Here is a 144,179-nt window from a genome sequence, read left to right as displayed (position 1 = left end):
CCAGGCCTAGCGGGGTTGGACTCCAGGTCACCAGCTTCTGCAGGGGGAGAGGAGGACTTCCCATCCCTGTCCAGTCGGCCCCACCCGTCCCCGACATACGGGCGCACAGGTACTTTTGCCCCCAGTGGATCCACCCGCTCAGGCCCCGTTCACCCGGGGCGCAGAGGCCCCCGAGTTTGGGGCGCCCTGGCTTACAACTCCCCTTGCCGCACCAGCCCTCTCCTACGCCCAGGCGGCCAGCACCTCAGCCCTGGCCCAGTCACCGCAAGCACCAGATGGTGGCCACCTACCCCCATGAAGCCCAGACTGGACTAAGCCCTGGGAAAACACAGCTGCCCAACCTGCCACTCCGAATCCCCCCTGGAGAGCCGGCTGACACCCCCATTCTCCACCTGATAACATCCATCACGTACTACGGTCCCTCTTCAACAACCTTATCGGGGAGGCCCACACCCATACTATTGAAATGGACAGAGCACATCGAGCATTGCAGCCTAAAGGCACCACAGCCAGACCCCGCAATATCATTTGCAGGCTGACTTCATATCCTCTGAAGGAAGATATCATGAGGCAAGCCCACCTCGTCCGCAATGTGACCCATGGAGATCACCCAGTTCAGTTGTTCCCGGACTTGTCCTGGATCACCCTGCAAAAACGTCGACTACTCCAACCACTGCTACGTATCCTCCAAGACGAGAATATCCCGTACCGCTGGGGGTTCCCCTTTAGCCTCATGGCCAGGCATCAAGTCAAGACGGCGATCTTGAGAGGACTTAGAGCCTTTTTGCAACACTCTGGAGTTTAGAGCCCCCCAGTTTCCGGATTGGGACCTTGTCACCACCCCCCCTCCACCACCTACAGTGTGGTGGAAGGTCCCTCCACCCAAGCGCTTCCGCGGTCCAGAGAAGTCACCTAGAGGCAGAGGCTCTCAGCAGCGAAGATCGTGACCACACCTTCTTCAGGATTGACAATTTACCTGAGAGGGCACTAGTTTCTTTTTGTTTTTTCATAGGCTTTTTGCTGCCCTCCCTACTGGAGCAACCCTGGCTATCGGCCACAAATGGTATTGCCTCTGGCACCCTAACCACAGATGTGTCGAACATTATGGACTAGTCTCGGATGAGACTTTAGAGAGACATCCCTTTCCACCCCCCCTCTTAGACTGCTGGACTTCTAGTGCAAGCAGTTTATAAGGTCTTGCATGTTTGATTTTGGGTTCCCCTGGACCACTCTGGCTCACCCTACCCGAGTGGGAAGCCTGTTAGACCTAGGCCAGTTGGCCTCTACAGGCCCACTACTGATGTTACTGTCTTTTATGTTTGGTTCTACCATCCTGTTTTTCTCTCTTTCCTAGCATTTCCTCATCCCCCCCACCTGTAAAGGTACTTGGCTCAACAACATTAGCCTCCTACACACCTGGATCACCTCCCGTGCGGTGCCTGCTGCGCATTCCTGGCTGTCCGGAACAACCCCGACCACTCCAGATGAGTATATACACCCCCACCCAAGTACCCATGACTAAGATTTTATCCTTAAACATCCATGGTTTAAACTCCAACCGTAAAAGGCAGCTGGCATTGGGGGAGTTCAGGCAGTCGGGAGCGAGCGTCATACTGGTGCAGGAAACTCACTTTGATCAGGAGGGCACGTTTGCATTCGCCTCCAGGTATTACCCACAAATTTATCAAGCGTCGGGTCCCCATAAGCGAGCGGGAGTAGCCATCCTGATTACACATGGGTCCCCTTTCACATACTCGTCCCATTACGCGGATCCCCGAGGCCATTTTCTTATCCTTCGGGGACTGGGGCTGGACAGGGAGATTACATTCTGTGCAGTCTATACCCCAAATGATAAGCAAACTGTATTCCTGAGCAGAGTATTGACCTGCCTCTTCCATACGGAACATGGGGTGTTGGTGGTGGGGGGGACTTTAACCTTACCCACTCGTTGCTGTCGGATCGTCAGGGGGTGGGCCCCAGGGCACCCACCGCTCGAGCGCTCGGGGACTCGAAACAATTTTGCCAACTTACCAGAATGTTGCCCTCTTTGATGCCTGGCAGGCCCTCCATCGTGGCGATCGGCAGTACACGTTTTACTCTGCCCCCACCGCACCCACTCCCGCATAGACTACCTATTTGTCATATTTGACTACCACCCTGCGTATGACCCAAACGGCGCAGATACTACCGATTTCATGGCCGGTGATGCCCCGTGGAGATCACCCTGGACCTGGCCTTTCCAGCGCACAGGCCCTATAACTGGCATCTAAACGCGTTTCTGCTCCAACACCTCCCCTCAAAAACAGAGTTACTTACTACCCTGAGAAATTATCTAGAGGAAAACGACACTGGGGAGGTGTCCATGCCCACCTTGTGGGAGGCCCACAAGGTGGTGATGAGGGGCAGATGTTTGGCCCTCTCCTCTGCCTTGAAGAAGGATGCGAAGGACGTGCAGAAGCACATGGAGAGGGAGCTTAGAACCCTTGAGAAGCAATTGCAAAACGCACCCACCCTTACTCTCCTGAAGAAAATTACATCCCTTAGAGCAACTTTAGGCAACCTTGCCCTGGGTCGTGTTGAGAGGGCCCTAATCAAATGAAAGCAGATGTTTTATGATAAGGGTAATAAGGCCCATACACTTTTAGCCAGAAAGTTGAGGGACCACGCTTCAATGTCGAAAAGAAATATGAGCAAGATATTAGAAAACTAAAAATCCCACTCCCTCAGCGCTCACGGTAAATCATAAAATGTAGCTGCTGCTATATTAATCAAAAATCTCAAATATGGAGCCAAAGACAGTCACCTATGGTGAACCACACGAAGGCCCTAGCAGCGCTTTGTTACAAAACATGAATGTCCTACTATAAGTTTAAATTTAGCTTTAAAATTAAAAATGTGATACAGAATATCAACCTACACCCAGTAAGAAACCTTATAGTATGTATAATTAATTTCAAACAGAAAGCATAAATACTGTCACATATGCTAGAAACAAAAAAAGTCCATCAATGTTTCAATAATAGTTCATATTCAACACACATCCTGCCAGTATAAAATGCTGTAAGTAAAAGAGTGGCAAGTGTTGCTAGCAGATCGTTCAGATTCACAGTAGTCCACCACCACACCTGCTGTGCAAATCCCTATAGGTTATGCACTTACCAGAAGACCCTGGTTTAAAAGCACATTTCATATCACCAGATGACCGATCGTATCATCAGCTCTCACATATGACAAGGCACCGGATATATCTCATCGGATGTATATTAGTCACATTAAGTAGATGATAAAGTGAGGATGCATCGCACAAACCAGATTGTTAAAAACATTTGAGTCCAAAGATCCCAATGACCACGTATGTTACCTCCGCGCTCTATGCAGAGCTGCAGAGTGCACAGAGCTGAACACCCGACAGTGGAACAACAGATGCCAGCCGACCCACTGCAGTAAAGCAAGCGTGTGGTCCTTGCAAGTCCGATGGAATGTGGATCCGCCTGGGGAGCGTGGAGGGAACATACGTGGTCATTGGGATCTTTGGACTCAAATGTTTTTAACAATCTACTTTGTGTGATGCATCCTCACTTTATCATCTACTTAATGTGACTAATATACATCCGATGAGATATATCCGGTGCCTTGTCATATGTAAGAGCTGATGATACGATCGGTCATCTGGTGATATGAAATGTGCTTTTAAACCAGGCTCTTCTGGTAAGTGCATAACCTATAGGGATTTGCACAGCAGGTGTGGTGGTGGACTACTGTGAATCTGAACGATCTGCTAGCAACACTTGCCACTCTTTTACTTACCGTATATACTCGAGTATAGGCCGACCCGAATATAAGCCGAGGCCCCCAATTTACCCCCAAAAAAACTGGCAAACTTATTGACTCGTGTATAAGCCGAGGGTGAGACATGCCTGTCCATCCCTGTGTGTGTGTCCGTCCATCCCTGTGTGTCCGTCCATCCCTGTGTGTCCGTCCATCCCTGTGTGTCCGTCCATCCCTGTGTGTCCGTCCATCCATCCCTGTGTGTGTGTGTGTCCATCCATCCATCCATCCCTGTGTGTGTGTGTCTCCATCCATCCATCCATCCATCCCTGTGTGTGTGTGTCTCCATCCATCCATCCATCCATCCCTGTGTGTGTGTGTCTCCATCCATCCATCCATCCATCCCTGTGTGTGTCTCCATCCATGTGTGTGTGTGTGTGTGTGTGTGTGTGTGTGTGTGTGTGTGTGTGTGTGTGTGTCCAGCCTACCTTTGTCCCGAGCCTCCGTCCCGTGCCTTGCCTCCTTGCCTCCGTCCCGTGCCTTGCCTCCTTGCATCCGTCCCGTGTCGTGCCTTGCCTTGCCTTGCCCCCGTCCCGTCCCGTCCCGTGCCGTGCCGTCCCGTGCCCTCTTCGTCGGCGGCCATTGTAAAGTTCAAAAGCTGCGCCGCCGCCTTCGCCTGTGATAGGCGGAACACTGAATTTCCCAGCAGCCTGTGTTCCGCCTATCACAGACGTCGTATCATCCTCGTCCGTAGTACGAGGATGATACGATGTCCGTGATAGGCGGAACACAGGCTGCTGGGAAATTCAGTGTTCCGCCTATCACAGGCGAAGGCGGAGCCGGAGGCGCGGCTTTTGAATAGAATGGCCGCTGTCTGTCTGCTCGACATGCTGATCGAGCGGGCAGACAGCGATGATTTGAGTATAAGCCGAGGGGGGCACTTTCAGCCTCAAAAAAGAGGCTGAAAATCTCGGCTTATACTCGAGTATATACGGTACAGCATTTTATACTGGCAGGATGTGTGTTGAATATAAACTATTATTGAAACATTGATGGACTTTTTTTGTTTCTAGCATATGTGACAGTATTTATGCTTTCTGTTTAAAATTAATTATACATACTATAAGATTTGTTACTGGGTGTAGGTTGATATTCTGTATCACATTTTTAATTTTAAAGCTAAATTTAAACTTATAGTATGACATTCATGTTTTGTAACAAAGCGCTGCTAGGGCCTTCGTGTGGTTCACCATAGGTGACTGTCTTTGGCTCCATATTTGAGGAACGCTTTAATGTCGACCCCACACCAGATTCAGGACAGATCAGACCGTTTGGTCCCTCACCCTAAAGACATAGCCCAATTTTTTGTGGATTTCTATACAGCCCTTAACAATAATCATGACATCCCGACCAATCTCCCCTCGCCCGACCTTAGTGAGCACCTACAGCAGTACCTAGACCATAGTGGAATAACGAGGCTTCAAACTGCAGATCTAGACTCCCTAAATTCCCCGATCACACAGGAGGAAATAGAGCAGACCATCAAATCCCTACCCAATCGTAAAGGCCCCGGCCCGGGCGGTTTTCCGTATGAGTATTATAAGAAATTTCTCCCGTCCCTGCTCCCTGCTATGTGCAGGCTGTTCAATGCCTTCTTACAGGATACACCGATCCCAAGAGATATGCAGAGCTCCTTTATCATGGTAATCCCTAAGCCAGGAAAGGACCCTGCCCTGTGTGCCAGTTATAGACTGATACCCCTGCTGAATTCAGACCTTAAAATATTTACTAAACTCCTATCTACCCGCTTGAACATGGTCCTCCTGTCCCTGATCCACAAAGACCAGGTAGGCTTTGTCCCCCTACGCCAAGCAGGGGATAACACCAGGAAGATAATAGACCTGGTGGAGGTGGTGAATAGGGAGGGCGGCCAGGCCCTGCTGTTGGGTTTAGACGCGGAGAAGGCGTTTGATCGCCTGGGGTGGCCCTTCCTCTTCGCCACACTTCGCCACATTGGGATCAGGGGACCCTTCTTCAGGGCTATCCAACATCTATACTCGCACCCCACCTCCCAGGTCAAGACCCCCTTTGCCCTCTCTGCCCCACTACCAGTACAGAATGGTTCTAGACAGGGGTGTCCGCTCTCGTCCCTGCTCTTTGCACTCTGTGTCGAGCCTCTGGCAGCCACAATCCGGAAAAACCCGGACATTAAGGGCATTATGGTGCGGGACAGGGAGTTTAAAAACTCCCTGTTCGCTGATGACGTCATTCTCTCGTTGACACAGCCTAGAACCTCGCTCCCTATTCTTCATGTGGAACTGGAACGCTCTGGAGCCCTATCAGGCTATAAAATAAATACCTCTAAGTCTGTGGCCCTCAACACCCCAGTAGAGGAGGTAGCACATCTCACAGCCAATTTCCCTTACAGCTGGAGAACTAAGGCACTGAAGTACATAGGAATTTATATCACCCTGCAGTATTCCAACCTTTATTAAGAAAACTTTCCCCCCCTCCTCCATAACATCAGAACCCTCCTCCAACATTGGAAAAAGCATCATATCTCACTGCTCGGGAGGACCACATCAGTAAAGATGACGATCCTCCACAAAACTATTACACCTCTTCCAGACCCTACCCATACCAGTCCCCTATGGCCAACTGAACCAACTACAAGCTGACTTACTGAAATACACTTGGAACTACAGGAGGCATAGGATCCCACGCTCAGTATTGCTCGATTGGATGGCGGCCTGGCCTTCCCTAACCTCACTAAGTACTATCAGGCAGCGCAACTGAGGGCGATAACTTCTTGGTTTACGCTTCGTTCATATAATAAATGGAACGAAGTAGAGAAGTTATGGCTAGCCCCAATACACCCCAACAATTTGCTATGGAATGCGAACGTGGAGGTGGACCCGACGCACACTGTCACGACAAGCTGTCATCGGAGAGCTCACTCCTGACCTCGTTTGCCTGTAACCCCAAAATGCCAGATAGCCTGACCCATCAGATGTCCTCCCCTTGGACCACCAGAAACCTTTTCCATTACGGACATTTGGTCGATCCTTGCACCCATAAACTGCGTCCTTTGCAGAACTACAGTCCAAATTTGATCTCCCGAAGCAGGTTTTCTACGGGTATCTCCAAATCCGACATTATGCCTTAACATTTGCGCCGAGTCTGCAATTCTCCACTCCAACCCCTTATGAAAACCTCATCCTGGCAGGCTCGGCTCAAAAAGGTGTGATCTCAGACATCTACAAAATACTGAATGACAGGTCCACTGTTTCAATGGACAAGCATAAATATATGATTAAATGGGAAAAGGCACTGGGTGAGGAGATACCCGTGGACCAATGGAAGGTCATATGGATCTAGGCATCCAAGACTTTGATATGCATGCTCTATAAAGAAAATATTTATAAAATACTCTATTTCTGGTACATGACCCCTGACGTGCTCCATGCCATCCACCCAACCAGTTCCGACCTATGCTGGCGATGCCTGGGAGCCAGGGGAACACTGTACCATGTCTACTGGGCATACCCATTCATAGTACCCTACTGGGATTCGGTTCGGCAACTCCTGACTCCTCTCCTTAAGAGGGAGATCCCCTTCCCCCCTAAGTTTTTCCTGCTAGGGCTGTCACCTATGAAAACCCCAGCCCCACAGGGGAAACTAGTTAGGCATGTCCTCACGGCAGCTCGCTGCCTAGTGGCATTGAACTGGAAGAGCCGCTTCCCTCCACCAGAGGGAGCGCTGTATGCTAGGATTAGAGAAGTAGAGATAATGGAGAAGATGACAGCGCGGATACAGGACCGCCTGGACGCGCACAACCTGGTTTGGGAACTATGGCACCGCCGGGAGGAACCTAGCAGTTCGGAATCAGGTACTGGCTGAGGTTGTCCGAGCCTTCATCCCCCCCCCCATGCTCTCCCCCTCCTCTCTCCCCCCCCCTCCCTTTTTTCCTCCCTCTTCCTTCTTTCTTTTTTCCCTTTCTTTGGGTGTCCTTTAGGGACCTATGTACCCACTTACTACACCAGCTGGATGGTATGTTTGATTGCCTTTGCATTAGTTGTTTACATAACCTGATCTGAACAACCTTGAGAAGTGTACAATAGAACATGGACTGCAGATAGATAGTGAAAACAAACGTGGGAAATAAGCTTAGCCATGTAATTTCAATGTGAACGTTTTTGTATTGTTGGTTGAAAGACCATTGCACTTAAACTGTATGTGAAATATCTTTCAATAAAACATTATTGATAAAAAAAAAAATGGTTCCGGCCATTATGTGTAGAACCTCCCTAATGAAGTCAGAGACCAGTGACAGGTAAGTAATTATTTATTTTCCTTAGTGACAATCTATCCCTTCAAAACATTTGCAATAAAGAGAACAGAAAACAGCTGGCATCTAACTTCATAGCTCTTTTATCGGGTTTTTACAGTGCTCAGCTTAGTAACATTTTCATATACAGAAGTGAATGCGTTCAAACCGATGACTTACCCCCTACATACAGAAGGATGTCAGCTATTCCTGGCTCTGGAGTAGGGATGAGCTTCGAGTTTGAGTCGAACTCATGTTCTACTCGAACATTGCCTGTTCGCCTGTTCAGCGAACAGTGAACAATTTGGGCTGTTCGCAGCAAATTCGAAAAGCCGGAACACCCTATACAAGTCTATGGGAAAAATCTAAAGTGCTAATTTTAAAGGGTAATATGCAGGTTACTGTCCTAAAAAGTGTTTGGGGACCCGGGTCCTGCCCCAGGGGACATGGATCAATGCAAAAAAAAGTTTTAAAAACGGCCGTTTTTTCAGGAGCAGTGATTTTAATAATGATTAAAGTGAAACAATAAAAGTGTAATATTCCTTTAAATTTCGTAGCTGGGGGGTATCTATAGTATGCCTGTGAAGGGGCGCATGTTTCTGCTGCTTAGAACTGTCCCTGCACAAAGTGTCATTTGTGCAGGAAAAAAAGTCTTTTAAAATCACTTGCGGCTATTGTCGGGTCCCGTAATACAGAGAACACTCAATGAGTGTTCTCTGCATTAGCCGACAATTCATTCATTCATTCATTCATAAAAATAAAAAAAAGCGTGGGGGTTCCCCTAAATTCAATTACCAGGCCCTTCAGGTCTGACATGGATATTAAGGGGAACCCTGTGTCAAATTTTAAAAAAAAATTGCCGTGGGGGTCCCCCTAAATATCCATAACCAGACCCTTCAGGTCTGATATGGATATTAAGGGGAACCCCGCATCAAATGTAAAAAAAAATTGACGTAGGGGTCCCCCTAAAAATCCATATCAGACCCTTTATCCGAGCACGCAACCTGGCAGGCCGCAGGAAAAGAGGGGGGGACGAGAGAGCGGCCCCCCCTCCCTCCTGAACCGTACCAGGCCACATACCCTCAACATTGGGAGGATGCTTTGGGGGTCTGTGACCCCTCAAAGCACCTTGTCCCCATGTTGATGAGGACAAGGTCCTCATCCTCACAACCCTGGCCGTTGGTTGTGAGGGTCTGCGGGCGGGGGGCTTATCAGAATCTGGAAGCCCCCTTTAACAAGGGGACTCCCAGATCCCTGCCCCCCCCTGTTTGAAATGGTAAGGGGGTACAAAAGTACCCCTACCATTTCACAAAGAAAGTGTCAAAATGGTTAAATAAGACAAACACACTTTTGAAAAATTCCTTTATTAAAAATAAAAAAAATAAAAAAAAGATTCCAGCGGTGCTAATCCACTCTTGCTATCCAGCGACGGGTCTCTGGGTTCCAGCGATGGATGATCATATCCAGCGACGGGGATCTCTCAGTCCAGCGCTGTCCATACATCCTTCTTCTGTCTCCACTCCGGAGACACTGCAGAGATCCCAGCGCTGACGTTTCTTATATTAGGAGGGCGGGGCCACCCGTCACCTGACCCCGCCCCTCTGACGCTGGAGAGGGAAGCAAGGGGTTCCCCAGTGACGTGTGGGTGACCCCGCCCCCTCTGATGTAACGGAAACCTGCGTTACATCAGAGGGGGCGGGGTCACCCACACGTCACTGGGGAACCCCTGGCTTCCCTCTCCAGCGTCAGAGGGGCGGGGTCAGGTGACGGGTGGCCCCGCCCTCCTAATATAAGAAACGTCAGCGCTGGGCTCTCTGCAGTTTCTCCGGAGTGGAGACAGAAGAAGGATGTATGGACAGCGCTGGACTGAGAGATCCCCCGTCGCTGGATATGATCATCCATCGCTGGACCCCGGAGACCCGTCGCTGGATAGCAAGAGTGGATTAGCACCGCTGGAATCTTTTTTTTCTTTTTTTTCTTTTTAATAAAGGAATTTTTCAAAAGTGTGTTTGTCTTATTTAACCATTTTGACACTTTCTTTGTGAAATGGTAGGGGTAAGTACCCCCTTACCATTTCAAACAGGGGGGGGCAGGGATCTGGGGGTCCCCTTGTTAAAGGGGGCTTCCAGATTCTGATAAGCCCCCCGCCCGCAGACCCTCACAACCAACGGCCAGGGTTGTGAGGATGAGGACCTTGTCCTCATCAACATGGGGACAAGGTGCTTTGAGGGGTCACAGACCCCCAAAGCATCCTCCCAATGTTGAGGGTATGTGGCCTGGTACGGTTCAGGAGGGAGGGGGGGAGCTCTCTCGTCCCCCCCTCTTTTCCTGCGGCCTGCCAGGTTGCGTGCTCAGATAAAGGGTCTGATATGGATTTTTAGGGGGACCCCCACGTCAATTTTTTTTTAAATTTGATGCGGGGTTCCCCTTAATATCCATATCAGACCTGAAGGGTCTGGTTATGGATATTTAGGGGGACCCCCACGTCAATTTTTTTTTTTAATTTGACACGGGGTTCCCCTTAATATCCATGTCAGACCTGAAGGGCCTGGTAATTGAATTTAGGGGAACCCCCACGCTTTTTTTTTTTTTTTTTATCAATGAACGAATGAATTGTCGGCTAATGCAGAGAACACTCATTGAGTGTTCTCTGTATTACGGGACCCGACAATAGCCGCAAGTGATTTTAAAAGACTTTTTTTCCTGCACAAATGACACTTTGTGCAGGGACAGTTCTAAGCAGCAGAAATATGCGCCCCTTCACAGGCATACTATAGATACCCCCCAGCTACGAAATTTAAAGGAATATTACACTTTTATTGTTTCACTTTAATCATTATTAAAATCACTGCTCCTGAAAAAACGGCCGTTTTTAAAACTTTTTTTTGCATTGATCCATGTCCCCTGGGGCAGGACCCGGGTCCCCAAACACTTTTTAGGACAGTAACCTGCATATTACCCTTTAAAATTAGCACTTTAGATTGTGAACGTTCGAGTCCCATAGACTTTAATAGGGTTCTAAAGTTCACACGAAGTTTAGGTCTGTTCGCAGGTTCTGGTGCGAACCGAACAGGGGGGTGTTCGGCTCATCCCTACTCTGGAGGTTCTCATTAGATCAAAAGAGGGCCAGGGACCTTGCTACAATAACAAAGCAAATGTAGGGCACAGGTATGTGTAACACAAAGAATGCAGAGCTGAGATGTGATGTGAGTAACATAGCGAGTACAGGGATAACACAGTGAGTGCAGAAATCAGGAGTGTGTATCACACAGAGTGCAGGGGTTGAGGGTGAGTAATGCACATGCAGCTGATGAACCAAAAATGACCCCCCCCCCCCCCCCCCGAGTCAATACCCCCACAAGACGTACAGATCTGCACCAACAGCTCTAAATCACTCTTCCCAGTCCAACACAGAAGTACCAATGATCCCCTCCCAGCCTAACTTCAAGTCTAAACTCCAGTACAGCCTGCTGTGTGTTCCTGAACTTGAACCAGACCCAGAGAATGTCTGTCCTAATAAGTTTTAGGAGTCAACATTTGGGGTATTATACATCTTCAACCTGGGTTTTGTACTAAAACCCCTTAATAACACTTGAGGCCCCTTGTACCATCTAAGAGCAGTGCATCCCACCTAGAGTTTCAGTACACCCGGGAGGGACAGATACAGCATCCAGGCTGTAAATGTCAATGGCAGGCCGTGGCTGGTGGAGGGGGGGGGGGGGAGCTGAATGCTGTACCAAATGGTACCTGTGTTTAGAGCCCTGTGCGATCATGAATGAATGCATGGAATGCAGAGGAAAATTCACAGTTTTTATAGAAGCAGATCGTCACTGCCTCTGAGCACCACAAACCGAAAACACTATTTAATTCATTTTTAATATTCAAAACAAACGCCTCCATCCATCCATGTCTCCAAGCTTTAAAGAAACTATCTGTCTCAAAAAATTATACATTTGGGTACAGCGTTGCAGGAAGGAGTATTTGGTTACTCCACTCCAGCCAAATACACATCTGTAACATACATACATATAGAATTGTGTAGTGTTTGACCCAGGGCCATGACAAGGGTGGGGGGGCAGAAGAGACACATGCCCCAGACTCAGTGTTGATATGTGAAGGAGGGGGCGCACTGGGAGCTGCGGCCACTCAGTTCTCTGGTGCCTCACTGACACTAGTGACTACAGCGTCACTCCTGTCAGAAGGATTAGGGGTCTAAAAAGCGGTTGGAGGGAGGATTCTGCACTCATCCCAGTCCAATAGCAGGTTAGAAGAATGCAGGCAGCCCTGGAGGTCACACCTCTATCTCAGTGCAGTGCTACTAGGGAGTGAGAGCAGACTGCCCTTCTTCCTGTTTCCTATGACTGATCAAAAGGCCTGAGATGGGAAGATGGAGAAGCTGCCTTCATTCCAGATGGGCACTGTGCTGAGAAGGAGTAACAAGGTCTGAAGAGGGTGGGGAGACAACTCACCCCCAGACCTCCCCTCTCCTTCTCAGAACTCCTTAAATGCCCTAAGAGCCCTTTAACCCCCCCCCCCTTCCTCCATCAGAGCCCCTCTAAATCCTAAATCTCTTTTGCTCCCCCCTCCCTTCCCTTCTTCCTCCTAGTAACATAGATGCCCAAGCAGTCCCCTCAGACTGAAACCAGCGATGCAGGGACAATTTGTCTTTTCAAGCTTTGGCACACCGCAAACGCATTCATTTATAACATACAAGCATACCTGTTTATCATCACAAACTTCTTGGTAGCTCTAACCCTTTAAGGCACAGCAAGCACATTTAGGGGTCAATTAAATAACAGGTATCGCATACAAAATTTGTGATTTTTGTTTTTTTGGGGGGATTTTTATCACATTTGATAACTAGAGTCAATATAGAATTTGCTGCAAATACAGCAAATTCGGGAATTATGTGAGATAAATCATGAAAGTCAATTTATTAAAAAGAAAAACGCATTCATTATCCATCTCATGGCGTGGGCAGTTGATTTAGGAATGTAAAAAATAACAATGAGGGGAACTCTGCACTGTCCAGTAAATTAAAAGAAAACAATATATCAGTGTGAAAATGTTCTGCCCTTAGTTCAGGAATGTGGGTTGTAAATAAATTGTAACATTTTACTAGAGGGAGATCATTCTATTAATAGAAGCACACTTAGGTCCCATTTACATGTAGCAATTTGAAATCAGGGCAGAATTTGTGAAATTCTTCCCGCATTTCCAAATAATGTTAAAAATCATAGCAAAATATTTGTTTTCAGTACCTTTCATTCGTAATGGCACCCCAAATGTGGTGCAATTTTGCCGCAATTGTCACACAACATAATGTAGGAAAATCACAGGAAAGCACAGGTGAAAATACTCGCCTGGCTCAGTGCTATAATGTTACATTATAAAGAAATAAAGCGTTACTAGAACTACTGATTACCAACAATACAGACCTGATCACGGAGGTGGAAATATGGGGCAATTTAGGAAACAGTGATCACAGGTCAATTGGCTTCAGTATAAATCACACAAATAGGAAACATAAGGAAAATACAAAGACACTGAATTTCAAAAGAGCCAACTTCCCTAAACTACGAACCTTGCTAGAGTGCATAAATTGGGATCAAATCTTAGGAACAAAGAACACTGAGGAGAGAGATGGGTTCGATTTAAGAGCATATTAAATGAAGGCATTAGCCAGTGCATCCCATTGGGTAAAACATTTAAAAGAGTGAATTCCTGGATGGCTTAACTCCAGTGTAAAAAAGCATACAGTGGTGTGAAAAAGTGTTTGCCCCCTTCCTCATTTCCTGTTCCTTTGCATGTTTGTCACACTTAAGTGTTTCGGAACATCAAACCAATTTAAACAATAGTCAAGGACAACACAAGTAAACACAAAATGCAATTTGTAAATTAAGGTGTTTATTATTAAAGGTGAAAAAAAATCCAAACCATCATGGCCCTGTGTGAAAAAGTGATTGCCCCCTAAACCTAATAACTGGTTGGGCCACCCTTAGCAGCAACAACTGCAACCAATCGTTTGCGATAACGTGCAATGAGGCTTTTACAGCGTCCTGGAGGAATTTTGGCCCACTCATCTTTGCAGAATTGTCCTAATTCAGTTACATTAGAGGGTTTTCGAGCATGAACGGCCTTTTTAAGGTCATACCACAACATCTCAATAGGATTCAGGTCAGGACTTTGGCTAGGCCACTCCAAAGTCTTCATTTTGTTTTTCTTCAGCCATTCGGTGGTGGACTTGCTGGTGTGTTTAGGATCATTGTCCTGCTGCAGAACCCAAGTTCGTTTCAGCTTGAGTACACGAACAGATGGTCGGACATTCTCCTTCAGGATCTCTTGGTAGACAGCAGAATTCATAGTTCCTTTTATCACGGCAAGTCTTCCAGGTCCTGAAGCAGCAAAACAGCCCCAGACCATCACACTACCACCACCATATTTTACTGTTGGTATAATGTTCTTTTTATGAAATACAGTGTTCCTTCTACGCCAGATATACTTGGACACACACCTTCCAAAGAGTTCCACTTTTGGGACAACATTCTGTGGACCGATGAGACAAAAGTCTTGGGGATCATCAAGATGTGTTGTGGAGAAATTGAGACAAGCTTTGATGTTCTTTTTGCTCAGCAGTGGTTTTCTCCTTGGAACTCTGCCATGCAGGCCATTTTTGCCCAGTCTTTTCCTGATGGTGGAGGCATGAACGCTGACCTTAACTGAGGCAAGTGAGGCCTGCAGTTCCTTGGACGTTGTTGTGGGGTCTTTTGTGACCTCTTGGATGAGTCGTCGCTGCGCTCTTGGGGTAATTTTGGGCGGCCGGCCACTCCTGGGAAGGTTCACCACTGTTCCATGTCTTCGCCATTTGTGGATAATGGCTCTCACTGTGGTTCGCTGGATTCCCAAAGCTTTGGAAATGGCTTTATAACCCTTTCCAGACTGATAGATCTCAATTACTTTCTTTCTCAATTGTTCCTGAATTTCTTTGGGTCTCGGCATGATGTGTAGCTTTTAAGGATCTTCTGGTGGACCTTACTGTGTCAAGCAGCTCCTATTTAAGTGATGCCTTGATTGTGAACAGGTGTGGCAATAATCAGGCCTGGGTGTGGCTAGAGAAATTGAACTCAGGTGTGGACAACCACAGTTATAGTATGTTTTAACAAGGGGGGCAATCACTTTTTCACACAGGGCCATGATGGTTTGGATTTTTTTTCACCTTTAATAATAAGCACCTTCATTTACAAATTGCATTTTGTATTTACTTGTGTTGTCCTTGACTATTGTTTAAATTGGTTTGATGTTCCGAAACACTTAAGTGTGACAAAGATGCAAAGGAACAGGAAATGAGGAAGGGGGCAAACACTTTTTCACACCACTGTATAAGAGCAAAAGAGAAGGCCTTCAAAAAATACAAGATTGAGGGATCATCATCAGCATTCAGACTTTATAAAGAATGCAACAAGAAATGAAAAGGTACAATTAGAGGGGCTAAGAACACGAAAGACACATAGTGGAGGAGAGTAAAAAAAATCCCAAGAAATTCTTTAACCACTTGACCACTGGGCACTTAAACCCCCTTCCTAACCAGACCAATTTTTAGCTTTCGGTGCTCTCACACTTTGAATGACAATTACTAAGTCATGCAACACTGTACCCATATGAAATATTTGTACTTTTCACACAAATAGAGCTTTCTTTTGGTGGTATTTAATCACCGCTGTTTTTTTTTTTTGCGCTATAAATAAAAAAAGACAGAAAATTTGGTAAAAAAATAAATAAAAATTATTTGTTTCTGTTAAAATTTATTGCAGAGTATTGGCGAGTATTGGCGAGTATTGTCAGAGTATTGGCGAGTATTGCCAGAGTATTGGCAGAGTGTTGCAGAGTATTGCAGAGTATCGGCAAAATTTTGTAGAGTATTGGCAGAGTATTGCAGAATATTGGCAGAGTATTACAGAGTATTGGCAGAGTATTACACAGTATTGGCAGAGTATTACAGAGTATTGGCAGTGTATTGCAGAGCATTGGCAGAGTATTGCAGAGTATTGGCAGAGTACTGCACTACAGATCCAGCCCACAGCACTGTTGCAAATGATCTCTCCCCCTATCCTCTCTCACTGTACAGATCGGTACAGAGAGGGGAGGGAGGACTCAGCATCATGACATGACGCCGGTTTGTTTACAAGTGATCACTCCGTCATTTGACGGAGCGATCACGTGGTAAATGGCCGCTACCATTTAGTGTGATCCGTGATGTTCCGGGTCTTCTGGACCTGGCGGTAACAGATTTTTCCGGGAGCGCACCCCAGGGGGGGCGCGTGGGAGAAAGTTTCTGGAAGGATGTCCACGGACATCCTCCCAGAATAAGCTGACCGTGCTGTAGCCGTCTTTGCCTGTGGGCAAAGCAGAGGGATCATCATCAGCATTTAGACTTTACATAGAATGCAACAAGAAATGTAAGGGTGCAGCTAAGATAGAACACAAAATACACATAACAGAGGAGAGCAAAAAAAAAATCCCAAGAAATGTTTTAAGCATATAAACAGTAAAAAAGGGAGGACAGACTATATTGGCCCCATGAAGAATGAGGAATGAAATCTGGTTACAAAGAATGGGCAAATGGTGAAAGTATAGAATTTATTCTTCTCCTCAGTCTTCACGAGGGAATCGGGGGGCTTCAGTAACCAAAACTGCAGTGTTTATCCTCGTGACACATCACAGGAAACACCCTCATGGCTAACAGAGGACAGAATTAGAATTAGACTTGGGAAACTTAACATTAATAAATCACCGGGACCAGATGGCTTGCACCCAAGAGTACTTAGGGAACTCAGTAAAGTAATTGCCAGACCATTGTTCCTCATTTTTACTGACAGTCTACTGACTGGAATGGTACCAGCAGATTGGAGAAAAGCCAATGTAGCACCAATATTTAAAAAGGGCCCAAAATACATCCCTGGGAATCAAAGACTAGTTAGCCTAACATCAATAGTATGCAAGCATTTTATTTTAGCAATGAAAACTGTATCATTAGCAGTAATTCATGAGGACTCATACTTGCCAAACCAATCTATTAACCTTCTATGAGGAAGTGAGTTGCCATCTAGATAAAGAAAGGCCCGTGGACGTGGTGTATCTGGATTTTGCAAAAGCATTTGACACAGTTCCCCATAAACGTTTACTGTACAAAATAAGGTCTGTTGGCATGGGTCATAGGGTGAGTACATGGATTGTAAACTGGCTACAAGGGCAAGCTCAGAGGGTGGTGATACTCAAAATGGTCAGGGGTGGGTAGTGGAGTCCCACAGGGTTATGTGCTGGGACCAATCCTATTTAATTTGTTCATAAACGACCTGGAGGATGGGGTAAACAGTTCAATCTCTGTATTTGCAGACGATACTAAGCTAAGCAGGGCAATAACTACTCCGCAGGATGTGAAAACCTTGCAAGAAGATCTGAACAAATTAATTGGGTGGGCAACTACATGGCAAATGAGGTTTAATGTAGAAAAATGTAAAATAATGCATTTGGGTGGCAAAAATATGAATGCAATCTATACACTAGTGGGAGAACCTCTGGGGAATCTAGAATGGAAAAGGACCTTGGGGTCCTAGTAGATAATAGGCTCAGCAATGGCATACAATGTCAAGCTGATGCTAACAAAGCAAACAGAATATTGGCATGCATTAAAAAAAAAAAGGATTAACTACAGAGATAAAACAATAATTCTCCCACTCTACAAGACTCTGGTCCAGCCGCACCTAGAGTATGCTGTCCAGTTCTGGGCACCAGTCCTCAGGAAGGATGTACTGGAAATGAAGCGAGTACAAAGAAGGGCAATTAAACTAATAAGGGGTCTGGTGGATATTAGATATGAGGAAAGGTTGCGAGCACTGAACGTATTCTCTCTGGAGAAGGGACGCTTGAGAGGGGATATGATTTCAGTTTACAAATTTCGTACTGGTGATGACCCCACAATATGGATAAAACCTTTTTGTGAAAGGGAATTTAACAATACAAGTGGCCACTCATTCAAATTAGAAGAAAAGAGATTTAAACCTTAAACTGTGTAGAGGGTTCTTTACTGTAAGAGCGGCAAGGATGTGGAATTGCCTTCCATAGGCGGTGGTCTCAGCGGGGGGCATCGATAGTTTCAAAAACCTATTATATAAGCAACTGAATGACCACAACATACAGGGATATACAAGTAATACTGACATATAATCACACACATATGTTGGAGTTGATGGACTTGTGTGTTTTTTCAGCCTCACCTACTATATAACTATGTATATATACAAAAGCTTCTTTGGTGCAACATATGTGCACCAAAGTAAATGGGGTACCCTATGCGTCAGATGCAGAAACACATGTAAATCATGCAAAAAATCATGAGAGGTAACACATGTTCCAGATGTGTGAATGGGGCCTAAGAATTTTTTCATAGTTTCACAATATGTTGCTTTCATTTAGGCACGCAGGTGTATGAATTTATGCCGCCAGAAGTTGGCAGAAAAATGCCTCTAATCTTGCATTTTATCACTTGCATTCATGCGTGTTTATGCGTGTTTACATGCATATGGTGTTTAGAAGCATTTGCTCTTAAAGCGGAGGTCCACCCTAAAATGGACCTTCCGCTCATCGGAATCCTCCCCCCCTCCGGCGCCACAATTGGCACCTTTCAGGGGGGAGGGGGGTGCAGTTACCTGGATAATCCAGGTAACTGCACCCACTTCCGGGATAGCTCTCTGCGGAAAGGGGTGTAGATTACGCCCCTTTCCGCAAGTGCCCGCCCCCTTCCGCAAGTGCCCCGCTGCCTGCTGGGAAACACACAGATCCCAGAGGCAGCGGGGACCGTCCTCATTGCGCAGCGCAACTCGCGCATGCGCAGTAGGGAACCGGGAAATGAAGCCGAAAGGCTCCATTTCCTGATTCCCATACCCAAGATGGCGGCGGCAGCACCCGAGTGACGATCTACAGATCGGCTTCGGGTGCCGACATCGCGGGCGCGCTGGACAGGTAAGTGTCACTATTTTAAAAGTCAGCAGCTGCAGTATTTGTAGCTGCTGGCTTTTAAAAAAAAAAAAAAAAACGCGGAGTCCCGGTGGACTCCCGCTTTAACCACTTGCTTACTGGGCACTTAAACCCCCCTCAGTCCCAGACCAATTTTCAGCTTTCAGCGCTGATGCACTTTGAATGACAATTGCGCGGGCATACAACACTGTACCCAAATGAAATTTTTATCATTTTTTTCCCACAAATAGAGCTTTCTTTTGGTGGTATTTAGTTACAGCTCGGAGTTTTATTTTTTGCTAAACAAACAAAAAAAGATGCAAAAAAAAAAAAAAAAAATCATGTTTTAATAGTTTGTTATAAAATTTTGCAAACGGGTCATTTTTCTCCTTCATTGAAGTGCGCTGATAAGGCGGCACTGATAGGCTGCATTGGTGGGCACTGATGGGCTGCATTGGTGGGCACTGATAGGCTGCATTGGTGGGCACTGATAGGCTGCACTGGTGGGCACTGGTAGGCATAGTTAAGGCGGCACTAATAGGCACAGATAAGGCGGCACCGATGGGCACAGATAAGGCGGCACTGATGGGCAAAGATGGGCACAGATAAGATGGCACGGATGGGTGGCACGGATAAGTGGCACGGATGGGTGGCACGGATGGGCACTGATAGGTACCACAGATAGATGGGACTGATGGGCACTGATAGGTGGCACTGATAGGTGGCTCTGATAGGTGGCACTGCTGGGCACTGATGGGCGGCACTGCTGGGCACTGATGGGCGGCTACTGCTGGGCACTGATGGGCGGCACTGGGGTGCAGCACCTTTGAGGCAGATTGGGTGGCACTGTGGGTGGCACTGTGGGTGGCACTGTGGGTGGCACTGTGGGGTGGCACTGTGGGTGGCACTGTGGGCACTATGGGCACAGACGGGGGGCACTTACTTTTACTTTTAGTTATACTTCAGGATGGCACTGCGGGAGGCAGGTGGGCACTGGCAGGTGGCATGTGGTGCCTTGCATTGCTGGCCGTGATCGGGACTGATGTCCCGATCACGGCCGCCGGTGATCGGCTTTTTTTTTTTCTCCTCGCGCTGTCAGCGTGAGGAGGAATAATAGCCGATTACCGGCTCCGTTCTATCACATGATCAGCTGTCATTGGCTGACAGCTGATCACGTGATAAGGGGTCGGGATCGACCCCTTGCACGGATCGGTGATCAGGCGAGTCTCATAGACTCGCCGATCACAGAGCGCGCCACGCGCGCCCCTCAGGGGGCGCGCAGGCCGCTCGTAACCGGGACGACGTCAATAGACGTAGTCCCGGAAATCTAGGTCCGCGCTAATGCCGTCATTCGGCAATAGCGCGGTACCCAAGTGGTTAAACTCATTTTATTGACTACAATGTTCATTGACTGTCAGCTCCAGTCAGAGCCGCTGTGTGAAGTTAGTGCAGCGATCTCCCCTGCTGAGCTGTTGTATTCTGACAAGGGGATGCCACCCCCCACCAGAACACTCTGCTCGTCCGACATGCACACAGGCAGAATGTCAGCTGTTTTTTTTTTTTAACTGCCCGATGTGTCTCCTGACATTCAGCCTGTGTGTACCAGGCTTTAGTCATTAGAATTAATTACATGCAGAAGCGTACATTTATGCATGTTTATATGTGTTTAGGTGCATTTATGCACGTTTGCATAGAAAAACTCAAAAACGCTTCTACTGGAATGTGTGCCTGGGCCAATTTTTTCTGCCACTGAATGCTGTGCATAAAAACACACTAAACCACGTTCATGCAGTTGCATTCAGAGGTGTAAAAAAAAGAAAAGGCCAATAGCCCCTGAAAGCTGCATTTTTTGCATCCGTGTGCATGAGGCCTTAAACGGGGCCATACATGGAATGCAATTTGGTCAGTTCAGCAGGGACTGGACGAATTTAGATCCATGTATGGGCAGCTGATTGTACACAAGTCAATCGATAGACGACGATAAGCTATAGCTGACATCCCTGATCAGTGTATTCTGATGGTGGGGAAGGCTCCTCACCACTAGAATACAATCCCACAGTGGGAAGGCTTCCCCCATCCATCTCAAATGTGTGGATGGGGGAATTGGATCATTTTTTTTTTTTTTTGTTCAACCCGCTGGTTGAATGAGAAAATAAAGATCAACGTATTACCTACCTACCTGTATTAAGGCTACCTTAAAGAAATATCTCCCTCTGATGCAGCGTTAGCCTGTGAAAAAAAATCGGAAAAAAAAAAAACGTTAAAAATTACGTTAATTTTAAAAGCTAAATTTCGCAAAGCATCAACATTTACGCATTTGGTAAATGAGGATTTTTTTTTGGTGAATTGACTACTTATAAGATAAACGCAGCATGAGTTACTTTAAAGCCAAAATTTATAATATTAACCACATGCCGACCAGCGCACGACGATGTACAAATGAGCGTACAGGTACATCCCCTTTAAATCGTGGCATTGTGGGGGTGTGTGCGCCCGACGCGTACTCCGTGACCATGCCTGCGGGTGCCGCAGACTCAATGTCTGCCGGTAGCCTGCGATCGTGTCACGGAGCGGCAGAACGGGGAAATGCCTTTGTAAACAAAGCATTTCCCTGTTCTGCCTAGTGACATGACAGAGATCACTGCTCCTTGTCATCGGGAGCAGTGATCTCTGTCATGTCAGTGGTAGCCCACCCCCCCCACAGTTAGAATCACTCCCTAGGACACACTTAACCCCTTGATCGCCCCCTAGTGTTTAACCCCCTTCCCTGCAAGTGTCATTTGCACAGTAATCAGTGCATTTTTATAGCACTGATCGCTGTATAAATGACAATGGTCCCAAAATAGTGTCAAAAGTGTCCGATGTGTCCACTATAATGTTGCAGTCACAATAAAAATCGCAGTTCGCCACATTACTAATAAGAAAAATGAATAATAAAAATGCCATAAATCTATCCTCTATTTTGTAGATGCTATAACTTTTGCGCAAACCAATCAATACACGCTTATTGCGATTTTTTTAACCAAAAATATGTAGAAGAATATATATCGGCCTAAACTGAGAAAGAAATTTTTTTATATATATTTTTGGGGGATATTTATTATAGCAAAAAGTAAAAAATATTGCTTTTTTTTTTCAAAATTGTTGCTCTTTTTTGTTTATAGCCTAAAAAAAATGCAGAGGTGATCAAATGCCACCAAAAGAAAGGTCTATTTATGGGGAAAAAAGGGTGTTAATTTTGTTTGCGTGTAACATCGCATGGCCGCGCAATTGTCAGTTAAAGCGACGCAGTGCCTTATAGCAAAAAGTGCTCTGGTTAGGAAAGGGGTAAATCCTTCTGGGCTGAAGTGGTTAATCTGGGAGTAAATTGATCTGTGGAATAGGTTTTACATGTCTCCACTAACAAGGTCCAGAGAAGGGGGGATCCAAGGGAAGAGAAAGCCACTACCACTAGACTTGCATGGCACAGTGCCAGACCCAGGGGCTGGATACTAGATACTGGATAGACAGAGCGGGGAGCAGGGAGCTTATTCGCACTACATCACTTCCAGTTGCTCAAACTTCAGCTTTGAAATGGTTGCTGTATCAAATGCATAATGAGAGATTTCTGTTTTTGAAAAAATATTCATTTTATAATTCAATATAATCCCTGGAGAAGGGAAAAATAACTATGAAATTGTCCCAGTAAAGGTTTGAAACAAATCAGCATACTATTATATATCTATAACTGCAACCATTAGTATATCATAGTATGTATAGCTGTCTGGGTCCCTCTGGTGGTCTAAAAGGAAAATAACCCAATTTAGGCATGATTTATAATTTATTTTTAAGCATAGTGGAAGCTGTACAATCCAACTTTAACAAAAGTTTATATATGTTTTACTGAGTAGTACAGAGCAGCAATCCGGATGTGGCAAACGCTTGAGGAGAGGTAACTTTTTTTTTTGCACACCAGAAGTTTACAACAAAGCATTTGGCAGGCAATGAGGAGACAATATGTTGTCGGCTCTCCACCTGAATTAATGACATAAATGGCGCATTATACGCGGTTGTAGGGCGGTTGCAGTGTGGCCTTATTCACTTTAATAGGGGGATCATTTTTTGCCAGGCCACAAAACAAAGTGCTGGTGCATGTGAACGTTCCAGTCCACTGCCTTTGCAGCTTAAGGAGGGGTGGAAAAATACAGCTCAACCATGTGTTTTTTGCCACTCCCAACCACAAGTCTAAACAAGCCCTAGGAAGAAAAATTCATAATCCACCAAGCAGTGTTATATAGTTTGTGCCAACCATGGGCACTTTTGTAATTATCATTACATTAATTATTCATGCAATTATTAGAATATTTGTTGTAATTGTGGTCAAAAATGCTAACAATGAAGTTGCTCTTTTTGGTCTGTCAAATAAAGCATTAAAAATGTTGTTATATCTGTTCCATAAGAGCAAACAAATATCTGTTGATCCTACCAATGATCCAGTGAGCTCATAAGTTCCTATGAACTTTTCTGCCCTGACCATTTTACCATTTTACATACCCTGTTCACGTGACATAAAGAGCACCTCCACCCTCTGTTATGGAACTGTGGAGAGGGAAAGGTTTTCCGTAGTCCTAACACACATCGAGGTACATGTTTAAAAAAAAAAAATACTGGGCAGATGCCTTAATGCATTCATACAAGCGCCATGAACGATTTTATTCTTTGTAATAATGTATTCTTTGTAATAATCCCATGATTGTCAGCTCCATCTAGTGGACATAATGTAGTACACTTTATTAAAGTTTTTGTGGAAAATACCTCAATATGACCATTGGAAAAATCACATTATAGATATGTTTTTTCCTGTAGTCTGCAAGTCAGTTAAGTGGTGTCAAGAGCTCTTAATCTTCTTATTTGGTGGTGGCGTGCATGGACATCCTCCCAGAATCTTGCTTCACACGCCCCCTGGGGAGCACATCCGAGAATATCTGTGACCGCCGGGTCCGGTAAATGGCCGCTGACATCGGGCGTTTACCATGCGAATGCTCCATCAAATGACGAAGCGATCACTTGTAAACAAACCGGCATCATGTGCGGTTCATCTCACCCTACCGATCGGTACAGTGTGAGGGGAGAGATCGGGTGCAGCAGCGCTGTGGGAAGGATGTCTAGTGCCCACAGTACTGATCTGTGCCCGTTGCAGCACTCATCCATCCATCCATGCTCATCCATCCATCCATGCTCAGCAATACTCATCCATCCATCCATGCTCAGCAATACTCATCCACCCATCCATGCTCACCAATACACATCCACCCATCCATGCTCAGCAATACACATCCATCCACCCATGCTCAGCAATACTCAGTAATGATATAATAGATGAGCATCTTAATGAGGCAGAATATACAGGGATAAATTGTAGACACTCACTCAGGATGGAGTGGTGTCTTTATTCAACCTTACTAACTATGTATGAAATGAGATAGGCCGTCAGTACTTCAGGTGTGATACGTTTTCAGTGATTGGCACCATAGCTTGTGGACTCTCGTATAACTTTCGCACAGACCAAATAATATACACCGATTTGGATTATTTTTTTATCAAAGATATGTAGCAGTGTAAATTTTGGCCAAAATGTATGAAGGAAAATTACTAATTTGCAAAATTTTATAACAGAAATCGTTTTTCATAACAGAAACGAAGAAAAGGTTTTTTTTTTTTTTTTTTTTTACAGAATTTTATGTTTTTTTCATTTATGGCACAACAAATAAAAAACCCAGCAGAGATTAAATACCACCAAAAGAAAGCTCTATTTGTGTGGAAAAAAAGGACAGAAATCTCAGATGATTACAGTGTTGCATGACTGAGTAATTGTCATTCAAATTGTGAGAGCACTGAAAGCATTAAAATTGGTCTGGTTAGGAAGGGGGTTTAAGTGCCCAGTGGGCAAGTGGTTATAGAATATGTAAACCCAACACTTCAAATTCCTAAAATGTGTCTGCTGTACCGTGTACTTGTATGAGAAAGTCTCCTCTTTGTATTGCTTCCTTTGTGTGAAATCCCTGGTGTTCCTACCAATCCCTCTATGTTCCTATTATAAACTGACTACACTAAGCAGGTGAAAACGCCATGGTCAGTTCTCTAGCTGTGCTGGGAACTCAGCCTGCTCTCTTCTAATGATCAGACTTGTCCTGACATTCCCCCCACGTCCTTTCCCCAGGAAGCTCCCCTAGTTCTTATGCTGCTGAGAACAGATGGAATGTCATAACTTTAAAAATGGAAAAAAGTATTTATAATATATATTTTTTTATTTATGCACAAATGGTTTGCCTTTCATTTCTATTTTAAACTGGATGGGTTGTTTTACAAAGTGAGGGTTTACAATCACTTTAATGTCACTGGTGATGTCAGTGGCAGTTAGTTAGTTCCCCCCAGTGTCAGTTAGTGTCAGATGTTCCGCTGCACTATCACAGTCTCATTATAAGTTGCTGATTGCCGCCATTAGTAGTATAAAATAAATAAATAAAAATTCAGTATACAGTTACTGTAGGTCCATATACAGTGCCTTAAAAAAGTATTCACACCCCCTAAAATTTTCCACATTTTGTCATGTTACAACCAAAAACGTAAATGCATTTTATTGGGATTTAATATGATAGACCACCATAAAGTGTCACATACCGTATTTGCCGGCATATAAGACGACTGGGCGTATAAGACGACCTCTTATTTTTCCAGTGAAAACGTAGGTTTTGGGCTAAACTCGCCGTATAAGACTACCCCCTTCTGAGGCAACACCATTAAAAAAAAAAACATCAGACTTAACATCAGATTTGATTTAAACACAGTAATTTTAATGAACCATCAAACAGGTACAGTATACAGTATATGATGCTTTGTTAGTGGGTACAGTATACTGTATATGATGCTTTGTTAGTGGGTACAGTATACCGTATATGATGGTACAGTATGATGGTACAGTATGCTTTGTTAGTATGGTAGGTACAGTATGATGGTTTATTACTGCAAACTTGTTGTCACTTCCTCACTGGTTAACAAATTACTGTACAGTATACCGGTATACTGGTATTTTGTTTGTATATTTCGTCCGGTTACAGAATACAGTGTGCATACAGTGTGTACCACTGAGCCAATCACGGCAGGCAATGCATTTTACTACTCTGTTGATGGATGCAAAGCCTGCTCGGATTGGCAGAGGCTGTGACATCATCAGCCCGCGCCGCTCTGACCCGTGTATCCTGCTCGGATTGGCAGAGGCTGTTAGTCCAATCCAAGCGGGCTTAACAGGCTCTGCATTCATCAACAGTGAATCACCCACCAAGATTGGCTGAGGCGCACACTGTATGCACACCGGATCACCCGGCGGCCTCTCCACCCAGTAAGGAGCACCGTACAATCACGATCGTCCGGCGGCCTGTTATCCAGCTTACTGAGGGCTTTGCCAGGTACTCTTCCTCTTCACCCGGCGTATAAGACGACCCTCGGTTTTTGGCGGCGGAATTCGGGTGTAAAAGGTCGTCTTATACGCCGGCAAATACGGTAATTGTGAAGTGGAAGGAAAATGATAAATGGTTAGATTTTTTTACAAATAAATATGTGAAAAGTATCACGTGCATTTGTATTCAGCCCCCCTGAGTCAATACTTTGTAGAACCCCCTTCATTGCAATTACAGCTGCAAGTCTTTTTGGGATGTCTCTACCAGCTTTGCACATCTAGAGAGTGACATTTTTGCCCATTCTTCTTTACAAAATAGCTCAAGCTCTGTCAGATTAGATGGAGAGCACCTGTGAACAACAATTTTTACTGTATTTATCAGCGTATAACACGCACATTCATTTTAAGAGGGAAGTTTCAGGAAAAAATCATACATTTTAAATAAGGCAGCTATTGGCGTATAACACGCACACACTATTTGCACACAATTTTCATGGTGAAAAGGTGAGTGTTATACGCCAATAAATACAGTAAGTCTTGCCACAGATTCTTTATTGGATTTAGGTCTGGACTTTGACTGGACCATTCTAACACATGAATATGCTTTGATCTAAACCATTCCATTGTAGCTCTGGCTGTATGTTTGGGGTCCTTGTCCTGCTGAAAGGTCAACCTCTGCCCCAGTCTCAGGTCTTTTGCAGACTGTAACAGGGTTTCTTCTGAGATTGCCCTGTATTTGGTGCCATCCATCTTCCAACCACCTCTGATCAGCTTCACTGTCCCTGCTGAAAAAAAGCATCCCCACGACATGATGCTGTGTTCAGGGTGATGTGCAGTGTTAGTTTTGCACCACACATTGTGTTCTGCTTTTAGGCCAAAAAGTTCAATTTTGTTCTCATCTGACCACCTTCTTCCACATGTTTGCTGTGTCCTCCACATGGCTTCTAGCAAATTCCAAATGGGACTTCTTATGGCTTTCTTCTTGCCACGCTTCCATAAATGCCATATTTGTGAAGTGCACGACTAATAGTTGTCCTGTGGATAGATTCTCCCGAGCTGTGGATCTCTGCAGCTCCACCAGTGTTACCATGGGCCTCTTGGCTGCTTCTCTGATTAATACTCTCCTTGCATGGCCCATCAGTTTAGGTGGATGGCCACATCTTGGTAGGTTTGCAGTTGAGCCATACTTCCATTTTCAGATGATGGATTGAACAGTGATGCTTGGCAGGCTCTAACTGCAGCTGTCTTCAGTTGTTCTGTTTGTGGGACTTTCTGCCTTTAGTTTTGCCTTCAGCAAGTAAAATACATGCTCAATTGGGTTGAGATCAGGGGATTGACTCGACCATTGCAGAATATTCCACTTCTTTTCATTCAAAAGCTCCTGGGTTGCTTTTGCATTGTGTTTTGGATCATTGTCCATCTGTACTGTGAAGCGCCGTCCAATCAACTTTGCTGCATTTGGCTGAAACTGGGCTGACAGTACATCTCTAAACACTGCAGAATTTATCCAGCTGTTTCTGTCACATCATCAATAAACACCAATGACCTGGTGCCACTGGAAGCCATGCATGCCCATGCCACCACACTCCCTTCACCATGTTTTACAGATGATGATGTGTGCGTTGGATCATGAGCTGTTCCAAGCCTTCTCCACACTTTTTTTCCCATCATTCTGGTACAGATTAATCTTAGTTTCATCTGTCCAAAGAATGCTTTTCCAGAACTGGTCTGGCTTTTTTAGATGTTTTTTGGCAAAGTCTAATCTGACTTTTCTGTTCTTCTGGCTTATGAATGGTTTGCACCTTGTGGTGAACCTTCTGTATTTGCTCTCTTGAAGTCTTCTCTTGAGTGTAGACTTTGACAATGATTTGCCCACCTCCTGGAGAGTGTCCTTCACTTGTCTGGATGTTGTGAATGGGTTTTTCTTTACCATAGAGAGGATCCTGCTATCATCCGCCACTGTTGTCTTCCAGGGACGTCCAGGCCTTTTTGAGTTCACTAGTTCACTTTTTCTTTGCTCAGAATGTACCAAACGGTTAATTTGGTCACTCCTAATGTTGTTGATATCTCTCTGATGGATTTGTTTTATTTTGAAGCCTAAAGCCCCGTACACACGAGAGGACTTATGTCCGACAGACGTCCGAAGGAGTTCCGTCTGAGTTCTGCTGGAATTCCGACGGAGTTCTGACAGACTTTTCGGCTGAGCGGACTTGGCCACACACAATCACACTAAACTCCGACGGATTCGAACGTGATGACGTACGACTGGATTCGAATAAGGAAGTTCATAGCCAGTAGCCAATAGCTGCCCTAGCGTCGGTTTTAGTCCGTCGGAATAGCATACACACGAGCAAATTTTTCGAAGGGACCGGGTCCGGCGGAGTTCCTTCGGAAAAATTTGAAGCATGTTCCATATTCTAAAGTCCTTCGGACTTTGGCGAGTCAAAAGTCCGTTGCAGCCTACACACGATCGAATAGTCTGACGGACTCAGTCCGTCGGACTTTGGATGTTGAAAAGTCCGCTCGTGTGTACGGGGCTTTACAATGGCCTGTTTCACTTAAATGGACAGCTCCTTTGAACGCATAATGTAGGTTCACAGCCATAGATGCCAAATACAAATACCACACTTAGAATCAACTCCAGACCTTTTACCTGCTTAATTGATAAAAAAAAAAAACTGAGTAGCCCATACCTGGCCATGAAACAGTTTTTGATTCAATTGTCTAATTACCTTTGGTCCCTTGAAAAAGAGAGTATGGCTATTCTTAAATTCCTAAACCCTTCCTCCGATTTGGATGTACATACCCTCAAATTAAACATGAGAGTATGCACTTTCACCTCATATTCAGTATATAACTATAGCTTGAATATGTTTTGGTAAATACCTGAAAACATCTAAAATTGTGCCTGTGTCCAAATATATATAGTTTGTAGGTGCTTTAACTTTCATGCAAACCAATAAATTTACTGTACACTTATTTTGATTTTTTTTTTACTAAAGATATGTAGCAGAATACATTTTAGCAAAAACTTCTCAAGAAGTTTGATTTTTTTTTATTGGATATGTTTCATAGCAGAAAGTAAAAAATATTGTTTTTCAAAATTTTCGTTCTTTTTTCGTTTATATTGCCAAAAATAAAAAAAACAGTGCTGATCAAATACCAACAAAAGAAAGTTAGTTTTGTGTGACAAAAATGTATATAATTTTGTTTGGGTACAGTGTTTCAAGACTGCACAATTACCAGTTAACCACTTACCGACGTAACCGCCCACCGTCGTTACAGGTCACTACTTTGACGTAGAATACCGGGGTTATGGCAGAAGATAGCTGCCATAACCCCGTATTCTACGTCAAAAGTAGAATACCTCTGAAGTAGAATACCTACCGACGGTTGCTTACCGCAGCTGTCGGTCACGGCGAATACGATCTGATCTGCTCCCCTGAGAGGCTGGATGCCGAGTGAGGGAAAGATGGCCCCCACTCAGCTCCATACCATTGGATGGCGGAAGCAATGTCAAATGTCACTTCTGCCCAATGATCATAAAGGGGAAATTTCTTTATTGAAAAATAATAATAATAAAAAAAAAGTGTAAATGTCATATGTGAGGTCTTTTTGACCCCAGATCTCATATTAACCAGTTCCGGACCAGCCACTGCAGTTATACTGCGGCAGGTTGGCCTGGCTGTGCGAAGCATCATAGCTATCCGTCGCGTGCGCCCCCTCGGCGAATGAGATCCTTCCCCTGCCTATGTAAGTGTAAACACAGCAGGGGAAGTGATGTCATCCCTCCTCTTTTCGTTACAGAGAGAAGAGAGGAGACATCTCAGAGTAAGTGCACCAACACTATAGTGATACCAGTTCATGTAGGTACACTTGCCACCCCTCGATCACCCCCCCAGTTAACCCTTTCACCCCCAGTCACTGTGTCACCCAGTGCAGTGATCATATTTTTTTTGATCACTGTACTGGTGTCATTAGTGACAAAAATAAGCTTTAGGGTACTTAGTGTCACAGGTGACGCTGGTTAGCTAGTTTATTTTTTATAACGTCAGGGTGATATCAGTTAGGTTTTAGCGTCAGTCAGGGTCTGCGTCTCCCCAGGCAGCATCAGATTAGTGCCAGTAGCGCTAATGCACCTCTCTTAGTAGTATAGTGTCTGAACGGATCAATATCTGATCTCATCAGATCTATACTAGCGTCCCCTGCAGTTTAGGCTTCCCAAAAATGTAGTGTAAGTGGGATCAGCCCAGATACCTGCTAGCACCTGCATTTCTCCCCTCCGCCCCGGCCCAGCCCACCCAAGTGCAGTATCAATTGATCACTGTCACTTACAAAACACAACACACATTAACTGCAGTGTTCGCAGAGTCAGGCCTGATCCCTGAGAACACATATGCCTTGTACACATGATCGGATTTTCCAACGGGAAGTCGGGCTGTCGTCGGAAAATCCGACCGTGTGTATGCTCCATCGTACAATTGTTGTGAGACTTTCTGCCAACAAATGTTGGCTAGCAGGTTTTCAAATTTTCTGCCAACAAATGTATGTTGTCGGATTTTCCGAGTTTGTGTACACAAGTCCGTTGCACAAAAGTCCAAAGTACAAACACGCATGTTCGGAAGCAAGGACTATTCTCTTCTTCTTTAATGGGATAATAATGAAGCTGCTTTGCTGGTGATACTGATGGAGTTATTACAAAATATTTTTCAAAGGCTTTTATTTTCTAGTGATATCAAGAATAATATTATTATGCTTTTTTTTTTCTTTCTTTTTTTTTGGGCAAGTTACCACAACATCATTATTCCATAGATCAAAGATACAACTATGTTGGTGTCCCTTGTCAATTTTACATTTTATTTTTTTAAATGTAACTGCCTACTCACAAACTGCCATTTGAAGTAAAACACATAGCCAAGTATTATTCTACACATTTTTTTTTATTGTGCATTAAAAAAGAAAACAAATAAAATTAGACATGTCTGCCAATAGAACTTAACCAAAAAGTGCATTCTATACATCCAAAAATATAGAAAATATACCAAATCAAATCATTATTCAACCAAAAAAATAATAATGTCAAAGCAATAACTCCAAGGCCAATAATAAATAACATAAAGAATTGAAAAATAGATTATCTCCTCTTAGATGGGGACTTTCAAACAGGCTGAGTGGCCAATAAAGTATACAGAGTATAGTAAAATTTATCTTTTTAATAATGATACTAAAATATATAAGCACATACAAAATTACAATGGACAATACAATACAAAATTCATATATTTACAAAGAAGTATCTAGAAAGACACATTGTGTGCAATATTTGTTCCTGTATCCAATGCACATCACATTAATTCCACTGTACTAAATCTTATTACAGTGGATATAAAACCCAACGCGTTTCGAGATCTTGTACTGTGTACTAAATTCTCTTCATCAGGGGTGTGCGAGATTCACATAAGACAGACAAAAAAGGAAATATACATCTGCAATCAAAACAAAATCATTTTGTATTAGTGTATGAACATCCCAGGAACAAATCATCTAATAAATCATACGGTTTAATCCATCCATTAATGTAAAACGGATATACTAACCATAAATACGTTTTTCCAGAGTCCAAGTTACATTTCATAAAGGGACACATGTGCATAAAATGCGGGCGAAAACAAAGGGCACCCTCTCTCTGGTCTCAGGGTAACCGCACAAACCAATAGGCCTGCCAACCACGACTCCATCCAACGCACGGCAAAAACCCCCACAAAGGACATCCAGAAGTGACCATATGGATGCAGAGTCACTGGGTCCCAAAAAATAAAAAAAAAAACATTTTTTTACTTGTCTTTCAAGATATATATCATTGTCTGTGTTAGTTAGCATAATCACTCATAATCAAATTCTATAATGAATGTAAAGATGGGGAATCACCCGTTATTGCACAGACTGTGCTATTACAAAAAAGTACTACTAAAAGGGACATAGTCAACATACAACGCATCCAATGCAACTCAGAAACGCACCGCATACTACATAAAAATATGTGGAGAATCCATCAACTTAATACCTGAGTAGGTACAGATGTATAAGAGAGGCAAATGATACAAAACAGTACATCATTCAAATGTATTGATAGACTACCTTTCCGCTCAACAGATGCCGGCTGGAGGGGGGGCGCAATAATACTGAAAACTCAAATAGTAGGGTGTCAACACCGCAAGAAGCAAGAGAACCTTTGATTGCTGCAAATCAGTGCATAGAAAGCCCTATAGGGTGCAAAGAGGAAGAGGAGGGTTTGTTTTGGTGAATACCCAATAAGTATACACGTACTAATGTCATCATACAATTATAAGCAGAGGAGTTACTATCCATCCGAATATCATAATTTGCTCATGCCAGGAGTCTGGAAAGTCCACCAGCATATATACAAACGAAAGATCTCATAACTTATGGTGTGCGTCTGATCAATGTGTTCAGTCTGCAGCTATTCCTGGTAACTCACATCCTGAACAGCTGGGTGTCCGCCCATACTAAATAGAGTGGCCAATCAGTGCGTCCGAGTCCGTCACATTGCCAAATTACCCTCAAAAGAGGGAGGGGCTCATAGGACATCCCCGGGGACAGCGACGCGAGGACGACCCCTCCGCCGCCACCATGGCAACCCAAGCGGCGCTGCATATGCGACGCCACGAGGAAGCCAAACTCCCGTCAAAGCTGACGGGGGTGGAGCAACAGCCGGGCTGTCACGTACCTTACAGCAGAGTCAGACTGCTGGGGGTGGCCTCTAGCACGGTTCCGGTCTCCACACCCCTGGAAATGGGAACAGGAAGTGTGGAGGCAGCGAAAGGGTGCAGGTGCCTGCGGCTTGGAGATGAAGATCTGAAGATACTGGGTCCTCCCGGATGAAGAGATGTAGGCCGGTCACTGGTGGAATACAGCGAGAGCCAAGCAGGTGTGAGGAAGACACTGCACGTCAGGAACAGGCTAGGTTGGCAGGCAATGCGGTACAGGAACGAGAGGCAGGTGCGTAGTCAAGGACGAGCAAGGGTCTGGTAACGTGCTAGCAATGAGGTACAAAATCAGGAAGCAAGCCAAAGTCGTAAGTCCAAGCCGAGGTCAGTGGTAGTCCAGGAGATGGTGACAAGGAGTATCCAAAGGAATGGGTATCAGGAACAAGGTCACAGGAACAAGATCACAGGAACAACGATCAGGTGTCTCAGGAGTAGCTGAAGACGATCCAGCACTGGTATCAAGTCAGGATCCTGTTTATATAGGGCGAGATGTGCCCGGATTGGTGGACGTGGCCGTGCGTGCGTAATTACATACACACGTTCGGTTGGCGCGAGTGCGTCCACGTGTTCGTATTGGCGTGCGTCCGTTCGTACCGGAACTCACACGCCTCTGACGGGGACACCGCGCATGATCCTTGGGAGGAAAGTGAACTGCTGCTACACGGGGACGGATCTTCACATGGTGAGTTCTCTGACACGGGCCGTCCCACGTCATCACCCCGAGATGCACGTAAGTCGGTCACGTGACCAGGAGTTCCAAGTCACATGACCACATAAGGAGGGGCCGCCGGACCGTAAACAAATACATCATACCGGCGGCCCCCATGCGTCGAGTTGGAGAAAAAAATACGCAAAAACGAGATCTATTGATCGGGGGGCTCCCACTCACACCCACCAGATGAAAAACCTTCCAAGAAAGGCCTGAATGATATCGTGCCATTCAGGCCAGGGGATGAAGTGGCATTTAATCTAAAAATCCAACGCTGTTCACGCTGGAGTACAGTCTGATTCCAGTCACCCCCCTGCATTCCTAAATGGATGCGGTCGAGGATGACAAAAGAAACCTTAGGACACACTCCAGCATGGATAGCGGTGACGTGTCTCCCCAATGGGAGACTGCGAGTGCAAGTTTGCATCGATACCAGATGTCGATAAATTCTTTTCCAGAACTCTTGGGTTGTTTTACCCACATAAAAACAACTGCAACTGCAAAGGAGAAGATATACTACTCCTGGCGTTTTGTAGTTAGCATAGTGCCAGGGTCTATATTTCTCACCATTGGGGAGCACTAAATTTGTAGTGGTATTCATAAAGCGGCAAAATCCACATCCTTCACATGTAAAGGTCCTAAAGTGTCTACATGGGTCCCTTTGACCATCCTCCTTAAATTCAGTTGACACCAGATGGTCCCAAAGCGACCTAGCCTTTCTAAACGTGAAAGAGGGGATATCTGATACAAATGGGCCAATCACGGGGTCCATGGTTAGAACGTGCCAGTACTTTTGTACTATTGTTTTGACCTTTTTGTGCTAATGGGAATAACCCGTGATGATAAAGATCGGATTACCCTTTTTATTTTTAGATGATGGATTGTATAGTAAATCATTTTCGTTCTAGTACATGCCCAATTATAGGCCTTCTTTAGGCATGTTTTCGAATATCCACGACTTAAAAGTCTCATTCTCAGAGAGTCTGCTTCCTTTTTAAAAGCATCATCGTCCGAGCAGTTCCTTCTTGTTCTTAAATATTGGCCATATGGAATAGAATTGATAAGTGCCCGGGGATGAAAGCTGTCCGCGTGTAAAATGGAATTCCCAGCTGTGGGTTTCCAGTATAGACTAGTACTCTTTCATCCTTCCGGATGGTCACATCCAGAAATGTGATACTGGACTTGCCGTGGGTCATCGTAAAGTTCAAATGGAAATCATTATGATTGAGCCCTATCAAAAATGAATTCAGCAACTCCACAGGTCCATTCCAAACTAATAGTATATAATCAATATAGCGTGATCACATTGACACATTTCCCATGAGTAGGCTAAAATTGTCATCGTTATTTATGGCTTGTTCCCACTCCCCCCAGGTACAGATTGGCGTATGATGGGGCACACAAAGTCCCCATCACCACGCCCTGAACCTGGAGGAAGTGGGAACCATTAAAGACAAAGTAATTATGATGAAGAATGTATTTCAGGGCTTCCAAAATTAAGTCCTTGGTAGATGAATCCATCCCTATATCACGGGAAAGGATGTTTCTGATACAGGCCAACCCCTTGTCATGGGGGATTGAGCTATACAAAGCTTCCACATCCACTGCCACAAGTGTGGCAGTGGGTGTAATGCGAATGCCATTGATACTGTGTAATAAATTCATAGTATCTTGAATATAGCTAGGTAACTTTGCTACATAATGGCGTATATGTTCATCAACCCATTTGCTCAATTTAGCTGAAATTGAACCGTTAATAAATAATACGTTATCTCCTCCGATTCCGCAACATGTCTGGTTGACGAACGACAAACGAACTGAAAAGTGCGAACTTAACCAGTTGCCGACCGCCGCACGACGATGTACGTCGATAGCATGGCACGGGCAGGCATATTGGCGTACATGTACGTCCCTTGCCTCCCGCGGGTCGGGGGCCCGATCGGGCCCCCGCCCGGTGCCTGCGGCGGTCGGTATTCGTGCGGGAGCGATCCCGGACGAGGGGACGGCCATTCGTTCATGGCCACCCCCTCGCGATCGCTCCCGACGAATAGGAATCCCCCGTGACATCACTTCCTCTCCTGTAATGTAAACACAGGAGAGGAAGTGATGTATTCTCTCCTCCGTGTCGGTATTTTCCGTTCCGACACGGAGGAGAGCGGATCGGTGAGTTGCACCAACACTCTACACACACAGTAGAACATGCCAGGCACACTCACACCCCCCCTTTACCCCCCGATCACCCCCCCAATTACCCCTGCCCCCCAGTCACAGTGACACCAATGTCATTTTTTTTTTTTTTTTTTTTTTTTTTGCATTGGTGTCATTTGTGACTGTAATAACTGTTAGGGCAGTTAGAGTTAGCCCCCTTTAGTTCTAATGTACCCCCCTAACCCCCCCAATAAAGGTTTAACCCCGTGATCACCCCCCGTCGCCAGTGTCACTAAGGCTGGGTTCACATTGCAGCGGTTTATGAGAACGAATGTGATTCGCACCGCACTGCAGTGCAAATCACATCCGATCTCTGTGCGATTCGAGTTCAGCCATTCGCCGCACCCGCCGCACCCGCCACACCCGCCGCACCCACCGCAAATTCGCACGGGACCCTTTTTTTGGCCCGCAGCAGAATCGGATCGCATGGGTGTTCACACCATGCGATCCGAGTTTGCAGATCGCACTGCGATATGCGAACTGATCTGGGGGTGTCAGTAACATTTCACTGACACTCCCAGCAGTTCGCATAGGGCAGTGTGAACTGCCGCCGGGAGGCATGCGATGCGGGAACCCGCCGCGGATTTGCGGCGTTTCCGCATCGCTCCAGTGTGAACCCAGCCTAATAAGCGATCATTTTTCTGATCGCCGTATTAGTGTCACAGGTGACGCTAGTTAGGCAGGTAGGTATTTAGGTTCGCCGCAGCTTTTTATAGCGCCAGGGACCCCCATATACTACCGCATAAAGCCCCCTGATTGCCCCCTAGTTAACCCTTTCACCAGTGATCACCATATAACTGTTACAGGTGACGCTGGTTGGTTAGTTATTTTTTATAGTTTCAGGGCACCCGCCATTTATTACCTAATAAAGGTTTAACCCCCTGATCACCCGGCGGGTGTCATTTGTGACTAATAACTGTTAGGGCAGTTAGGGTTAGCCCCCTTTAGTTCTAAGGTACCCCCCTAACCCCCCCAATAAAGGTTTAACCCCGTGATCACCCCCCGTCGCCAGTGTCACTAAGGCTGGGTTCACATTGCAGCGGTTTATGAGAACGGATGTGATTCGCACCGCACTGCAGTGCAAATCACATCCGATCTCTGTGCGATTCGAGTTCAGCCATTCGCCGCACCCGCCGCACCCGCCACACCCGCCGCACCCGCCGCAAATTCGCACGGGACCCTTTTTTTGGCCCGCAGCAGAATCGGATCGCATGGGTGTTCACACCATGCGATCCGAGTTTGCAGATCGCACTGCGATATGCGAACTGATCTGGGGGTGTCAGTAACATTTCACTGACACTCCCAGCAGTTCGCATAGGGCAGTGTGAACTGCCGCCGGGAGGCATGCGATGCGGGAACCCGCCGCGCATTCGTGGCGTTCCCGCATCGCTCCAGTGTGAACCCAGCCTAATAAGCGATCGTTTTTCTGATCGCTGTATTAGTGTCACAGGTGACGCTAGTTAGGCAGGTAGGTATTTAGGTTCGCCGCAGCTTTTTATAGCGCCAGGGACCCCCATATACTACCGCATAAAGCCCCCTGATTGCCCCCTAGTTAACCCTTTCACCAGTGATCACCATATAACTGTTACAGGTGACGCTGGTTGGTTAGTTATTTTTTTATAGTTTCAGGGCACCCGCCATTTATTACCTAGTCTCACTAGTGTACCCCTAAATTTAGGGGTGTCTACTTTCCAAAATGGGGTCATTTGGGGGGGGTTTGTGCCATCTTGGCATTTTATGGCCTTCAAAACTGTAACGCCCTTAGAAAGCCTGAAGGCGGTGCTTGGTTTTCGGGGCCCCGTACGCGGCTAGGCTCCCAAAAAGTCCCACATATGTGGTATCCCCGTACTCAGGAGAAGCAGCAGAATTTATTTTGGGGTGTCATTTCACATATGCCCATGGCATGCGTGAGCAATATATCATTTAGTGACAACTTTGTGAAAAAAAAAAAAAAAAAAAAAAAGTTTGTAATTTTCCCGCAACTTGTGGCAAAATATAAAATATTCCATGGACTCAACATGCCTCTCAGCAAATAGCTTGGGGTGTCTACTTTCTAAAATGGGGTCATTTGTGGGGGTTTTGTGCCATCTTGGCATTTTATGGCCTTCAAAACTGTAATAGGTAGTGAGAAGTGAACTCAAAAATTTACGCCCTTAGAAAGCCTGAAGGCGGTGCTTGGTTTTCGGGGCCCCGTACGCGGCTAGGCTCCCAAAAAGTCCCACATATGTGGTATCCCCGTACTCAGGAGAAGCAGCAGAATTTATTTTGGGGTGTCATTTCACATATGCCCATGGCATGTGTGAGCAATATATCATTTAGTGACAACTTTGTGAAAAAAAAAAAAAAAAAAAAAAGTTTGTAATTTTCCCGCAACTTGTGGCAAAATATAAAATATTCCATGAACTCAACATGCCTCTCAGCAAATAGCTTGGGGTGTCTACTTTCTAAAATGGGGTCATTTGTGGGGGTTTTGTGCCATCTTGGCATTTTATGGCCTTCAAAACTGTAATAGGTAGTGAGAAGTGAACTCAAAAATGTACGCCCTTAGAAAGCCTGAAGGCGGTGCTTGGTTTTCGGGGCCCCGTACGCGGCTAGGCTCCCAAAAAGTCCCACATATGTGGTATCCCCGTACTCAGGAGAAGCAGCAGAATTTATTTTGGGGTGTTATTTCACATACGCCCATAGCATGTGTGAGCAATATATCATTTAGTGACAACTTTGTGTAAAAAAAAAAAAAAATTTTTTTTTTTGTCATTATTCAATCGCTTGAGGCAAAAAAATAAAATATTCAATGGGCTCAACATGCCTCTTATCAATTTCCTTAGGGGGTCTACTTTCCAAAATGGGGTCATTTGGGGGGGTTTTGTACTGCCCTGCCATTTTAGCACCTCAAGAAATGAGATAGGCAGTCGTAAACTAAAAGCTGCGTAAATTGCAGAAAACGTACCTTAGTTTGTAGATGTGACAACTTTTGCGCAAACCAATAAATATACAATTATTGACTTTTTTTTTACCAAAGACATGTGGCTGAATACATTTTGGCCTAAATGTATGACTAAAATTGAGTTTATTGGATTTTTCTAATAACAAAAAGTAGAAAATATCATTTTTTTTCAAAATTTGCGGTCTTTTTACGTTTATATCGCAAAAAATAAAAATCGCAGAGGCAATCAAATACCATCAAAAGAAAGCTCTATTTGTGGGAAGAAAAGGACGCAAATTTTGTTTGGGTACAACATTGCATGACCGCGCAATTACCAGTTAAAGCAGCGCAGTGCCAAAGTGTAAAAAGACCTCTGGTCATTTACCAGCAAAATGGTCCGGTCTGAAAGTGGTTAAAAGAGCAAGCTGAAAAGTGCGAAATGAAAAGCGTGAATCAACACTAACCAAACTTCTACTAACAAGAAATTAGTAGAAAGAGCCCAAAGGGTGGCGCTAACGAGCTGGCAAACAACGTAGTACGTCACTATATCCGTAATTGTTGTCCAACATTTGTGTGGCCGTGTGTATGCAAGACAAGTTTGAGCCAATGCCTTTCAGACAAAATTCCACGGTTTTGTTGTTGGAAAGTCTGATCGTGTGTACAAGGCTTAACAGGTTTTTTTTGTAGCGTTTGAAGCAGTCGCTGACAGTCAGGAGCTTTTTTTCCTGTGAGTCTCACTACTGCACCAGTAAATTTATAGACCAAAATGTCAAATCGAAGGTACAGTAGTGAAGAGGCCTACACGTTTCTGAGCATGACAGATAGTGAAGAGGAAGTCACTCATCTGTCAGATTCAGGCTCAGAATACGAACCGGTAGACAGCACCACCCTGACAGATAGCTCTGACGATGGAGTTGTGGTCCCTGCCAAGGTCAGGCGTACCCAACCCCCGTTCTTCTGCTGTCGTTGAGGTGCAAGAACCCGCAGGGCTCTCGTATGGAGCAGAGAGCCAGTACTAGTGCCACTCATCCTTCCGGTAAACTGGCAAGCACCAGCTGCCTAGTACATCCTGGTTGTACATCTAGCACTGCAGTAACACTTAGTGATGTGGCAAGTCCCATAAGTGCAGTCCAAGCTGGCGAAGTGGCTAGCATGAGTAGTGTCCTGCTGCCACCAAGAAGAAGACAAATACAGGCCTGTCTAGCCCACCACTTCTGCAGCACCCGTACTTCCCCTATTCACTGGCCAACCCAGAATTCAGGTGGAAACAGTTGATTTTACACCACTTGATTTTTATTCGCTGTTTTTCACAGAAGATCTCTATAGATCTATCGTGGACCAATTTGTATGCCGGTCAATTCAGCTTTGCTAATCCCCAGGTGACCCTTGCCAGAGATTGGAGACCTATTACGGTCTCTGAATTTAAGACCTTCCTGGGCCTATCCTTCCTTATGGGCATAACTAAAAAGAGTGATTTGAGGTCATATTGGTCCACTGACCCAATTCACCACATGCCCGTGTTCTCTGCCTCCATGACCAGGACACGATAGGAGCAGATTTTGTGGTTCAATGATAATGGACTCTGTCATCCTGGGGGTGACTCTGGATTTGATTGGCCCCTTATAAACCACTTCAGCCAACAGTTTGCAGCCTTGTTTACTCCTGATCAAGTTGTCTGCATTGATGAGTCCCTGATTACGTTTTCTGGCCGCTTGTCTATCAAACAGTATCTTCCCAGCAAGCGTGCAAGATATGGGGTCAAGATGTATAAGCTCTGTGACAGGGCAACAATCAGGACACATATCGTTTTATGGTTTACGAGGAAAAAGTCACGTAGAGCCGGAGAACTGCCCAGACTACATAGTGAGCACTTATAAGATTGTGTGGGACTTTGTGTCACCCTTATTCGGAAAGGGGTACCACTTGTACGTGGACAATTATTACACGAGCATGCCACTTTTTAGTCACCTTTTTGGTTATGGAATTGGCTCATGTCACACCGTGTGATCTAATTGTCTGGGGGGTCCCCCAACGGCTTGTAGAATCCCAAATTAGACGGGGGGAGGGGGAGCCTGCTTGAAGTGTAATAATTTGTTAGCAGTGAAGTGGAGGAATTCACTGAATGTTTTCATTCTGTCCTCCCTTCACGCAGATACGACCTACGGCAACTGGTGTTGTGGAGAAACCCCTCTGTGTCCACAAATACAACCTTAATACGGGAGGGGTGGATCTCAACGACCAGTTGTTGGTGTCATACCTAATTGCCCGTAAGGCCAGACGCTGGTACAAAAAAGTTTCTGTATATTTATTTAAATTGGCTCTGCTGAACACTTTTGTGCTATACAAAGCTTCAAGACAGACTGGATCCTTCCTTAAATTCCAGGAACAGATTGTCAAAGCTCTTCTGTTTCCAGACGGTGCTATGGCTCACCTTTCCAACATAAATGCAGTGAGCCGGCTGCATGAGAGGCATTTTCTGTATGTCCTCTCTGGTACCCCTACCCAAAGAACAGATGTTGTGTCTGCAGAAAAAGCGGATTTAGCCGTGGCACCCGCTTTTATTGTCCCACCTGTCCTGATGAACCTGGTCTCTGCATCGGTGACTGTTTCAAACGTTACCACGCACTAGTTAATTATTAGCGTAGGGTACAGCACTACACAGTCCTAGGGCACACTAACACAGGGTCTCGAAAGATGTGATGGCCATCACATTTTGTGAGACCCTAATTTGCAACGTTCAGTTTACAATTTTTATAAAAGTGAAAAAAGTGAAGAAAAAAAAACACACAAAAAAAAAAAATCGAAAATAAAAAAGCCAAAAATAGTTGTGGTTTTATTTTTCTTCTCTCTCTCTATTGTTCTCTCTCTTATGTTCGCTCTCTACTGTCCGCTCTATTGTTCGCTCACTATTGTTCTATATCTTTTGTTGTTTTATTTTTACTATGTTTTACTGTATTTGCTTTGCAGGTATGGTATGTTATACTGTAATGTTACCTTGTTTTATTGTTAACCATCATTTGCTTAGCAGGTACGCCATTTAGCTGCAGCACGGTTTTATTTATTCTGACAGCAACAGCGTTTGCTCCCACGATACGTAAAGCTGTGACTCCAGCGCTGTCGGAGGTGATTTCACCACCACAGTTAAAAAAAAAAAGAGCATAGATGCCGTAGCATGAGGGCAGGGGTGGAGGAGCGAATTGCTCCTAACATTAGGGGCAGATTGCCCCCATGCTTCGGCATATATATTTTTTAGGCACAGATTGCAATGTTTTATTTTTACTATGTTTTATTGTATTTGCTTTGCAGGTATGGCAAGTCTTACTGTTATACTGTAATGTTATTTTGTTTTATTATTAACCATCATTTGCTTAGCAGGTACACCATTCAGCCGTGGCTTGGGTTTATTTATCTTGACAGCAACAGTGTTTGCTCCTATGATTCGTAAAGCCGTGACTCCAGCGCTGTCGGAGGTTATTTCACCACCACAGTTTAAAAAAAATGGGGCATGTATGCCCATCATTAGAAGTGGGTGGATGAAGGGCGGTATTCTAATGGTGGGCATACCCACTGATCAATCTCTTTTTTTCGTTCAGCCCACAGGCTGCATGAAAAAAAGAACATTACAATGTATGCATAACAAGGACCAGTGACAAACTGGTATGTTGCTGGACTTTGAGTGTTTATACCAGAATGCTGACCTGCAGGTTTAGGTATCATCTTGGTATCATTCTTTTCAGCCAGTGGTCTGCTTTCATGAAAAGGCAATCCTAGTGACTAATTACAAGCACCCCCCCACCATCTTCCATGGTTTTCTCTGGCTCCCCTGTCCCAACAGGGAACCTGAGAATGCAGCCGGTGGTTCCGCCAGCTGATCATAGAGCTGATCAGAGGCCAGAACGGCTCCAATCATCTCTATGGAAAAAGAAAATAAAGCACTGCGCTTACTTAAACAAACTTAGCTGCTAACATTCAAACAAACAAAGTTAAAGTACATGTGAAAACAAAAAATGTAGCGCTTATAGAGTGATTATTCTGTGGAAGCTAGAAATAGTTTCCTGATAAATAGGAATGACCTATGTTTCAAAAAATAAAAATAAAAACAAAAATGTTCTAGACTTATAAAAAAGGTGTAAACGACATCATACCCAAAGTGCAATGATTGGTGCAATGTAACAAAAACAGTACTTAAATAGTAAAGCGACAATGGGATCACATAACATGAATCCTCCATGGGAAAACTATTATCAGTTCATCAGTATATACAGTTCATCAGTCTAAGCGTAAATCTCCTTCTAAGGCCACTCTTCCCGTATCAGCCAGGATAGTATGGACACCAACAGCAGTAATCTATTTGTCTGTAGCACTCTTAGCGGCACTTTACAAATATAAGGTAGGTACTCTTACCAGAGCTGTTGGACGCGCATGCCCTATGACAGTGGGTCAAAAGAGGTTGAAATCCCGGAGGGATATATGCAATACCCTGACAATACTCTGCCATACCCAGCCAATACTCTGCAATACCCTGACAATACTCTGCAATACCCTGACAATACTCTGCAATACAATGACAATACTCTGCCATACCCTGCCAATACTCTGCAATACCCTGACAATACTCTGCAATAGCCTGACAATACTCTGCCATATCCTGCCAATGCTCTGCAATACTCGGTAATACCCAGCCATACTCAGCGATACCCAGCCGTACCCAGCCATACTTGGCCAATATTACAGTGGGGGAGATTGTGGATATTGCAGTGGGGACTATATGGTGGTGACATTTTCACAGGTTTTTGCAAATTCAATTATTATTTGCTGATCCGAAAAATGATCCGATCCGTGACTCTGATCCGAGGAACGATCCAATCCGTGTGTTTGGGGGGGACAGATGTACAGAGGGGAAACAGATATATGTGTGGGGGGGGATGACAGACGTGTAGTGGGGTACAGAGGGGGAAAATATATATGTGTGGGGGGGACAGACATGCAGGGGGGTGCAGAGGGGAAATAGACATTCAGGGGGGAACGCGCCCCTTGCTTACAGTAATACTAGACCCGCCCCTTAGAATATTAAACAAAAAGTCACAGTAACTTTGCTGAGTAACTAATTACTTTACTTTTTTTTTAAAGTAAGATGACCAACACTGCTAATGACACCCAAATCTCTCTGCCCCTCAGCTCACCCCATCAATCTCCTCACGCATCACTGATCTACTAACAGACATATCAGCCTGGATGTCAAACCACTTCCTCAAACTTAATCTATCTAAAACCGAGCTCTTCCTCTGACTTCTCTGTCAAGATCAATGGCACATCTATCAGTCGGTCCCCACATGCCAGGGTGCTAGGGGTAACCTTAGACTCTGAACTGTCCTTTCAGGCCCACATACAATTTCTGTCCAAATCATGCAGCCTTAGCCTCCGCAACATTTCCAGAATACGCCCCTTTTTAACTAATGACACCACCAAGCTTCTAATTCCCTCCCGGTCGTCTCTCACCTCGACTACTGCAACTCCCTCCTCATTGGATTACCTTTACATAGACTATCCCCCCTTCAGTCTATAATGAATGCCGCTGCCAGACTCATCCACCTTACCAGCCATTCAGTGTCCTCCACCCCTCTTTGCCAATCCCCGCACTGGCTTCCACTCACCCAACAAATAAAATTCAAAGTACTAACAATAATTTACAAAGCCATCCATAACTTTGCCCCCAGCTACATCACTAACCAAGTCCCAAAATACCAACCAAGCCACTCTCTTCAGTCATCCCAAGACCTCCTGCTCTCTAGTTCCCTTGTCACCTCCTCCCATGCTCACCTCTGCGATTTCTCCAGAGCTTCTCCCATCCTTTGGAACTCACTAACCTAATCTATCCATCTTTAGGTGATCCCTGAAAACCCTTCTCTTTAAAAGAAGCCTATCCTGCTTCTAACTGTTTTACTTCCTCAATCAGCTCATCCCCCCACAGCTATTACCTTTTGTATCAATGGACCCTTCCTTTAGATTGTAACGAGCAGAGCCCTCTGAATCCAAAAAAGGTTACCTTTCAAGCACGGTCAAGAATTAACCATACCCAAAAAGAAAAAGACAGCTTCTATGGCTGTAGTGGATAAATATAGGGTAATACTAATTAGTTCATACTTTTTATTAATTGGCAAAAAGAGGACCACATAAATATAAAATCACATTGCCCTATGACTAAAATACATCTGACCCTGCTGGGCCTCAGATAGTGACACACCAAAAGGTCCAATACATGCACTCTTAGTGCATCCTACAACCTATGGTCAAGATACATTTAAACAAAAAGACTTACACATAACACAAACAAAACGGACAAGGCGCCCCTCAGATCACTCATACATTGAGTTCTCTTATGGGAGAAATCTCCCTTCAATTATAAATCACAGACATTAGAACGTCCGGCGGAGGGCTGAATCGCTGTGGATGTTTTTTCAATGTCCATTAGTTTTGCATAAGGCTGACATTGAAAAAACCATCCACAGTGATTCAGCGCTCTGCCGGACGTTCTATTGTCTGTGATTTATAATATAGCGGAGGATACGACCACTAGAACGGAGATCCAGAAAAATGCTGATAGCCGACTAGCATTGTACGGAGATATCGGCTAAGTAAAATCAACTACATCAACATATGCTTGTATTCTGGCTGATCGGATAGGCTGAGCAGTGCTCTGTTGGACATTGTCCTGCCTTCTGGAAACTCGAAGCAGAAATGAGGATGTTCAATTATGGGTGTTAACCCGGTATACTGCCAGCAATCGATCAGTGCTCCGTCAGGAAGTGGCAATGTAGCAAAGCTTCGTGAAAATGAATAGCTGTATGTGAGATGTGATGGCTACAATATATGCTATTTAAAAACACTGTTTTTACAGTCTGTTACTTTGTTTGGGACTAAGGACTTGTATTTCGATACAGGAGACATCTGTGGAAGTTATCTGCGATTTAAAATGATCAACAATTTTTTTTTTTACTATAAATGGAAAAAGATTTCTTCCTTATCAGTATTTGAACTTGACATCTTTTTGTCCTTGTCCGTTTTGTCTGTGTTATATGTGAGTCTTTTTGTTTAAATGTATCTTGACCATAGGTTGTAGGATGCACTAAGGGTACATGTATTGGACTTTTTGGTGTGTCACTATCTGAGGCCCAGCAGGGTCGGATGCATTTTAGCCATAGGGCAATGTGATTTTATATTCATGTGGTCCTTTTTTTGCCAATTAATAAAAAGTATAAGAACTAATTAGTATTGCCCTATATTTGTCCACTACAGCCATAGTAGCTGTCTTTTTCTTTTTGGGTATGGTTAATTCTTGACCGTGCTTGAAAGGTAACCTTTTTTGTGTGCTGTTTCTGGCTACGGCAGTAGCTTCTTGTATCAGTGAAGATGGACACCTAAGGATTGTGGACTTCGGAGAAGTGTCAGAAAGGCGTGGAGAAGGCTTTGCAGGGACCGTCGGATATAACGTCCCAGAGGTAGGTCATGTTTGTCCTACTGGCTATGTCAGCACTGTTTATATTAGTAGGAGTGGGATTGCTTCTCTAATCATGTGGATTAGCAATCTGGTAACTGAGATGCCTAGTAAGCAAACTGCAATTTTCTGTCAGGTTTCTTACTTACTTTAATGTTACTATTGTATCTTTCTGTTCATTCATTTGGAGATCAGAGGAATTAACGTAGAACTGCAAATGATTTCAGTTAAAGCAACCTGACAAGTGTAAAAAAAAGAAAAAGTGATCCTAAAAAGTCTCAGTTGTTCTTTCTTTAATGTTACTATTGTATCTTTCTGTTCATTCATTTGGAGATCAGAGGAATAAACGTAGAACTGCAAATGATTTCAGTTAAAGCAACCTGACAAGTGTAAAAAAAAAAAAAAAGTGATCCTAAAAAGTCTCAGTTGTTCTTTCTTTAAAAATATCAAACATTCTCCTCTTCTCGTGTCCCTCGCTGGCGCTTCTGGCCCCACCTTCCTGCTGAGTGCTCCCACAGTGAGCAGCTTGCTATAGGGGCACCCAAGCTGATGCACACAGAAGGTTTTCCAATAAGGAAGTGATTGCTTTAGGGCTTTAACAAAATGGCCGCCTCCAGCAAGAAGAAATAGAAGCAAAGCTGGAGGTAATTTACAGCACAAACTCATTTTGGTAGCATAATTATTAATGTTGAATAATTTCTTAAAGAACATTAATTGCTATCAAACTGTTATGGATAAAGTTCAGCTTTAACCTACCAATGCTTATAAAGTTTTGGCTGATCAGTGTATATGCAAAGATCTACCCTTAAGCTGTAAGGTGTTACAGGCGGTGGTCCCTTTCTGAGGTAAGCCTATTTCTTATGGTGCTGTCTTGGAAGATGACTAAAGAGGAACTTTACTATTTTTAAAAAGACTGAGACTTTTAATAACTAGACACTTACATCCAGTGGTGCCCTTGGCTGTTTTCCTCAGGGCCAATTCTTTACTGGGCTTTGGCTCTGAGGTGCTGCCATCTTGGATATGGGGGCTGGCTGAGGTTTTTCCTACTGGCTCCCCCTGTGCATGTGAGAGGCAATGTCCCAGGAGTTTGTTAGAAGGGGAAAACAGGCCAAGCTGATGTGATTTTCACTTAGGTGATTATTGTAGAAGTGGGAGGGGGTACCTGTCACAAAAAGGTACCCACTCCCTGAAAAAATAGGATTTTTGTACTCCCCATAAAATCCTTTTCTCTGAAGTTCATTGACGGACACAGCTCCAGTAATCTTGACCGTAGGGTTATTACGCCACCTTCAGGAGAGGACTAGGCAGAACATGTAATAAACAACAGAACTTTACAGTTCTGCCCAGGAACCCCTCACCCTGCTTCCTGCAGCTCAGTATGTCAACAAGAAGTATAACGTAAACCAATAGGAGGGGAGGGTGCTGTGTCCGTCAATGAACTTCAGAGAAAAGGATTTTACGGTGAGTCCAGAAATCCTATTTTCTCTTTCGTTCATTTACGGACACAGCTCCAGTAATCTTAACCGTAGGGACGTCCCCAAGCAGTGTCATAACGAGGGGTGGGAACAGCAACATAACTTCACCCACAATCCGAGGTGCTCCCTAATGGGGGATTCACCATCTAAACTAACCGCATCAAAACTTGCGGTCAACATATGTATCAGAGTGCATTAACATTCAACAAAGGCAACTTTCTCTTAACAGAAACAAGAGTGCAAAATTGCAACACCGAAACGAACAGAGAGTCTAACTTCCAGAAGGGAGCCGTGGCAGACAGATATTCCCTTCAGAGCCCGGGCCACGTCCAGGGAATGGAGATGGTAACACAATGTCTTCATTGAGGTGAAAAGCCGAAACCACCTTTGGTAGAATGGAGGGTTTCGGACGCAACACCACCTTATCCTTGTGGATATCGAGATAAGGCGACTTGCAAGATAAGGCCGCCAGTTCTGAAAGCCTCCTGGACGATGTGATGGCCACTAAGATGACCACTCTCTGAGAGAGTGTTAACAAAGGGATTTCCCTGATGTTCTCAAACGGCGGTTTCTGAAGGGCCGACAACACCAGGTTCAGATCCCACGGAGGTAAGGGTGGACGTACATGCCGGACCCCTTGTACAAAGGTGCTCACTAGAGAGTGAGACACCAGGGGTCCTTGGAGAAGGACAGCCAAGGCCGATATCTGTCCCTTGATGGTGCTTAAGGCCAGTTCCTGGTCCACTCCTCACTGTAGGAACAGCAGGATCCTGGAAATGTAATAGGTGCACGGACGCCATCCCATCTCCTCACACATGGAGATATAAGCCTTCCACGTACGATGGTATATCGTCTGAGAAGAAGATTTCTGTGCCCTTAACATAGTGGAAATCACAGAGTCAGACAGACCTCGGTTCCTTAGCACCTGGCTTTCAACAGCCATGCCGTTAAAACCAGCGACGGAAAAGCAGGATGGAGAATTGGGCCTTGTGACAGAAGGTCTTCTCGCATCGGTAACCACCAAGGAGCGTCCGCCACCAGGCATACTAGGTCGGCGTACCAAGGATGCAGAGGCCAATCCGGGGCAATCAGTATCACCGGAATCCCCTCAGCCTCCACTCCGCGGAAAAGACGTGTAACAGTTTTAGCGGAGGAAAGGAGTAAATCAACCGGCACTGCTCCCATGGAGCCAGAACGCGTCTGCCCAAGGATCTCTTGTCCTGGACACGAACCTCCACACCTTTCGATTGAGGCCAGGAGATCCACATCTGGTGTGCCCCACCGCAGGCAAAGAAGCCTGAAAACCTCCAGATGCAATGACCACTCTGGCGATCTAGATAGTCCACCTGCCAGTTTTCTACTCCCGGAATGTATATGGTCGTCAGGGCCGGTATGTGCCGCTCTGCCCACCAAAGTATGTGAGTGATCTCCCGTGCTGCAGCCAAGCTTCTTGTTCTTTCTTGATGATTGACATATGCCACCACTGTGGCGTTGTCTGACTGGATCCTAATCGGACTTCCTCGTAGTCTCATCAACCATGTGGCGAGACATAGCCTCATTGCTCGAAGTTCGAACACATTGATCGGCAACTGGGATTCCTCCCTCAAACAGAGGCCCTGGGTCGACTGCACCCCCAGTACTCCACCCCAGCTGGTCAGGCTGGCGTCCGTTGTGATCACTGTCCAATGAAGAGGTAGGAACGATTTTCCAGACCGAAGGGCCGGAGATCTCAGCCACCAAAGAGAGTCCCTGACTAACTGGCTCACCTGAATCTGTCGATCCAATGATAAACTGAGATTTGTCCCATTTTGCCAATATCTCCTTCTGCAAGACTCTGGTGTGAAATTAGGAATATGGTACCGCCTCGAAGGAGGCCACCATGAGGCCCAGGACTCGCATTCAGAAGCGCAGCTACGACCACCTGCGGTTCAACAACAGCTTCACCGTGGCTCTGAGAGTCTGCAGTTTGTCTGCAGGGAGAAACAAACACTCTCGCTTCTACGGAGTCCAGCAGTAAGCCTAGGTACTCCAGACATTGAGTCGGCACAAGAACCGCCTTTTTTAGGTTCAACACCCACCCAAACTCCTACAAGGTTTGCATGGTGATTGCCACATCCTCCCTTAATTCTGAGGCGGAAGCTGCTCTTAGAAGGAGATTGTGTAGGTAACCCACGATTGCGATCACACGTTGTCACAACAACGCCAAAATTGGAGCCAATACCTTGGTAAAGACTCGGGGTGCTGAAGCCAAGCCAAAGGGGAGAGCCACAAACTGATAGTGGTCTTCCCCCACTGCAAATCGCAGAAACCTCTGATGCCTGAGGCATATGGGTATATGCAAGTACGTGTCCTGGATGTCCAAAGATGCCAGCGAGTCCCCCTGATGGAGTGCAGCGATTACAGAGCGAACTAATTCCATTTTGAACCTCTGTACTTTCACAAAGAAATTGAGGGCTTTCAGGTCCAAGATACCACTTCCTTTTTTGGGACTACAAACAGATTGTAATAGAACCCCTGAAACCTTTCCATTTCTGGAACAGGCACTATCACCCAGCAGTAGTGATGGATGAACTTCCGACGGGACGTAACGCGAACCGCGAACGCGCCCAAAAGTTCGCGAAACGCAAAGTTTGCGGTGGACCCCATTGACTTTAATGGCAGGCGAACCTTAAAAACCTACAGGTCATATTTTCAGCCACAAAATACTGACTAACTGTGCACACATACTCCCACCACATGGACACTGACATAACAAAAGTATTAAGTGAATCTGGGATCGACAACAATAAGCATTCTTTTTTATCTGTGAAATTTTGACAATTCAGGAGCGCATGAAGGCCATGGAGGAGAGGCAAGGTCAGGGCAGGCAATGAAGGGGGTGCAGGAGATGATCTATGCTACAGTCAGAGCAGCGCAGTCCTGTGCCAGTGTCCCAGTGGGCCAACCTGTGCTTGAGCCCCTCCCTCTGCCCGGCCCTTACCCCCACCTATGCAGGGCTCCACTGCGGTGGTCCGGAGGTGCCAGTCCAGTGCTGATCCTCAGCCATGGTGCTGGCTCTGCCTGCTGATTGGCTTCTCCGCTGCTAGCTCCCTCACTGTCTGAAACCAGCACCGCGATAGAGACTGAGCACTGACACCAGCATCGTGATAGAGAGCACTGACACCAGCACCCAGATAGAGAGCACTGACACCAGCACCGAGATAGAGAGCACTGACACCAGCACCGAGATAGAGAGCACTGACACCAGCACCGAGATAGAGAGCACTGACACCAGCACCGAGATAGAGAGCACTGACACCAGCACCGTGATAGAGAGCACTGACACCAGCACCGTGATAGAGAGCGCTGACACCAGTACCGTGATAGAGAGCGCTGACACCAGTACCGAGATAGAGAACGCTGACACCAGCACCGAGATAGAGAGCGCTGACACCAGCACCGAGATAGAGAGCGCTGACACCAGCACCGAGATAGAGAGCGCTGACACCAGCACCGAGATAGAGAGCGCTGACACCAGCACCGTGATAGATAGCACTGACACCAGCACCAAGATAGAGAGCACTGACACCAGCACCAAGATAGAGAGCACTGACACCACACCAGCACCGAGATAGAGAGCACTGACACCACATCAGCACCGTGATAGAGAGCACTGACACCAGCACCGAGATAGAGAGCACTGACACCAGCACCGTGATAGAGAGCACTGACACCAGCACCGTGATATGAGAGCGCTGACACCAGCACCGTGATAGAGAGCACTGACACCAGCACCAAGATAGAGAGCACTGACACCAGCACCGAGATAGAGAGCACTGACACCAGCACCGAGATAGAGAGCACTGACACCACACCAGCACCATGATAGAGTGCACTGAGGCCACACCAGCACCGAGATAGAGAGCACTGACACCAGCACTATGATAGAGAGCACTGACACCAGCACTGTGATAGAGAGCACAGAGACCACACCAGCACCATGATAGAGAGCACTGACACCAGCACCGAGATAGAGAGCACTGACACCACACCAGCACCATGATAGAGAGCACTGAGACCACACCAGCACCGAGATAGAGAGCACTGACATCAGCACCATGATAGAGATCACTGACACCAGCACTGTGATAGAGAGCACTGAGACCACACCAGCACCGAGATAGAGAGCACTGACACCCAGGGCTGGACTGGGACAGAAATTTGGCCCTGGACTTCATTCAGACGGGCCCACTTTAATTTTGCAAACACGCACAAAAACAGTATGTAAACTATACACAATTGCGTAGAAAAATAAGATATAATTATTCATCAGTTACCGTGACCAGTGGCATTAAATTATTCATCAGTTACCGTGGCCAGTGCCATTAAATTATTCATCAGTTACCGTGGCCAGTGCCATTAAATTATTCATCAGTTACCGTGGCCAGTGCCATTAAATTATTCATCAGTTACCGTGGCCAGTGCCATTAAATTATTCATCAGTAACCGTGACCAGTGCCATTAAATTATTCATCAGTTACCGTGGCCAGTGCCATTAAATTATTCATCAGTTACCGTGGCCAGTGCCATTAAATTATTCATCAGTTACCGTGGCCAGTGCCATTAAATTATTCATCAGTTACAGTGGCAAGTGCCATTAAATTATTCATCAGTTACCGTGACCAGTGCCATTAAATTATTCATCAGTTACCGTGACCAGTGCCATTAAATTATTCATCAGTTACCGTGACCAGTGCCATTAAATTATTCATCAGTTACTGTGGCCAGTGCCATTAAATTATTCATCAGTTACCGTGGCCAGTGCCATTAAATTAATAATTGACCAGTGGAATTAAATAATAATCAGTTACCGTGACCAGTGACATTAATATTAATTTAATGCCACTGGTCAATTATTAACTTAATGTCACTGGCCACGGTAACTGATGAATAATTTAATGGCACTGGCCACAGTAACTGATTAATTTAGTGGCACTGGTCATGGTAACTGATTATTATTCATCAGTTACCGTGACCAGTGACATTAAATTATTCATCAGTTACCATGACCAGTGACATTAAATTAATAATTGACCAGTGGCATTAAATTAATATTAATGCCACTGGTCATGGTAACTAATTATTATTTAATGCCACTGGTCAATTATTAATTTAATAGCACTGGTCGTGGTAACTGATGAATAATAATCAGTTACCATGACCAGTGACATTAAATTATTCATCAGTTATCATGACCAGTGGCAGTACATTTACCCCTACCCCCTCCCCCCGCCATGCTGCATATTACAGAAATCACAGACACTGACAGTAACAGTCAGACTCTCAATTTATTATTAATCATGCTGCCATGCAGCCTGCATCCCATATAGCATCCGATTAGCTTATTATTTAGTGCTTACTTGAATTACACTGATCGACTTGTCCCCTGACCCTGTCTGTGCTGCTGTCTGGAGTGGACTTGCTGCAAGGAATTTTCAGGTTCCTCCTCGGCGGCGCTGGCTCCACTTGGTTACAGTCGCAAGCAGCTCAGCTTGGGCAGCAGCTTTCTATGCTCTGGCTCCTCCCATGTCTCCGGGCCGCCTCCGCCCTCTGGCCGTGAGTGACGTCATGGCGCCGGAACAATGAGGCAGCCTGTAATGTTAGGGGAGTAAATGGCAGCGTCACGAGGGGGTGGTGCTTGTGTGCCAGATGCAGGAGCGGAGCTGCCGCCACCAGCCTTATTGTAACACAGGACAGACACGGAGAGTCCAGGGAGAGTGCAGTGATTCAAACACATAACACACTGTCTGACAACCGGCCCACTGAGCCAATCGGCCCACCGGGAAACTCCCGGTAGTCCCGATGGCCAGTACAAGCCTGCTGACACCACACCAGCACCGAGATAGAGAGAGAGCACTGACACCAGTACCGAGACAGAGAGCACTGACAGCAGCACTGATACCAGCAACTCGGTGCAGCACCCAAAAATTTGACACAGCTCAAACTCTTCAAACAGGAGGGTATGGGCATATAGTACGGTGTGCTTTTTTTGTACAAGGAAGTGAGCCAAAGGTAGAAAAAAGGTCCGTGTGCTCGATTAAATAAATTGTTTATAGAGTTATGCATATACATGGTCTACTGGTCACATGTGTTGAATTCCTCCGAGATCCATGCCTCATTCATTTTTATAAATATGAGGTAGTCAACACTGTCGTGAGCTAGGCGAGTGCACTGAACGTCCTTTCGGACAGGACACTGGACGAGGGGCAAGCCAACAGTTCCATTGCAAATTGGGCAAGCTCTGGCCAGAGGTCAAGCCTGCCCACCCAGTAGTCCAGGGGTTCATCACTCCTCAGAGCATCCACATCGGCCATTAACCCAATGTAGTCGGACACCTGTCGGTTTAGGCGTTCCCTGATGCTGGATCCGGATGAGACCTGTTGATGGGTCGGTTGAAAGAATGACCTCATATCAGAAGTCACCAACACATCTTCAAACCTCCCTCTTCTTGCAGGCGCTGTTGGATTAGTACCCACAACTCTTTCTCTGGGAGTGGGAATTCCTCCTCTGCACTTTTGTGTTTGTACTGGGGGTCTAAGTACGTTGTCACCCAGGACCGGTTCTTGACAACGAATCGCTGCAGGACCAAGTTTAAGACGTGTGCCATGCATAGCACGTGTGTAATTTTGCCCTGTTTGCGCTAAGCAGATTGGCACCGTTGTCACACACCACTTTACCAACTGTCAAATTGAGCGGTGTTAGCCACTGATCTGCCTGTGAACGCAAAGCTGAAAGGAGTGTAGGGCCAGTGTGGCTCTTGTCTTCCAGGCACAACAGACGCAGCACAGCATGGCAACATCTCACCTGGCATGTTGAATAGGTTCTGGGGAGCTTGGGCGGCGCAGCGGAAGAGACGCTAGCAGTGGAAAAGGAGGAGTCAGCCGAGGAGGAGAGGGAGGAGGATGGAGTCAGAGGAGGAGAAGAAGATGCAGACCTGCATGCAATCCGTGGCGGTAAAACCAAATCTACACGGATGCCGTGGGTTACATGCTTGACGGCCGTCAGAAGGTTCACCCAGTGGGCAGTAAAAGTTATATACCTTCCCTGCCCGTGTTTGCTAGACCACGTGTCTGTGGTCAGATGTATCTTGGCACCAACACTGTGTGCCAGAGATACATTCACTTGCCGCTGAACATGGCCATATAGCTCTGGGATGCCCTTCTTTGAGAAATACTTCCTTCCTGGGACCTTCCATTGTGGTGTTCCAATGGCCACAAATTTTCGAAAGGCCTCCGAATCCAGTTCTGACAAGCCAGCCGTCAACCGTTGGGCAAGAGGGTTATCCGGCATCATCATTTTTTTACGCTCGAACATTTGGCCCACGGAAGCCTGCCTTTTTGCAGAAAAACGTGAGGACGGCATGATGGAAGGTGGAGTGGAGGACAACTGTGAGGAGAGAGGAGAAGGAGAAGTAGAAGACGAGGCTAGACGGTGAGAGCCTGGAGTGTGGCTTTGTGGGTTCCGTTGCTCCCACTGGGCTCGGTGATGGCAGCTCATGTGCCTTCTTAAGACGGTTGTCCCTAGGTGAGTGTTGGGTTTACCGCGACTAATGCGTTGACTGCAAAGATTGCAGATGGCAACACTATTGTCAGCAGCAGACACGTTAAAAAAAGCCCACACTGCGGAGCCATGTGCCAGCGTCCTGGGAGCGCCAGATGTGACCGTACATGGTTGATGCCTCGCTCCTGATATATTAGCAGTCTGCTTTGTCCCTCCTTTGCAATCTAAGTTCTGCCTGCTTCTCCTCCCTATCTGCTGGTCCATATCCCCCTCTGAACTCCCCTCCTCTTCCTCTCTTGTGGGCACCCATGTGACATCACTAGACACGTCATCATCGACGTCACCTTCCCCACCGCTATAATTAGAGATCTCGGAGTAGGCAGCAACAGCGGGGACCAACCTCCTCCTTGGGCTGATCTGGGTACTGTCGTCAGACTGCTGAGTGGCGGTTGTTGCTACCTCCTCTTCCTGATCCAATGCCAAGAGTGGCTGCGCATCGGAAACGTCTTGATATGGATCGGAAAATAATTCCTGTGACTCCAGCGGAAGGTATATGGTGGTGGTGGTGGTGTTGGTGTTAGTGTCTTTGGGGGTGCACACAGCAGAGAGTGAAGAGGGTGCAGATCGAGAGGATGAGGAGGGTGCAGAAGAGTAAGGCTAAGTGAGCCACTTAACCAAGTCTGGTGCGTCCTTTGACGTAATCGCACGCGCCTTCTGCAATTTGCCACTTTGGCTCAAGTCTGTTGCTCCTGTAAGGATCAAGGTATGTGGAAACAAAATGGTTGACAGTATGTTTTACTAAATACTTGTCTGTCTTTATCCTTCTTAGTAAAATAAGGACTCATCATCTTTAGTCACGTACGCATAAGAAGAGGCCACATCAGCCCTAAAAAGCAGTCTACGCCCAGAAGATTGTCTTATCAGCTGATAACACCTGGAGAATTGCCTTTTCTTTGCAAATTGTTGTTTTTTTACATTGCTGATGCTTGCCTTTTTCTGTCTATAAAAGAGATGTAATAAAGAGCCTCAGAGTCAGAGTTAAGTACGGACTTCTGAGCAGAAATACTGAGTACCTCCGTGTCTCTTTGCTTAGATAAGAACTCTAACTAACAATTGGGAAACGGTAACATAACCGGACAAATAGGTGACTTGTTGAGGTCACACCTAACATTCTGGCGCCCGAACAGGGACCTGCAGAAAGAAACTACAAAGAGGCGAACGAACATAAGGACGGAACGAAGTGGTCGGGCACATCAGGAACCACAGACAAAAACCTGCGCAGGTAAGAAAAGTTTTATTTTCTTATAAACTCTGTGCTTCTTAGATCTGTGCCCACCTGATCTGTCTGAATTGTTCTTCAGGTAAACACCAACCTCTGTAGTAAGCGGGTCTTGAACTTAATATTTTGGCTTATGTTACCGTTGTTTCTTGTCTGTCTACTTGTCATCTGTCTGTTGTGAATGAAATAAGCCCTGTTTGTATGGTGTGAATTGAAACATATATCATCCCAATGGGTAACGGAATGCGCCCTTAACTCGTAAGAGTACTTTGGGGGTCCGACACTTAAGTTTGATATACGCTTTTTGATTCATGAGCCTAAAAACGGGTTGAAAGTATAAGTCCTGACTGCCTCGATAAAGCAGGAATAAGAAACGAATGCTGAGAGATTCCATGGTAATGGGAAGGGAATAAGGTCTCCACAAAGTCCCGGAGATCTAGTCATATGTGTTTGGCCACCTATAAGTGATGATTGTGATTGTCGTGTCTGCTGTATTAGTAGTCGCATTCATTGTCTGGTTGGGGTATAAAGTAGTTCGGTTTCAAAGTAAATACCCCGGACAAAGTTTTAATATTTTGGCACCCTAGGAGGAGAAGGCAACGAGACACTTAATAAGTGATCCAAACGCCACCTAGGCAAGACTGTCAAAATGGGCCAGACACAGGGTAAACCCCAGGAGGAATCTCAGAAATGTTATAGTGTTAAAGACATAATTACAATGTTGTATGGGAAGGATAAGGCACAAGGCACAAATAGGATTCTCAAGAAATTGGGGATGGATGGAGAAAATGGATTAAGTGTAGAAGGTTGGGAAGAAATAAAGAAAGACAGACAGGGAGAGATATTGAAAAACGGATGGGTATCACAAATACAATGTCTAATTAAGGTATCCAACAGGGCTAAAGAGGAGGGATGGGAGTATTGTCAGGAAAAGGGTGGATGGGATATGAAGGTCCGACACAAAAGTCTTCCTTCTGCTCCCGACGATAGGGTAAATACGGGAGATACTCCACCTCCTTATAACACCACCACACCAGGTAATGAAAGACCAAAACTTTATCCTTCCTTAAGAGGAAGAGGGTGGGTATGCCGAGTATGCGGTACCCAGAACCCAGACTGGGCACAGGAATGTGTGCATTGCGGCGCTCAAAGACCAGAGCCCGTAGCTCCAGTCCATAGTCGGACTAGGGTAATACAAGTGAATAATCCAAATTTCGGGCAGGAAGGAGAACCGCCTACGGTGACTCGACAAGTTGTCTTGAGGGCATGGGCACCTTGGACAGCTAACACTCTTATGGCACTGGTACAGAATGCTTCTGATCCCGTAGCAAAACCCGCCGCCTTCTGCAGATTTGTGACACAGTTACTGGACACACATGAAGCAGCTTGGCAAGATGGGGAAGATATATGTAGACATAAAATGACACTGACAATGTTTAATCAATTCATGACTAAACTTACCCCACTTAGACCGAATGGGGATCCTGCCACGGACCCGCCAGGAGTACATCCTCGTCATATAGATTCTAGACCCCTGTTTATTGCTCAGTTACGAGAATTTTGCCAAGAGAAACAGCGGGAAAGGGGCTCAACGGCGCCCATAAAACAAGCCCCAGGTCAGACTGTTACCGAATTTTACCTTAATATGGAAAGCATGATGGCTGACGAAGGGCTAGATTTAGCCCTACCCATCACCATTAGGGCTTTCAATCGACAGTTTATGGAAGGATTAGTACCACAAATAGGTGACAAACTAAAGACGTGTACTCCTGAATGGAGAGCCTTACAGGACAGAGGAGCGCTGTTGCAGAAAGCACAAGGTATCGAAGCTGATCTAACAGAAACTAAACCTAGGAGGACACCGGGAGTTAACACTGTTGCCCGGGTTAGGGAAGGAGGGAACTCCTCCCGTAGACCTCTTACCTGCTATTACTGCGACAAGGTAGGACATATAAAAAGAAATTGTAGAAAAAGGATAAAAGACGAACAGGAAGGAAGCACGGACAGAGACGAGAGGGACAACAGACAGAGGAGTGGCAACGATAGGGACGATACGGCATGACTTGCCCCGGTCCTAGCTGAATCAGAGAACAAAATGCTCCACATGTTGATGAAGGTGGAAGGTAAACATATTCCTTGTTTGGTTGACACAGGAGCGTCACGCAGTCTGTTGTCTGATTCAGTAGTCCCTCCACACATGACGTCCCGTGACACCATACCCATAAGTGGTTACGACGGACTCCTGACTGATGCCCCGCTGACTAAACCTTTAAAAGTAAAGATAGGAAATCACATGTTTTTGTCACGCTTTTTGATTTCCAGAGGAGCTCCCACTAATTTATTAGGAGCAGACATTCTTCAGAAAATAGGAGCGAACATTACTTATCACCCAGATGGCATGGTCACCCTAGCAATAGGAGATGACCCAGAGGGTATAGAAATCTGTAGTAAAATACAATGCTTGGAAGAAGAACCAGAACCGTCCAATACGCCCTCACCGGAAATAGACCAAATTCTGTCTAGCCTTCCGGAAGGGTTATGGGAAACACATCCAGCAGACGTTGGGCTTCTGCCCATACCCCCGGTTACTCTACAGCTGATTCCAGGAGCAGTTCTCCCTCAGCAGAAACAGTACCCACTCAGTGCGCCCCAGGAAGCAGCTATAGAACTACAAGTGGAGGCTCTACTTAAAAGTGGAGCATTAAAAGAAATACAATCACCAGCCAATACCCCATTGTATCCAGTTAAGAAAAAGACATTGGGGGATGGCCCAATAAGGTATAGGATGGTACAGGACTTAAGGGCAATAAACAAAATATTGGCCCCAATAACGCCATTAGTACCGAACCCGCATACCTTACTGTCAGAAATACCATCAGATAGCTCCTCATTTACAGTTGTAGACTTGGCAAATGCTTTCTTTTCTGTACCCCTGGCGGAGGAATGTCAACCATGGTTCGCGTTCCGCCTTCGAAACCGTCAGCTAACCTGGACACGCCTACCGCAAGGGATGGCGCATTCGCCAACTCTATACTCACAAGCCCTGCAGACAGTGTTAGGAGAATGGCTACCGCCTGACACTTGTGTATTGTTGCAATATGTAGATGACCTATTGTTATGTTGTCCGGATAACGATACTTGTTTAAAAGCCACTCTCTCATTGTTACAATTCCTGGCTGAAAAAGGGTGCAAGGTGAATAGAACTAAGTTACAGGTATGTCAGAAAAAGGTTGTCTTTTTGGGCCACTGTATATCCCAGGGTACTCGACACCTCACTGAAGAACGAGTCCAGGCCATAAGACAGATGAATGTCTCACGCAACTTTAAGCAACTTCGTATGTTTCTGGGAATGGTGTCATATTGTAGACAATGGATACCACATGCCAGTTCTCTGATGCAGCCATTATATGATTGCTTGAAAATAGTACCCTATGTACTCACAGAAGCAGGTCATGAATCTTTTAGCACCTTAAAAAGGTTACTAATTTCGGCACCTGCGATCGGGATCCCTGATTATACCAAAACATTTCATTTGTACATTGCTGAAATCACGGGACACGCAACAGGGGTGTTGACACAACAACACATCAAACAAAGGCCGGTAGCATACTTCTCGGCGGCTCTCGATCCTGTCTCTAGAGGATCACCGTCCTGTGTACGAGCAGTTGCAGCAGTGTCAATTATCATTGACAAATCCTCAGAAATTGTCTTAGACAATCCTGTAGTGGTACATACCACACATGACATACACGCCATCTTGTCACAGGTCCAGCCAAAACACATATCAATGGCAAGGCAGCTGCGTCTACAATGCACCTTGCTCCTACCCCCCAATGTTACCTTTCAGCGATGCACTTCTTTTAACTTAGCACAGCTTTTACCATTACAGACAGATTTGACAGGGGGGAGTAATGATGATAATGGTGTAGACACAGCACAGGATACTCAGGATTCTGACACACTTTCGTTTCAGGACATAACATCTGATGAACACGATTGTTTTCAACTTATGGAACAAGAAACCACGGGGTTCCCACATGTCACAGACATACCCATTGCAAATGCAGAACACACACTGTACATAGATGGTAGTAGAATTGCCGATGACAAAGGTAAATATCACACAGGTTATGCTGTGGTAACGGACACACAGGTAATTGAGGCAAAGTCACTACCAGCACACATGTCTGCACAAGAAGCGGAACTAACCGCTCTAGAGAAAGCCTTAGAACACTTGGAGGGACAAGAAGGGAACGTTTACACTGATTCCGCATACGCCTACGGTGTTGCACATGATTATGGCCACATATGGAAAGCTAGAGGTTACCTTACAGCAGCAGGCACACCTGTTAAACATGGTGAAGGAATCAAAAGAGTCCTGAACAATCTTCAAAAGGTTAAAAGAGTAGCCATCATGAAGATAGCGGCACACACGAGCGCAAAAACAACTGAGGCAAAAGGAAACGCATTTGCAGATTTAACTGCAAAGAAGGCAGCTCTAGGGGAAGTAAGCCCTGAGACCTTAGCCACGGTACAGGTGAGTATGCCCGAAACCACATGGCAGCAGCTAATCGAACTACAGGAACAAGCAGGGGCTATTGAGAAGGACCGTTGGGTTAAGGAGGGAGCTGCACCAGGCCTTGACAATGTATGGAGAGAAGGAGACAAAATATGTCTACCCGCTTCTCTATACCCCGCAATGGCAGCGGCTGTCCACTTACCCACTCATGTCAGCTCCAATTCTATGTATAGGATTGTAAGCCAAGGATGGCTAGCCCCTGGATTCAGTAGTACTGCAAGGAACTACTGTGCTGCATGCCAAATCTGTCTGATTAATAACCCAGGACAGAGAGTGAAAACCCCACGTAAACATCAGGTCCGGGCCCAATATCCCTTTCAGAGACTGCAGATTGACTACATACAAATGCCTAAGAGCGGCCCCTTTGAATTTGTTCTCGTGTGCATCTGCCTATTTTCAGGCTGGCCCGAAAGTTATCCTGTAAAATCAGCTACGGCAAAAGCCACCGCCAAGAAACTGATTACTGAGCTGATACCTAGGTTTGGTCTCCCAGAAACAATAGAATCAGATAGGGGGACACATTTCACGGGAGAAATAATGCAAAATGTGATGGCAATGTTAGGGGTTCAACAAAGTTTTCATACTCCTTACCACCCACAGAGTTCAGGATCAGTAGAAAGAGTAAATGGTACAATCAAGCTGAAAATACAAAAGGCCATGCAGGAGTTGAACAAACCATGGCCTGAGTGCCTACCCTTAGCTTTGTTCTCTATTAGGTACACCCCAACAGGAAAAACCGGGTTATCCCCATATGAAATACTGTTTGGAAGTGCACCTAGATTAGGTTTATATTTTCCTCAAAGTATGCAATTGCAATGTGATAGTTTAACTACGTATGTAATACAGTTGCAACAGCGTCTGACTAAAATCCACAAGAGTGTGTATTCTTCTCTTCCAGACCCTAATTCTGTCACAGGTACTCACGACTTACAACCGGGAGACTATGTGTATGTAAAGAAACATACCAGGAAGACACTGGAACCAAGGTTTGAAGGTTCTTTCCAGGTGCTATTGATTACAGCAACCTCAGTGAAATTGGAAGGGAAACCTACCTGGATCCACGCTTCTCATTGTAAAAAGGAGCCAGTTGGCAAATGACAACATGTATCTTTTTATTCTTTTTGTTTCAGTAATCCTGGCTAATAGTTTGGTTACCTCACAGAATAAAATACACAAGGATGAAGGATTTTCTAAAAAAATGTTATTACTGAAGTTTAAATATGCTTATGCCCAGAAGTCAGGATATGAGAAATGTTGGATTTGTAGCAAATTACACCCCAGCACAGCAAGTATACCACTGATGGCAGTTCCTATAAACTGTACTGATCTTGCTAACAGTAGCATTAACATAATTAGAACAAATACCAGCGAGACAGTAATGTTTAAGTCAAATGGCCTCGCCTTTTCCCCTGATTGGTGTTTCAACCTAGGGAACACAACGGGAGGAAATGGAGAATGCCAAGACAGCAAATTTAACTTGTCCATTTTCATACCAAAAGCTACTCCTGGGAAAAACACGGTCTTCTACCCTAGTATAACCCACACACACCAATCGTTAGCTGAGTTCCTCGGTAATATTTCAGACAACAACACCAGGTGGTTAGTGAGTAACCTATCTCTTTATGGATACACCTCCCTTTATAGAAATAATATCGGTAGTAGATCAGTAGCACTGGGAAATAATATATATATCTGTTGTGAGGATAAATGTTATACTTGGATACCTAGAAGAGCTCAGGGATGGTGCTACCTCGCAAGTTTAGTACCAGTAATGGGAGTAGTAGGTGATGAACGAGGTGATCACCTATTAGAAGCTAGCATGCACCCTAGGTATCCCCTCAGGTATCGTAGTAAAAGAGAAATATTCCTGAAGAAGGACATGGCATGGGCTTGGTTCCCGTCCTGGACAGGATGGGGTATAGACTTAATGAAACGACTAAATAACTATACAGGAATTATTAATGATGTTTTGGAGAAAAACTCTGATGACATTACTAAGTTAAATCTGGAGACCAGAGCCATCAGACAACAATTAGAATTACATGAATTAGCAATTGAAAGTATGAGTGCAGCACTGACAGGACTCTGTGAAACTACTGAGGACTATGAGTGCTGTACTTGGATACATAACACCAGCATTGAGGTACCTGACTATTATGACATCATTGCACAACACCGTACGGAAGTAAAGAATTTACAAGAGAAGGCCCGAAATATTGGTCGCGACTGGGATCCGTTTGGTGGAACTTTTAGTTTCTCAGGGTTATTCTCTTGGGTTAAGAAGGCAGCAATGACGATTATAGTGGTGTTCTTATTCGTATTTTTCTTTTATGCATGCTTTAAACTGCTCATGTGCTTTTGCAAGAAAGCCAAGGTAAATGCTGCGGAAAAGATGGAACTTTTGTGAAGATAGGTGGATTTGGATCCTTGACATCACCCATCTTGCAGAAAAGCCACTCTTCCTGAATTTTAGATGTTGGTACTGTCCAGGGGGATGGGTGTATACCCCTCTGACAACTCGCGGTCAGGGAGAGTACTCTGGATATAGGCCGACTAGAACTTGTTCAGGTGGACCCAGGGCAAGAGGGAGGGGTGATGTCAAAGGGGGAAATGTAAGGATCAAGGTATGTGGAAACAAAATGGTTGACAGTATGTTTTACTAAATACTTGTCTGTCTTTATCCTTCTCAGTAAAATAAGGACTCATCATCTTTAGTCACGTACGCATAAGAAGAGGCCACATCAGCCCTAAAAAGCAGTCTACGCCCAGAAGATTGTCTTATCAGCTGATAACACCTGGAGAATTGCCTTTTCTTTGCAAATTGTTGTTTTTTTACATTGCTGATGCTTGCCTTTTTCTGTCTATAAAAGAGATGTAATAAAGAGCCTCAGAGTCAGAGTTAAGTACGGACTTCTGAGCAGAAATACTGAGTACCTCCGTGTCTCTTTGCTTAGATAAGAACTCTAACTAACAATTGGGAAACGGTAACATAACCGGACAAATAGGTGACTTGTTGAGGTCACACCTAACACTCCTGCCTTACCCCTACCACCCCTGCGGAAGGGCCTGCCTCTTCCTCTGCCTGCCATTTTTTAAATGACCCTGTGACAAAAGTCTCTAGAGAAGTGCAGTATGTATGTGGAAGAAGGTATATAACACCCCGCTTCAATCTGTCTTTTTTGGGGGCCACTGGTCTATCACAACAGTTATAATACTTTTTCTTTTATTGTGTTTGTCACTCTTTGTAGTATCGCTGCAGAACCACTCAGCAGTCACAATGCTGCACAGTGGAAATGCACTATACTATGCTTTCTATATGTGCAAGTATTTTATACGTGTATTACACCCCTATATACTGCACACCAAATAGTACACCTATACTAGTCCTTAAAAGGACCTTTGCAGACCTAGTAGCTAGTGATTTGCAGACTGTCCCTCAGTCCCTACACTGATAAAAGACAGCTGCAGAACCGGGCAGCAATCATCAGCACAGCAGTCAGCAGCAGTGAACCACAACCCTATCTATTGTATACCTATACCAGTCCTTAAAATGACCTTTGTGGACCTAGTAGCTAGTGATTTGAAGACTGTCCCTCGGTCCCTACACTGATAAAAGACAGCTGCAGAATCGGGCAGCAGTCAAGTATATGATTCTTTCTATATTTGAAAGAAAGTATATTATACGTGTCCAACCCTATATACTGTACACCTATATCAGTCCTTAAAAGGACCTTTGTGGACCTAGTAGCTAGTGATTTGCAGACTGTCCCTCAGTCCCTACACTGATAAAAGACAGCTGCAGAATCGGTCAGCAGTGCACTCAGCAATCACCAGCACCCTATATACTGTACACCTATACCAATCCTTAAAAGGACCTTTGTGGACCTAATTGTAATAGCTAGTGATTAAATTTACTGTCCCTGCTCCACACAGCGTTCTGTCCCTACACTGACAAAAGACAAATGCAGAATCAGTCAGCAGTGCACTCAGCAATCACCAGCACAGCAGTGCACCAGAACCCTATATACTGTACACCTATACCAGTCCTTAAAAGGACTTTTGTGGACCTAATAGCTAGCGATTTGTGTCCCTACAGTCTGTCCCTGCTCCACACAGCAACCTTTCCCTACACTGACAAAAGACAGAATGTAAAATGGCTGCCAGATCAGGTCTATTTATAAGGTAGGGGGAATGTCCAATTGTCTATGTGCTGAAATGTCTCAAGTGGCTGTCCTGTACACCATGATGGATGTGTCATCATGGGTCAAAGTTCTTTCACAATGTAAACGCATATGTCCGCTGGGCGAACAGCTCCAGAAGTCCACTGGTTTGGCGAATCGCGAACATGCAAAATTCCCCGTGAACCGACCGCCGGGCGAACCGCAAGGGCATCTCTACTTCAGAGCATGCGTCGTTTTTGGTCCGTCGGAACAGCATTCAGACGAGCGGTTTTTCCAATAGGAATTGGTTCCGTCAGAAATATTTAAAACGTGTTCTATTTCTAGGTCCGTCAGATGAGGCATACACACAATCGGAATATCCGATGAAAAGATTCCATCTGACTTTTTCTGTCGGACATTCCGCTCGTGTGTATGCGGCATTAGTGACACTTTTGAACTTTGTGGGAACCAGTGACACTAATACAGTGATCAGTGCTAAAAATATGTACTGTCACTGTACTAATGAAACTGGCTGGGAAGGGGATAACATCTAGGACAATCAATGGGTTAAACGTGTGCCTAACAAGTGTTTTCTCATGGTGGGGGAGGTGCTTTTACTAAGGGAAAACATAGATCCCTGTACTTGCTTTGGAGGAACACAGGATCAATGTCTTCCATACTGACAGAATGGCAAACTGCTTTGTTTACATAGGCAGACCACTAGGCAAGTCCACCGGATCCGCTGATTGGCTCTGACACCCAGAAATGCAGGATCACGTAAATAAGTGATCCTGCGCAGCGCGACCCCCCTGTAGCAGTAAATCTGCTATCAGGAGATCGGCAACTGGTTAAGATCATCATCATTATGATAACTCACAGGCAGCAGGTACTCTATCATGGCTCTGTCACAGTATGTCACATAACATGGCTGCTGGGTGCTGATTTTGTTAACTTATGACCAATAAGTGCCTGCTGCCTGTGAGTTCTGATACCATCCATTATGCCAGAGAGACAGACACAATGCAATGTAGTCTATTCACAGACACCCCCAAAGCTCACCTGTGTTGAAGCCTTGAAGGCACTGGCAGCCCCACGATTGGATCTGCTTCCCCTCTATTCCTGCTGCCGGACATCATCAGCTGAGCTCAACTGCCTCTCTCTGCCCGTCGCCACCTCCGCCTGCCTCACAGCCTCTCAGGTCTCACTCTCTGGGCCCCGGCTACTACTGGGTGGGGATCGGAGGAAAATCACTCTACCGGGGTAGGCAAGGAGATAAGCAGGCAGACGGCTGGTCGGGATATGAGCCAAGGCAGAAGAACATGTGTGCGGAGCTGAATGGGCATGTGCCGGAAACTGAAGAAATAGTCTATCCGATCTGACCAGCACATCATCATCAAAAGGACATAGATAATGGAAAAAATACACCCCCTAAGCTAGTAGGAGCAGGGGTGTAATTCAGATTTTTTTTTTTTATTATTCTGCACTGTCTTTGAAAATTGCCCCATCTCCTGTTGAAGTCAAATCCGGGGACAGACTTGGTCTGGGGACAGTGTCCTCAGACCGGGAACTGTTCCCTGAAACCGGGGACATCTGGTCACCCTACCATAAGCTTCACCATCCCTCTCCTTCTCCAGTGGGACCCTCTGCCCTACTGGATCAAATTAGATCAGCACTAATTGTTCTCTGCCCTAATGGGGCTCTAAAGCCTCACTTTTTCTCCAACACACCTAGTACTCATCAGGGTGTTTGCTCCACATTCTCATGTGGGGTACTAGTGTACAACAATCAACCAATAGGCTAATTGCCTTGCGAGTCCGCTGGTGTAGTAAAATTGTCTGCGACTTATTAAGAAAGCAAACCGGAGTGACACTTCAACACATACTAAGAGAGAACGCGAATATCTATTGCTATGGTAACAGCAGACGCTGAAACTAGCTTGTGAGAGCGTCAAGGCGCGACGCTGGGCTGCGCATGCGTAGTTCTTTTCCTTCCCAGGGACGTCATGAGTCGTCGCCGAAATCGTTCGTGACCATGGCGGGACTCGGGGACTGTGAGTTTCTGGTCCGGAGAGCTCGGGAGCTGGTCCAGGAGGACACGTGTGCGGCCCGAGCCTGGCTTATCACTGCCAGAACCCTCTACCCGCAGGACTTCAATATCCAGGTGTGCCCCATGAGTCCTCCTATCCTAGTGTATGGAGGAGGGTGACAGGGCCATACACACAGCTCTGCGGGGGGGTCTATCACTACACCATACACTCGACCGCTTAATTTCTCACTGCAAAAGATACGCCTTCTCACATATGGGCCATGTATAGGAAGGTTCCTTAAGACGCACCTGTCACTGGAAGAAACAACTAAGAAAAGCATCCCTGCACAAGTTTATTTTTATTTTTTTATGTTGGATACAATAAGGGAAGGTTATACCCCCTGTCAGACGTTTGTTGCCATCTGTGGTTTCCCTTCAAGTGGGACTAAAGAGGAACTTCCCTATTTTCTAATGCTCCAGGTCCCTTGCCGGTGGTCTGTCAAACTAGCCAATTCATCGAGATCTCCATGTCATTTCTGATTACTGTAAAGCATCAGTAATTGGAGATTTAGACGAGTTGCTTTTATGACACAACGCCAAGCAAGCGTGTACAATCCGGTACACAAAGCGTTTGCTGTTTTGACAGAACAGCGGCTAGGGAGGAAAAAAGTTGTTGCCGCCTCGGAGGTGGCCATGTTGGTTAGTCATAATATCGCGTACACGCTTTCCGGTGTTGTGTCAACACAGCAACTCATATAAATCTCCCAATTACTAATGAATTGGCTAGTTTGACAGAACACCGGCAGGGGACTTGGAGCTATAGAAATTAGGTAAGTTCCTCTTTAGTCCCACTTGAAGGGAAATCACAGATGGCAACAAAAGTCTGACAGGGGGTATAACCGTCCCTTACTGTATTCAACATAACAAAAAAAAAAAACCTTGTGCCCTAGGTGCTGGTTTTCAAGCGTCTCTATTGGTCAGTACAGAATGGGGTTGTAAACCCATTTTTTTTTTTTTTCACCTTTAGGCCCCTTTCACACATGAAATACGCGGATGAAATACGGTCACGCATGAAATTTGCGGATGAAATACGGACATACATGCATTCCTATGGGATAGCGGGTGTCTGCGGATGAACATCCGCAGACACCCGCTATTGTCCGATTCTGCAGACGGAGGAAAATCCTATTTTTCTATCCGTCTGCAGAGCGGATCGGAAGAACACGGACAGACGGTCCGTGCTCATCCGATCCCCATAGAGGAGAGCGGAGAGCTGACAGGGCGGTCCCTGCACAGTGTGCGGAGACCACCCTGTCCGCTGTCGGCTCAGCGGGGACAACGGAGCGATCCCCGCTGAGCAAGCGGATCATCACGGGGCGGATCATTACTGATCTGTCCCGTGTGAAAGGGGCCTTATTCATCCTATGCATTAAGGTGAAAAAACATCTGATGGTTACAGAGCCCCCCCGGTTTACTTACCTGAGCCCTCGAAAGTCCCGCATCGAGAACGCGCTGGCTTCTCGGCTGTTCATGGGCTAGATTGATAGCAGTGCAGCCATTGGTTCGCGCTGCTGTCAATCCAAATAACGTGGCCGGGGGGGGGACCTAGACATACACTCTGTGTCTATGGACCCAGAGTGTATGAGACGGGAGCGTGCCAGCAAGGTAACCCCCCTCGGGAAAGATATTCCCGAGGGGGTTATCTATTGTGGGGAGGAGCCGAGACAGCTTCTGTGGGGCTGCAGAACAGCAGGATCTAACTGCACAGTGAAGGTAAGTATAACATGTTTGTTATATTAAAAAACTAACCTATACAACCACTTTAACCAGTTCCCGACCGGCACACGCCGATGTACGTCGGCAGAATGGCACGGGCAGGCATATTGGCGTACAGGTACGTCCATTTTTATATGCAGCCCTGCCATCGTGTGCACGCCGGTCAGGAGCCCCGTGAGTCCGGTCACGGGTCCCGTGGACTCGATCGCCGTGGGGATACCCGCAATCGTCTCACAGGGAGATGCCATTGTAAACACCATCTCCCCGTTCTGTCTAGCAACAAGTGACGCTGATCTCTGCTCCGTGTGATTGGAGCAGAGATCAGTGTTCACTAACACAAAGCCCAGCCCCCCACAGTTAGTAACACACCCCTAGGAACACTTAGCCCCTACACTGCCACCCCTGATTAACCCCTTCACTGCCAGTGTCATTTACACAGGAATCAATGCATTTGTATAGCACTGATTGCTGTATAAATGACAATGGTCCCAAAAATGTCCGATGTGTCCGCCATAATGTCGCAGTCACAATAAAAATCACTGATCGCCGCCATTACTAGTAAAAAAATGTTTTTATAAAAATGCCATAAAACTATCCCCTATTTTGCAAACGCTATAACTTTTGCTCAAACCAATCAGCTTATTGTGATTTTTTTTTTTTTTTTTTTTGATTTTTATTTATTTTTTTTACCAAAAATATGTAGAAGAATACATATGGCCTAAACTGAGGGAAAAAAATGTTTTTTTTTATATATTTTTGGGGGATATTTAGTATAACAAAGAGTAAAAATGTGTTTTTTTTCAAAATTGTCGCTCTATTTTTGTTTATAGCGCAAAAAATAAAAACCGCAGGGGTGATCAAATACCACCAAAAGAAAGCTCTATTTGTGGGAAAAAAAAGGATTTTGTTTGGGAGCCACGTCGCACGACCGCGCAATTGTCAGTTAAAGCAACGCAGTGCCAAATCGCAAAAAGTGGCCTGGTCTTAAGCCAGCAAAATGGTCCGGTTGAAAGTGGTTAAAGCAGAGTTCTGTCTGGGTAAAAAAAAAATTAAATGTCAGCAGCTACAAATACTGTAGCTGCTGACTTTTAATATAAGGACACTTACCTGTCCTGGGCGCCCATGATGTCGGCACTCAAAGTTGACCTGTCCCTCGGCTTCATTGCTAAGGAAAACGGATGTCCCTGCTGTCTTCCGGGACCTTTGTGTCTCCCAGAAGGAGGGGGAGGGGCCGGACATTACTTAGTTCACAGCACAATTTGCGGCGATCTTCAGCAGGAATTGGGAGCAGATACCTGGATTTGACAGGTATCTGCTCCCCCTCCACCCTGAAAGGTGTGGCAACGAAGAGGGGGAGGAATCCGATTAGTGGAAGTTCCATGTGTGGGTGGAACTCCGCTTTAAAGTGATACTAAAGCTAAAAAAAAAATTGTTACTTTCAGAAGTATGGTAACGTGTTTTTTATTTTTTGTGGAATCATACTTGCCTAACTGGATGGTGCATCTGTCCCCCACCGGCTCTACGGCTGAGAACCGAGCAATCAAACACCACTGATCGATGGTTCTCAGAGCTCCCTGAGCAGAGAACTGGTAACTGTCAGTCAGCAGCTCCTTGCTCTGCCTTTCCAGACCCCCCCCCCCCCCCTCATCCCTGGAGCGACTTGCTGAGCTGGGTGCTGGTTAGGGGTGCAACGGATCAAAAAGCTCACGGATCGGATCATTCCTCGGATCAGAGTCACGGATTGGATCATTTTTCGGATCAGCAAAAAAAAATAAAAGACAAATCTTGTTACACCCACTGGAGTGTTATAGATTTCACAGTTATTTTCAACACAAAATGGAGCTTATATGCTTAAATACAGTATTTGTAAAGCCGACGGACTGTTTAGATGCTACATTTTAAAAGCAGCAGAAAACCTGCTGACCTTACATGGTTGCTAATGTGACAGAACACCTCTGATTTTCACTTTTAACGTTTAGTTAAATAAGAAAATCGGGTGTCACAGCTGACATCCACTGCTCCATAGGGCTGAATGGAGCATCCGATGAGGTCCGCCTGAAAAACTGACAGACAGACCTGATCAGAAAACCCATGTGAAAGGGATGCAGCAGTCACAGAGCGTGCCCGATGCATGCTACAGGGGGCGCAGGAAGTAAGGTTCTGGGAGGATTCCCTCCCAGAACTGAACATCCACTCTATAGCCGTCTTTTGGCTATAGCGCAGTCAGGTACAACTTAAATGTTCCCCATTGTTTCTTTTTTAAGTATTATTTATTGAAGTTCAATTCTGCTTTCATTTGCAGCTATATTTTTATACTTTTTTTTTACAGTATGAAATGTACAATATTGAAAGAAATGCAGAACGCACCGCTTCAGCCGGAAGACTCTTGTATGACATGTGAGTTATTTTTATTTGTAAAAGATGTGTTAATTTTAATTTGGTATCAATAAACACTTTCATTTAAATGTACCGTATATACTCGAGTATAGGCCGACCCGAATATAAGCCGAGGTCCCCAATTTACCCCCAAAAAACTGGAAAAAATTATTGACTCGTGTATAAGCCGAGGGTGAGACATGCCTGTCCATCCCTGTGTGTCGTCCATCCCTGTGTGTGTCCATGCATCCGTGTGTGTGTGTGTCCATGCATCCGTGTGTGTGTGTGTGTGTCCATGCATCCGTGTGTGTCCATGCATCCGTGTGTGTGTGTGTCCATCCATCCCTGTGTGTGTGCATGCATCCGTGTGTGTGTGTGTGTGTGTGTCCATGCATCCGTGTGTGTCCATCCATCCCTGTGTGTGCATGCATGTGTGTGTGTGTGTGTGTGTGTGTGTGTGTGTGTGTGTGTGTCCGTGCAGCCTACCTGTGTCCAGCCTGCCTGTGTCCGTCCCGGCCTGCGTCCCGTCCCGGCCTGCGTCCCGTCCCGGCCTGCGTCCCGGCCCGTCCCGCAGCTCTTCGTCGGTGGCCATTCTAGGATTCAAAAGCCGCGCCTCCGTCGGTGATAGGCGGAACACTCAATTTCCCACTGACTGCTGGGAAATTGAGTGTTCCGCCTATCGGATGTCCGTGATAGGCGGAACACTCAATTTCCCAGCAGTCAGTGGTCCGCCTATCATGGACGTCCGCTCATCCTCATACTACGGACGAGGATGAGAGGACGTCCGTGATAGGCGGAACACAGACTGCTGGGAAATTCAGTGTTCCGCCTATCACAGGCGAAGGCGGAGACGGAGGCGCGGCCTTTGAATCCTAGAATGGCCGCTGTCTGTCTGCTCGACACGCTGATCGGGCAGACAGACAGCGATGACTCGAGTATAAGCCGAGGGGGGCACTTTCAGCCTCAAAAAAGAGGCTGAAAATCTCGGCTTATACTCGAGTATATACGGTAAAACAAATGAATACATTTTTTTTTTTTTTTATCTGTATTATTTTTCATTATGCGTATTGCAATATTTTAACCTGAAACGCCCTAATGTTGATTTTTGCAAAGTTTTTTTTAACCACATCGCCGCTTACAATTCACAGCAATGCAAGTTGTGCATACCAGCTGGTGTGAACAGGCTCCTAATGTAAAAAGGCTGCATGTGATATAAGCACTTAAAGGATAAGTTCACCTTGCGCATGTTACATGTTCCGCCCACATTTAGACTGTTGCATGTAACATGCTGCAAATGCCTCCCCTCCCACCTTCACTTTTCCAATGTAACTATTGCCCCATACACTGTCATTTTTATGAAGAATTTTTCATTGTCATATTTTTTTGGATTGTTTTTTCTTGTGCTGACAAAAGCTGCATTCTTTTTGTTCTGTCAAGGTTTGTAAACTTCAGTGACCAGCCAGTAGTTTGGAGGGAAATTGGCGTGATAACCTCTGCTCTTCGTAATGATTCGCAGGATAAGCAAACACAGTTTTTAAGAGGTATGAAACGCGTTTTTTTAAAAATCTAACTGGTGGTGCAGATTCGGTAGTGGTGAATTCTATTGGTGACTTTAGAGTTAGCGAAACCTTTGCAACAAATAGATAAGGTTGTGACCTGCACTGGTTCTTATAACTGAAGATAATTATGAACATTTTAGGCATTGTGCAGATTTTTTTTTTTTTATTCTGACTTAATTTCCAGTAGTTGTCGTAAGAGGTCCCATATCTATACTTGCTACACAGTCAGACATACAGGATTAGTTATGTTTTAAACGTTGATTGTGGGTGTTTCTATTTTCACTTTCACAGTCAAATTTGAAAATCCCTTACTATAGTGCAGTGCCGTTTTAAGGGACAGACTGAGACAATGTGCTTTAACATACATTGTACCACCAAGACCTTAAAGCGGGAGTCCACCGGGACTCCGCGTTTATTTTTTTTTTTAAAAGCCAGCAGCTACAAATACTGCAGCTGCTGACTTTTAAAATAGTGACACTTACCTGTCCAGCGCGCCCACGATGTCGGCACCCGAAGCCGATCTCTAGGTCGCCTGTTGGGTCCTGCCGCCGCCATCTTGGGTATGGGAATCAGGAAATGGAGCCTTTCGGCTTCATTTCCCGGTTCCCTACTGCGCATGCGCGAATCGCGCTGCGCAATAAGGACGCTCCCCGCTGCCTCTGGGATCTGTGTGTTTCCCAGCAGGCAGCGGGGCACTTGCGGGAAGGGGCGGTCACTTGCGGAAAGGGGCGTAAGTTACGCCCCTTTCCGCAGAGAGCTATCCCGGAAGTGGGTGCAGTTACCTGGATTATCCAGGTAACTGCACCCCCCTCCCCCCTGAAAGTTGCCGATTGTGGCACCGGAGGGGGGGGGAGGGTTCCGATGAGCGGAAGGTCCACTTTAGGGTGGACCTCCGCTTTAAGATCTTTGTAAATTAAAAAACAAAAAGGAACAAAAAATATACTCCAAGTGTATATGTCTTAACATCAAGCTCCTAATGCAGATTCTGGCTGCTCTCTCCTTTCCCTGCAATATGCTAACACTGCAGTTTTCCTTGACATCAGGCAATCCAGTATGACAGCCCCCTCCCATGTATGCAGTGGGTGATTGACAGTTTCAAATGTGTGCATATTTATCTGAGATGGTGTAGAGGGGTGTGTCCTTTCCCTCCACTCCGGGGTCAGATTATACTCATTTCTCTATGGCAGCCTTTTTCAACCAGGGTGCCTTGAGGTTTCTTCAGGGGTGCCTTTGCAAAATGCCTAAAAATTGCCCAAAAATCGTATACAAGCCAGCCCTGGATTAAACCAGCCGTTTCATTGTGCCCCATTACAACCTTCTATGTACCGGCATCTTAACAACCAATTACATCATCAGTTCATATGGAGGATGTTGGTTGTCCACAAAACATCCTTAGATTCTCCCCTGCCCCTCTCCATCAGCACTGGTGTCACTTTAGCAGAGTGATGGAGAAAAACTGAGGAAAAAGAGAAATGCTGGAATGTTAGTACCAATGTGCAAAATGTATTTTATTGGGAAGAATAAATCGCCTCTAATGTTGGGTGTGCTACGTGTGGGTGTTGATGCATTATGTAAAATTATTAGAATAGATTTTTATTTTTTAGAATGGGGTTCCTCGAGATTGTCCATTATTTTAAAGGGTGCCTTGACTAAAAAAAAAAAAAAAGTTGAAAAAGCATGCTGTACAATATCATATCCCCTTACCTCCTCGAACCTGAGAAATGTCATCTGATTGGTGTACTTTGAAGGACTGCAGATAAACAGGTACAACTTTATAGGTGAACAGTTGTGTCTGTACAAATATCTAGGGTAGCACTGTTCCATTCCAAAGTTGGGGACTCCTGTTGTGCCTAGAAAGTCCGCCTACTTTGAACGTATTGGGGTTGATTTGCTAAAACTGGAGAGTGCAAGATCTGGTGCAGCTCTGCATGGTAGACAATCGGCCTCTAACTTCAGCTTGTTCAAATAAGCTTTGACAAACAAAAAAACCTGGAAGCTGATTTTGCACTCTCCAGTTTTAGTAAATCAACCCCTTTATTTTTGGTTTTCTCTCACTGTGCATCATCTGAGGTTAGTCACTTCAGTGAGCTTATGTAACTGTTACCACTTTAACCCTTGTTAGGACAGATATTGTTCAAATCTAGTTTACAACTGATAAAAAGATCTGCTGGCACAGCACAGACATGGTTGGTTAGGGTAAACCTAACTCGCCAGCCCTCTCAACAACATTACTTTGAAGTGGAAAGCTGGGTAAGATTTTTAAGGAAAGAAAAGCTAAGCAGCAAGTTATCTTTTAAAAGTGGAAGTAATGGCCAGCCTTAAGTGTTGTCTCCCCCTGCCTATGCTGCATTGTCTTTAGGCTTCTTTCATGCGGGGGGGGGGGGTTGGGGTGTTAGCGGTAAAGCGGCACAAATTTTAGTGGCACTTTACTACTGTAATATCGGCGTTTTTTGGCCGTTAGCGGGACGCTTTTAACCCCCTGCTACCAGCCGAATAAAGGGTTAAAAGCACCTGCAAAGTGATTCGGCAGCAGGGAACAAGGGGGCATCATTTTGGATGAGTGGAGCAAGGTCGCGAGATATACCTTCCTTCTGAGTAAGCATATCGCTTTTCCTTGGAAGATGTAGTGAATATCCCGAAAGTCGGCCTGGGTTCTTGTGACCATGCTTGAAAAGACTAAAAATGTGGATGAGAATGTAGACGCAGTACGCAAGAGCGTTTTCAGAACCTGTAGTTCAGGAGTCTGAGCTGGTGTCGGTTTCCATGGTGAGTCTCCAATTGACCTCATCTGCATAGTGGCATGGGTTATGCTCTTGTCGGTTACGGCAAGTGAGTGCAATGAGTGCAATGGTTGAGACCTGGGCTTGCAGTTGCCAAGTTGGGGTCCTGCCTCAGGACCGCTGTTTTATAAGCCAGAAGACCACTAGAGAATAAAGTTCAGAATTTGCGAAGGTCGCATGTATTTACAAACCAGGTCGGGTCTTTAGAAAGAGCTGATGAGGAGACCAGATATACCCTCAGAAGTATGCTAAAAGGCTTGAACTAGGGTATCCAAGAAGATACTGGGTTTGGGCCTCAGACTTTAAGGTGGTCTTTTAGGACATGCATGGTCCATCAGAAGTCCTCCTCATCTCAGATTCATTTCAGTGGATTTTGCCTCGCTCTGAGATAAAGGAAGCATATACTCATGCTTTACGTAAAGTCACTGGTGTCGCAAAGTGCTGCCGTGCCAGTCTCTGAATGCGAGAGATTTTAGGGTTGGTACACGCCCCTCTTTATGGTCACGAAGAGGAACAGCTTTCGGAGGCCAGTTTTGGACCTTGCGCACTTGAGACAATTTTCAGCAAAGGAGAACACTTCCACGAGTTCCTTTGGTTCGCTGTAGCTCAAGACCATCTCCAGCTACAGCCATTCGGGCTTTCAACATCACCCTGTGTTTTCAGGGTCTTATTGGTTGTTATGGTCTTTATCAAAACAAGGACCATACGCCTGCATAGTTTGGATGTTCTTCTCCTACTGTCCCAGAGCTCAGGTCTTTTCAATGCTCCTCAAATTTGGCTGGCAGCTGAATCTGGAAAAGTCACCTGGAGCCCAGCTCAATATAACCAATGGACCACCACTGTCTTGACTCTGAACCCCGATGTTCTGGAGGGTCTTCTCACCTGCATACCTTTTTTAGTGTCTAAAATGATTGGCACTATGGTGTCTAAGGTTCCGAGGGTCAAGTGGAAGCTGAAGAAGGCGGCCCTTCTGGAAGGGGTTTCTCTGGCAGGGGAAAACGGGAAGGCAGAATTCAAGTCATCTACATAACCGCAGTCATGAGAGTGAGTCCCCTGGTGGCTGCAATGGAGGAACTACCTCATTTGCCATTCCATTGACCCATTTCCTGGTTCACAATCATGTCTGATGCCAACACTAGAGAATGAAGGGGCTTGCTGCCTATTGGGGTAGCTCAAGGCAATCAGAGCTGTCGATTTCACAAGATTGTGTTGAACATTCTGAGGCTACAAGTATCTACAAGTAGCCTTCTACACCCTACAGGCCTTTCACCGTATAACGAAGAGAGTGTCAGTGCTCTTAGATTAGTCAACACTATGGTGGTCTCCTACATTAAGACAAAGGGGGACTTGCAGCCTGTTCTCTATTATAGGTAGCGGAGCCAATTATGTCTTGGACTCGGAAGAATCGCACTTACATCTCAGCGGCTTATGTCCACAGGGTCCAAAATATTCTAACAGACTTTCTTTCCAGAGTCCAATTTGGACAACAATGAATGGTCTCTACATGTGGAGGTTTTCAAGCGCAGATGCCCTGATGGATCATTGTAAATGCAGTAGGATTGGTCAACCTCTGGTTTCTACGAAGACTCTGAACAGAGGTTGTGGAGGTAATGGCAGTGATGCCTTTTTGGCCAATTAGGCCATGGTTCCCCTTGCTAGCACAGTTCAGCTTTCGGAACACAGTGCACCGTCTCCTCAGGCCAGACCTTTTGTCACTGGGTTCAATTCTACATCCATGTCCAGCACGATTGCGCCTGAAGGTCTTGGTTCTCGAGTTTGGAGGTCCTCGGCTGCTTTTCCAGCGTTCTCTGCTCTCTTGAATACTAGCAGAATGAACATAAACAAAGTTTATGGGAGAATCTGCTCAAAGTTTCTTCAATCAGGGATTTTCTACTGAAGCCAGTAGATGATGATTTCTGCACTAACTCTACTGGCTTCTCTGTGCTAGCTCTGCATACTCGGGGTTACTGCCCTCGATCACTGCTGATTGCTTCAGGTCCCCACCTTCAACTACTGCAGTAATTTGGGGGAAAGCTTCCATCCCTGCCTGCTTGCTGCCACTACTCAGACTTTGTGGCACGGAGCAGAGGAGCCCTGAAACACCACCTCAGCTCTGTGCTACAGTAGGGGGAACACTCCGGTCCACTGTAGTGTGATGGAAATAAAAATCCTGCACATACCACAGAGAGCTGTGACAGCAGAAGAGATGAGGGAGAAATTTTGCAGAGACTGAGTTCATAAAGAGAGGAGTTTTATGTGCTGTTTTATGTACTGTGCGGGTGACTTTCGCTTGTTGGGCTCTTTTTTAACAAACTGACTGGTGTGGAGACTGAAGCCTAGCATCGAGATCCCGGTGGCTGAGAAGATCCACTGGTCCCCGCAGAGGGGTATCTCTGCATGCACATATAACCTTGCCACTAAGGGGGGTCCATCAGTTCTGGTAAGGGAGCCCACTCAGAGTGAAAACACCATTCAATTGGGGACTCTTATACACCTCCTCTTCCTCCCTTCTTTTGTAACGGTGAATGAATACTGTATTTGTTCTCTTTCCCCATCTGGATTCTAATTCTATTAGATTTTTTTGTTTCAGATGTTTGGTTCTATTTTTGGTAATGTTACACTTGTTTGCTATAGCGCAGTATTAACCCTTTATTTTTACATATTCAGAGAGGAGTGTACTGCACTGCACTGTGAAAGTGTGGGGGGGATGGGCAGATATGTGCAGAGAGGGAAAGTTTGTGTTTTAGCAGAGGGGAGAACATTGTACACAGAGGAGAGCTTGGGGGGATTTGTGCAGAGAGGAAAGCCTTGGTAAGTGTGTGTGTGGGGGGGGGGGGGATTTGTGATGAGAGGGGAGCTGGGGGGGATTATGGGAGATTCGCCTTATGTGATACACAGTTCTAAGCCTTAACTCATTACAATTTTTTTTGGTGCCGGTGTAATTCTCTCTAAGGAAGATGTGGCTGGGGGCGGGGCTTGGGTGTGATTGGGGGGGAGTTTGGGCGTGGTTGGGGCAGAGAGTTGGACAGAGGGCGAGTTCCTGCACCTATTCTCTGAGGGAAAAAAAAGCCCTGTCTTTAATACATGTCTGCTTCTGACAGATCATGTAGTGATCTAGAAATTCTAAATATTCTAGGCTTCCACCAGTCGGGTTTAGATCTGGCTCTATCAGTCAGATTTTCGGCCTTCACAGGTGTATTCCAGTCTAGGCATCCTTTCCTGTCCTAACAATTTTTCAAGGGAGCAGCTAGGCTCAGACTGCTTGTTCTCAACTCCCTCTCGGGAATTGGGGTGGAGTGTTCTAGGGCTTTCTCCATTAAAGGCCTCTGTCAAGGTCGCCTTTTACCTTGCTATCACATTGGCATAAAAAGCCTTAGAGATTGATTCACTGGTCACAGAGAATTTTTCTGACGTTTTTTCCAGTCATGCAGGGCTGTTACCTATGCTTGACTCAATTCCTAAGGGTGCATCAGTCTTTCATGGGAGCCAAGAAATTGTTCTGCCAACCTTTAGAGTTCTAACTTGCATCCTTTAGATGTGGGAGAGGGCGCGCTGTGGCTTAGTTGGTTTAAGCGAATGTCTAGTAAACATGGAATCCTGAGTTGATTTCCAGCAGGGCCTTCCTTCAGTTTTAGGAGTCCCTCAGATATTGTAAAGTCATATCTACAAGCTACAGCTTCCTTCAGGCTTCAGAACGCTTGTTCATTCTTTGTCCTGATAGGACAGAGAAAATGTGCCTCATCTAGGATGACTGTGGCATGGATTGTGTAGGCCATCCAATAGGCTCACAGAGCCAGGGGCTTGGCTCCTTTTGGAGGTAGTGACTGCCCACTCAACCAGGAGTGGGTCTACATCTGAGGCAGCTTCACAGCAAGTGGTTACCAACATAATGTAAGCTGGCCTTGTGGTCCTCAATACATTTGTGGCTAATTATTGTGTAGAGTCTGCTTCCTTATCCTCTGTTTATTTTGTCTTGCAAGTCCTGTCTGTTGACAGTACAAATTAAAGCCTTTGGGTTAGCATTGCCCGCCCATTGGTGTGTATGGCTTGTTCCCATACATATGCTACAATGGAGTCTGTCAGAGAAACTGAAAATATCCTATTAAATACTTACTGTAATTTTTCTTTCTTGATGGACTACATGGCAGCAGGAGTCGTTGCGCGCCCCCCCTACAGTGTCCTGGGTAGGCTAGTTACGGAACGCGGCCTCTGGCTCAGAGCAGCAAAGATTTATGGGAGTGGGATCCTATAGGGGAGGAGTGGAGGCAGGGTTAACCCACATGTATGCTGCCATTAAGTCTATCAGGAAAGTATAATTATGGGAAATATTTGATAGTAAATTTTCCATTGTTATCCCAATTTGGCTGCATAAGTAGAAATACTCTTTAACCCTTTCGTAAGCTTTATTGTATATAAGAATATATAACTGCTGTGCAATTCAAATGAGTCATGTGATATTTTGTGATGGTCAGTCAGAATGGGGTCTTGTGCTCTACATATAGAAATACCTATTAGGCTTAATGTGCTGTAACAGTAACTGACCAGTAGCGTGTTTTTTTTTTTTTTTTTTTTGTTTTTTTGTTTCACATGGTATGTAAAAAAAAACAACTATGGTTAGCAGGATAGAGGTGCATTAAACTATCTGAGTGTTTGTATCCTTTTGATTGGTCAGTCAGTGTGGTAATTAGACCAAACCTATGAGGTGTATAAACAACTTTTGTGTATCTAAAGGCCCGTACACACGGTCGGACTTTTTGACAACAAACATGCAAATTAGCTGTTTTGGAGCAACATCCGACTGTGTGTACGCTCCATCGGACAAACTTTTTCTGTTTTCATCGGACTTTTGTTGGCTCTGCGAACGGACAAACTTTTTGACAACAGAAGTCCGATGGAGCAAAGTCCTACCGTGTGTACGCAAAAGCATCGGACTTTTGTACAAGGTACAAACACGCATGCTCAGAACCATTGCAAACGATCAGACTACAATACAGAAGTTGACCAAAGGTGGCGCTGGAGTCATTGAACGTCCTCTTTTGAAGCGGCGTCAGTACGTTGTGACGTCATTACATTCGTGTTTGTTGTCAAAAAGTCCGACCGTGTGTATGCAATACAAACTTGTGGACAACACACTTTGTACAAAAGTCCACGGAAAAGTTTGTACAAGTCCGACCGTGTGTATGGGGCTTTAGTTAAAGAATTATTTCTCACAGTGTGATTAAGAATTGCCCACGTTTACGTTTTTCCAGGTCTTTTTGAAGCTCTTCCTGGCCGGGTACAGTGCGAGATGTTACTTAAAGCCACAGAACAATGTTTTAATACACTGGAACGGGCAGAAATGCTGCTACTTCTGTTGAGGCGGTTCCCTGAAACTGTTGTACAGCATGGGGTATGGATATTGATTTGCCCTTAGACTAATGTAACTATAGTTTTGTTTTTAGTATGCAAAATTTGTTTTAACATTTTTATTTTTAGGTCAGCTTGGGTGAGACACTTCTGGAAGCTGAAAGCCTCGAGGACCAGGAATCGCCTGTAAACTGCTTTAGAAAACTGTTTGGTAAGTGTAGTAGCTTTAAATTGATACTGTTTTCCATTTGCTTCTGTGCTTACTTAGACAAATGTATGCACCTAACATTTTGCTAAACTTAGAATTGTGTATAATTTTGTATCAATGTATATTTTAACTCCTAAAGTGGAGTTCCAGTGTATATTTTATTTTTAACCCCCCCCCCCCCACCACCTCCTTGTTTAAGAGAAAAAATAATAATCCTAAAAAAGACTAATTATCATTTGCATGGTCCAGTGGTGCTGTTCCTGGCTTCATTCTCCATCCAGGACTGACAGTCATCTTTTTAGGCATGTCATTCTAGCATTTCTTGTGAATACATGAAACTAGGGCTGTCCTAGTAATACAGAACTGAGAAGTGCTCACAAGTCATTACATGAGTGCGACTGATTCCTCTAAGCATGCTCACCACCTTTGGAGGAAGCTGCCATGACCTCCCTGGACTAATAGGCTGCAGGAAAAAAAGGTTTGTATTGGATAGGAAAAAAAATTGAAAATGCCAGCAGAGGGGAGCCCGAAGTTTTGCTTCAAAGTTTATTGGAGAAGGCATATGTAAAAATGCAGTAACCCTTAGAACCATGTTTATGATACTGATCCAGTGACCGGATCATTTGATAAAACACACTTGTTTCAAAAACGCTTCTCAGAAAAGTACTTGCTTTTCTGAACAGCAAAGTAACAACACTGTAGAAAGGAGTGGCGTTTTTTTTTTTTTGCCCTCTTTAGCTGTCCTTTCACTGATTTTTTTTTTTTTTTTTTTTTTTTTTTTTTCCCAAAGACTAGCACTGCTTTTGTAAAGAAGAGTGTTCCATGTAATTTTTCTATTAAAACTAGAGTGTAGGTTTCTTTGGGGCAATAAAGAGTAATAAATGTAAAAAGAAAATGTGTGTGTAAAAACAAAAAAAAAACAAAAAATAAAACTTTGAGGGCTGATTGTTGTGTATTTTTTCAGTTGTACACAATTGGGTTAATTTACTAAAATGGGAGAGTTCAAAATCTGATGCACCACTGCATAGAAACCAAATTTCTGGTCGAAGCTTAATTGAACAAGGTGGAATTAGAAGCTAACTGGCTACCATGCACAGCTGCACTCTCCAGTTTTAGTAAATCAACCTCAATGTGTCTATAATTAATTAGGTGTGTCTTTTGTTTTAGGCTGGGTTTACACAGGTATGACACGACAGTCGTACCACTTTGGATCCGACTTTGCCCTATGTCTTGAAGTCCAACATGCGTCCGACTTCAATGAACAGGGATCGGACTTTGATCCCAGACAATATCAGGCACTGTGTCTAATATGAATCTTTAGGGGGAACTCCATGCAAAATGTTAAAAAAATAAAAAATGGCATGGGTTCCCCCTCAAGGACCATACCAGGCCCTTTGGTCTCGTATGGATTGTAAGGGGAACTGCCTACGCTGAAAAAAACAGAGTGGGGGACCCCCCAAAACCCATACCAGACCCCTATCCGAGCACAGAGCAGGGCAGGTCAGATAAGGGGGTGGAGAAGAGTGAGTGCCCCCTCCTGAACCATACCAGGCCGCATGCCCTCAATATGGTGGGCCCCCCCCCCCCCACATCCCGAAGCACCTTGTCCCCATGTTGATGAAGACAAAGGCCTCTTCCTGATAACCCTGGCTGTTGGTTGTTGGGGTCTGCGGGCGGGGGGGGGTTAATCGGAATCTGGAAGCCTCCTTTAACAAGGGGGCCCCCAGATTCTGGCCGCTCACCCTATGTGAATGAGTATGGAATATATTGTACCCCTACCCATTCACCTGAAAAAAATGTCAAACGCACTACATGTTTTTTAAAGTCATTTATTAAGGCAGCTCCGTCGTCGTCTTCCGGTCTCTTCTCCCCTCTCCGGATCTTTGCTCTCCTTTGATGTCTTCTAGCCCTCTCCGGTTCTTCTCCCAATGTCTTCTACCTCTGCTGGGTCTTTTCTGCTGTCTTCTCGCTCTTTTACTGGGTATTCTCCGCTGTCTTCTCCCTCTGTTCTTCTTCTGATGTTGACTCAACGTTCTCTCCCGCTCTAATGCCAGGTGCGTGGTGTGCCACTACTTATATTGGAATGAGGCAGGGTCAGCATGTGATGTCATCTGGAGGCCCGTCCCTTATGACGCCACATGCCAATATAAGTAGTGGCACACCACGCACCTGGCATTAGAGCGAGAGAGAGTAATGAGTCCACATCGGGAGAAGACAGCGGACTGAGGGAGAAGAACTGAAGAGGGCTAGTAGACATCAGAGGAGAGCTTAGAAGACCTGGAGAAGGGGGGAAGAGATCGGAAGAGATGGTGGAGCTACCTTAATAAATTACTTTAAAAAACACGTGTACTGTGTTTTATTTTATTTTTTATCAGGTGAATGGGTAGGGGTAAAAGTGGGGGGCAGGGATCTGGTGGCCCCTCTTGTTAAAGGAGGCTTCCAGATTCCGATAAGCCCCCGCCTGCAAACTCCAACAACCAATGGCCGGGGTTATCGGGAAGAGGCCCTTGTCCTTATCAACATGGGGACAAGTTGCTTTGGGGTTGGTGGGGGTGCAAGGCCCCCCCCGCCCCCAAAGTATCCCCCCCATGTTGAGGCAATGCTGCCTGGTACGGTTCGGGGGGGGTGCACGCGCTCGTCCCCACCCCCCTTTCCTCACCTGCCAGGCTGTGTGCTCGGATAAGGGTCTGGTATGGATTTTGGGGGGGACCCCCATGCCGTTTTTTTCAGCGTGGGGGTTCCCCTTAAAATCCATACCAGACCGAAGGGCCTTGTATGCTCTAGGAGGAAGTTCCCCTTCAAGATCATCAGAGCACAAGTCGCATGCCAAAGTCGGATCAGTCAAGACAGAAATCCGACTTCAGTGTTATTCAGTGGGCTGAAGTAGGATCAAAGTTGGAACATAGTAGTGCAGGGAGCATTTTCAAAGTCCGACCGACTTGTGTCGGACCAGTTAACACGGCTCCCATAAGGAAACATTGATTTTCACACGTCATGCGACATGAGCTCCAATGTCGGAGTGTTTGTCGTACCAGTGTGAACTCAGCCTTAGTATTTGGATAAAAAAAGCTTTTGTTTTGAAATATATAAAAGGAACTAGGTGAATGTGTGAGTGAGTAGCTTTAAGTAAATGTAAAATCTGATCCTGTTCTGAAAATAAAATAAAGTAAAGTCTTAGAGCAAGGAAATGATTAGCTATATTCAATAATGCAAATTGCAGTAACACATTGTTAAATGTGAACATCCCTGCACTCGTCTAAACAGCGGAACAGCTTCTACTCAAAACCATTTATGGGGTCATAAATAGAAAATACAAATGGTGCGCTATTCCTATATAAATCCATGTAGCCATGTGTTACAAAAATGTGCATTCAATAATAAAGTGACTAGTGCATTGAAAATCAACAGCACATTTGTTCCCCCCGCTGTTGAGTGTGTAAATATATACAAAATTCAACAAACTTTCAAAACCTAAATTGATGCATGTGATGCTGATTGTCCTAGACACAGAGTGTGCTGATGAATGAATATTAATGAGTGATACAAAGTATCAAAGAAATTCCACTTTGTACAATCTCCTGTGCTCAGAGATGTGGTGATCCATCTGGTAAAAAATAGCCTCTTACCGGATATGGTGGATCCCTATTACAGAGATCAAACCCGCTGAGTGGAAATAATCTCTTGTATGGATATTACTTTCACAGCTGCCACAACTTGAGCCCAGGTGATTCGGAGCATTGGATCGCTATCACAGATACTCAGCCCGCTTGTGTTGAGGTAATCACCAGCGTGAATATCACAGGTGTGGTGGTTTCAAATGCCTTACATCCATAGATGGAACTCCAAACATTCGGGAATCATATGTAGAAAAGGGAAAAAGTCTCATAGGGTAAAACGGTTAACCAATTTATTAAAATTCCTTAAAAGTTACGCTTACACCAAGGCTGAAAATTCAAGCAAAAGAAGTTTAATCTGGTGGGGAGATCACTCAGCCAGTTGTTAGTGCCAGGGTGGTGTTACAGGAACTCTCTGACCTGACGCGTTTCAACAAAAATGTCGTCTACTGGGAATGGAGGAACTTTGTATCACTTAGAACAATCTCCTGTGCTAATAAATATTACTAAGTGCAATTTATTTGATGCTTTGTATCGCTCATTAATATTCATCAGCACAAACTTTGTGTTTAGGACAATCCGCATCACATGTATCAATTAAAGTTTTGAAAGTTTATTTCTTGAATTTTGTATATCTTTATTTTTATTTACACACTTGACAACAGGAAAAACATGTTTGCTGTTGATTTTCAATACGCTAGTCACTTTATTATTCACATTTTTGCAGCCTTTTGAGGACTCATTCACATAGTACTATATGCTAAAACACTCAGTTTCAGAGTTAGGGCTGCTGTCAGTTTATAGGCAGTGAGGCTGCAATACAGTGTGCGTTTCTGTGCACTGCGGTAAAATGCTACATATCTGCATCCGCACCTCCCGACTGTGTTTCAGTGTGAATGGGGCCCATAGAAAACGAGTATTCTACATTCTGCAAAGTAACCTAGTCTAGTGCAGAAAAACACAGGTCACTCCATTATGTGTGAACAGGTCAAGAATTCCGTTTTCTGAAGTCAGATCATTATGTTGTGATATGGATGCTGCAGTAAGCTGTAGTTCTCACCCACACAATCCTGACATTTCTAGCTGTGATGGACCACTACCATATCTAACAATACATGTTCTGTTTCTAACAGTATGTGTGCTTAAAATGAATGTAGTTCTATCTTTTTTGATAAAATATCTATCGTGCAACCAAACTAATATTATTTGTTACATCATTGTCTGTTATCTTCTTGATAGTTTGTGATGTTCTGCCCCTTATTATAAACAATCTGGATGTACGCTTGCCGGCCAGCCTGCTCTACAAGTACCTCAACAAAGCTGCTGAATTTTATATCAACTACATGACACGATCTCCTCAGAATGACAGTCAGCAACAAGGTTGGAATCCTTTTTTAATTTTTTTTCCCCTTACCCCTTTCCTCTGAGATTTTTGAAAAATTGTAAGTGAATAAGCACTAGATACAGCTAATACTTAAACTCCTAGGAAAATTAAAAAAAATGTTTTCCCCGCAGCAGGGTTGTGCCTGAACTGCACGGGCCAACTGCTCGTTTTGCCCAGGGCAGGTCTATGTGATTGATGTCAAAAATAATCCACTGCACAAGAGTGCTAGACTGCAGGGGGGGTGGGGGGAGGAGTCACAGGGACAGATCTTGTGGAGGGAGGATCGGAGGAGTAAGTAGGTATATCTAGGTTCTCCAATCCCCTAGACAAAAACGAGCAGTTGACCTTGTGCAGTGCCAGCATACCCCACTGCATGGGAAAACTTCATTGCTCTGATCACTATACAACTTGTGTTTTATGCGTATCAAAATCCTTGTTGCCCTCTGCATGATCCTTTGTTTATTATTTTTCTGAGTAAATGTCATAGGGGCTGGATCCACACCTTTGCATTTGGGTGTGTTATGATGCACATCAGCAGGCATTACTATATGATGTGTGATAATGTGCAATGTCAACACGCAGCAAAGCCCTGTGTGTTTTATTATCCATTGCAGTACACTTTACATTGCACAGTACCTCACGTCATATAGTAATGCTTATTGATGTGTCAATGTAAACTACAACGGGCACATTTTTTTTCAAAGCACAACGTTGGGAATGGACAAAGGTGCGTATAGAGATCATTCATGTATATTTTACATTCTATGATACCCAAGTTGTTTATTCCCAGGCACACAAGATGCTTCTGATCTACTTTCTCCTACAAAACGCCAAAAATACATAATTGAAGGTCTGACAGAGAAGTCCTCACAGATTTTGGACCCTTGGGATAGGCTGTTTAAGATTCTTTCTGTAGTTGGAATGCGATGTGAGTGGCAGACGGACAAAGGAACAAGGTAATGATGTACACACAATATAATTCTTCTACACTTAGTATTGGGAAACATATTGGTGTATATTCCAACTTTCATTGACAGAAGTCTAGGATATAAAACTGGTTGCTGGGCATTGTCAAGACAAACAAAACTATGTAAATTATTTCTGAAAACTGATTTTATGTATGTTTTTAACCCCTTCATGCTGACCATATGCAAATATGCGGCCTCGGCTTGCAGGGGTTGTACCAGGATGATCTGCTGCATGCATCATCCCGGTGCCATTTTTTTTTTTTTTTAGATTAAACCGTCAGTTTTCTTGGGATAACAACCGATGCTGCTAGCAGTCACTCCGCTGTTATCCCAAGGAGCGGAAGAGGACGTCCCTTCTTCCGTCACCTTCTGCGGCTTGCAGGGACTCTCCCGTCCCACCAGGAAGCCCGAGCGACCAGCCGACACATCTGCCAGCTGGCCGGAGACCAGAATGAAGCCAGAATCAGGTCTTGGATCTAGTAACCCAGAAGCAATGTCATGACATCACTTCTGGTTTACTGAAGACTTAAAAGGGCCAACTTTAAAAACAAATTACAGCATTCAAAATAACCAAACATGACATTTTGAATGCTTTTAAGTGAAAGGGAGGAATTTAGGATCTTATAGACCCCAGATCAGTCCATAAAGAGGACCTGTCACTGATCATTACTGTCACAAGGGATGTTTACCACGCGGCCGCTTACCACGTGATCGATCCGTCAAATGACGGAGCGATCACTTGTAAACAAACCGGCGTCATGTTATGACGCCGGTTCCTCCCTCCTCTCTCTGTACCGATCAGTACAGTGAGAGGGGAGAGATCGGTGTCAGCAGCGTTGTGGGCTGGATCTGCAGTGCCCACAGCGCTGCTCACCGACAATTAACCCCGCAATTCCCTGTCAATACTCTGCAATACTCTGCGATGCCCTGCCAAATACTCTGCGATGCCCAGCAATGCCCTGCCAATACTCGGTGATACCCTGCAATACCCAGCCATGCTCGGCCATGCTTGGCTGTACTCAGCCTCTGTATGTTGCCAGACTGTGGAAGTCTCACACATGTGGTATCGCCGTACTCAGGAGTAGGAGAATCTATTTTGGGGTGTCATTTTTGGTATGTACATGCTATGTGTTAGAAATATTGTATAAATGGACAACTTTGTGTTAAAAAAAAAAAAAAAAAAGCATTTTAACCACTTCCCGCCCGCCGTCATATGACGTCCCTGACTTTGTGTGAGGATATCTGAATGATGCCTGTAGCTACAGGCATCATTCAGATATCCGCTTTTTCAGCCGGCGATTCCCTACACCATAAGAAAGATCATAGTGGCTGTTCTGCTGCTTGATCGTTCTTACAGGAGGCAAGAGGGGACGCCCCCCCCTCCCGCCACCCTCCGGTGCTTCTACCGACTCAGCCAGAATCGGTTTTCTTTTCTTTTTTTTTTATTTCAGGCTTCCCAGCCTAGAGGTGATATGTGGGGTCTTATTGACCCCATATCTCACTTTAAAGAGGACCTGTCATGCCATATTCCTATTACAAGGGATGTTTACATCCCTTATAATAGGAATAAAAGTGATCCAAAAATGTATTTTTGGGGAAAAGAATGTCAAACTAAAGTAAAATGAACAATAAAAAAAAATAAAAAATTAAAGCGCCCTGTGCTTGCATGCAGAAGCGAACCCCTGCGTAAGTCCCGCCCACATATGAAAACTGTGTTTAAACCACACATGTGAGGTATCGCTGCGAATATTAGAGCAAGAACAATAATTTTGGCCCTAGACCTCCTCTGTAACTCAAAACATGTAACCAGTAAAAAAAATGTAAAGCGTCGCCTATGGGGATTTTTAAGTAGCAACGTTTGGCGCCATTCCACGAGTGTGTGCAATTTTAAAGGAGGGCATGTTAGGTATCTATTTACTCAGCATAACTTCATTCACATTATGCAAAAACATTGGGCTAACTTTACTGTTTTTTTTTTTTTGTTTTTTTTTTAAAGAACAAAACTGTTTTTTTCCAAAAAAAACTAGTTCGAAAAATTGCTGCGCAAATGCCGTGCAAGATAAAAAGTTGCAGCGACCACCATTGTATTCTCTAGGGTCTTTGCTAAAAAACCATATATATATAATGTTTTGGGGTTCTGTCATTTTCTTGCAAATAAATGATGATTTTTTACATGTAAGAGAGAAATGGCAGAATTTTCCTGGGTGCTCCAGAACGCCTGATGGTGCTCCCTGCATGTTGGGGCTCTGTATGTGGCCACGCTGTGTAAAAGTCTCACACATGTGGTATCGCCGTCCTCGGGAGTCATGGCAAAATGTTTTGGGGTGTAATTTGTGGTATGTGTATTCTGTGTGTGAGAAATAACCTGATAATATGACAATTTTGTGAAAAAAAAGGAAAAAAAAAATCTTGATTTTGCTAAGAATTGTGGTAAAAAAAATGACAACTTCAAAAAACTCATCATGCCTCTTACTAAATACCTTGGAATGTGTGATCAATTATCAGATATTGGCACCATAGCTTGTGGACGCTATAACTTTCACAAAGACCAAATAATATCCACCAATTTGTACTTATTTTTACCAAAGATATGTAGTAGTATACGTTTTGGCCAAAATTTATGAAGAAAAATTACTAATCTGCTAAATTTATATAACAAACGAAGAAAAATTATTTTTTTTTACAGAATTTTCAGTCTTTTTTTCTTTTATAGCACAAAAAATAAACTCAGCGGTGATTAAATACCACCAAAAAAAAGCTCTATTTGTGTGAAAAAAAGGACAAAATTTCATATGGGTACAGTGTTGCATGACTGAGTAATTATCATTCAAAATGTGAGAGCACCAAAAGCTGAAAATTGGTCTGGTTATTAAGGGTGTTTAAGTGCCCAGTGGTCAAGGTATTTACTGGCAGAAAAAAAATTTCTTTATTATCCAAAGGTAAAATAACAAGGGCAGAAGATTTAATAGATGGAAAGTTGAAAAAAATGACTGAAGGTCCGCTTTAATGGTAAACACTTCACTGTTCGTGCCTCTAATTTATTCATAGATTTTGTTCTTCGGATGAATCCATATATCTGCTTTCAGACATTTGTTTTGTTTCATTCAGGACATATAATGATCTGTTTCACCGTGTTAAAGAACTCTGCCGGTACATCAGTAATTTTGACAATGAGGCTCATGCAAAATATAAGAATCAAGTCGTCTATTCTACTACTCTGGTTTTTTTCAAATGTGTCTACCATTATATTAGTGCCATTCAGCCATCACTCTTCCAAGGTCAGTGTGTTTTGTCAAAGGGACAAAAAAAAGAATGTAATCTAGTAGCAAAATAGTATCAGACCAATACATTGCACTGATTATTTTATCTGTTCCTTCAGACAATAATTGTTTTGGGAATGTTAGAATGCAACTTTATTTGTTACATCACATAGATTAATCTCTTAAGAAGCCTATACACAAAATCAAGCTGTTGCAGGTTTTTTAAGTTCACTTTTCTCCACTGAGGCATACGGAAGCTACGGTTGCTATTACTGCTTTTCAGTATAGATTTGCATGCGATAGGTAAATCCAGTTGAATGATTCTAAGCCCTTTTATGGAAGGCCCTCAGCATGGGATGCTACAAAAGGAATCATAGTACAGGAAGGGCCCCTATAAAAGGAAAGGTATTATTGCTATATCTCCACTATAAAGTTTTATTACCATTCCTATCCATAAACTGGGACATGTGTTCCCCCATCTTCAGTGAAGGCAAGGGACAGAAAATTGTTCTCTCCCCTTATTGCAAAGATACAGCAAATTATATTGTCTTGTATTCAGATTACACACTGATACTTCAAGCTTATTTTCTTATAGCGTTAAGTCCCATATACACATATAATATGAGGTCAAACCTTAAGAGTTTCAATTTGTATGGAATCAGGCAGGCCCTTGCACTACATGGTTTTGGTAAACCTGAAGACAAAAATCTGCAGAAAATCTAATAGTGTGTATGGGGTTGTGCATAAAAAAAAAAAAAAAAAAAAAGTAGCTTCACCCATTTAGATTTTTTTTTCTTGATCTGATGTGTGTGTGTGTGTGTGTGTGTGTGTATGTATGTATGTATATAACAGTGATGGCGAACCTTGGCACTCCAGATGTTTTGGAACTACATTTCCCATGTTGCTTATGCACTCTGCAGTGTAGTCGAGCATCATGGGAAATGTAGTTCCAAAACATCTGGGGTGCCAAGGTTCGCCATCACTGGTATATAATATCCCTGTTAATGTGACAAAGATGAATTGTTTTTTGAACTTTTTCCACCTTTTTAATGTGACCTATAAACTGCACAGCTAAATTGAAAAACAAACTGGTATCTTTTGGAGGGGAAGTAAAAATAAAAAAATTTAATGTGGTTACATAACTGGGGATTTAGCTGTGTTCAGAATTGAGCAATCACATTCAAACTCATGTTAAATAGGAGTCAGTACATAACTGCCATCATTTAAAGTGCCTCTGATTAACCCCAAATAAAGTTCAGCTTTCATGTTTTTTTTTTTTTTTACACTGTTCTTTTAAAAAAAAATGTTGTCACTTTTTTTCCCTATCGCAAGGAATGTAAACATCCCTTGTAATAGAGCATGACAAGACCTCCTAAATATGAGATCTGGTGTCAAAAAGACCTCAGATCTCATATTTACACTAAAATACAATAAAAAAAAGAAAATGTTTAAAAAAAAAAGTATTTATTTTTAAGAGCTATGGGCAGAATTGACGTTTTGACGTTGCTTCCGTCCTGCATTGGTATGGAGCTGGGTGGGGGCCATCTTCCCCTCACTCATACCACAGGCAGGAGCAGATGCTATCGCCGGTGGCTCCAGTAAGCGGCGGAGGGCACCAGAGCGTGGCTGGAGGGGGGGCCCCTCCCCCGCTACCTATAAAAGTGATCTTGTGGCGAATCCACCACAGAGACCACTTTTATCTGAAAGCAGACGGCCTGCTGAAGAAGAGGATACCAGGGTTATGGCAGATAGCTGCTGCCATGAAAACGATATCCCTCTTCAAACAGCCGACGTATAATGCCTATGGGCGGTCCGTAAGTGGTTAAAGATGGAAAAAGTTCTGAAATGATTTCATCTTTGTCTCATTTGTTTCACATCACAGAAACCTGACATTTTAACAGGGGTGTGTAGACTTTTTATATCCACTGCATATGTATGTATGTGTAATATATATATATCTGCCCCTTGCGTGTGACATCCGTCATAATGATTACAGTTCTTTCCGTTATCTTGTTTACAAATTTTCCTTGTTTAAAAGGAATGTTTTTTTCTTCCAAAGGACCAAACACTCCAAGCCAAGTACCCATAGTCCTCTTAGAAGATATTCCAAATGTTTTCAGTGAAGTCGAACTTGGTTCTGGCAAGCACATTCACAAAAGAAGAAAACTTGCAGACAGTAGAGAAAAAACAATGGTATTTCTATTTATTATAAATAAAAATGAATCACTGCGCTATGACAATTTAAAAAAGCAGCTAGCATAAAAAGTTGGTGACAATATAATGTAAAAAATAAGATATGCAGCGCTAAAAACATGAAAAAAGTCAGAGGCCATTATTCAGAGAAAACTGGAACCACCTATGGTGCATGCAGGACAAAAATGGGGTGAGCCAGAAGTATCCTCCACTGAACACCAACACCCCAGGCCCCTTACCAGAGAAAATGGACCACTATGTTATAGGTGGTCAGATGATCATAATGTATCCTCAATGCCACGGCTCCACTCAAGTAACGGACAGCTGAATCTTGTATAGTATCAATGCATAAGGAATCCACAGGTTCATAAAGCAGAAGAAGGCAACTCCTCATAGTGCAAGATGTAAATTCAAGATGTATTTATTCTATAAAACCGATCAAAATACTCACATTTGTTCAAATAAAAACAGGCATGTCACAAATTCAATTCAATCCTAGATATCAGATGTTTCCAACCACAAAGATGGCCATAGTTGGCGCGTGTAGCGTCGTGATGTCAGATCTCGGCGACGTTGCGTCCAATAGGAACGTCGTCAGGGGCGTGGTCTGAGATCGTCGTATCCTCTTTATATAGGAGGAGGACGAGAGAACCACCTCTTCCCTCTTGCATCCCAAACCTCATTCCTGTCCGCCGGAAGCGGAAGTACGTCACTTCTGGATGTTTACAACATGGCTGGGACCCGTGTAGTCAGAAAAACCCACACGGCGGCCATGTTTGAGACCAGCTATAACAATATTAAGTTATTCTGGTTGTTGAGGAAATGTGGATTAAAGAACTGGGCCAAATGGAAACATGAATAATATTCATAAGTAAAAAGCTACTCTAAACATCTAAAAAGTTGGGAAGAACCAAAATTAGACTCCACACAGCCTAACAAGAAACTAATAAAATTGGTGACCAATGCTGCCACCTAGTGGTTGGAAAGGAATCAGGCAATGATTATAAATTCAGATCTATAGCAACATCCTAAAACATTTTTTACATTTTCTATGATGTTGCTATAGATCTGAATTTGCAATATCTCACAAAAGTGAGTACACCCCCTCAATTTGTGTAAATATTTTATTATGTTTTCATGTGACAACACTGAAGAAATGACACTTTGCTACAATGTAAAGTAGTGAGGATACAGCTTGTATAACGGTGTACATTTTGCTGTGCCCTCAAAATAACTCAACACACAACCGTTGCTGTCTAAACCGCTGGCAACAAAACTGAGCACATCCCTAAGTGAAAACGTCCAAATCAGGCCCAATTAGCTATTTTCCCTCCCCGATGTCATGTGACTCGTTAATTTTACAAGGTATCAGGTGTGAATGGGGAGCAGGTGTGTTAAATTTGGTGTTATCGCTCTCTATCTCATACTGGTCACTGGAAGTTCAACATGGCACCTCGTGGCAAAGAACTCTGAGGTGCTGAAAACAATAATTGTTGCTGTACATAAATATGGCCTAGGCAATAAGAAGATTGCCAAGACCCTGAAACTAAGCTGCTGCATGGTGGCCAAGACCATACAGCAGGTTAACAGGACAGGTTCCACTCAGAACAGGCCTTGCCATGGTTGGCCAAAGAAGTGCTCAGCATCATATCCAGAGGTTGTCTTTGGGAAATAGACATATGAGTGCTGCCAGCATTACTGCAGAGGTTAAAGTGGTGGGGGGTCAGCCTGTCAGTGCTCAGACCATATGTCGCACACTGCATCAAATTGGTCTGCATGGCTGTCATCCCAGAAGGAAGCCTCTTCTAAAGTTGATGCACAAGAAAGCCTGCAAACAGTTTGCTGAAGACAAGCAGACTAAGAACATGGATTACTGGAGCCATGTCCTGTGGTCTGATGAGACCAAGATAAAGGTATTTGGTTCAGATGGTGTCAAGCATGTGTGGCGGCAACCAGGTGAGGAGTACAAAGACAAATGTGTCTTGCCTACAGTCAAGCATGGTGGTGGGAGTGTCATGGTCTGGGGCTGCATGAGTGCTGTCGGCACTGGGTTGCTACAATTCATTGAGGAAACCATGAATGCCAACATGTACTGTGACATACTGAAGCAGAGCATGATCCCCTCCCTTCGGAGACTGGGCCATGGGGCAGTATTCCAACATCATGACCCCACACACACCTCCAAGACAGTCACTGCCTTGCTAAAGAAGTGGGGGGTAAAAGTAATGGACTGGCCAAGCATGTCTCCAGACCTAAACTCTATTGAGCATCTGTTGGGCATCCTCAAATGGAAGGTCTCTAAAATCCACCAGCTCCGTGATGTCGTCATGGAGGAGTGGAAGAGGACCACAGTGGCAATCTGTGACGCTCTGGTGAACTTCATGCCCAAGAGGGTTACGGCAGTGCTGAAAAATAATAGTGGCCACACAAAATATTGACACTTTAGGCCCAATTTGGACATTTTCACTTAGGGGTGCACTCACTTTTGTTTCCAGCAGTTTAGACATTAATGGCTGTGTGTTGTTATTTTGAGCAGACAGCAAATTTACACTGTTATACAAGTTGTACACTCACTACTTTACATAAAATATTTACAAAAATGTGAGGGGTGTACACAATTTTGTGAGATACTATATAATCATTGTATGATTTGTTTCCTATCACTAGGTGGCAGCATTGGTCACCAATTTTATTAGTTTCTGGTTAGGCTCTGTGTGGAGTCAAATTTTTGGTTCTTCCTAACTTTTTTTTTTTTTATATATATATTTAGAGCAGCTTTTTACGTGTGTGTGTGTGTGTGTGTGTGTATATTATTCTTGTTTCCATTTGGCCCGGTTCTTTTATCCACATTGCCTCAACAACCAGAATAACCTAATATTGTTATAACTGGTCTCCATAAACATGGCTGCCTTGGAGGTTTTTCTGGTTACACAGTCCCAACAGGCTTGGGATGCAAGGGGGAAGAGGCGGTTCTATCTCGCCCTTCCCCTATATAAAGAGGATAAGAGTATCTCCGACCACGCCCCTGACGACGTTCCTATTGGACGAAACGCCGCGTAGGGTGGAGATCTGACATCCGGACTCTACGCACACTGACAGGGGCCATCTTTTGTGGTTTGAAACATCTGATATCTAGGATTTAATTGAATTCATGACATGCCTGTTTTTTATTTGAACAAATGTGAGTATTCAGAAGTTGTGTTTTTTTTTTTTTTTTTTTTTTTATATAAATACTCAAATTTACATTCTGCACTATGAGCAGTTGCCACCTTCTGTTTTATGAACCTTTAGATTACTTATGCATTGATACTATACAAGATTCAGCTATCTGTTACTTGAATGGAGTGGAGCCGTGGCATTGAGGAGGATGCATTATGCTCATCTGACCACCTATAACATAGTGGTCCATTTTCTTTGGTAAGGGGCCTGGTGTGTTGGTGTTCAGTGGAGGATACTTCTGGCTCACCCTATTTTTGTCCTGCATACACCATAGGTGGTTGCAGTCTTATCTGAATAACGGACTTTATATGTCATAATACAGTGGACTTTTATTTTTTATTTTTTGCACTTTTTCATGTTTTTAGCGCTGCATATCTTTTATTTTTTACATTTCTATTTATTCTCAAAGTGTATTGCACTGAAAGTGTATTGGGTGGTTCTATGTTCTTTTGGAGTTCAGCCATTTTGACACTTGCAGATGTATGTATAGACAACTCGATACATTACCAGAACCTTGTGAAAAACATCGATTTAGGGTGCCTTTTTTAAATTTTTGTTTATATATTAAAGAGCTGTAGATTGAATTCAGTAACATATTTGCCATAGCAGATGTTGTTTTAAGAAATAAAAGCCAATGACAGCTAAAAATAACTGTCGCATGGCCTAAAATGACAATCTTTTTCATAAATATTACATGTTCTATAGCTTTGCATGCTAATGCAAAGAACTGCATGCTAGCAAACCCTTGCTTTGAAATAAGAAACAAAGGGTACTGCACCACAATACAGTAACTCCCACAAAATAAAATATAAATGTAATAATTGTATTAAATATCAAAACATCAAAAACACTTGATACAAAAAAATCTTTTCCCAAACTATAAAAAATGTAAATCTGGTCAACATTATCCACAGACCTCAAAGAGAGCTCAAAAAGTTAAAGGTTAAGTTCACCTTAAAAAATAAATTAAAAAAATGCATTTTTTATTTTTGTAGGTAAAAAATGCAAAGCATTGCATCCACAATCAAGAGATTGTGGGTGTGATGCAGGACTCCTATGGGCGGTCCATGTAACCTGTCTGCCTGTACATTGGGTGTAGGCAGTTTCACAAAGACAGGAAGACTTAATGAACTACTCAAGTGCTCAACAGCGCCCTGGTAGTTCATTGAGAACTAGAAACCGCCAGCTGCAAAATACGATGGTACAAGTCATACCAACATCTCTACAGTTAAAGTAAAACTAAAGGCAAAACTTTTTATGTAATTTTGGATAGAGTAGGGAGAGCCTTATAACCCTTGTCATCTGTGTCCCATTAGGGAAATTTCCCTTCTCACTTCCTGTTTTGGCCATGGGACAGGAAGTGAAGAAATTCCTCCAAAGTGAGAGAATCTCTGGTTGTCATTGGAACAGGTGTCCCTATTAAGAATACCCTGCTATCTTGCTTTGGTGAAAACCCAAAATATTTTTACTTTTCTTCTCGTGATTATGGTAAACATGACAAATATCTCCATAACAGGGACAAAGACAGCATTAATAAATGAGAGGTGAGTGAAGTCTGCTTTAACGCTGTTAAATTAAAACCTCTTCTATTTACCTATAAAATGTATATTTGCAGTAAATTGAATAGTAATTATTTGCAGAAATCCTAAAAAGTTCAGTTAAGAGTTGAGGTTTTTCCTGCTCTTTGCACTGAGGCTCGGTTCACACAGGGGCGACTTGTCCAGGCGACTTAGCCGCCTGACAAGTCGCGCTCCGTTCTGTACTATGGAACCGTTCTAATAGGAGCGACTCAAGTCGCTCCGACTTAGAAAAAAGGTTCCTGTACTACTTTTGGGGCGACTTCAGGCGACTTGCATTAACTTCTATACAGAAGTCGTTTTGCAAGTCGCCGCTGAAGTCGTTTGCAGGTCACGTCTGTGAGTCGCGCTGCAAGTCGTGCCGCCCCTGTGTGAACCGAGCCTGTGGTGTGAAATAACGCCTATTGTTTCGTTTTTGTGTACTCTTGGAAAGGTTTTACAGTTTTTTTTTTGTTTTTTTTTTTTTGTTTTTTTGTAAACTCGCAGAGCTCAGATGACGAAGAACTGTCTGGAAAAAGTCGGAGTCGCCATGTGGTTGTTAATAAAAATGATCTTTCTAACCCTAATGAAGTACTTGAAAGCTTTAAAATGGCAAGAGAATGTTGGGACCTTCTGCACTCTTCAGATGCCCTTGACAAAGGTACACAACTGCTTCAGTACATGATTTTTGTGTGTGTTTTTTTTTTTTTGTTGAGAACTCCCAAGAAAGGGAAAAGTCCTCTTGTCATGGGGCTACCCCTGAATTTCAAGCTTTAACTGCTCGTTTATTTCTGGGGGACTGAATACGTTTTACTTACCCGATCCTCTGTACTGCAAGACGGGTTCCCACAGCAATCTCTCCCCTGTGATGTTGGTCCGATGCCCTCTTGTGATCAAGAGCAGTTAAGCCTTCTAGTGCTTGGGCAGCCCCAATGCAAGGGAGCATTTTTACTTTTCTTGGAGTTGGGATTTAAAGGATAAGGGCAGCTTTAAAAACAAACATTCATTGCCCTTAAACAAGTTAGTTTTTTTTGCATTTAAACCTCAATAGTAAATTGATAAATTTTTATGCCAAAACGTTTAAAATGACGGTTGATCTGGGGGGACATCATATGACATCCTCCCAAGATCTCGCTCCGTGGGCTGGGCTCTGGCACGATTTGTCTCCTGCTGTGTCCACTGGACAAAGCCAATGACCGATCACTGTACCAGCCCACTGCTGGTACCATGTGATCGCTGTGGCCAATCACAGCAGATCGCATGACAGTTGTACACCATGAAAGGCTTTGATTCACACATTTCATTGTGATGGGCTCTGTGATTGGTCACAGTGATCACATGGTACAGACAGGGACAATCTCAACCCATCTGTACCATGAGATTAGCTGTGGCCAAGCACAGCTAACCACAATAGTAAACACCCAAATGAATAGTTTTCATTCAAAAAAATGGTTGTTTATAACTGTAAAATCCAGTTTTAAGCAATCTGTGTGGTTAAAAAAAATAAAAAAATCCTGATCACCTGCTCAGAGTAGTACAGGGTTACTATGGCGATATATATACTGTCACCAGTCAGTGTCCCTGATCACCACCCCATCAGTTATATGATCACGCTGTAGTGCACTTGTGATAGTATGTAAAAAAAATAGTGGGGAAAAAAAACTTTTTTTTAATATCTCTTATTTTACAAAAAACTTGGCATGCCTCTTACTAAATACCTCTGACTGCCTACCTTCCCAAAAGGGGTCATTTGAAGGGAATTTGTACTGTCCGGGCCTCAATAAATAAGATGGGCCATCAATCCATTAGGATTGATTGATTAAATATACACTGATTTGGGTTATTTTTCACCAAAGAAGTGTAGCAGTGTCCTAAATGTATAAAGTGCAACAACTGAAACAAAGAAAAACGTGTTTTTTGGGGGGGGGGGGGGGGTTCAAAATTTTTGGTATTTTTTTTCCGTTTTATTTAGAAAAAATATAAAAAAACTCCAGTGATCGAATACCGCTGAAAGAAAGCTCTATTTGTGTGAAAAAAATTCTAAAAATTGCATATGGGTACAGTGTTGCATGACCGCGCAATTGTAATTTAGCGCTAAGTTTTTTTGTTTTTATTTTGGTTCTTTTTTTATGTATACATATTTATGTATGAGCTTTATTCTAAAATTCTGTTTTAAGTTCATTTTGGTACAAACCCACTTGACAATGTTGTGCAAACTTTGTGGTGCCTTTACACAATAAGATTTGTGCGAGATGCATGTTAGTAAATGTAACAAGTTGTCTACTTTACTGGAAAAAAAACATACAGTGTAATAGTGCTAATTTGTGTTTTGTTTTTATTTTTCTTGCTTGCATTAGAGTTTTCCAGAATTTGCTTACCATGGAAGACAGACACCTGGCTGTGGCTAAGAATCTTCCTCACAGATATGGTTATTTATCAGGTGAGTTCTTTCTGAAACAAGAATAGGCACATTTCAAGGTACCAGAGAATCCATTTTTGAAAACGGGAAAGATGCATTTGGGATGTATTTTGTTTTTAATTATTTTACTGTAGGGTCAACATAAGAAAGCCATCAACAGTCTTCACCTCATGGCAGCTCTGCAGGGACCTCACTCACCATCACAGCAGATTATGAGTCAAGGAAGCTTGGAGCAACAAAGGTCGCTAATCCAGCTAGCTGCCTGCCATTTTGCCCTTGGTGAATATAAGGTAGATGCTCCTAAATTACTTCATTAATTTTAGTCCACAGTTTTTCTCTGAATAGAGCTAACAAAACAGTTTTTGGCTTCTAAGCAGTTTACATTATAGAGGTATTAAGTGTCTGCTTAACTTATTTGTAATGTTAAAGAAATTTGTAGACTTTCAAATGTTTTTGTTTTATCTAGGATATGAGCATGGTTATATTCCCTGTGTCAATTGTTTGCCTTACATTGTAATGATGGGCTCGTATGTTATGACTGCAGCTTGTAGTGTTGTGGCTGGGCAGTTCTCTATTTGCCAAAGGGACAAAACAGCTTCTGGATCCAGGTCACACAGAGTACAATGCATGTGTTGCCATCATGCTACTACTAATGCTCCCACCAAAACGTGTCGGCAGTTGTTGTTTTTTTCCCACTCTTTTTTATGTAGTCAAATACAGATTACAGTGTTGCCGGCTCCATCTTTTTGCATTTCCGGTTCTTGTGTGAATAGGCACACTGAGCTCCTGGGCACCTGTGAGTGGATCCTTCAATTGAATTGAGCTCTCCCTGTAGAGTGTGCTGCTTTCACGAGACACTCTTTGCATGTGTTGCCATCCCCTGTATCATCACAAATGTGCGAGGGCTAATGTAATATAAAAATAAAATATTCCAGCTGCATTGTGAACTCTGTGTGTCTGCAAATGCTCTGCCTGTTTGTTACTGTCAGATCCAATTCTTGTTTAGTTCTCACCCACAGAGCAGTTGACTGAGAGACTCTGGATTGTGGGATATGTAGTTTCTTCATTTCTTTCTTTAATTTCTCAAACTACAGACAGGGGCATGCATTAAGCTGTGTTATGCCTCATGTTTGAACACAAACAGAAACTGCTGACACAGGAATGTGAAGAACCTTCTATAGGCTATGCATACAGGCCAACAAATGGCACCATAAAGCTGTACGATCAATGCACCTCTTATTCAGATGCAAAACCATGAAACGATAGGAAGGTTTATAATTCCTTTTTAAAGGCCAAGTTGAATCTGCAGATATTTTGCTTTCCCTGATCAACCTTGTCACTGGGTCTTTGTGCTTCTCAATGCAATGCATCGAAATCATGGTGGGTGGGAGAGACCAGCATGGTGCTGTATATAGTTTTCTATAAACAAGACAGCACTCAGTACCTCCTCTCAAGAACTCTCATGCCTGGTGCAAGCAGTGGACTGGCTTTGGTAGAAGTTAGGCAAATATTGATGTCATGATAGGTGGATGTTGGTCTGGAGTGGTTCTTCTAGGCAGAACACCTAGGGCATTATTTGTTTTTGCACAAATAACACCCTAGGTGACACCAACATGTGAGGCTGAGCCTCTGTGATTGAAAGACCGGAAGTTCAATGAAAGTCAAGCCAGGAAGAGTCGTTCAGGGGAGGAAGGATCTAGATGATGCTGGGTGTCTTCCAGCCAGAAAATTAGACAGGCTTTTCTGACTTTCTTCAACTTCTAAAGCACACAGAGAACCTCAGTGTGCAGTAAAATTAGAGTAAACAATTTGAGTACAGGCGAGATTAAGCTTTACAACCTTTTAATGCTACTGTGCAGCTACCCAAGTAAAGGAATGACATGCTGGAATATATGGCTGAATTTGGCTTGTGTATATTTAAGATGAACCAATGTCACAGATCTGAATTTTCGTTACACCAATGGTTCTTATATTTTTTCCACAGCTCACATGTGAGAAGGTTCTGGAACTGATGAACTTCATTGTGCCCCCACCTCAGGAAACTTCCAAACATAGAGAGGAACAGTCAAAAGTCAAGCCTAAATTTAGAAAAGGTTTGTATGCACATGTTCATATTTAGGGCCCCTTTAGTCCTGTGCAATGTACTGCGGTTCTATTCCACACACGATACCATTCAATATTTTACACTTAAAGAGGAAGTAAACCCTGATGATTTATCTTTGTCTCTTTTTACATCACAGAAACCTGACATTTTAACAGGGGTGTGTAGACTTTTTTTATATCCACTGCACTTCCTGGAATCCATCTGTCCTAAGCTCAGGCACAAATGCAGGAGGGCGTGCGTAGCTGAGAAAACCCCTCCTGAAGACTTCTGGGATGTATGACATAATTTGCCTAGGCCTGGAAACCAGAAAGTAACTAAAGAAATGTAAAGAAACCTTAAAACACATATAATATTCATTCCTATCTACTAATGCTAGCAGCATAAGGATTAAAAATAGTCAATGTTAATTAAGAGTCAAGTTCTGCTTTAAAGTGATATAAAAGGCCAATATTTAATATAAAAATTAAGATTAAATGTTCTACTTATCAGCTTTGTGCAAAGATATAGCACAGGGCGGTCTCTAAAGCCCCATACACACTATCAGATTTTCTGCTGATTTTTGTCTTCGGATTTACCAAAACCATATAATATGAGGTCAAACCTTAAGAGTTTCAATTTGTATGCAATCAGGCAGGCCTTTGCACTACATGGTTTTCGGTAAATCTGAAGACAAAAATCAGCAGAAAATCTGATAGTGTGTATGGGGCTTTACCTCCACCTGTGCAGGCACACCCCTGAACTAGGCTGTGTGGGTTCTTAGACACACACAGCGCCAGTAAGCAACGCTTCTGCTCCCTCCTCACACACCAGTTTGACTGACAGTAAGAGCCTATGGCTCTCCTTTGAATCTAGGAAGTGAAGAGAGCAGTGCTGGAGTAGTTAGAGATGCGGTAAGGGTTTTGGGATGACGGGGAAACCGGTACGTGTTTTTTTTTTTTTTTTTTTTTTTTTTTGCGTGAAAGTAGGTAATATAAAATAATCTTTAGAATGACTTAAACTTGTATAATTTTCTACAGTACTTGTTGTTTGTATGTACACACTTATCAAGATATTCTCTTATTTTTGTTTTAGGCTCCGATCTCAAGCTGTTACCCTGTGTTAGTAAATATATAATGCCTTACTGTCTTCAACTGTTGCTGGCAAGTGTAAAGGTGAGTGCACCACATATGTAAAAACACAAAGTACTGAACAGCAACAATGAATGGCAGATGGTCTCCTGCATGGACTGTCAATGGCACAAACTGCTAGTGATTTTAAATACAAATCTTGGGGTGGCTACAGACCAGATTTAAAATAGTTTTAATAAAAATCTTTTTAATATATTACTATTTTTGATTGTGGTTTTTATTGGAATTGCTTTCAAACTAGTGTGGGAAAAATAGTCACTAGCTGAAGAAAATGAACCAGTCTGATTAACTGTTGACACAATAAGGCATATTAATGTACATGTTAATTTTCCACCTCAGCCCCAGAAGGTTTTACCCCCTTAATGACCACGCAATTTTTTACGATACGGCACTGCGTTGCTTTAACTGATAATTGCATGGGCGTGTGACACTGTACCCAAACAACATTTATGTCCTCTTTTTTTTTTTCCCCACAACTAGAGCTTTCTTTTGGTATTAATTAGTTTAGGCCAATATGTATTCTGCTACATATTTTTGGTAAAAAAAATCACAATAAGCGTATATTGATTGGTTTGCGCAAAATTTATAGCGTCTTAAAAAAATAGGAGACAGATTTATGGACTTTTTTTTTTCTTTTTACTGGTAATGGTTGTGATCTGCAATTTTCTGCAGGACTGCGACATTGTGGCGGATAAATATGCCCCCCAAGTGCTATAAAAATCACTGATCAATGTATAAATGACACTGGCAGGGAAGGGGTTAACACCAGGGGGCGATCAAGGGGTTAACTGTGTTCCCTGGGTGTGTTCTAACTCTGTGGGGGCTGGGCTGCCTGGGACAATAATAAGATCGCTGTTCCTGATCACTAGGAACAGCAGATCTCAGAGTTGTCTCCTGACAGAACGTGGATCTGCCTTGTTTACACTGGCAGATCCCCGTTCTGCCTCTCCTAACCGTGAACGCGGGTGGCTGGTGGATGCTTGCACGCCCACAGTTTAATATGAACGGACCATTGTACGAGTACATCGGTTTGTGTGGGAGAGTCGACCTGCTGCCGTATATATACAGTGGCTGGTCGGCAAGTTGTTCAAATATAAACTAGAATAGATAGAATAAATAGGATAGAATGCGGAAAAGTTAGAATGTCTGTTTGTTTTTTTTGTTTTTTTTAAATCAAGTAGTTTGTATTAAACAAAGTATCTTATTTGTACAGTTAGGCTCCATTCACACTTGTGCGACTTGTCATTCCACATGTTTTCCAATGATAACCATTCATATATGTGTGACTTAAAGGGGTTGTAAACACTCAGAGCCCATTCACACCTGAGCATTTTCAGCTCGTAAAACACTCATCTCAAAAGCTCCAAAACTCCCAACAAGCAAAATCCCATTCATTTAAATGGCCCCTGTTCATGAAGCTCAAAAAAGTACATGAGCTTTTTAGGCAGATTACAGACGTTTTGCTTTTTATATTGGTGACCTTTGGACCTGTACAAAAATGCTGCAAAAATGGTCATGAAAAAGGCCAGAAAAAAAGTGGAAAAAGGCCTGAAAACTATACGCTCAGCTGTGAATGTAGTCTCATGGTTTTTCACCTTAATGCATTCTATACCCCCTCAGACCCCCCACTTTTTCCTACTTGAGCCTGATCGTTCCAGCGACAGGGAACGCGCACAGCGGCTTCACCCGCTGTCTTGGGTCCTCACTGGATAGATTGATAGCAATGGGAGCCATTGGCTCCCGCTGTTGTCAATCAAATCCAGTGATGGGGGAGAGTGGCTCTGTGTGGGGGCATTCGAGAAGAGTAGGAGCCAGGAGCGCTGTGGGGGGACCCCAGAAAAGGAGGATAAGAGCCACTCTATGCAAAACCCTTGTACAGAGGAGGAAAGTATAACATATTTTATAAAAATAAAAATAAGCTTTACAATCACTTTAAAGTTGCAGTAACTTCAAAGTAGTTAATTTGCTATTTTGGTCTGACTTTAATGCAACTTGAGGGCCATAGACATCAATGTTAACCCTCAGAGGTTGCATGAAAGTTGTACCTGAATGTTATACAATGCAACTTGTGTGTAACAGTTGTCCATTATTACTGGTAAAAGCCAAAGTCGTATCCAAGTTGCACCCATCCAAAGTTGCACTCCAAAGCCGGCACAGCTTTGGAGTCGTACAAGTGTGAGTGGAGCCTAAAGGACACAGGAACTAGATATGGCAAAGGCTTTGCTGGAATCGCCAACCTAGTGTATCCAAAAGACCCTGCCCACTCCATGGGGTTCCAGTTTTTGCTAGTGTCCTTACAATTTTTTTGCTAGTATCCTTAGGGTGATGGACCCCTTTCTTCTGTTAGGGAAGAGCCTTCTATTTCCACCAGTTTTCTTTTGCTGCTTCGACTGACTTTTTCAAGATTTGACTGCTTATGCATCACTAGCAGTTTCCAGATCAGTTACCCTGGTGTATACCTTGGTAAGCATATCCAGACCCCACAGCAGCAGAATTGGTTAATGTTGTTATTTGTTTGTTTGTTTGTTTTTTTTTTTTTTTTTTATTGATTCTCCTGTTAATTTGACATGTTAGAATTTTCCTATTCTAGTATTTAATATGTAAATTAATGATATATTGTGTATATTTTGCTGTATGTTTAATTATGGCTGTATGTATTTTTTTTTTGTTAGCTCAGAGCATTGTCTGATAATCGGGATGACATGGCTCTGGGACAACTTATTGTGTTACTGCAGCATGACTGGCCCAAAGGAGAGATCCTCTTCTTAAAAACCATAGCGAAAATATGTCAACAAGGAAATTTCCAGTACGAAAACTTCTTCAACTACATAACAAGTATCCTTTGACTAATGTACTTGTGTAATAGCTGCTAGCTTGATTGCTAGCTGTGTCATTCGTGTAGAATTGCTGGCTGAGCAATTTCCACAAATAAGTCTTACAGTGGTACCCAGACAACTAGCAACCATTTTGACATCTGATATTTACTGTTTTATATAGAGAACATTTTATTTCAGAAGGGTGACAATGGTCATAGTAGTTTCATAGCATCATGCAGACTTTAATATGTGTGAATTAGATGGGTAAATTAACATATACACTCACCAGCCACTTTATTAGGTATGCTTGTTCAATTGCTTGGTAACATAAATCGCTAATCAGCCAATCACATGGCAGCAACTCAATGCATTTAGGCATCTAGATGTGGGGAAGACGACTTGCTGAAGTTCAAACCGAGTATGAGAATGGGGAAGAAAGGGTATTTAAGTGACTTTGAACATGACATTTGAAATTGCTGGTCTCAGCATTTAAAAAGACTGCTGATCTACTGGGATTTTCACACACAACCATCTCTAGGGTTTATAGAGAATGGTCCGAAAAAGAGAAAATATCCAATGAGTGGCAGTTGTGGATGAAAATGCCTTGTTGATGATAGAGAAAAATGGGACACACTGGTTTGAGATGATAGAAAGGCAACAGTAACTTAAATAACTACTCGTTACAACCAAGGTGTACAGAATACCATCTCTGAGCGCACGACACATTAAATCTTAAGATGGGCTACAGCAGCAGAGGACCACACCATGTGCCACTCCTGTCAGCTAAGGACACGAAATTGAGGTAATTTGCACAGGCTCACTAAAATGAAACAATAGAAGATTGGAAAAATGTTGCCCGATCTGATGAGTCTTGATTTCGGCTGCAACATTCAGATGGTAGGGTCAGAATTTGGCGTAAACATGAAATCATGGATCCATCATGCCTTGTATCAACTGTCCAGGCTGGTGGTGGTGTAAAGGTGTGGGAGGATATTTTCTTGGCACACTTTGGAACACTTAGTACTAATTGAGCATCATTTTCAAATGCCACACCCTACCTGAGTATTGTTGCTGACCATGTCCATCTCTTTACAACTACATTGTACTCATCTTCTGATGGCTACTTCCAGAAGAATAATGCACCATGTCACAAAGCTCAAATCATCTCACCACTGGTTTCTTGAACATGACAATGCGTTCACTGTACTCTAATGGCCTCCACATTTACCATATCTCAATCCAATAGCGCACCTTTTGGAATATGGTGGAATGGGAGATTCCCATCATGAATGTGCAACTGCGTAATGCTATCATGTCAATATGGACCAAAATCTCTGAGGAATGTTTCCAAAACCTTGTTAAATCCATGCCATGAAGAATGAAGCGAGTTCTGAAGGCAAAAGGAGATCCAACCCAGTACTAGCAAGTACCAAATAAAGTGGCCAGTGGGTATAGATAATCCATTTTATTAATAAGTTATTCGTAAGTCTGAATAAAGTTTTGCGTAATGCTAAGAAATTACTTTGGCCATTACGTCTCCCTTCTCAAATATATATATATAAAAAAAAAAATAATATATTATATATATATATATATATCTATCTGGGCCATTACAATCAATGGCACTGAGACTATTTAGAATTTAACCACTTAAGCACTGCCCAACGTCAACATAAGTTGGTACATTGAAGAGGAATATCGTTATGGCAGCAGCTAGCTACCATAACCCCCATTATCCTCTTCTTCCTCTTTCCTGTTAGGCATGGAGACGAGTGAGGGGACGATGGCTACCCATCTCCATACAATTTCAGGATGGAAGCGACATCAAAATGTATATAGCTCTTAGAGACATTTTTGTTTATTTTTATTTTTTCAAATTACATTTTAAATTTAAAAAAAAAATTTCTATTGCATTTTAGTGTAAATATCTCATATTTAAGAGGTCCTGTCATGATTTTTTTTCTATTACAAGGGATGTTTATATTCCTTGTAGGGATGTGAAAATTAAAGATTAATTTCTCAATTAATCGTTAATTTTTTTGATCGATCAAAATACTCACCTCTCCGATGGCTTCAGGAAGTTCCATCAGACATCCAGTGACGTCACGGACGTCGCCGTCAACAGACTCCTCCCCCTTCCCCAAGTGCCTCCGTCTGCTAATGAAGGGAAGGGGGGAGAAGTCTGTGACGTAGACTTTCTGATTGAACGTAACGCGTAGGGGAGAGGAGCTATGCATTACGTCACCCGCTGCTGCCCTATGGAACTAACACGTTTGTTGGCTTTACATGCTGTGTTTTTATCCTCTTTATGTGAGTAGTTTGTGTTTCAACACAAAAATTAAATCTTATACTTAAGTGGTGAGCACTTAGATCTTTTCTTTCTACCCATGACCTGGCGTCCTTGCTGATATCTAAGGAGATGTGAGAGAAGTTTATGGTCCGTGTTAACCCTTTTGATACTCACTTGTATGACCACCTGTTTGCACGGGGTCCATGCCATAAGGTGAGAGTGATTAGTTAGACCGGAGGTGGAGGGATTGTCATGCTACTGTGGGGAAAAAAATGACTTATGTCAGTGCTACAGTTTGAATTTAAAATGTATTTGTGCGAAGTTTTTAATGGATTGTGGAAACGAACTGGTGTCGGGTGATTTTATATAGTGTATACCACATTTACCACTGACTAATGCAGAGTTGCAATGCAAGGCGATCAGCTAAAAGTAGTTGGATCTGTATGTGCGTTATAATTAATCGAAATTAGTCGATTAATCGATTTAAAAAAAAAAGATCAATCGAAAAAGAACATTTTAATCAGTAACAGCCCTAATTCCTTGTAATAGGAATAAAAGTGAGAATTTAAAAATAATAAAAGGTAAAATACATTTTTAAATGCGCCCCGTCCCACCTAGCTCGAGCACAGAAACGAACGCATACGTGAGTAGCGCCCGCATATGAAAATGGTGTTCAAACCACACATGAGGTATCGCCACGATCGTTGGAGCGAGAGCAATAATTCTACCCCTAGACCTCCTCTGTAACTTAAAACATGCAACCTGTACAATATTTTTAAAAGTTGCCTTTGGAGATTTTTAAGAGTAAAAGTTTAACGCTATTCCACGAGCGGGCGCAATTTTGAAGCTTGACATGTTGGGTATCACTTTACTCGGCATAACATTATCTTTCCCAATATAGAAAACAATTGGGCTAACTGTACTGTTGTCTTATTTTTTTTTTTTTTTAAAGTGCCCTTGTAAGACCGCTGTGCAAATGCGGTGTGACAAAGTATTGCAATGACAGCCATTTTATTTTCTAAGGTGTTAGAAAAAAAAAAATTATATATATATATATATATATATATATATATATATATATATATATATATATATATATATATATATATATATATATATATATAATGTGTGTATGTATGTATGTAAACGCCAGATCTCAGAGGCTCTGTCCTTGAGTGGTTAATAAATGCTTATCATTGAAAAAGAGCTCTTATTGCTAGAGGCATCTCCTATAGAGCCATAATACACATTGACACAGTTCCAATAAATCCAGTTGGCATGCAAACAGAAAACTAGGAATACTACAAATAACAAAAGGAACATTTGGGGCATTTTTACTAAATATATATGTGTGTATGTATGTATGTATGTATGTGTGTATGTATGTATGTGTGTGTATATATATATATATATATATATATATATATATATATATATATATATATAATATAAATTTGTGCTCATAATTTTACATACCCTGGCAGAATTTTGTTTTCTTGGCAATTTTTCAGAGAATATGAATAACACACAAACTTTTTTTTTTTTTTTTTTTTTTTTTTTCACTCATGGTTAGTGTTCCTGGAAATTCTTGGGCTGTTTTGCATGAACTGCATGTTTGAGATCTCCCCAGAGTAGCTGAATGATATTGAGGTCAGGAAACTGAGATGGCCACTCCAGAACCTTCACTTTATTCTGCTGTAGCCAATAACTGGTCAACTTGGCCTTGTGTTTTGGATCATTATCATGTTGGAATGTCCAAGTAAATCCCATGCGCAGCTTCCTAGCTGATGACAACATGGTAAACGCGAAGTGCTAATATAGAAACTATTGGTTAACCAATCATAAAATAGAAGGAAAATGAGAAAGAAGATGATTGGTAAAAGAGAAGATGCAGAGCAGGTAAGAGTGGTCCAAGCTATGGTCAAATACTCCCCAAAATCATAGAGAAGTTCTAATTGAATGTACCAAAGAGACATGCATATATGTGGCCCATGGCTCCCAGGTCTGTTTAAATTGTTTAACAGTATCCTGTAAGATGCTAACAATATTCTCATTTAGCATAATCCAGGTGACTTTTTTCATAGTCTGTGCCAGGGACACTGTAGGTTGTTTCCAGGAACTGGCAAGAGTCAGTTTAGTCCCTAGCAAGATAAAGAATATCAAACGTAGTAGGTATTTAGGTAGCCCAGGCACAGGGGTATTAAGGAGTGCTACATGCGGAGTCTGGGGTATAGATTGCCTTGTACGAGTCAACACAAAGATGCCATTCCAAAAACCCCGGATTCTAGGGCAATCCCACCAGACATGGCACATTGTTCCCAGCATCTGGCAACCTCAGAAACACAGTGGCGAAGCAGAAGGCCACCTAATTTAGCACCAAGTACCAACGGGGGAGCACCTTCAAATTGGCCTTGATCAAGGTGACATTCATAATACCCTTATAAGACCGCAGGAAACAACTGTTCTCCATATAGGGGAGTCTAGAGGAAGATCCCAGTAATAGCCCATAGACCAGGGAAATATAACAAATGCTGATCTGCATCCTTCAACCACTTTTTATATGGGGATACGTGATAATGGTCAGGCTTAGCCTGCCAGAGGGAATGTAAAAAGTTGTGAAATTTGAAGAAAACAAATGCTCCGAAGGCATCACGAGGACATCCGTGCAATGACGGCGCGTAAAAGGGTCCCCTGTGTGTAATGAACTGCCAAATCCTGTATAGCTCTTTATCCAACCACCATTTAAAAGCCTTGATGTCCTGCCTTTGAGGGAAATCCGGGTTATTAAATATGGGAGCTAAGTGGCGAAAAGAAGAAACCAGGTCCGTATTCCAGCAGAGTCTATCCCACAACACCATAGAGTGGGTGCCAGGATGGGAGGTCGGTGTTTAGGAGCGCTCCACAAAAGGTAGTCTAACTTGTAGCCAGGGGTTGCCATCGTCTCCATATGAACCCAGTCAGGTTTGGCATATCAAGAGTAGACTACGGAGAGTTGTGCGAGGTGAGCCTCTTTGAGAAGTGATGCCCTCTATTGCCCAGTTCCTCCAGTATTTTTTGATACCATACTGCATTCACCTTGCCAACAATTTTGACCAAATTTCCTGTGCCTTTGTAGCTCACACATTCCCAAAACATCAGCGATCGACCTCCGTACCTTTCATCATGGGCCTTGTTGACTATTCTCCAAATGTAGCATTTATGGTTGTGGCTGGAAAGAAAAATTTTGGTCTCATCACTCCAAATGACTGTCTCTGTGCTGTTTGGCGAATTGTAAGCAGGATACTTTGTGGCAATTGGCTTTCTTCTGGCGATTCGACCATGCAGCCCATCTTTCTTGAAGTGCCTTCTTATTGTGCATCTTGAAACAGCCACACCACGTTTTCACCTGAAGTTAATTCTGGGTTTTTCTTTGCATCCCTGAACAATTTTCCTGGCAGTTGTGGCTGAAATTTTAGTTGGTCTACCTGACCGTGATTTGATTTCAACAGAACCCCTCATTTTCCACTTCTTGATTAGTTTGAGGACTGCTGATTGGGATTCTCAATTCCTTGGATATCTTTTTATATCCCTTTTCCTGTTTTATACAGTTCAACTAAATTTTCCTGCAGATCCTTTGACAATTCTTTTGCTTTGCCCATGACTCCAAATCCAAAAACATCAGTGCAGCACTGAATGAAAGATGCAAGGGTCTGTTGGGAATCCAGAAATGCATTGACCTTTTATGCATACACACACTAATTACAAGCAAACAGGTCAACTTGTGTGCATGTTATCAGGCCAAAATCTCCAGGGTATGTAAACTTTTGACCAGGGTCATTGGGTAGTTTCTGTTGCCATTAAGATTTTAAAGAGTAAACGCAGCTGATTGATAATAAATGGCTTCAGCCAAACACTAACCATGAGGGAAAGAAATGTATTTGTGGTGTTATTCATATTCTGTGAAAAATGGCCAAGAAATCATAAATTCTGCCAGGGTATGTGAATCTTTGAGCACAACTGTACACTGCTCAAAAAAAATAAAGGAACACTTTTTAATTGGGTTATAGGATCCAGTCACTTAAACTCCTCAGTTAAGTAGCAGAGGGGTTTGTTAATCAGTTTCAGCTGCATTGCTGATTAAATTAACAGGTCCAATAGATGGGCAACCATGAGACTACCTCCAAAACAGGAATGGTTTTACAGGTGGAGGCCACTGACATGAGGCAATACCTGGACCCTATAGAGGTTGCACAGGCAGGCCAACTCCTCCAGGATGGCACATTAATACGTGGCATTGCCTGAAGGTTTGCTCTCCCAGCACAGTCTCTTAAGCATGGAGGAAATTCCAGGAGACAGGTGGTTACTCTTGGAGAGCTAGACAGGGCTGTAGAAGATCCTTAACCCATCAGCAGGACCAGTATCTGCTCCTTTTGTGCAAAGAGGAACAGGAGCACTGCCAGAGCCCTACAAAATTTAGAAAATAAGACCAAACAATCAGAAACGGACTTCATGAGAGTGGCCTGATGGCCCAAAATCCTCTAGAGGGCCCTGTGCTTACTGTCTGGGACTGTGTATCTTGATTGGCATTTGCCATTGAACACCAGAATTAGCAGGTTCGTAACTGGCGCCCTGAGCTTTTCACAGATGAGCAGGTTCACCCTGAGCACATGTGACAGACGTGAAAGGGTCTGGAGAAGCTGTGGAGAATGCTACGCTGCCTGTAACATTGTTCAGCATGACCGGTTTGGTGGTGGGTCAGTGATGGTTTGGGGAGACATATCCATGGAGGGACTCGCAGACCTCTACAGGCTATACAATGGCACCCTAACTGCCATACAGGGAGCCATACAAACTACTGAGTACCAGTTTGAGTTGCAATGAAATTTCAGCAAAATGGACTAGCCTGCTGTATCATTTCTTCACTTTGATTTTTTTTTTTGGGGGGGGGGGGGGGGGCTTTGAATTCAGCCCTCTATAGGTTGCCACATCATCAATATGGCATCCTTTCATTCTTAATACTTTACCCAGTCCATATCGTATAGATATCCAGCATGATATTTTTACCCATTGAGATCTGATGTTGCATAGTAAGTGAGGTTGAAAAAAGACACAAGTCCAACCTATGTGTGTGATTATATGTCAGTATTACTTTGTATACCCTGTATGTTGTGGTCGTTCAGGTGCTTATCTAATAGTTTTTTTAAACTATCAATGCCCCCCGCTGAAACCACCGCCTGTGGAAGTTGTTTTCAAAGTGTTTCTTTAATTTTTTTGAGCGTGTGTGCGTGCGTGTGTGTGTGTGTGTTTGTGTGTTTTGTTTTTTATCTTTTAAAGATAGAAATTGTTTGCAATACTAGACTGCATGAAAATGTTTCCCTTAATATCTTCAGATATTGATATGCTTGAGGAATTTGCATATTTAAGAACACAGGAAGGGGGTAAGATTCATTTGGAGCTAATCCCCAATCAAGGAGTATTGCTTAAGTAAGTATTTTACTTGTTAGAGTTGACAGTACATCTTTAGACTACTGCTTGACAGTATTGTGTCCGTTATCATCCCTTAGTACATACTGTTCCAGAGCCACATCTCCCTACATTGCTATGCAGGCATATACACGCAATAAACGTGATGGGTCGAGTGTAGAGTAACGTTGAGTAGTAAATTAAGCCACTGTAATGCAAATGAATCAAGCTAAGAAAGTGCAAACAATAATAAATGTCTGTGGTCTGGACACTGACTATTGAGGCAAAGGTATGAAAGTATATCACATTCTGAACTGCCTATCAAATAAAATGGCATTAATACCTATGCTATAATACTAGTAAGGTGGTTAATGTAAGCAAAGTTATTACAATAACCCATGGAAGTTTTATGAATAGCTATTGCTTTAAAATGTGACTCAGTTGATCATGGACATGGGTCGATTATACAATTTGTGTAATCGATGTAGCATTTACTTTTGTTTGATTATATTTATGTAGTGAAGGATTGGGAAAAAAAAGACCCTTTTCTGTAACATTTAGAGCCTGTGAACACTAGAATGCCATGCAGGAAACCCGCGTTCTGTGCTGATTTTTCCGCACCGCATTCAAATTACACTGCCCTTTTGATCTGCAGTGGATGTCAGTGCAAAGGCAACAACATTGTGTACGCAGTGCATTTGTCCGCATTGGATCGCATGGTGCTTCCAAGGGTAGAGCATGCACTACTTTTTGGTGTGATGCAATTTCAGGATATTCAAAATGAATGGTCTAAAAATAACACTGGAGAGAACTGCATATGAATTGCACAGGAACACGCAATGCAATTCACATGCAGTTTTTAGTGTGAATGGGCCCTTGACCACTTAGACTTCTGAGCGTTTGGTCCAGACCGCAAACCTATTGGCAACTGTAAAAAATAAATTGCCTCTCAAGTTGGAAAAAAATTGCCATGTGCGGTTTTCTGGATAAAGTGTGCTCCTATGTTCTCTGGTACCCTACTGGGTTAAGACTTTTCACAACTTACAGTAATCATTTTTTCCAAGAAAAACCCTCTCATAGCGGTGATGAAAACACCACTTCTTCACACACAACTGATGTTCCCTTGTCCTTAGGTACAGTCCTTGGGATAAAAAAGATAATCTGCTAAACTTTTATGTTGTCCTTATTTGTGCATGGTAATTCCAATCTAGTTAAATCGCAATCTAAACCTGGCCATACACGATTTAAATCTCAGCAGATTTGAACCATTAATTGTCAGGCTGAATGTATCAAGTTGATGGATCAACTTGGCTACAGCCAGCCATCCGGATCTGCTTCGGATTATCGCAAGTGGCTGCTACAGTCGCTATCGATCGCTGTCTTCTCTTGGCTGGGTCTGATTGTTGGACGACCGAGCGTCTGATTTTGTCAAAAGGCCGTGTGCAGGATTTTGTCTAGCATACGAACTATGCACAAATTGTTGTTTGACAAACACGAACGACTATGAGAGTATAAAGAGGAAGTTAATTTCTCAAGCGCTACACTTGGGACCCCTTATGCTAATTTCATGTTAGTAGAAGCTTGAGCGTTGATTCACGATTTTCAGATCGTACAAAACAAATGCCTTTTAAAATACGTTTGGCATAACTACACGCAAAGCAGCTTCATTATTATCCCATTTAAAGAAGATGAGAATTTTGACATTTAATCAATTTCCACGTCACAAATGTTAATTCTAGATTACGAACGGTAGTTTATAAGACCAAACTTTTCCCAATCGTTCCTTGCTTCCGAGCATGTGTGTTTGTACTTCTGACTTTTTTGTGACGATTTCTGTACTGACCATCCGATGTTAAGTTCACATCTGACAAATTTTATAGCCTGCACATCCTGCTTTTGTCTGATGTAAAAGTCAAATGGTCTGTCACATATACTATACTAACGATCCAAAAATCTGCAGACGGCTCTTCTTCAGGCTTTTTTCCCTTCTGTGTACGAGCCTTTTTTTTTCTTCTAAATAACAAACATATCATACTTGCCTGCATTGTGCAGCTCATTTTACACAGAGTGGTCCTGAACCTAGTCTTCTTGGGTCCCCTGGCAGCTCCTCGCCACATCAGATTAACCCCTAGGGCAGTAATGGCGAACCTTGGCACCCCAGATGTTTTGGAACTACATTTCCCATGCTCAACTACACTGCAGAGTTGATGAGCATAGTGGGAAATGTAGTTCCAAAACATCTGGGGCGCCAAGGTTCGCCATCCCTGCCCTAGGGGAAGCAATTTCGGGGGGGGGGGGGGGTACCTTGCAGGCACACTCTTGAGTCCATCATTCGGTGTCCATAACCGCTGACTGTATGACTCAGCCCCGCCCCCCAAGCGGCATTGAATTTGATTGACGGCAGTGGGAGCCAATGGCTGCTCTGCTATCAATCTATCCAATCGGGACACCGGGCAGAGCTGGTGTGCTCGTTTCCGTTGTGCAAATTTCAGGGCTTTGGTAAGTATAGGGGGGGGGGGCTGCTGCATTAAAAAAAAGTTTTTCGCTTTACCGCATAAAATGCAGTAAGGTGAAAAATGGCGAGTGTTTACAACCCCTTTAAGTTGGGTAAACTGACCTCATTTGCAGACTGAAGGTTATCCTTTTGACCTCTAAAAGAACAGAGGATACAATGTTTCTTTCATCTTTTAGCCTGCTTTTCTTTTCTTTTCTTTTTTTGACAGCTTTGAGCAAGAGAACGACTCTAGACTTGTACATGAGTTGTGGAAATGCTGGATTAAGATTGAGGGGGCTTGAATTGAGATCGCAATATTTTTTTTTAACAATTGATCGTGCAGCTCTAATAATGAGGGAGATTTACTAAAACTGGTGCAGCTGTGCATGCATAGTAACCAATCAGCATCTAACTTCAGCTTGTTTAATTGGGCTTTCACAAGAAACCTGGAAGCTGGTTTGTTACTATACACAGGTGCACCAGTTTTAGTAAATCTCTCCCAATGCGCCTGTTACTATAAGGTTGGGTTCACGCATACGATGCGGGAACCTGCAGGATTCCTGTGCTGGTTCCCACATCGCATGTCACTTGCAGGCAGTTCATACTGCCCTCTTCAAACCGTTGTGGATGTCAATATAAAGTTAATGACACTCCCCAGATCACAGTGCAAACTGTCAAATGGTACAGGAATTCCAGTGCGGACCAAAGAAAGTGTCCTGCGCCATTTTGGTGTGAATGCGATGCGATTTCAGCCATACAGTTTGTTACAGACACATTTGCATCTGCACATCCATGTGGCATGAATCACGTGCAAGGTCTGTGTTCGCACCAGTGTAAACCCAGCCTAAAGTTTCCAAGCGAACAAAAAATCTTCTTGAAAAAAACTTTTTATTGTATGAGATATTCTGCAGATAAATATTCCTTTATTTTGGTTTACCTTGAGAACAAATCTAAAGTCTCCCAAAATTATGTTTGCATACAATCATCCAGGTTTCACAGCTTTTTTTTTTTTCTTCTTTAACCCATTCCCGCCAAGCAGATGTGCGTACTCTGCTTTCGGGGGTTATACCGGGATGATGCCCGCAGCTGCAGGCATCATCTCAGTACCGTTGTTTAGAGTGGGCGAACGTCTTTCCGAGGCTAACAACCGATGCGGCTCCCCCCGTGTATATATATATATATATATATATATATATATATATATATATATATATATATATATATATATATATATGTATATATATATATGTTTGGGGGTTCTAAGTAATTTTCTAGCAAAAAATAGGGATTTGAACTTTAAGTTAAAATTAAGGCTGGGTTAACACTGGTGCAAACACAGATATTGCAAGTGATTTGCACCGCATTGCTGTGCGGATAACATACGATGTCTGTGATGCAAATTCAGTCATACAAACAGGCTGAAATCGCTTTCACAGCAAAATGGTGCCGGACTCTTTTTTCTTTTTTCTTTTTTTTTTTTTGGTTCGCACTGGAATCGGGTCGCATGGTCACACCCATGCAATCCAATTCCTGTACCATTTGACAGTTAGCACTGTGATCTGGGAACTGATCTGGGCATGTAATTAACTTTATATTGACACCCACAGAGGACAGAGTGAACTGCCTGCGAGTGACATGCAATGCGGGAACATGCACAGCGCTGGTTCCTGCATCGCATATGTGTGAACGGGGACACAGGGTGGATGTGGGAATCCTCCTGCTGTCATTGTATTCTGACAACAGAGAAGTCAGTTGGACTCCTATGCTGTCAAAATACACTAACCAATAGGCTGCAGCACTGATCGAAACACATGTTTTCCAGCAAGCTCATTTGTGAGAAGTTGATCAGTAGATTAAATGCTGTTAAACAGGACTGACCATAGATGGATAGAAATCCAACCGGTCTTTGCTGAACTGGACGAATTTTGATCCATCTATGGCCAGCTTTAGAGATCTAGGCTACTGAAGATATGTTATTGTAAAGGAGCCCATTAAAAAAAAAACAACAAGCTGGCAATACACCAGAATAGACTAAATCAGACATGCAGCATTTTTTACTGATGCACCGCAGCACATGGCAGTGACATTCGTGGTGGTATGTTGCCTTGCATGTAGGTCGGAGGTGTATTTGGATTTATAAATGGTACAACAATGCATTTACATGCATTACTACAGTGCTGAAAGATGTGAATGGGCCCTAGACTATTTCAGTGCGATGTGTAAACGCATGTTGTGCTGAGAGAGCCTATTCAACTCGAATGAATAGGCTGCCACATCAGAATTGCAAAAAAACACACAATGGTGTCCTGTGGTGCACCGCAACACCTGTATTTTTGGTACTAAGCAGAATGAATGACACCAAGGTGCGCTAATGATTTATACCATAATGTGCAGATATGAATATAACCTAAAGCCCCATACAAACTCTATCAGTTTTTCCTTCAGGTTTACCACAATCATGTAGTACAAGGACCTGTCTGATTGCATACAAATTGAAACTCCTAAGGTTTGACCTCATATTATATAGTTTTGGTAAATCTGAAGGAAAAACTCAGCAGAAAAACTGATAGTGTGTATGGGGCTTTAGGCTTGGTTCACATCTACAGGTGCAACCTAGCACAGGCACATTGGGCAGCACCATGCAGTTTGGTGCACACATTTGCAGATGTTCACAGTGGTTAAAGGGTAAGTTCCCCTTTGTACACTTTTTTTTTTTTTTATTTATTTTCTAAATTCGAGCTTCCCTATGCACCAATATAGCATTCATACTTTTTTTGCAAAAATATCAAAGCTTTCCATGAAATCTACAGACTCTTTTCTTGCCCTAATCCACGTTTCCATTAGTAATGACTTCTTCCTGATCAGACTGTAGGTCATGACACAGGAAGGAGTTGACCAGCTGAGCTCATTTTTATACAAGTACATAGAAGGGAGTGGACAGAAACAGCTCACAAACAACTCTGCATATCGGGAACTCGCATTTCCACATGCGTTTTTGTTTTTTTTAGCAAGGGGCGATGTGTTTTGGAGCATTTTCACTCACTCATGCACACAGCAATCCCCCCAAAGAAGTTTCAGAACTTTTTTTTTTATGAGCTTGCGCATTTTTTACTGCAAATTTTTTTTTTTTGGTGCAGCTCATTTCTGAAATGCAAGAAAACCCACAGATGTGAATGGAACCTCACTGTTTTTGTGTTATCGCACCAATTTCAGGTTCGGGTCTAGCATAGTGGGGGCGCACATTTTGTGTCTCATTTTTTCCTGTGACACACATAGGGCAGCCTGTTGATTTCAATTGGCTGCACTACATGTGATTAATGGGACATGTTGGTGTTTTGTGGGTTGTGCTTTTTTACTGTGCATTTTTTCACATGGCAAAATGTGTTTTTGGTGTGCCATTACCAATTAATGGCACTGAAAGGGCAGCTAGTAATTTTAGGTGCATAAACATGGGCATACACTATACAATCTGATTGTATATTGTGTATTTCGTGAGAAGGGTGATCACTGATTGCTTGCATTTCATTTAAAAAACTTGCACCTGGGAGTGGGTGGGTGGGTGGATGGATGATGCAGGGTGTGTGCTAATGCTGGTCACCTCCTTCCTGTGTCATGACCTATAGCAGTGATGGCGAACCTTGGCACCCCAGATGTTTTGGAACTACATTTCCCATGATGCTCATGCACTCTGCAGTGTAGCTGAACATCATGGGAAATGTAGTTCCAAAACATCTGGGGTGCCAAGGTTCGCCATCACTGACCTATAGTCTGATCAGGAAGAAGACATTACTAATGGAAATGTCTGGAAACGTGGATTAGGGCAAGAAAAGTAAGTGTGTGTAGATTTAATGGAAAGCTTTGATATCTTTGCAAAAAAAGTACATGAATGCTATATTGGTGCATAGGGGAGCTGGAATTTAGAGAAAAAAGTGTACAAAGGTGAACTTTTAAGTGATTAGAACTTCTGCCTAGGGTTATCGGTTAGAATCTCAAACACAGCATCACCTGCCTGGAGTATGCATGTTCTCCCTGTGCCTGCATCAGTTTCCTCCCACACTGCAAAGACTTGCTGGTAGGTTAATTGGCTCCGGTCTAAACTAGCCCTAGTAAGTATGTGTTTGTGAGTTTAGATTGAAAGCTCCTTGAGCACACAGAGTGATGTGAATGTACAATATTAATATAAAGTGCTGTGTAAATTGATGGTGCTATATAAGTACATGTAATGAATATGTAGGGCTGGCTTTAACAATTAATGGCACAGCCTTGCGTCTGTCAAGTGGTAGTGTGTTTCTCTGTATGTCAAGAGCATGTGATTTTGTGTGCATTCTTGACACGCCAAGGTCTGAAACTAGCAGGAAAAAAAGCAAAATCTATCCAGATTCCCTTAAAAGGGTGATTAATCGGTGCTCTGGCTACTGGTGTCTTTCTAACACCCAGGTGAAATATGAAGTCAAGATGTATTGCCAGCAACTCTTTACCCAGGAGCAACTATATTTGTTGCAGGTTATACAATGGCTTTATGTGTTTCCGCTACAAAGCTTTAGTCCTAGCCATATGTATCACTGTACTCCACCTGCAACAATAAATATTTTTGCTCCTGGGTGAAGAGTTGCTGGCAATACATCTTGACTTCATATTGCACGGTCTGAACCTCAAACGTTGAAAATCTTTATTGGCTACACAAGTACATCCAGTAAAAAAATGCTGTACTTGTGTAGCCAATTGTGATTTTCAAAGTTAAAAGTACTAAGGGACTGCACATTCCAGCGATGGGCACAGGTTTTCAACTTTGGCTAGCATCACCAGCAGTAGAGCTTGGGTATTGTATTCAGTGATTCTATAAGGTGTGAACCTAGCCTTAAAGTGGTTGTTAAGGCAGAAGGTTTTTTCCTATGCATTAAGATAAAAAAAAAAAAATTCTGTGTGCCCCCCTCATACCTGAGCCCCATTTCTATCCAGTGATGTGCACGAATGCCTCGGGACACTGTGTCTGAATGGACACGGAGCTGCAGCTCGGGTGCCCCCCTAACAAGCTGCTTGCTGTGTGGGTACTGGACAGGAGGGAGGGGCCAGGAGCACCAGAGGGAGACCCAAAAAGAGGAGGATCTTGGCTGCTCTGTGCAAAACACAACACAGAGCAGGTAAGTATGACATGTTTGTTATTTCTAAAGAAAAAAAACGCTTTAATCTTGACGCTTCACTTTGGAGTTGAGCATTGTTGTCCCTTCCAGCCTGTTATAGCTTTCTATCGATCGGTGAGGGTGCCTATCACATTGGACCAGTAGGGAGGCTCGGGAGGTGGGCCCCAGCACATATTTAAAAAAAGACAGAATTGTGTATATAACTTCAAATGTCTAGCGAAATCTATTGATCATTTTTACATGGTGTTTTCCCTGAAAGGTAACCTCCTGTTTTTTGCTTAGTTTGAATTCTTCCCATTTGTGACAGGTTTACTTTTAAGGAATGAAATGTGCTCTTCCATTTGTATTATGAAACATGTTCCAGTGTGATGTGTTTTGGCAGCTGAGGGTTTTGAATATTACTGTTTACTGTTTTGAAGGAGCTCTAGCACTACCCTGGGGCTGCTGCAGCAGGAATTCATACCTGTCCTACAGGCCAGCCTAACAACCAGTGACAGGTACCAAGTCCACAAAGCCTGCTCATGATGTGCTGTGTCCGTTAACATTTTTACTCACAGCCCCATAGTTTTTGATGTTTGTTGTACAACATTTTGCCCATATATATATATTTCCATTTTATTTTCTTGTTGTTCATTTTGATTGTAATATTGTGACATTCAGCATTCTTCCCCATGAGCCACTGGTAATTTGTTTCCAACTGGCAGCACTCTTACATCACATTAAACAATGAGACTCATACAGTATCTTTTTAGAAAACAACAATTTCCACACACTGTACATGTTTGTAAGTGCATGCAGTTCTTACATGAATTGTTTCATATCACATCTGCATGCAGCAGAAGGTATGCTTCTATTTGACCGATCCATTGACTTGTATTACACTCTGTTATTAGACCAGAAGTGAATGTGAGTCTGCACATATATTAAATACTGTAAACTGTTTTATGCCAGAGCAGCTCTTGTACTACAGATGTGTAATGGATTTTATGACATTTCATAGGTATATGAGCCATTGATTGTAGCCACTATACTACTAAAAGCATTACTTCTTAAAGCGGAAGTAAAGTCCGCTTTGTGATTTATACCTACAGATAAGCCTATAATGAGGGATACCTGTAAGTAAAATGAATATCTCTTAAATGGGCAGCAAAGGTTATTGCTGCTCCAGCTAATCTCACAGCTGGAGTCCACGAACCCAGAAGGAGGACTTTGGGGGGGGGTGGAAGCCCTGTTAGCGGTAACGGCATGTTGCTGGAGGGCTTCGTTCTAAGGTAAGTATTTAATAATGTGCTTGTATGCAATGCATACTAGCACATTCTGTAATTGTCTTACAGCGGAAAGTTTTTTTCTTTTTTTTTCCTCCAGTGGTTTACAACCGCTTTAAAAAGAATGGTATTTCTTGCTCAATGGAAAACATTCAGTTCAACTTCATGTTTGTGTACAGATTTTAATACATTTGGCTTAAATACAGGTAGTTAAAAAAAAAAAACAGTAGGGCTTACATTCTTACTAAGAGATTGAGTTCCCTTCTCTTTTTTGAATGTTTGCACCTGCTTGGTGGCTGTAAGAAATAATTTCACTTATTTGTACAATTCCTCGGTGACCGAGGCCTCTATGAAGCTGTTCTCATTTTTAAAATATCTAGGAGTCGTATTAGGTAAAGTATATTGTGCTGCCAATACATAAAGTGAACATAAAAAGTTTACAAACCCCCTGTAAAAATGTCAGGTTTTTGAGAGGTAAAAAAAAATCAAACCAAGATAAGTCACTTAAAGCAGCCTTCCACCCAAAAGTGAAACTTCTGCTTTAAGGCCACCTCTCCGGCTCCTGTTTGTGAAACAGAGCTTTTGGGGAGGAGGAAGGGAGCAGGTACCTGATTTTGATAGGTACCTGCTCCCACTTCCATTCTGGCTGCCTTGAGCAATTGGAAGCGGAAGTTCTTCTTCATGAAGTCTTCTGGGACAAGTCACAGAGCTTAGTGCTGCTCGTACATGCGCCGTGGGCACCTGGCTGTGAAGCCACAAGTTGTCACAGCTGGGTGCTCAAAATAGAGATGCTGGCGCTGCCGAGGCAGTATACGGCTGCAGTGAGTGGGACCGGTGAGTGTGTGTTTATTAAAAGTAAGTTACACTTTGTGTAGCTGCTGACTTTTAATAAACAAATGACTGGAACCCTGCTTTAAATTAGGAATTTTTAACATCTTAAAGCGGAGTTCCTCCCAAAAAATAAATTTTCGCTTTAAGCACTTGTAACCCTCTGATATGACAAATCGTTTTTTTTTTGGGGGGGGGGTGTGGGTCACCCTTGGGAACATGTTACACCCATTTTTAGGGTGGAACATGTAACATGTTCCCAGTGCTGCAGCAGCTTGCCATCCCCTTTTTCTCCATGTGCCAACAGTACAGGGAGAAGATCCCCGTACTAGCTGTAACTTTTTTTTTTTTTTTTTTTTTAAGCGCAGCCATGTGGGGCTCCGCCCACACGGCTGCATCATTCATTTACACAGTTGTGTGTGTGTGAATGAACTACAAGTCCTGACAGCCTTTGTGGCTCTCTGCTTGTAGTTCTCAAACTACCAAAGTGATGTTGAGCTCTGTGGTAGTTGAGTCTTCCAGTCAAGGCGAAACTTCTGCTTGCTGCATTTTTTATGTGCTGTTATTAAAATGCACTTTTTATATAAAGTTCAAAGGTAATGCATGTAAAATGCACCACACACCAGTGTGAACAAAGGGGAATTATAAAGCAGTGAATCTGACATTCAGAAAACATTTACTACAGGTGAATCTGCGTAGTTGATGTGTCAGTGCAGATTGATCCCAGATGCCTCCTCTGTAGCTCCTGTGATCTCAGAGGGAGGCTCCGAGAGTAGTGTAGAGAGTGAGAGGTGAAGGAGGCGACTTCCAATGGCAGCGCTGATCAGACTGGGAGCATTGTGTATGTATAAGGCATGTAAAATTCATGTTGGTGGTCTAGAAGGTTGGCAACGACTGATCTAATCAACTGTTGCTGTGCAGCTTTATTCTTCCTAGATATAAAGTAAGCCCTAACAAACTCACTGAATCAAGTGAGCAATGTATTACAGGGTTTTTAATAACTGTACTGGCCTAGGGAGGTGTAGGCTGACTTCGGCATGGTAGAGACTTTAAGATGTCATTTTAAACTACAGGGCTCTGTCAGGCCTAATTTAAGACTCAATGTATTTTCTCAGCAAAGATGATGCTTTCTCTGGCAGGCATCACACAGTGACCCGGGGAATTACAAAAGGAGTAAAAGAAGACTTCAGGTTGGCAATGGAACGTCAAGTCTCACGCTGCACAGAAAATCTCATGGTCATCTTGCATCGCTTTTGTATCAATGAAAAGATTTTGTTGTTACAGTGTTTGGCTTAAGATCAAATACAAGGCATGACTTTCTCCAGTAAGACTTATGCCCATCTTATGAAGATGTAATATACATTTTGTTGATTTACCTGTTTTTAAAGGCCAACTCCAGCCCAAATTGTTTAATTTGGATAGAGTAGGGGGAATATGGTAAGTTTTTATTGCCAACGATGCACCTATATTGAGATTCTTAAGAAGTGAGGCAAAATCTCTTTAACAGATATATAGCGAGGAAAATATTTTATCCCCTGCAAATTTTAAGTTTGTCCACTTATTACAAAGAAATGAAGGTTCTATAATTTTTATTCATCATAGGTGTATTTTAAATGATAGAGACAGAATAGTATAGAAAAAAATATACAAATGGTATAAATTGAGTTGCAGTTCACTGAGTAAAATAAGTATTTGATCCTCAAGGAAAACATGACTAGGTGCGGAAACCCTCGTTGGCAAGCACAGAAGACGTTTCCTGTAGTTGGTGACCAGGTTTGCACACATTTCAGGAGGAATTCTTCTTTACAGATCTTTAAATCCTTAGGGTTTCTTGGCAATGTGAATTTCCAGCTCCCTCCATACATTTTCTATAGGATTAAGAGCTGTAGACAGACTAGGCCACTCTGTGACCTTAATGTGCTTCTTGAGCCACTCCTTTTTTTGCATTGGCTGTATGTTTTTGTCATGCTGGAAGACACATCTTCAGTATTCTGGCTGAGGGAAGAAGGTTCTCATCCAAGATTTTACAATACATGGCCCCTTCCATTGGCTTCTCAATGTAGCAAAGTCAACCTGTATCTTTAGCAGAGAAACGGCCCCAAAGCATAATGTTTCCACCTACGTGTTTCACAGGGATGGTGTTTTGGGGTCATAGTCAGCATTTTTCTATCTCCAAACATGTGGAGTTGCGTTCATGCCAAATAGCTACAATTTGTTCTCATCTGACCACTTTCTCACAATTATTCTCTGATTTAGATGTTCATTGGTATGACTGTACATGTGCCTTCTTGAGGGGGACGTTCCATGTTTGGAAGAAGAAAAAATGCAGACTATGACCCTAAGAACACCCCTACAGTTAAGCAAGGAGGTGGAAACCTTATGCTTTGGGGCTTTCTCTCTGCTAAAGGCACAGACCGACTTTGCCACATTGAGGGGCCATGCATTGTAAAATCTTGGGTGAGAACCTTCTTCCCTCAACCAAAATACCGAAGATGGGTCCATGGAATGGGTCTTTTAGCGTGACAATGAAAACATACCACCAAGGCACCCAAGGAGTGGCTCAAGAAGCACATTAATTTCGTGGAGTGGCCTAGCCCGTCTCCAGGCCTTTATCCTATAGAAAATTTAGGGGGGGGAGCTGAAACTTCGAGTTGCAAAGAAACCTTAAGGATTTAGAGAAAATCTGTAAACAATATTGGACAAAAAGCCCTCCTGTGTGCAAACCTGGTAAAGTACAAGAAACGTCTTACCCTCTATGCTTGCTAACAAGGGTTTCTCTACCAAGTCATGTTTTTCTTGGGGATCAAATACTTGTATACAATTGAGTTGCAGTTCAATGAGCAAAATAACATTTGTATCACGTGTGTGTTCTGGATTTTTGGTCTCATTTAAAATACACAAATACTAAAAATGATAGACCCTTTGTTCCAAAATCTGCAGGGGAGCAAATAAATAATTTTCCCTGCTCTACAGCCAAAACAACAAAATTAACATTTTAGTAGAATAGGGAAAAGTTAAAACTTGTCTCTTTATAGCTGTTTGTGCCCTCCTGTCCTTAAAGTGGATCTATAGGCAAACTTTTTTTTTTCCATTTTTGGACAGACCAAAGGAGGAATATAACTGCTGAGATTCTCTCTCTCTCTCTCTCCCCCCCACCCACCATCTGTGTCCCATAGCCAAAACAGAAAGTGAGACGAGTTCCCTGCAAGTTAAGGCTACTTTCACACTGAAAGTGCAGCTAGTTTTAGTGGTGGTATTCGGTTGCTTTTAATACCTGCTAGCGGCTGAAGAAAGGGTTGAAAGCGACACTTGAGAGGCAGTTTTCAGGTGCTATTTTTAATGCTAAAATTCCTGAAAACTGCCTCAGTGTGAAAGGGGGCGAACATAAGTGTTGCCTTGTTCTCTTGAACATATATTTCCATGTATTATAATTCTAGATGTATATGATGCTATTTTGTTTTTCTGTCATGTAAGTGTTGTAAATAGACATGGCTCCAGCTAATGTGCTTGTGTAGCAATGTAAATAGTAATATACTGCAATTTTTTTTTTTTTCTACTTGTGGAGAGCATATCAAATTGTATGTAATTGTACTCATCTTTCACTGGTAATTAAACACGTCATATGTTTAATTTTCAAAGCTTGTTTTCTTTGCTTTTGCTATAGAAGTGTATGCAGATAAATTAAATTGCAAACAATTGTTTTTGGTTGACGCATTCATTATTCCTTCAAAAGCAGCATTAAGGATTGGTCTATAAACACCCCAACTCCTGGCAGATACACATCGATATTCAAATATATATGGTCTGACATAAGGGGGAGATTTACTAAAACTGGCAGATCTGTGCATAGTAGCCACTGAGCTTCTAACTTCAGATTTTTCCAGTAGGCCTCATTCCAACGAGGCAGATCTGCTTCCACGGAGTCTGCCAGCTCAGCGGGAGATCTATCCATTTATCTCCGCTGAGCCGGCGGATGACAGGTCCCTCTCTACTCGCTGAGCGGGAAGGGGCTTGTCGAGTGCTGCTGGTTTCTATGAAGAGATCGGATGAAAACGGACAGCATGTCCATTTTCATCAGATCTCACCCAATCCGATAGCGACGGATCCGGACATAGGGCCATCCGTCTGTTTTTGGCAGATTGGCCCGAGTCGGATGTCAGCGGACATGTCATTGCTGACATCCGTCGCTCCATAGACCAGCATGGAGCGCACGTTCAGGTCTGCCGTCAAAACTGGAAACCAATTGTTTTTTAAGCAGAGCTGCACCAGACTTTTCACACTCTCCAGTTTTATTAAATGAACCCCAAAGGAGTTTTGCATAAACATAGTTACATGGTAAGGTTGAATAAAGACACCAGTTCAACCTGAGTGTCTACAATTGCCCCATCCCTGTACATTGCACACTCACATCAGTCCCTACCCTCAAGGAGCTCACAATCCAAGGACCCCATTCATACACTAGGGCCATTTTTTTTTTTTTTTTTTTTTTAGACAGAAGCCAATTAACCTACCAGCATGTCTTTGGAGTGTGGGAGGAAACCCACGCAGGCACAGGGAGAACATGCAAACTCCAGGCAGGTAGTGTCGTGGTTGAGAGTACTAACCACTACACCACTGTGCCGCCCTTTGTATAGTTTTGGATATAATATGGAAGGACTGAAATCTGTCAAAAATTAACAGCTTGCCAACCGCCTCATGCCACTATGTCAGCAGAAGGGCTCGTACAGGCAAACTAATGTACCTGTAAGTTGCCCTTTCAAAGGCAGCCTGCGGCAAGCTCTGTGGGTCTCGTGGCCTCAATCGCTGCAGGGATACCCGCGGTCCCTCATGGGGAGATGTTAATGTAAACAAGCATCTCCCCGTTCTGCCTAGTAACGGTGTCACTGAACTCTGCTCCCTGTGATCGGGAGCAGAGATCAGCGAGGTGTCACACGTAGCCCCCCCCAGTTAGGAAACACTCCCCAGGGCACACTTGAACCATGCACTGCCCCCTAGTGGTTAACCCCTTCACGGTCTGTGTCATTTACACAGGAATCTGTGCATTTGTATAGCACTGATTGCTGTATAAATGACTGGTCCCAAAAATGTCCGATGTTTCCCACCATAATGTTGCAGTCACGATAATAGCCGATTGCCGCCATTACTTTTAAAGAAAAAAAAAGAAAAAAAGTGTAAATGATATAACTTTTGCGCAAACTAATCAAACGCTTATTGCGATTTTATTTTTACCAAAAATATGTAGAAGAATACGTATCAGCATAAACTAAGGGAAAACATTTTTTTTCTCTTATATTCACTGACAGGCACAGCTCCTCTCTGTAACAAATGGGTTGTTAGCCTTATCACTAGGAGACTATTAGGCATAGTCGTAACACAACACTCAGAACTCTTAGTTCCGCCCAGGGGGGCGATCCCTCGCGCTACAACCCTCCCATCTCCAGCCAGACCGCAATTTTTATTTTGCCTAGTAAAGGACAAGGACCTAGGAACCCTGTAGGCCCATCAGTCCATGCTTTTTTTTATGGAGAAGCTTGGCTTTTTGCGCAAGATGAATGATCCTGTGATCAACTATCAACAGTCGGACAAAATAGGATTTTTTGTACTCGCCGTAAAATCCTTTTCTCTGTATTTCACCGACCGACACAGCACCCGCCCCTCATTTTACGTTATACTGCTTGTTGACGTACTGAGGTCTGTCTGCAGACGGAAGAGTTGTAGCCTGAGTTCTCCTAGTGATAAGGCTAACCACCCATTTGTTAGAGAGGAATTGTGTCGGTCGGTAAATTACAGAGAAAAGGATTTTATGGCGAGTACAAAAAATCTTATTTTTTATATTTTAGCATATTTGCATATATTTAGAATATTATAGCAAAATGTAAAAAATGCGCTTTTTTTGTTTATAGCGCAAAAAATAAAAACTGTAGGGGTGATCAAATACCAAACGAAAGCTCTATTTGTGGGAGAAAAAAAATTTCAATTTTGTTTGGGAGCCACGTTGCACGACGTGCAATTGTGAGTTAAAGTGACGCTGTGCCGAATCACAAAAGTGCTCTGGTCAGGAAGGGGGTAAATTCTTTCGGGGCTGGAGTGGTTAAATATCCTAAGTTTTTTTTTTTGCTAGCAGGGGGAGGGGGAAAAAACTATGTGATTATATCAAAATTAGATAGAGGCTACCATTATCAAAGATCATAATAACCAAGGAATTGTAGCAAATTGCAAGGTTAAACTTATACGGATTTCAATTTGGAAGATGGCAATTGCATTTACCGGAATATTAAGTCCTCAAAAGAATCATTTTCTGTGTGAAGGTGTCCCTGGATCCTTGTCAAGAAAGGTAACTGAAGTGGATTTCTTTTCCCAGGTTTTATAAAAGTTCTCTCAACCATAAGTAAAGTGTCTTCTTTGCCTTTATAGTATAAAGCAGTGTTGCAAAGAGCTAGTCAAACATGCTGGATATATTGAGCAATCTTACCAGCCAATAGAATGTACAGTGCTTCACTTTTTCCACATTTTGTTATGTTTACAGCCTCATTCCAAAATTGATTAAATTCATTATTTTCCTTTAAAAATCTACAAACAATACCCTATACTGACAATGTGCAACGCTTACACACAAACTTCTTTCATGTCGAAAAAAAAAAAAAAAAAAAATACATAAGTATTCACAGCCTTTGCTGTGACACTCAAAACTGAACTCAGGTGGATCTTGTTTCCACAACTTGAAGTCCATCTGTGGTAAAGTCAGTTGATTGGAGATGATTTGGAAAAAGTACACACCTGTCTAGATATAAACAAAAAAAGAAGATCCCACAGTTAACAGTGCATGCCCAAGCACAAACCAAGCCATGAATTGTCTGTAGACCTCCAAGACAGGATTGTATCGGTACAGAAAAAAAAAATTGCTGCAGCATTGAAAATCCATTTGGAAACACCAGGACTCTTCCCAGAGCAGGCCATCCAACCAAAATGAGCGATCGGGGGAGAAAGGCCTTAGTCAGGGAGGTGACCAGGACCCCGTTCGGTCATGCAGACAGAGCTCCAGAATTTCTCTGTGGAGAGAGGAGAACCATCTCTGTAGCACTCCACCAATCAGGCTTGTATGTTAGAGTGGCCAGACAGAAGCCATTCCTCAGGAAACCGACACATGACAGCCTGCCTGCCGTTTTCCAAAAGGCACCTGCAGGGCTCTGACCACAAGAAACAACATTTTCTGGTCTGACTGAACTCTTTGGCCTGAATGGCAAGTGTCATGTCTGGAGGAAACCAGGCACCGCTCAGCACCTGCCCAATACCATCCCTACAGTGAAGCACAATGGTGGCAGCATCATGCTGTGGGGATGTTTTTTTGAGGCAGGAACTGGGAGACTAGTCAGGATCAAGGGAAAGATAAATACAGAAATGTACAGAAACATCCTTGCCAAAAACCTGCTCCAGATCTTAGTTTGAGGTGGTGGTTCATCTTCACAGGACAATGGCCCCAAGCACACAGCCAAGCTTACAAAGGAGTGGATACAGGACAAATCTGTGAATGTCCTTGAGTGGCCCAGACTTGAAACCGATTGAACACCTCTGAACCCAACGGTGCTTGAGAGGTCTTGCAAAGAAGATTAGTAGAAACAAAAAAAACTAGGTGTGCAAAGCTTGTAGCATCAAACTCAAATAAAAAAAGACTTGAGGCTGTAATTGGTGCCAAAGGTGCTTGGGCAAAGGCTGTGCATACTTATGTATATGTGATCTATTTTATAAATTTGCACAGATGTCAAAACAAACTTCTTGCATGTTGTCATTATGGAGGATCATTTATAGTGTTTTGAGAAAAATTACATCCACAATGCAGGTTTCCGTTACATCAGAAGGGGGGCGGGCTTTACCACATGCGTCAGAGGGGGCGGGGTCAGGCGACAGGTGGCCCCGCCCTCCTCATATAAGAAATGTCAGCCTGCCGGGATCCCCGCAGTGTCTCCGCCAGTGGAGACAGAGGATGGATGGATGGATACGCTGTGCTGGGGGGGGGGGGGGGAGAGAGAGAGAGAGATCACCCGTCACTGGATCAGATCAGCCATCGCTGGACCCCAGAGAGATGATCATCCGTCGCTGGATAGCAAGAGCAAGATACCACCGCTGGAATCTTTTTTTTAATTTTAATAAAGGACTTTTTAAACAGTGTGTGTGTCTTTTTTAACATTCTTTTACACTTTCTTTGTGAAATGGTAGGGGTACATTTGTACCCCCTTACCATTTCAAACGGGGGGGGGGGGCAGATCTGGGGGTGCCCTTGTTAATCATCTTTCACATTAAAACAAACAAAAAAAAAAATTGTGCTAACTTTACTGTTTTTTTATTTATTGAAGTGTGTTTTTTTCCCAAAAAATTGCATTTGAAAGACCGCTGGGCAAATACAGTGTGACAAAATATTGCAGCAATTGCCATTTTATTACCTAGGGTGTGTGTGTGTGTGTGTGTGTGTGTGTGTGTGTGTGTGTGTGTGTGTGTGTATTTATTTTTGTTTGGGGATCCAAGTAATTTTCTAGCAAAAAATATTGATTTTAACTTAAAGAGGGATTCCACCAAAAAAAAAAAAAATATTAAAAGCCAGCAGCTATAAATACTACAGCTGCTGACTTTTAATAAATGGACACTCACCTGTCCCGGGTTCCAGCGATGCCAGCAGCCGAGGCCGATCGATCGGCCCTCGGCTGCTGCCGCCACCATTCTAGGTGAGGGAAGCAGGAAGTGAAGCGAATCGGCTTCACTTCCCGGTTCCCTACTGCGCATGCGCGAGTTGCGCCGCGCAATAGGAAATCTCCGCGCTGTCACTGAGACCCGTGTGTGTCCCAGCAGACAGCGCGGCAGGGCAGGAAATGGCGTAGACTCCCACGGGAGTCTATGCCCGGAAGTGGGTGTAAATACCTGTCTTTGACAGGTATCTCCACCCCCCTCCCCCCTGAAAGGTGTCAATTGTGACACCGGAGGGGGGGAGGGTTCCGATCAGCGAAGGTTCCACTTTAGGGTGGAATCCCGCTTTAAGTGTCAGAAAACGATTTAGACTTTAAGTGGTTAAACTTCCTGCATTTACACATGGTTGAAAGCTTGGCAGACTGCCCAGATTATTTGTTTGCACAAGAAGTTCTATCCCTTTGATCTAAGAAGTAAGTTGGTATCAAAACTACAACAAATTGTAGTTTTGATACCAAATAAAAATGAGTTACATTTTATTATTACTCTCCCATAATTGCCCACTACAGCCATAGTAGCCGTCTCTTTCCATGGAGGATCTTTTCTTTTTTGATCCTCCTTGGAAAACCTTGTGTGTATAAAAAAGGGAACTTTCCTCACTTTTGAGAGGCTGCCTCATTTACTGTGGCATCTCACAAGTTTGACAGACCAAAAAAAAAAGTGGGCTTTAACCCTTTCCTACTTAAACTGCTATAAATGCACTTTAAATGATAGTATGTTTAACTGAATAATTCTGCTAGCCGCCTGTTATTCCCTGCACAGCAATACTCAAGACTAGGGTTGCTAAAATGCAAGTTTAATCTGGATAAGTGATGATAAATTAATAAAACCAAAAACAACCTAACATGCAGATACAAATAGCTGATCAACCTATGAATAAATCAGCATAATAAATAGTCCGTTAGTGGGAAGTCCAACAGTTTGTTTACCTACAGAAAAACTGTAAAGGGGACCTGACACTTTTGGAGAGCTGCCAGGTTTCATCATGGGATCCAAGCAAGTGCAATTCACTTTTGGTTCACATCTGTGCATGTCAGAAATGCGCACAAAAAAAAAAAAAAAATTGCAAGCTCTCTCATCACACAGTTAAATGTGCTGCTCTTTGCCAATGTGTGTGGGTGTCATTAAGCATTCTGCTAAACACCTGCCAAACCAGTGTGGTATTTTATGAAAAAATCCAAGACATCTTTCCCTGAATTTCTTGCGGGTAGGGCAACCTACTGAAATAAGTGTGCTGCCCTACATGCAGCACGCATAGATGTGAACCAAGGGTTGGTGCCGGTGTTTCGTCACATTCGGCGACCCATCACATTTTGCTACAGAAGCGACGTTCCGCTGAGAAATTTCACACTGCGCATGCGTAACTTGCCCATATGATTCATCAGATTAAGCGACCCGTCAGAATGTGTAACAGAAGTGACCTTTAGTCGCTGCCATCTTGCTACACCCCGCACAGCTGTACAGCAAGGAAACACTGAAAAGGGGGAAAGCGGAAATTTTGTTACACCCACTGCAGTTTTCCATTGTACACATAGGGAGTTTATGTAGTGAAATACAGTATTTAGAACTCCGTTTGACTGGTTAGATGTTGAATTTTAAAAGCAGCAAACTTCTGTCAGATCGGCAAACCTATGAGGTGAGCAGGCTTGCCGCTGCTTTTAAAATTGAACCTCCAACCAGTCAGACTGTGTTCCAAGTACTGTATTTCACTATATAAACTCACTTTACTGTTAAAAATAAGTATAAAATGCACAACTCCGGTGGGTGTAACAAGAAGTCTGCTTTCCCCTTCTCAGTGCATGCTTATTGTAGAGAAGGTATGTAGCAAGATGATGGCAGCGACGGAGCATCACCTCCGTTACACATTCCGACGGGTTGGGGAATCCGCCGTCGCACATGCACATTCCAGCGGGTAGCCAAATGTGATGGGTCGCCATATGTGACGAAACACTGGGAGCACATTTATTCCTGGGTGATGCATTTAACACGCTTCCTGGATGCCACATAGGCGGTATGCAGTTTTGAAAGAGTACATAATCACCACCACATACCCCAAAAAAAAAACGAAGAAATCAGAAAAGAATGTGCATGAGCTTTACTTTGTATTTAAACACATTTGTTTACAAATCAATAAATGTAATTGACACTCAACGGAATAAAAAAAATGTAAATTCCAATAGCGGAAATTAAAACACAATGCATTCATATGTACATGTGCACATAGACATTAGCTTGAATAAGAGCAGTCTGTACAGGAAGCTTTTACAAGAGTATTCAAAAAAGCTGCTTGAAGTTTGCAAAAAACTTTCCCAACACCCTTCATCCATGTTTGAAGTGACAGCGTTCACATTAAAAGCTGTGCTTGACCATCCACAAACCTACAGTAATCTAAAAATGGTGCTTTAAGGCAACTTTCACACTGATGCGCTTTACAGGTGCCACAGTGCTAAATATAGCGCCTGCAAATTGCCCCAAAGATGCTGCTTGCAGGACTTTCCAGAACATCCCGCAAGTGCCCTGCCCCAGTGTGAAAAGTCACACTGAATTGAAAGGGGAGGTTTTCAAACGCTAGAGGCGATTTCTATCGCTAAAGTGAAGTAAAGCCTAAGGCTACTTTCACACAGAGGCACTTTACAGGCGCTAGAGTGCTAAAAATAGCACCTCTCCTGTGTCTCCAGTTTGACAGCTTGCAGTACAGCAAATGAAAAAAAAAAAAGTCATGCAAGCAGCATCTTTACAGATGCGGTATACACCGCTCCTAAAGCGCCCCTGCCCATTGAAATAAACGCCTGATGCTTGCAAATGCTTACTGTACAAACCGCTCTTCCACAGTTTTGAGCTTGTGTGTACAAGGCCTAAGGCTACATTTACACTACTCAGATTTAGTATATAGTGTTAAAAAAATGTTAATTGCAGCTTCCATCCATGGGGGTTAATGGTAATGCATGTAAATACAATCTGCACTGCAATGGCACCTCATGAAAACCACAGGTGTTAATGTAGCCTCACGCTAGCCACACACAGTGGCATAATGCTTAAGCATTGTCAACAAGTGTTCCATCAAAAATGCAACCAAACAGATAAAAGCATTGTACCATTAACATTTTTTGTTGAGACCGTGAAAGTGGTTGAATTTGCCTGAAAATTGTGTGTTGTGTATTGCAAATATTAAAAACCATTTCCTGTTTTTATTTAGCACACATATTCTAAGTAACAGTTCAAATATAATCCACCCCAATTGCATCCAGCTGGTCACAAACACTCTGTTGGAGGATCTTGGCTCACCGACATTCAAGCACTACCAGGCAATCAGTAAATTTGCCTGGACAATCTGATGCCAGCAATCCCCCCCCAAGATCTTTTGCATCAGTCTAGACCACAACCAGCCACATGGGGGAGCGATCCAAGATTTTAGCGTATTTCATAAAAACGTACTTATATGCATGCTAAATAAAGAATGAATAACGGTTTTCAGTTTAGGTCTTTCTATATGGTCCATAAACATGATCAACGGCTAAAATCAAGGTAAAAAACGAACCAGCTGCACATTACTGGGCACAACCGTGTTAAAGTGGGCAAAAAAAAAAAAAATTATATTGCAGCATAGTAGTAGTGTTTGGATTTTTTTAATTCAACATACATTAGACATTTGTTTGCTGAAAATGCACTGACAAAAACGTAAAAAAATTAAAAAGGTTTCCCTTTAATTCCCTTTCATTAAAAGTGGAACATAAAAGTCTAATTAAAAAAACTGAGCAGGCAGATTCCTTATTGCAGAAGTGACAAGGAATCTCTCTTGTGCAATAAAATAACCTACCTGCTCACAGTCATCTTTAGAATGTACACCAGGCTGCGCATGCGTAGCTCAGTTTACATTGTGGCACAGATCCTCTGTGGTGGAATGACAAAACTTTTGCACATGTGCAGGAAGTGACATTCTGCATCAGCCAATGAAGGTGGCCACATTATGGCACCCAGAAGAACCAAGTAGAAGATGCCAGTGTGGGACCTTTGACTGTTGGAGAGGTAAACATAGGGGTTGATTTACCAAAGGCAAATCCACTTTGCACTACAAGTGCACTTGGAAGTGCAGTCGCTGTAGATCTGAAGGGAAAGTCTGAAATGAGTGGAACCTCTGCTGATTGTATCATCCAATCGTGTAAGAAAAAATGCAGTTTTTTTATTTTCCTCGCCTGTCCCCCTCAGAGCTATAGTGACTGCACTTCCAAGTGCACTTGCAGTGCAAAGTGGATTTGCCTTCAGTTAATAACCCCCATTGTGTACCTTAGCCTCGCTTCTGTTGCTTTTTGCAGTAAGCCACAAAAAAATAATAATAATCTGTTAAAAAAGTGAAGTGCAGGTAGAAAGCAAACTTATGACCCCGACATTCTATTTTTAGATGTCCCAAAGAAATGACTCAACTATGATTAGGCCGATGCTACATAAGTGGTCAAATCTTCCAGAATATCCTCTTTTTGTAAAGGATATAGGCAATCAGCACCCAGATGGAAGTTGCAACAAGGTTCTGGGTGAGGTGCTGAGCATGAGATTGACTGTCTTGCATCTTCCACTTGAAGGGGAAATAATTTTCAAATACTTCATGGCCAACATAAACAAGAATAGAGTTCATTCCTAAAAAAATAAATAAAAATAAAAAACACACACCACAGTAATAAATACATTGTAATCAAACTGCGCTGTGATAATGTGTGGCTTCTGGTAAAGTTTGATATACACAAATCTAGACTTAAAATACTGTGTAATGCATCATTTCACCAGTGAATATACCGTATATACTCGAGTATAAGCCGAGATTTTCAGCCCTTTTTTTAGGCTGAAAGTGCCCCCCTCGGCTTATACTCGATTCACCGCCGTCTGCCTACCCGATCAGGCATATCATGTAGACAGACGGTGGCCAGCGTGTCATAAAAATATACAGCGGCCATTCCAGTATTTAAAAGCCGCGCCTCCTCCTCGTCTGATAGGCAGAACACTCAATTTCCCAGCAGTCAGTTTTCAGCCTATCACGGACATCCCCTCATCCTCATACCTCAGACGAGGATGAGCGGATGTCCGTGATAGGCTGAAAACTGACTGCTGGGAAATTGAGTGTTCTGCCTATCACAGACGAAGAGGAGGCGCGGCTTTTGAATACTGGAATGACCGCCGTATGTTTTTATGACACGCTGATCGGTGGCTGCAGATGGACACACGGAGGCATGCACAGGACACAAAGGATGAAGATTAGCACAGGTAGGCTGCAATGGACACAGGAAGGTATACACAGGACACAGTGAGGTAGGCAGATCTGCACAGGACGCAGTGAGGCATGCACAGGACACAGTGAGGTAGGCAGATCTGCACAGGACGCAGTGAGGCATGCACAGGACACAGTGAGGTAGGCAGATCTGCACAGGACACAGGGAGGCATGCAATAGACACAGTGAGACATGCAGCTGCAGATGGGCATTGTTGACCCTCTTTGCCACTTACAGTAGCTGCTGCATTTCCCACCCCCGGCTTATACTCAAGTCAATAAGTTTTCCCAGTTTTTTGTGGTAAATTAGGGGCCTCGGCTTATATTCGGATCGACCTATACTCGAGTATATACGCTAACAAACATACTTTATTCACTTACATATTGTAAACACGTACAATTGCTCATCATTCAGAACCACAATTTAAAAGTTACTCTCAGACGCACTTTTACCCACCAAGTACAATACAGGATTGCTAGCCCTACATTGTATGTGATGGCGCCAAGGGATTACCCACAGACTGGAGCTTCAAGGAGAAGAGGACAGCAGCAGTTAAGTAAAGCAGTCTCTTGTACCCTCCAGACTTCAAGCGGCACTGAAGTCATTGTGCGCAGGCAGGCTCTTTATTTCATAAGTGACATGCAATATCTCTTCTGCAATAATATCTTTTTTTCTTCCCTCAAATAAACATCCCTGCAGTCTTTAGAATGTACGCTCGCTACCAATTGTGATCTCCCATAAGCCTTTATGTGGCTAAAAATGTACTGAATATAAAAATACTAAATATTTAATTATATGCAATATTAAAATAATTTTACATAAAAAAAACCACACTCTTGGCAATATAGCTTTTATAAAAATGCAAAACCCTTCTATATTATTGGCGGGGATACATTAAATAAAAATAAATAAATAGTAAACCCCATACAAGAATTGCTTCACAGGATGTCCCCCAGCCAGAAACCATTGCATCGGCTCTGGGCACAAGCTGTGGCGCACGCCTATAGTGGCCAAAAGGCGAATCGATGCAAGGCAACATCGTTTAGCCCAGCCGTGCCATTCTGCCACAGTAAAACTGCGGCGGCTGGTCGCCAAGCAGTCAAGTACATTTACTTCAAATATTACATATAAAATATTTTATTTTTGTATTGTTTTGCCACAAAGTCCTATTGGAGCTCATAAATTAGTATAAAATGTAGAAGGATGTTGGCAACCATAGACTCATACAAACCCAATATATATTTTTTAACGTTTTAGATATAGTAGAGAGGGATTAGAAAACCTGTCCGTTTTAATTGCAGTCCGTTTCCAATAGGACAAATAGAGAACATAACTTACTGCTTACGGTTAAAAGTAAAGAAAATCCCAGATTTTGGATTTACACCAGAGCAGTAATGGAGGGGAAATCTTCTAATGGGGAAGATTCATTTTGGTGACAACCCAGGATTTCTTCACATTTGTTTGGGCTATTGTACAGAAAGTGAAGGGTAGTATCCCCAATATGACAGATTTTGCCTCAAGTTCTACTGTAAAGAAAAGCTTTTATGGCTGGAGTTCAGTTTTAAACCTATTTGCTCCCTTACACAGTTCCACTCCCCACTTACCTGGATAAAAAAATGGGCCACCTTTCCAGTACTGTTTAACATCCACCAAGAAATAAATGATCATTAACAGGAAGAAAGCAAAGCAGCTGAGGGTTGTCACATAAGAGATAGACCTGTATAAATTAAGTTAAAAGGGTTAGAAAAAAAAAAAAAAGATTAAAAAAAATTGTGTGTGTGTATATATATATATATATATATATATATATATATATATATATATATATATACACACATACATATATATATATATATATATATATACACACACATGCATACATATATACACACACACACACACACACACACAGAAAAGAAAAAGAAAAATCATGGGAAAGCAAATGCATAAACACCAGTTAAATTCTACAGGTTTTTACAACCAGTAGATGCGTTGTTCAATGGGCATTACATTAAAATAACCAGAGTCCAACTGCTGGAAAGCAGTGAGCTTATAATATTAGAAAGAAAATAAAATACTTCTAATCTGCTCCCTGGTCATCTCTCACCTCGACTACTGCAACTCCCTCCTCATTGGCTTACCTCTAAATAGGCTATCCCCACTTCAGTCCATCATGAACGCTGCTGCCAGGCTCATCCACCTCACAAACCACTCAGCATCTGTTATACCCCTCTGCAAATCCCTCCATTGGCGGCCACTCAAACAACTAATTAAATAAAAATAAAAACGTACAAAGCCATCTACAACCTGGCCCCCAGCTACATCACTAACCTAGGTTTCAAAATACCAAGCTAATCGTTCTCTTCGCTCCTCGCAAGTCCTCCTGCTCTCTAACTCCCTTGTCACCTTATCCCAAGCTCACCTTCGGGACTTCTCCAGATCCTTGCCCAAACTCTGGAATGCTCTACTCCAATCTGTCTGACTTTCTCCTACTTTGTCCATTTTCAGACGATCCCTGAAAACTCATCTCTTCAGAGAAGACCATCTGGCCCCCACCTAACAACTGTTCATTTACTTCCTCCATCAGCACCCTCCCCTCATGTTATTATCTCTTGATCTTCCCTCTTCAATTGTAAGCTCTAAAAAAGGAGCCTGGCCCCCTGATTCCTACTGTATTAAAATTGTATTGAATTTGTACTGTCTACCCTCAAGTTGCTTCATAAACTGCTGGCGCTTTACAAATCCTGCAAAAATAATAAAAAACGCCTAGGTCATGTGTTGTGGACTAGGGATGGGCTTTATGTTTGGGTCGAACATGAGTTAGACTGAAAAAAAAAAAAAAAATAGTAGTTTTAATTGATTTTTTCCCTTTAGAAATGTCATTTTGCTGTCAGTCTGTTCTAATCACGGGAAACGTGCGCCCCTTTACAGGCATTCTATAGACAACCCCCCCCCCCCCCGTATGAAATTTAAAAGGATATTACACTTTTATTGTTTCACTTTAAGCATCATTAAAAAAAGGACTGCTCCCAAAAAAATGGCTGTTTTTAAAACTTTTTTTTGCATCGATACATGTCCCCTGGGGCAGGACCTGGGTCCCCAAACACTTTTTAAGATAATACCATGCATGTAAGCCTTTAAAAATGAGCACTTTTGATTTTTCATGTTCGTGTCCAATAAACGTTAACAGTGTTCGAACAAATTTTTTGCCTGTTCGCATGTTCTGCTGCAAACCGAATGGGGGGGGGCGTTCGGCCCATCACTACTGTGGATATATAAAGTCTACACAGCCCTGTTAAAATGTCAGGTTTCTGTGATGGGGGGGGGGGGCAAAAATAATTTCAAAACATTTTCCAACTTCAATGTGACCTATAAACTGCATCTGCGGATCAGATGAAAAATAGACAAATGGTCCGGTTTCATCCATTCCCCCCCCCCCCTCCCTTGGGAAAGCTGAGATATGATTGGTCCTTCTCAGCACAGTGTGCATACGGACTAGTCATCCGCTGGCTCAGCTGGGATCAATGGAGCGATCCCCGATGAGCAAGTGGGTGGCTGAATACGGACCCTCCCGGGATCCGCATGTGTGAAAGGGGCCTTACATGGTATATCTATAGGACGCAACTAAGAAAATGTCAGGAAAGACCTACTAGAACAACTGCATTTTATTTGGGTCAATCAGAGGCACTTTAAATGATGGCAGGTGTGTACTGACTCACTATTTACACGAGTTTGAATGCGATTGCTTAATTCTGAACACAGCTACATCCCCAGTTATAAAAAAATAAAAATAAAAAAAGTGTGCACACTTATGCAACCACATTTTTGTTTATTTTTACTTCGCTCCACATTAAAGATTTCAGTTTGTTTCGCAATTGAGTTGTACAGTTTATAGGTCACATTAAAAAGGTGGAAGAAAAGTTCTGAAATGATTTATTTGGTCTAATTTTTTTACATCACAGAAACCTGACAGGTTAACAGGGGTGTGTAGACTTTTTATAACCACTGTACCTAATACACCATGATGCACAACTATAAAGAAGCAACATTTGAGTTTGTCACTTTAAACTATTCCTCCCATGTTCTCTTTTTAGCCAACAATGAATTTCTTAATGTATTGGTTTCAGAACAAACTGGTCTGTATTAGCAGTAAAATCAATTTTTAACAAGTGTTTTTCCTTCAAGTGCATATTCTGTAAATGTGTCCTCTATTCTCATTTTGCTATATTCACTCCCCTGTTGGGATCTAGACATGTCTTTTTCACTCCTTTAGGGAATAGACTGAACTATGCAAAAATGAGGTGCATACTTTCTTTGTCCAACATTCACTCCATAGCATTGCTTTCTGCTTACCACAGATTTTTATTTACTGGAATAAAACCTTCATTTGTAGAACACTTTGTCAAAATTGCAGAAATAACTCCCTGAAATAAAAAGAAAAATCTTTAAAATCACTTTGCAGATATCAGTTTTTACTTTAATATGTGGCTTATTTCTATTGATCGATTAAAACAGGGGTCTCCAAACTGCGGCCCTTTGCTTGTCTTTATCTGGCCCTTAGGGCACTATTCCATCCACTGACACCAACAATGGGGCATCAAAAGGGCACAATTTATTCCTTGGTAACCAATGATCGGGCACAATTATTTCCATTGACACCAACGATGACCACTAGTCTTTCCACAAACACCAGAGATATGGAATTGTTTACTCCCACTAGACACCGACATTTTCTACTCCCAATGGCCCTAGTCCTACCCCCTAAAGTCTGAAGGACAGTAAACTGGCCCTTTTAGAACGTTTGGAGACCCCTGGAAGACAAAAATAAATAAATAAAATAAAAAGAAGAAGAAAACCCACAAATGAAATCCACTATAATGGCAAAGCAAAATAATTCCAAGAGGGTAAATGCCCTTTTTTTTTGGAAAATGTATTAGACGTGTAAATGACAATTTCCTTTTGAGAGATTACAGTACAGGAAATCACTTTAAAGATATGGCCAAAGCTTTTTTCACAATACGTATCTTGCGAGTCACAGGAGTAAATTTACTTTGTGACCTTGTGGCCAAGATTTGGCTGACAGCAGGCTATTGACTGCTATCAGCTCACAGGATTCTCTTTCAGCCACTCCCTGTCCACATGCACTCTATTGTTAGCTTAACATTTGCTTTAAAATAGTAACAGGAATGAACCACATCTACTCAATGTGTGTTGGTACACCACAAGGGCATGTGACTGGGTGACAACATAGGAGCATAATTGGGGAACAGTTGCAAACCCATAAGAGCCGGTTCACACAGGGGTGACTCCGATCCGACTTCAGGTTGCCCCTAGTGGCCTTAAGTCACGCTACATGTAAAAATCAATGTAAGTGAATGAGAGCCATCTTAATGCACACTACTGAAGTCACTCCGACTTCAGAAAAGGTTCCTGTACTACTTGTATCCGGCTCGTAGGCGACTGGTACCCATTGATTTCAATGTCTGATCTCTGTCTATACGGAGGCGACTCTCACAGAATTATCAGCTCTCAAGAGGGAACTTCATGTCAAATTTATTAAAATAATTTGGCGTGGGTTCCCCCTTAAGTCTGGTATGGATTTTTAGAGGAACCCCCTATGCCGAAAAACCAGCATGGGGGTCCCCCCCAGATCCATACCAGACCCTTATCTGAGCACGCTACCCGGCCGGCCAGGAAAGGGGATGGGGACGCGCGAGCGCGCCCCCCCCCCCCAGCCGTACCAGGCTGCGTGCCCTCAACATGGGGGGGCCGTGCGGCGCCCCCACCCCAAAGCACCTTGTCCCCATGTTGATGAGGACAAGGGCCTCTTCCTTCCCGACAACCCTGGCCGTTGGTAGTCGGGGTTTGCGGGCGGGGGGGCTTATCTGGATCCGTGAGCCCCTTTAATAAGGGGGCCCCGGATCCCGGCCCCCCACCCTATGTCAATGAGTATGGGGTACAATGTACCCCTACCCATTCACCTGTGAAAAAAACAAAACAAAAACAAACAAACAAACACACACACGGTTAAAATAGTTTATTGCACAGCTTCTTCCGTCTTCGGGGGTCTTCTCGCCAGACTCCTCAGCTATCTTCTGCTAGCTCTTTTACTAGCGGAGGAGCCAGGCTTTCTTCTTCGCCGTCGCCCTCTTCTTCCGACTTCGGGGGTCTTCTCCCCCTCTCCGGTTCTTCTTGCCGGGCCACCGCGCCATCTTCTAGCTCTTTTACAAGCGGTGGTCCGGTCTTCTGTCGCCGTCTTCTGTTCTTCTCTTTTGGAGATGTTGCCTCGTCGCTGTC

At 43.5% G+C, this 144,179-nt stretch overlaps 2 protein-coding genes across 6 annotated transcripts in view; one reads left to right on the top strand and one right to left on the bottom strand.

The window, feature by feature from the left end:
- Positions 1–67,696: 67,696 nt before the first annotated feature.
- Positions 67,697–127,526, top strand: INTS10 (integrator complex subunit 10). Of its 4 annotated transcripts, none has more exons than XM_077476194.1 (18): positions 67,697–67,858; positions 71,829–71,896; positions 73,313–73,416; positions 81,464–81,603; positions 81,690–81,771; positions 86,622–86,762; positions 87,557–87,722; positions 90,843–91,012; positions 93,054–93,187; positions 98,470–98,623; positions 100,320–100,402; positions 100,516–100,671; positions 102,366–102,474; positions 103,557–103,636; positions 106,285–106,447; positions 114,088–114,181; positions 122,215–122,292; positions 125,028–127,526. In XM_077476194.1, exons 1-18 carry the CDS (start codon positions 67,730–67,732, stop codon positions 125,182–125,184), a joined length of 2,208 nt encoding a protein of 735 aa, XP_077332320.1. In that variant the 5' UTR covers positions 67,697–67,729; the 3' UTR covers positions 125,185–127,526. The 4 variants fall into 4 exon arrangements, with proteins under 4 accessions (XP_077332320.1, XP_077332319.1, XP_077332323.1 ...); XM_077476193.1 differs by having other exon boundaries at positions 125,004–127,526; XM_077476197.1 differs by lacking the exon at positions 122,215–122,292.
- Positions 127,527–134,704: 7,178 nt separating this feature from the next.
- HGSNAT (heparan-alpha-glucosaminide N-acetyltransferase) overlaps positions 134,705–144,179 on the bottom strand; it is a 71,436-nt gene continuing 61,961 nt past the window's right edge. For both annotated transcript variants that reach the window (XM_077476191.1, XM_077476192.1), the window contains 3 exons: positions 142,236–142,306; positions 139,487–139,599; positions 134,705–137,256 (listed from right to left, as the gene is read on the bottom strand). In XM_077476191.1, coding sequence (XP_077332317.1) covers positions 137,075–137,256; positions 139,487–139,599; positions 142,236–142,306 — 366 coding nt within the window. In that variant the 3' untranslated portion in view covers positions 134,705–137,074. The remainder of the gene's footprint in view (positions 137,257–139,486; positions 139,600–142,235; positions 142,307–144,179) is intronic.

Source organism: Lithobates pipiens, unplaced genomic scaffold (assembly GCF_037356315.1).
Source record: "Lithobates pipiens isolate NorthernLeopardFrog02 unplaced genomic scaffold, aLitPip1_a1.2 Scaffold_13, whole genome shotgun sequence".
NCBI lineage: Eukaryota > Metazoa > Chordata > Amphibia > Anura > Ranidae > Lithobates > Lithobates pipiens.
This window is presented reverse-complemented; position numbering and strand designations above follow the sequence as displayed.

Bases quoted from the DNA above. Each gene is read 5' to 3' on its own strand.
- INTS10 (XM_077476193.1), top strand. From the start codon at position 67,730: ATGGCGGGACTCGGGGACTGTGAGTTTCTGGTCCGGAGAGCTCGGGAG. The intron at 71,897-73,312 runs GTGAGTTATTTT...TGTTCTGTCAAG, and splicing joins GGAAGACTCTTGTATGACAT to GTTTGTAAACTTCAGTGACC. The intron at 100,672-102,365 runs GTAGATGCTCCT...TTTTTTCCACAG, and splicing joins TTGCCCTTGGTGAATATAAG to CTCACATGTGAGAAGGTTCT.